The sequence below is a fragment of the Salvelinus namaycush genome, chromosome 1 (genome assembly GCF_016432855.1).
Source record: "Salvelinus namaycush isolate Seneca chromosome 1, SaNama_1.0, whole genome shotgun sequence".
In the NCBI taxonomy this organism is placed as follows: Eukaryota; Metazoa; Chordata; class Actinopteri; order Salmoniformes; family Salmonidae; genus Salvelinus; species Salvelinus namaycush.
Window position 1 is genome coordinate 60,298,252 of NC_052307.1, and position 144,179 is coordinate 60,442,430.

The 144,179-nt window shown below is 43.9% G+C and overlaps 1 protein-coding gene across 1 annotated transcript; it reads left to right on the forward strand.

Moving 5' to 3' along the window:
* Nucleotides 1-35,681: 35,681 nt before the first annotated feature.
* Nucleotides 35,682-91,178, forward strand: LOC120052431 (inhibitory synaptic factor 1-like). The gene is made up of 3 exons (XM_038999334.1): nucleotides 35,682-35,831; nucleotides 90,324-90,512; nucleotides 90,612-91,178. Exons 1-3 carry the CDS (start codon nucleotides 35,682-35,684, stop codon nucleotides 91,176-91,178), a joined length of 906 nt encoding a protein of 301 aa, XP_038855262.1.
* The last annotated feature ends 53,001 nt before the right edge of the window (nucleotides 91,179-144,179 follow it).

Consider the following 144,179-nt stretch of genomic DNA (forward strand, 5'->3'; position numbering starts at 1 on the left):
TATTCATGGCTTTCAACGTGGAAAATGCCATTTGAGTTCGAGGTGCCAGGGAGAGGTGAGCGAAGGCATGGATTAACAGAGGTGGCAGGGTTGATGAATACAAACATTTAGGCGATTATGTTTCTGATTGGAATAATGCTTGGCGGGCAGATTTATTCAAAGTGTGGAGAACGATTAGATTCTTATCCCTCCTGTCATCTCTAAAGGAGTTTTGACATGCAGTGTATGCTGCAAGCTTCCACTGGGATGTGATGGCATTCAGTTTTCTACTGTGGAAGGTGAATTGATCCACAATGTGACACCCAGTGTAAAATCTGTCAATAGGAGGTCAGGGGCTCTCTGCTGCGAGCATACAGAGTATCTACTAAGCATCCAGTGCAGAGAAGCAGGGATGATACACTTATATATCAGGATGTTGACAACATCGCCATCTCACAGGTTTAAATGACCTTAAAGAGTGATATAGAAGATAAGACTGAAAGTGAAACAGGCAATACATGAGGTTATTTAATAGCAACATAATATTTCGATTGAATATGGAAATTGTATGTCATATTTGAGTAATGAAATATATAATCTTATTTTCAGAAATGAAAGACTGCAGCAGTTTGAGCCCTGACATACTGTGATGCAATGGTGGTCTTTTTTAAACGCAGCCCAAACAACTGTTTTTCTTTTTGAAGGCACGCACAGCTACACACACACGAAACACTTCTGAGAGGATCATTTATGTCCTTAACATAGGACTTTGATATCTGGCTTATTTGATGTGCTCTGTTTAAAGAATGAGCTTCATCTTTTACCTTTTGACCCGTTCCTCTTTCAGAACCAGATGCAACCGCCAGAGTTCTCTGATACAATGCAATGAAAGGTTCTCTGAGGATCCCTTGAGGGTGTTAAGCTAAAGCCCAGTAATCAAACTGACCTACAGTACAACAGCATGTGATTGCTCGTTCGTCTAAGACCACAGTCATGTCAAAGGCATAGTTACAATCCAAACACACTAAACATCAAATATAACCTCAAAAAACGAAGGCAATATATTGTTATTTATGGCAGATAATGAAGAGAAAAAACACAAACTATCCACTAGCTGTTTTCAATGTCAACCTTTTTGGTTCTAATTGATCTTGGTCTCAACCACAACAACCCCTATTTTTTCACCATGGCAACCTTTTCTCAGCTCACAGATAGACAATAAAGCTACAGTTAAGGACGTGCACAATATTAGGTCCAGTTGATTCCACGGGTCCAGAGCCAAAAGTCAACTTATCATGACAACAACAAAGTGAACAAATAGACAAACTCACAAATAAATGCAAACAGGTTTAAATATGCACATAAATCAGTCTGTCCATGGTTTTCTGATGACAACTTGTACAAAGTTTACAGAGCTGAGCCCTCGTACAGCCGAATTGGAGTGGGCAGCACCCTGCTAGCCCCCCTGCTAGCCATGGAGAACACACCACCACCACCTCAGACCTCCATTTACAATCAAAATACAGTTTAGCCGTCACAGTTCCACTCCCCTTCCTTTGTGGTTTGCCGCTAAAGGAGCTTCTATATTCCGACTGCAGTACACTGCTGTGTCAAAGCGTACAGCGTGTCTGGTAGACTGACAGGCCTGTTTATATGCAGAACTCTACATAACCATCCGTCACCTGGGGAGCAGCAGGTCCTCCCAGCCTGAATGATAAAGTTCACATTGGCTAAAGTAGACTGAGATGAACAAACGGGTCTATATCAAAATGAATCTCAACAGGCCATGATTTGTCACACACGCTTGTAAACATTGCAGTTCCATTGCAGTTCCATTGCAGTTCCAGTCACTTCGGGTGATCAGTGGTATTTCCAGCCAGTCAGACATAGGCCTACACCTACCCACCATACATACATATTAGACAGCCAAACCAGCAAACAAGTTTTCAACAAGGCATGATTTGTTACACATGCTCATTAGCAGTTGTTGAATTGCAAACCATATGTAATTGCTTTGATCCTACTGTTATAGTTGAGCCTATAATTGTTTGCAATGAATCTTCACTTTCAAGTGCTTTTTGATGATCTCATCAGCAATGCAGAATTAATATTATCTGAGTGTTCTCCTCAATCTAAGTAGATGTATGATAGTGGATAACTGACAGGTTGTACCTTCATCTCAGGTAATGTAATGCAACGTGTGAACAGGAGAGGCAGGTAATGACTAACACAGCGTAAAGTGTCCCCTGTTTGAAATACATAATTCTGTGCATTACAAAAACAGTGCCTGGTCGCTCTCTCTCCTGTTGGCAGGGAGCCTGTAACCACTTTCTCAAGTAATGCTGTTAGTTCCCATTTTCACTGGCATGACAGTCCTTATGTTCTCCAGAACTGGATACAGAGACCTGTGTCCTTCATGGTTGTCAGCCCTCCCTCACACATCGATCTGGTCTGTTTTAAGTGCATTAGACCTCTGTGGTTTAAAGGCACCATCCTCACGTCTGATCCCCTTAGTGTTGCTTTGACTGTCTAATGTGTGTGTTGTAGTGTAGGTTGGCTGTACTCTACTGCAGCTAGGCCTGGATACCAGAGATCACCTTAAGGGTCTGAAACTGTGATGCTTACGTTACATTTACATGTTAGTCATCTAGCAGACACTCTTATCCAGAGCGACTTACAGGAGCAATTAAGGTAAGTGCCTTGCTCAAGGGCGCATCGACAGATTTTTAACCTATCAGGCTCTGGGATTATAACCTTTCGGCTACTGGCCCAACACTCTCAACCGATATTTACATTACTCTAAGATTATCCTTAGAATACATAGAATTCATAGAATATAGTAGTTGCTGTCATAATGTTTTCTTTCCTTTTTCTTAAAGATGACTGACCTAATGAGATCATTTAGGTTGTTTGCCCAGTGAGAAGGCTTTGATACAGAGCAAATTATTTTAATTTGACTAAGGCCATCCTGGAGGACAACCATCCCCTTGCCTGGCTGATCGGTGAAGTGCTCTTTAATTGGTTTAAACTTTGCTCTGGCTACCTTGGGATCCACACGCTTAATTTCAGCAAAAGGTCAATATCAATAAATCCATTGCTGAGAGAGGGAGAGATGGAGAGGGGAGAGAAGCAGTCTCTGCAGTCTCTTCCCTTTACCTGACCACCAGTAGGGTAGAGAGCTACAGAGCTGACCCTGGCCACCACCACACACCAACAGGGGTCTGGGAAGAAGATTAGAATTTCAAGCTCTGTCGGTCCACCCTCTTGTCAGCTGCTTATTGCCTATAACCTCGGCAAGATGAGGTCAGATTTTCATATTATAGCAAACCAACTCCTTTGGCACAATTGGTAGCAATATATTCAACAGGGGCACAATGAAATGGACAGAGAGGCAATGGGAGAGAGGTGAACAGGATGTGGACAGGGGGAGGTAAAGATATGGGACAGGTGGTCAGTTTAAAGGTGCAAAGCAAAAGAGACTATACTAAAGATTGTTTGCACTATGGAATAGATGAGGATGGACAGAGAGTGATATGAAATGCAATCTACTTTGGAAGGCCTTTCTCATTGCATCAGACCCCCTTTCATGTTTGGGCACTAGGCTATCTCAGCCCTGGAGGAAGCTAGCAGCGGGGATCCAAGGCCAGAGGAGGGGTGGGGGAGGAGAGAGCCTGCAGCACTCCAGGCCCCCAGGGAGAGTTCCATGGCTCCATGCACCCCCCCTCAGGATTTAATTCACCCAAACGGAGAGATGAACAGCCTCGCTAATTACATGATTACATTTCTGCAGCTCATCACTCTCTAAAACCCAAGAGGGACACACACCAACACACAAACACGACTCATATAATCAACAAACCCCCCTTACAAAAAACATATGAAAGAAAACATGTGAAAAGAACACGTGAAAAAACACATTTATAAAAATTCAGAAGTCGGAGACGGGTAACATATCACATGAATGTTTCACATGTGAACAAATCACGTGGGAAAAACAGGCACATGGTTTCCCAAACATTTTCACATGTGATATTATAGAATTCACATGTGCTTTTTTAACTGATGGGATTATAACCCAGGTCGCAAATGGGAGAAGCCAACATCTAGACCAAGAGGACCAAAACAAATTCTTTACCCGCAGGAAGGGGTACCTTATCATGTGAGCAACCTTGACCCACTCATTTCTGCTACACCCTCACTTGTGTATTTTCACATTTGAATGTCAACTAGGGCTGTCAAACGATAAAAAAATGCAATTGAGTTTATCGTAGGAATTTCATCTGTATTTTTCGTAGCTGTCTATTTATCACCACAAACCAATGCTGGCACTAAGACCGCACTCAATGAGCTGTATAGGGCCATAAGCAAATGAGAAAATGCTCATCCAGAGTCAGGGCTTTTGGTGGCCGTGGATTTTAATGCAGGACAACTGGACAATCTGTTTTACCTCATTTCTACCAACATGTCACCTGTGCAACTAGAGAAAAAAATACTCTAGAGCACCATTAATCCACACACAGAGATGCATACAGAGCTCGCCCTTACCCTCCATTTGGCAAATCTGACCATAACTCTATCCTCCTGATTCCTGCTTACAAGTAAAAACTCAAACAGGAAGTACCAGTGACACGCTCAATACGGAAGTGGTCCGATGAAGCGGATGCTAAACTAGAGGACTGTTTCTCTGGCACAGACTGGAATATGTTCCGGGATTCATCTGATGGCATTGAGAAGTTTACAATATTAGTGCATCTACGACGTTGTCCCCACAGTGACCGTATGTACATATCCCGAACAGAATCCATGGATTACAGGCAACATCCATTTTTAGCTAAAGGCTAGAGCTGCCGCTTTCAAGGAGCGGGACACTAATCGGACGCTTATAAGAAATCCCGCTAAGCCCTCCAACGAACCATCAAACAGGCAAAGCGTCAATATAGGATCAAGATCGAATCTTACTACACTGGCTCTGACGCTCGTCGGATTGGGCAGGGCTTGCAAACTATCATGGATTACAAAGGGAAACCCAGACAGGAACTGCCCAGTGAGGCCAGCCTACCAGACAAGCTAAATGCCTTGTAAGCTCGCTTCGAGGCAAGCAACACTGAACCATGCGTGAGAGCACAAGCTGTTCCGGACGACTGTACGATCATGCTCTCCACAGCTGATGTGAGTAAGACCTTTAAACAGGTTAACATTCACAAGGTCGCAGGGTCAGATGGATAACCAGGATGCACACTCAAAGCAGGGTCAGACGGATTACCAGGATGCGTACTCAGAGCATGTACTGACCAGCTGGCAAGTGTCTTCACTGACATTTTCCTCTCCCTGACCCATGTTTCAAGCAAATCACCATAGTCCCTGTGCCCAAGGACGCCATGGTAAACTGTCTAAATGACTACTGCACTGTAGCACTCACATCTGTAGCCATGAACTGCTTTGAAAAGCTGGTTGGATCACATCAACAACATTATCCCAGAAACCCTGGACCCAATCTAATTTGCACTCAATCTCTACTGCACTCCACACTATCCTTTTTCACCTGGACAAAAGAGACACTTAGGTGAGAATGCTGTTCATTGACTACAGCTCAGCATTCAACACCATAGTGCCCTCCAAGCTCATCACTAAGCTAAGGAGCCTGGGACTGAACACCTCCCTCTGCAACTGGATCCTAGAATTCCTGATGGGCTGCCCCCAGGTGGTGAGGGTAGGCAACAACACATCCACCACGCTGGCCCTCAACACGGCCCCCTCAGGGGTGCATGCTTAGTACCTTTCTGTACTCCCTGTTCACCCACGACTGCGTGGCTGCATTGGGGCATGTCATAACATTTAAGGTCAGGGTGAGAAGACATGTTTTTCTTCTGACATGTGAAAGGTGGTGTTAACATGCAAACTCTAATTTAATACATGTGAAAATATGGTTTCACATGTGAAATTTAAGCTCAACATGTGAAAAGAGCTATTTCACATGTGAAACGGCAAATTTGACCTTTTTTTTTGAAAGGGCCTTTTCCCCAGCCGCTACTATCATCAGTCATGATATTGTGTCAACTGTCAATCATCTCTGAACGTTTAAAGCCTCTCATTTGTCATGTGTGACTTCGATTGTCCAGCTACGACTATTCGCAATTAGCCAAGCTTATTCTCTAGGGTCTTTTCTCTCTCTCTCTCTATCAGCTGAATGGGGAACACAGTGGTGGACATGGCTTCTGTAGAGCAGTGTGTACCGCTGCACAATGGAGCAGTAATTGGGTGATTATTCTGTCTGGTCACCATGCATCACTGCCCATATGACCTCACAGAAAACCGTCATCAGCCAAGGGAAATGGGCTTCTCCTGCAATCAGGCAGGGCTGCAAACAGACTTCCCCAGCAACTCGCTTACTGCAGTATTAACTCATGACATGGTTTGGAGAGGAGGGAGGCTGCCATTAGCGATAGAGGATAGTTGTGGATACTAGACCGCATTCCCGCTACACACAGACACTTGTGCGCATTCAGAGGTAAATACATCTCTTTCTCTTTATTCTATTCTGTTTTTCCACCGTAAGTCCACTTCGCTATGCCTGCCCACACACAGCACTCAATGGGGCATCACTTACCATTACAGCTTAAAATCAATCAAGCATGTTTACCAGGTTGCCTAGAGGGTACACGTGCCTGGAGAAATAAGAAAGAGCGAACAACAATATGACCAGGGAACAAATTGAAAAGGGTTTGTGTTCCATCAAGTGAAACCATCACAGCGTCACTAATTCCCTTATTGAGGTGAGAGCCAATAAGCACGATTAACAGACCACCTGCAGAGGCAGAACACTACTCTGCATATCGTATCCAACCCTCCTGTATACTGGAGCCGATCTACATCAGTTGCCTTCACATTACTGAGACACACAGCACTATAACATTTACATTTACATTTAAGTCATTTAGCAGACGCTCTTATCCAGAGCGACTTACAAATTGGACCACACATAGCAAATATAACCACACATAGCAGCTTTAGCTCTGTGGATACCTAGCAGCACAATACTATGGTTTCAATGGCGTAACATTTCAAAGGAATCTACAAAACATAATTTTATCACTACATTTCTTGTCACAAACAAGCCATATATATTCTGATATGTAGCCTATAGTGAAAGCTCCTGTATGTTTTATATGAATAAAAACACGTAGCATTGAATGTATAGACTAACGTATAGACCTCAATGTTCGCTGCGACAAGTACAGTAAATGCGCATACAGTATCATGAAATCAATGCCTCACAGTCGATTCCAGAGACAGGTACGCATGCTATATGTTCCCCATCTGACTGCTTTCAGGCCTAAAAGCCATCTCTCTACCTGTTCATCCATGTTGATGACCTGAGGGGTAATGACCTCATCACCACATACTGTATGATTTCACACGTCTCAAGGAACCCTGCTTGATCGGCTCTCTCTCCATGATGGCATGAAGGACACTAATGGAGGGTGACTGTATTGTTGTAATGGCTCTGGTAAAACAGCCATCCCTGCTCCTCCTATCCCATCAAAGGGAGAGGAACACTGCCGCTACCTCGCTCTCCAACCAAGGTGGATAAATAGTGGAGCAAACTCAAGAGAGAAGGATATTCAGCCAATCTCAAATCTACTTCAAAATTGTACCCTCATGCCCATCATTGTCATTGGGGGACACAGTGGCAGAAGGTGAAGCGACACATGTTCCCCTCGTCAAGGACGAAGGGTTATCTGTGCTGGCCAGCACCAGTGGGACGGTGCCAGGGATGACAACTCGTCGTCACATGTCCCGCATCACTCCGTGACAGTCTGAGACGACTGTCCCAATCAACTCAGGCCTGGGCGGCTAGCTGCCTAACAGCATTTCATGTCCGTTTAGGTTAGGAGCTGCTGGCACTCATCCCCAGGGACGGCTCTGTTATAGGCAGCTCTGCCAGAGGAGAAGAAGGTTACCTGGGAAGGAGCTCCTGTGCAGTGGCTGTTGGGGGGAAGTGGAGTGGGTCTCCAAAAGGGTTAACCTCTCTGCGAGTAAGGCTAGTTTCCTGAATTTCCGCCTGTTTGACGGGCTCAAAGTAAACTGCCTGTTACTCAGGCCCGGAAGCTAGGATATGCATATAGTTGGTAGAATTGGATAGAAAACACTCTGAAGTTTCTAAAACTGTTAAAATAATGTCTGTGAGTATAACTGAACTGATATAGCAGGTGAAAAACCGAGGAAAATTGATCCGGAAAAACATTTTTGGGAGCTCCGAATGACTTCCAATGCAATGCTATTGAAAGATCTAATTTTCACCTCCCAGATTGCAGTTCCTATGGCTTCCAGTAGATGTCAACAGTCTTTATACAAGGTTTTAGTCTTGTTTTTTTGAAAAATAAAGAAGTATTTGTAGTCTTTCCAAGATGAGCGCCAGTGCAAAAGTAGTCTTTTTGCGCATGTGAACGTGGGCGCGCTTCGTTCTTTTCCTTTGCTATTGAGCATAGTAATCTCCGTCTGAAATATGATCATTTATTTAGATATTATACAACCTGATGATTAATAAAAAACATTGTTTGACTCGTTTGGATGAACTTTGCTGGTAACTTTTTGGAATCCTTTGTATGCATGTTGAAGGACTGGATTATTGAATCCAATGGCGACAACTAAACAGCGTATTTGGGATATAAAGAAGGACTTTATCGAACAAAACGACCATTCATTGTGTAGCTGGGACCCTTGGGATTGCAAACAGAGGAAGATCTTCAAAAGTAAGTGATTTATTTTATCGCTATTTGTTATTTCGTGACGCCTGTGCTGGTTTGGAAAATATGCTAATGTTGGCGCTGTCTTCAGACAATCGAATGCTATGCTATCGCCGTAAAGCCTTTATGAAATCTGACAACGCAGTTTGATTACCAAGATTCTATGCTAAAGAATCATGTATGACACTTGTATTTTCATAAATGTTTAATTTTACGATTTTGTATTTTGAATTTGGCGTGCTCCGATTTCACCGGATGTTGTCGAATTTGATCCCGCTAGCGAATTTGATCCTCACTAAGAGGTATTAAGTCATTCTGGCTATTCTGGTGTGCCGCTTTGCAAAAATCTCTCTAGGCCCAAAATACAGCAATGTCTGGAATAGTGAAATTGAAAATATTTTTTGCTGTTGAAACAAAATAGCTGAGAAATTCGGGTGGGTTCGCCATCTTTCACCCCTAAATACAGAGCTGCATTTCAAATCTGCCTGGGAGTTGTCTAGTCAGTAGGGGTGATGGGTCTGAAAATGCTTTGATAAAAACGGGGAGAGTTGACCAGTGAGGCGTGTGATGCAAATTAAATTCCTCTAAAAGAGAATCTGATTGAAGTCAGAGAGGAACTGGCCAAGCTGAACACAGTCAGACCTCACAAGCTCATCATCTCTGCCTCGGGCTCCTTGGTTTGCAACAAGATCCCCCCCACCCCCTGTCCTACCCGCATCGCAGACCCACAGATGTGGCAGCAGCCTCATTTAAATACCTCGCTCAAAGGATTGCGCCGTGGGCCGTGTCTCTCCAGCCACCAACTGTAATGACGCGTGGCAGGCAACTTTCAGTCCTCCGAGACAGACTATTGTCTCCTGTTCCTGTTTCACTTGGGCTTCAGAGTGATACACAAACATGTCTGAACCTCCATATAGTCGGTTTGGCCTTTCTCATTAGAGACATGTTGACACATCTCTCTGAGACAGGGGAGTCTGGGGCGTTATTAGGAGCAGATGAGGCCCACAGAGTAGTGTCATGGCTGCTATGTCTGTCCATGGCTCTGCTAAATCGTAGTCATAGGCTCAGGATCAGGATTGCTAACTGTAGCTTCTGCTGCCAGCCAGATGGAGGTAGGGAGGGAGGGATGGAGAGGGAGGCCCTGCGCCCAACGTGACAGATAATGCCCGTCTGCAGCCCCTGAGGTACATTAGCGATGCTTATTTAAACAGCCTGGCTGAATGTTGCTCTTTAAATGGAATGAAATAGTCCCATCAAGGGGCCCCACACTCCACTCCCCCAGTTATGGCTTTCCCACTGCTCAAAAGGCCTCCCGTTGCCTTGCTAGCCGAGTTGATTAACTGTAAGTGGAGCTGACTTGGCGGAGAAGACAGCGGCGGATAATATGATAGTGTTGGAGGTTGGATGGAAGGATTGTGGGAGAAAACAAAATATGGGGGATCTACATAACCTTTCATTTCAACTCTTTTAACCAAAATGTGCCTTTGGAAAGGCAATACTCCGACTAGCCTGCTTAATATTCCCCTCACACCTTGATCCACATTGAACTATATATACTTCCTTGGAGAGGAACAGGTCATAATGGCCCTGCAGTAAGGACCAGGTTATAATGGCCCTGCAGTAAGGAACAGGTTATAATGGCCCTGCAGTAAGGACCAGGTCATAATGGCCCTATAGTAAGGAACAGGTTAGAATGGCCCTGTAGTAAGGTACAGGTTAGAATGGCCCTGTAGTAAGGAACAGGTTAGAATGGCCCTGTAGTAAGGAACAGGTTATAATGGCCCTGAAGTAAGGTACAGGTTATAATGTCCCTGCAGTAAGGTACAGGTTATAATGGCCCTGTAGTAAGTAACAGGTTAGAATGGCCCTGTGGTAAGAACAGGTTATAATGGCCCTGCAGTAAGGAACAGGTTATAATGGCCCTGCGGTAAGGAATAGGTTATAATGGCCCTGCAGTAATAACAGGTTATAATGGCCCTGCAGTAAGGAACAGGTTATAATGGCCCTGCAGTAAGGAACAGGTTATTATGGCTCAGCAATATACTGAAGATATCTGGGGCTCTCACTTTAGATTTTGTTTTATAGTTTAAATTCACAATGCAAAATCACTAAATTGGTATTTTGTCTCAAAATACATTCATTGTAATATTGAAATTTGGCCAATGAATTTCAAAAATAAAACTTTGCAATATTAGGGGGTGCATGTGTGTGGGACAGTGTGTATGTGCGTGGGTGTGTGTATGCGTGTGAGAGAGAGAGTGTGTGTGTGTACAGTATGCAGTAACGTCAACATGCTACCTCTGCCCACTCTCTCTCCCTAGGGAGAGTAATACCCCGCTAACACACACATGTTACATATTTAAACCTTGTGCCTTTTGCCCAGTCTGTGTGTGTCCCCAAACCATGGGAGGTCTCAGAGTGACATGACTCTTTGCCAATAAAAGAGAGAGAGAAAGATAGAGAGAAGAAAGAGAAAAAACAAAACGGAGAGGGTGAGAAGACAGAGAGAAACAGCGATAGAGAGAGTAGATTGCACAGGGAGCATCGCAGCTCTGATTGGGTTGTTAACGAAACACACCAATCTGCTTGCCCTCTTCACTCTCAGAACAACACAACACAGAGAGGAGGAAAACAGACAAAGTGATTATTCGTGTTCTGCCAGCTCCATGTGGTTTTCTTTCACAGCTCATGGGGAGACAGCAGGACGTACATTCTAATTTTCTCTCCCCCATTTGAGCAGCGAGATGGATATATCCATCCACTGACTGACAAGCAAGTGGATGTGTCAGTGAAAAACGAGCTCTCTAGATTCAAATCTCAAACATGACTATTACTCCAATAGCGATCTGATTATGCACATCTCTTGTGCACATCTCTCATCTTTTCTGACATCTCAGACAAGACATTACCAAGCTTCCAAATACAGCTGACTTGAAACAAACACATTACCCCTTTCTTGAAGTTCATTATCATGCTCCTCGATAGATTGATTGGTGCAATGTCCTCTCCCTATAACGTAATGCTATAGGAATGCAGAGTTTGCTAAGCATGTTCTGTTCCTGTGGTGTACATTTACATCCATCTCTGAGAGACCGGGGGTGTCTGGGGGTTTGGCAGTCCAGAACTGTCTCCAGACGGAACAGGCTGATTGGTTACCCTGGCTGAAGCTAACCCGGTGGAAGGCTTTGAGGAGGTAGACTAGAGCTGCCTTGGTGTACAGCCCCGTGGGCCTCACAGCCGGAGTACCCAGGCCAAGCATAGAGACCACAATTGTCTGTGTGTGTGTGTGTGTGTGTGTGTGTGTGTGTGTGTGTGTGTGTGTGTGTGTGTGTGTGTGTGTGTGTGTGTGTGTGTGTGTGTGTGTGTGTGTGTGTGTGTGTGTGTGTGTGTGTGTGTGTGTCCACTGCCTGACCAAGGGAACAAACCACTGCAAGAACTCTGGGGCTCAGTGAAACTATTCCAAATTAAATCCTTGCATACTGAGAAGTATCAGTGTCTCTGGAAATATGTAACCTTGGTTCAGGTTAGACACAGTAACTGCTCCCAATGCTGTGTTCTGTCTGCACCATGTCCATTTTACCAAAGTAGTTCCAAAATCCTTCATATCTGTCACGCCCTGACTATAGAGAGCCCTTGTTTCTCTATGGTGTAGTAGGTCAGGGCGTGACTAGGGGGTATTCTAGTTTATAATTTCTATGTTGTGTTCTAGTTTATATTTTCTATGTTGGTGTTTTGTATGATTCCCAATTAGAGGCAGCTGGTATCGTTGTCTCTAATTGGGGATCATATTTAAGTAGTTATTTTTCCCACATGTGTTTGTGGGATATTGTTTTGTGTTTGTGCCTGTGCACCACGTAGTCACGTTTAGTTGTTCGTTTATTGATATATTTGTTTTTTGCTTTAGTTTCACTTTTCAATAAATATGGAGGAGACCCTGTCCATCCATGATTTCTTCCCAGGTCCAACTTATTTTTCCCATCGTTGCACGCTGCTTGGTCCTTGGTTGATGGGATATTCTGTCAGTGTTGTCGTAAGAACGGGACCAAGGCGCAGCGGATGTTGAGTTCCACATATTGCCAAGGAAGGAGTCACAGAGGACGCAAGAAGGACGGCGACGACGCCGGGGACCACGGCCACAGAAACCCCAATCATGTTTTTTGGGGGGGGACACGGAGCTGGCGGCTGAGCAGAGGGAAGAGCCAGAGAACATCTGTGAGGAGATAGAGAGGTGGTCAGTCGACCCAAGGAGAGTACCAGAGCCCGCCTGGGAGTCGATGGAACAGTGTGAGGAGGGATACCGGAGAATGGAGTTGGCTAGGAATATGCGGCAACGCAGGCGTTTGGAGGAGCGTGACATCAGTCCGGTGAAACCTGGGCCGGCTCCATGCATCTGGCCTCCAGTGTGCCTCCCCAGTCCGGTACGTCCTGTGTCCTCCTCGCACTCTCCCTGAAGTGCGTGTCCCCAGCCCGGTATGTCCTGTGCCTGCTTCCTGCACTCGCCCTGAAGTGCCAGAGACGGTCAGGGAGGCATTGGGGAAGTTAGGAGAGAGAGAGATGAGAGAGATGTTGTGCAAGTGTGTTCTGCTCAACATCCGACCAGGGGATCTGGTTAGCAGTCTGGTGCAACTTGGGCTGGCTTCACCCTTCTGGTTTCCAGTGCGCCTCCCCAGTCCGGTATGTCATGTGTGTACTCCTCGCACTCGCCCTGAAGTGTGTGTCACCAGTCCGGTACCACCTGTGCCGGCTACACGCACTAGGCCTCCAGTGCGTCTCCCCAGTCCGGTGCCACCTGTGCCGGCTCCACGCACTAGGCCTCCAGTGCGTCTCCCCAGTCCGGTGCATCCTGTGCCAGCTCCTCGCACTCGCCCTGAAGTGTGTGTCACCAGTCCGGTACTACCTGTGCCGGCTCCATGCATCAGGCCTCCAGTGTGCCTTCCCAGTCCGGTACGTCGTGTGTCTCCTCCTCGCACTTGCCCTAAAGAGCGTGTCACCAGTCCGGTGCAACCTGTGCCGGCTCCACGCATCAGGCCTCCAGTGCGTCTCCCCAGTCCAGTACGTCCTGTGTCTCCTCCTCGCACTTGCCCTGAAGTGTGTGTCACCAGTCGCTCCACGCACCAGGCCTCCAGTGCGCATTCACAGTCCAGAGCTTCCGGCGACGGTTCACAGTCCAGAGCTTCCGGCGACGGTTCCCAGTCCAGAGCTTCCGGCGACGGTTCCCAGTCCAGAGCTTCCGGCGACGGTCCCCAGTCCAGAGCTTCCGGAGACGGTCCCCAGTCCGGAGCTTCAGGCGACGGTCCCCAGTCCGGAGTTTCCTGCGACGGTTCACAGTCCGGAACCTCCTGCGATGGTCCACAGTCCGGAACCTCCTGCAACGGTCCACAGTCCGGAACCTCCAGCGACGGTCCATGGTCCAGAACCTCCAGTGATGGTCAACGGTCCGGAACCTCCAGCGAGGGTCAACGGTCTGGAGCTTCCAGGCAAGGCGTCCAGTCCAGCTCCAAGGCAGGAGCCTTCCTCTGCATCGGTGGCTAGTCCAGGCATGGTATCCAGTCCCGCTCCAAGGCCGGAACCTTCCTCTGCGCCGATGCCCAGTCCAGGCACGGCGTCCAGTCCCGCTCCAAGGCCGGAGTTTTCCTCTGCGCCGATGCTCAGTCCAGGCACGGCGTCCAGTCCAGCTCCAGGGCAGGAGCCTTCCTCTGCGCCGGGGTCCGGTCCAGGCACGGTGTCTAGTCACGCTCCCTGGCAGGAGCCTCCCTCTGCGCCGGTGCCCAGTCTAGGCACGGTGTCCAGTCCCGCTCCAAGGCCGGAGCCTTCCTCTGCGCTGGTACCCAGTTCAGGCACGGCATCCAGCCTTGCTCCATGGCCGGAGCCTTCTTCTGCGCCGATGCTCAGTCCAGGCACGGCGTCCAGTCCAGCTCCAAAGCCGGAGCGTTCCTCTGCGCCGGTGACCAGTCCAGGCACGGCGTCCAACCCAGCTCCATGGCCAGAGTCCTCCTTTGCGCCGGTGCCCAGTCCAGGCACGGCGTCCAACCCAGCTCCATTGCCAAAGTCCTTCTTTGTGCCGATGCCCAGTCCAGGCACGGCGTTCAGCCCGGCGCGATGGCAGGATCCGGGGTCTGGATGGCAGGATCCGGGGTCCCCCCTACCCTCCCCATTTGGTTTCAGGTTTTGCGGCCGGAGTCCGCACATTTGGGGGGGTACTGTCACGCCCTGACCATAGAGAACCCTTGTTTCTCTATGGTGTAGTAGGTCAGGGCGTGACTAGGGGGTATTCTAGTTTATAATTTCTATGTTGTGTTCTAGTTTATATTTTCTATGTTGGTGTTTTGTATGATTCCCAATTAGAGGCAGCTGGTATCGTTGTCTCTAATTGGGGATCATATTTAAGTAGCTATTTTTCCCACGTGTTTGTGGGATATTGTTTTGTGTTTGTGCCTGTGCACCACTTAGTCATGTTTAGTTGTTTGTTTATTGATATATTTGATTTTTGCTTTAGTTTCACTTTTCAATAAATATGTGGAACTCAACATCCGCTGCACCATGGTCCCGTTCTTACAACAACCGTGACAATATCTAACCACATTTTCAAGCTGATCAACAGCTGATCATGAAGGAAAATCAATCAAATACGTACATGTAATGTACAGTGGTGGTATCCAAAACCCCATCCTGTGTGTTCAGTGTCATTTGGATGTAACTACAGTAGTATGTCCTTTGGCTAATCCTGCAGTAGCTGTATGCATGACTTCTCTGAGTGCCTCAGTAAAGCTTAAATTATTCTTCACTATACTCCTGAGGTAACGCAAAGATTTTTTTCTGTCAAATGCATAACAATCCTCAACACCAATTCCCCTGGCTTTTCCAATTGTGCTAGCTTTTATAAATGCACTTATCCTACAAGAAAAAAACGCCACATATAATTCAACCATAAAACTGACCTTTCAATTCACTCCCAGAAACCCAATTATTAAAAGTGTATTAATTATAACTTTTCTTTTATGGATTTTTAAATCCAACCCACAATCCACTCTGTTCTGACACCTGTTGTTTGCTCCAAACTGTACAAACAAGGAGCTTGTTTGTTTTTGGGATCACTTCAATGTGATTTTATCAGGTATCAAGGTAAGACCCAAGTGCAGACTGTGTGAAGTAACAATGTTTATTGTAACAACAAGGGCAGGCAAACGACAGGTCAAGGCAGGCAGGGGTCGATAATCCAGAGTAGGAGCAAAGGTACAGGACGGCAGGCAGGCTCAGGGTCAGGGACAGGCAGAGTTCAGTAATCCAGAGTAGGAGCAAAGGTACCGGACGGTAGGCAGGCTCAGGGTCAGGGGCAGGCAGTGTGGTCAGGCGGGCAGGTACAGGGTCAGGACAAGCAAGGGTCAAAAACCAGGAGGACGAGAAAAAGAGAGGCTGGGAAAAGACAGGAGCTGACAGGAAAAACGCTGGTAAGCTTGACAAACAAGACGAACTGGCAACAGACAAACAGAAAACACAGGTATAAGTACACATGGGATAATGGGGAAGATGGGCCTGGAGGGGGTGGAGACAAGCACAAGGACAGGTGAAACAGATCAGGGTGTATCAGATCTATGTGGTCTTTAATAATATATAGTCTTGCAGTTTACAAACGCCTCACTCTACGGCTATTTTCACCAATAAAGCTTTTATATAACCAAGCAGGACAAAACGTTGCCTTTTTAAGGCCCAGAGTGCCATTAACAAGATTATTGTTTATTTTGGCACATGAGGAGAAAAAGGCTAATCTCTCTTCATGGCCCGGGGACATTAGAAGAGCCATCTCTGATCAACATTGGGACATCAAGTTGGGAGTAGGGCAGCTGCCCAGTTTATTTCAATAAACTATAGACACACACATAGAAGTTTGCCCTTGTTCCAGACTCATACAGATAATATATTTCTTAGGTTTTTGCACATTTGTCACACTTAAAAGTTTCAGATCATCAAACAAATTTAAATATTACACAAAGATGACCCAAGTAAACACAAAATGCAGTTTTTAAGTGAGGATTTTATGTATTAAGGGAAAAAAGCTATCAGTAATTGCCCCCCCCCCCCCCCACTTGGTAAATCATGAATTTACTGTGGTTAATCACATTTTTTGGAAAGGTGAGTTCAATTTCACTAGCCACACCCAGGCCTGATTACTGCCAGACCTGTTGAATCAAGAAATCCCTTAAATACAACCTGTCTGACAAGGTGAAGTAGGCCAAAAGATCTCAAAAAGCAAGACATTATCCCGCGATCCAAAGAAATTCAGGAACAGATGAGAAACAAAGTAATTGACATCTATCAGTCTGGAAAGAGTTACAAAGCCATTTCTAAAGCTTTGAGACTCCAGCGAACCACGGTGAGAGCCATTATCCACAAATGGAGAAAATTTGGAACAGTGGTGAACCTTCCCAGGAGTGGCCGGCCTACCAAAATTACCCCAAGAGCGCAGCGACGACTCATCCAAGAGGTCACAAAAGAACCCACAACAACATCTAAAGAAATGCAGGCCTCACTTGCCTCAGTTAAGGTCAGTGTTCATGACTCAACCATAAGAAAGAGACTGGGCAAAAATGGCATCCATGGCAGAGTTCAAAGGCGAAAAAACCACTGCTGACCAAAAAGAACATAAACGCTCGTCTCACTTTTGGCAAAAAACATCTTGATGATCCCCAAGACTATTGGGAAAATATTCTGTGGACTGACGAGACAAAAGTTGAACTTTTTGGAAGGTGTGCGTCCCGTTACATCTGGTGTAAAAGTAACACAGAATTTCAGAAAAAGATCATCATACCAACAGTCAAATATGGTGGTGGTAGTGTGATGGTCTGGGACTGCTTTGCTGCTTCAGGACCTGGACGACTTGCTGTGATTGATGGAACCATGAATTCTGCTCTCTACCAAAAAATCCTGAAGGAGAATGTCCGGCCATCAGTTCGTGACCTTAAGCTGAAGCGCACTTGGGTTCTGCAACAATGATCCAAAACACACCAGCAAGTCCTCCTCTGAATGGCTTAAAAAACCCAAAATGAAGGTATTGGAGTGGCCTAGTCAAAGTCTGGACTTGAATCCGATTGCTGTGGCCTTAAAAAGGCGGTTTATGCTCGAAAACCCTCCAATGTGGCTGAATTAAAACAATTCTGCAAAGAAGAGTGGCCCAAAATTCCTCCACAGCAATGTGAAAGACTCATTGCCAGTTATCACAAACGCTTGATTGCAGTTGTTGCTGCTGAGGGTGGCACAACCAGTTATTAGGTTTAGGAGGCAATTACTTTTTCAAGGTTCGGATAGCTTTTTTTCCCTTAATAAATAAAATCATCACTTAAAAACTGCATTTTGTGTTTACTTGGGTTATCTTTGTGTAATATTTAAATTTGTTTGATGATCTGAAACATTTAAGTGTGACAAATGTGCAAAAAAATAAGAAATCAGGAAGGGGGCGAATATTTTTTCAGAGCACTGTATACTCATTGCATGTCTATTCAGGGCACATCAAGAGATGCTTGTGTTGTTCTCACTGTCCTTTGTGATTGTGTAGCCTGTCTCTGTGTGTTGTATGTTATGTTGGTTCTCTGTGTCTGTGACCCGTCTGCAAGTGTGTTACACAGTGCATGGTGACTTAATTCCAGGGCAGTGGCAATGGGAAGGGCGCAGGGCAGTCCTGACCTGTCACTTCTGATCAGGCCGGTGCCATTGAGATGGACAAGAAGAGGGCAGTGTGTGAGCAGTGAGGAGACAGTCTAGCAGCCCTGGCATTGACAGACAGACATTCCACGTCTGCCCCCTGTTAGAGCCCTGTTGACATCATGGGGAGCCAAGCCTACCAGTGCTGCATAGCCTAGCCCACCAGTGCTGTGTCTGTCGTTACAGACACACAGGAACACAGCCACTGCTGCTGCCTGCCATCAATTGATACTGCTGTGGCCTTGATGCATTTACAAGTCATCATAGGCAGCATTCAGCTACCATGTATAATGGAAAGCTGTACTCTCATTCTCTCCTCCTACTCGCTCTCTATATTTTTCATCTTTCTCACACACACACACACACACACACACACACACACACACACACACACACACACACACACACACACACACACACACACACACACACACACACACACACACACACACACACACACACACACACACACACACACACACACACACACCATTACAGTTACAAACAGCCATACTTCACCTGAAATGGATGCCCAGGAGTAAAAAAAAAAAAAAGTACCATAAACTGAACATGAACTGAGAATAGCTCCAACCTTGATAAATGCAAAGCACATACAGTATAAAGTCAGTGTTATATAATATATGGGCCCTCCCCGGGATTATTAGACATAAGGAAAACTGATTTTACACTGGGTGTCAGCAAGATTCCTTCTAGCCAAATCTCTCACTGCAGAAAAACCCTCAGCATCATCACTAGCTGTAATATACAGAGAACACAGGACAGGACAGGACAGGACAGGACAGGACAGGACAGGACAGGACAGGACAGGACAGGACAGGACAGGACAGGACAGGACAGGACAGGACAGGACAGGACAGGACAGGACAGGACAGGACAGGACAGGACAGGACAGGAGAGGAGAGGAGAGGAGAGGAGAGGAGAGGAGAGGAGAGGAGAGGAGAGGAGAGGAGAGGAGAGGAGAGGAGAGGAGATGTAGAGGAGAGGAGATGTAGAGGAGAGAAGATGTAGAGCCTGCCTGGGAGTCCACTGTTAGTTTAGGAAACTGGCGACAATCAAATATGCACCAAATGTAAAGGTTTTCCTATAAACTGCATGATCTAGTTTCGGATGTCCCAGTAACGTAATGCTGCACTTAAATCATTTCCAAATGGTGAGCATCTCTGTGCTGTGTGGGAGAATACCAATGGCTTCCAGTCACAATGAGAGGGATTCACAAAATGAAAAAATAGACATTCACAAAATAGACATTCCCATTCTCTTCTTCTCACTTGTGTAATCCATAACGAGGGGAGCCAGGGAAGTGAAATGTTCACCAACAACCCTCAGCCTGCTTAACTTACATAACTATCAAAGGAAATGACTAAATGAAGACATCCATAGTAACAATGGGGACGCCTTCTAAAGGAGAAGGTAATACATTTACGCTGCTGGGCTAGTGTGTGTTTGTGTATGTGTGTGTTGTGTTGTGTTGTTATTTTAGCTTTTGTGAAGAAAGAAAATAAGACGTACAATAGTCTATAAGGAGCAAGTACAGTGGCCATCTCTAAAGAGGATACGTGGGAGAGAAAAGGACAAGGTAAGGGACAAGGGTTAGTTGAGGTGGTGAGGTAATCTGTCTCATCAGTCAGCCTTTAGAGCCAACTCCATCCACGCTTCCCCCTTCGACCCTTCATAACCATCAGAGGTGAAACAGGCTCTATCCCCAGAATCTCCAGAAGTGACATTCACCAGGCATACTAGTAACAAACGGCCCCAATCTTCTCCACCATATCATAGTCCTAGTAATTCTGGAAGCATTACTGTCTATTTTCACACATTTAGATATTTTTACAGTGGATAACTGAGGTGCAGCAGAATACTAAGGTTGATAATCTGTTGATAAAAACAAACAGATTCTAATATATGTGTGTGTGTGTGTGTGTGTGTGTGTGTGTGTGTGTGTGTGTGTGTGTGTGTGTGTGTGTGTGTGTGTGTGTGTGTGTGTGTGTGTGTGTGTGTGTGTGTGTGTGTGTGTGTGTGTGTGTGTGTGTGTGTGTGTGTGTGTGTTTGTGTGTGTGCGCATGTGGGAGTGCTTGTTTGTTTTTGTTTAGGGAGCCCAGTAACATCCTGTCAAAGCACAGGTCAGGATGACAAATCTCTCCTCTCCATCTACAGCCATGCATCTCCCTGCTGTTCAGTCATGGCCATGTTTCCAGCGCTGCTCTGACACCTGAGCAGCCAGAGCCTGTTAAACTGCCCTGGCCCCAAATGGAGTTCTCATTTTCAAGGGGAACGGCTCCATGGCATAATGTACTTTGTCTTGGGAATGACTTTTCTGGGACGTGCTTGGCTCTCTCCAGGATGGACATGGCTGGCTGGCTCCAGGGGAGACAGATAGAGGCTGATGGCAAGGCTGACACATGTTGAGAGGCTGTGATGAGTCAATGACTGAGGCAGGCTCTGCACAGCTCTGTCTGGTTGATGGGTGGAGGGGACAGGACAGGGTGGGGTGGCTCCCCTGCATAGGTCCTGCTCTGCCCCGAAACCACCAAGCATAGGTTACCTATACACCCTGCACTCCCTAGACTAGAGAGCTGTAATCATCCACCACTACAGTACCAATCCCCTGTATCTCAGCATATTACAAGGACATGATTACAACTTTAAAAGAGCCGAAGGGATAATGTCAGGACCTGGGCACAATGCAGACTCAACCCTAGAGGGGAGGTCCCCTCACGCCCCAGTGTCTCCCTCCTAAACCCTGGCCTGAGCACTATCGCGACTAGCCCAGCTTTGTTTTTGTGTGAGTGTGTGTGTTATTTTATATATTTCCTTTCCTTCTATATTATTTTCTCCTAACCCTACCAGCCCACCCATAATTGGAGTAAACTAATGGACAACAACACTTAGGCTTCTACTTCCAGCTTATACATACTATATACATTTTATGGACAGAGTATATTATACATTAGTTATCTTGTTTTTTTTGTGTTATTTTTAGTCCCACCCTCAGCTGCCATAAACCCTTTCCCGGCTTAATAATTTAGCCTATGGATCAAGGCTCCAGCTCGTATGTATATTCATCTTTTGACTGGGAACATTTCTCCACACCTCTGCTGTAATCCCTCCCTTCGCTGTCTCAACACACCTTCCACTTCAAACCCAGTGCATATCTGAGTAAAGTAATGACTCCTCTTGAGGAATTAAAAAGGCATCATTAGCCAGCACCTGAAGGCCACATCTGATGTGCTGCTAGAAGAATGTTCTAGCTGATGCTGAGAAAATCCACCCACATTAGTTTTAACTGTGGCAACATTATTTGTTGAATTGAACTGTGGTACCCCTGTCTGTCACTTAAATAGCAATCCATCACCCAATCAATCCATGCATGTTACAGAATTTCATGTTGAATTTCATGTTGTATAATTGAACAGTTCAAACACCTGTTATTAGGGGCTTTCCTTTTGTTGTTGTAAGTGCCGTTTTTAATGTCGCACACTTCCTTCTCCTTCTGCGTTCTCCCTCATAAATGTATACATCTGGTGTATACATCTGGCACTTCTTTGGACACTGTGCTAACAAACCTCCAAACGAGCCTCAACGCCATACAACACTCCTTCCGTGGCCTCCAAGTGCTTTTAAATGCTAGTAAAACTAAGTGCATGCTCTTCAACCGATTGCTGCCCGCACCCTCACGCCCAACTAGCATCACTACTCTGAACGGTTCTGACCTAGAATATGTGGACAACTACAAATACCTAGGTGTCTGGTTAGACTGTAAACTCTCCTTCCAGACTCATATTAAGCATCTCCAATCCAAAATTAAATCTAGAATCGGCTACCTATTTCTCAACAAAGCCTCCTTCACTCATGCCGCCAAACATACCCTCGTAAAACTGACTATCCTACCGATCCTTGACTTCGGCGATGTCATTTACAAAATAGCCCCCAACACTCTACTCAGCAAACTGGATGTAGTCTATCACAGTGCCATCCGTTTTGTCATTAAGCCCCATATACTACCCACCACTGCGACCTGTATGCTCTCGTTGGCTGGCCCTCACTACATATCCGTCGCCAAACCCACTGGCTCCAGGTCATCTATACGTCTTTGCTAGGTTAAGCCCCGCTTTATCTCAGCTCACTGGTCACCATAGCAACACCCACCCGTAGCACGCGCTCCAGCAGGTATATTTCACTGATCATCCCCAAAGCCAACCCTTCCTTTGGCCGCCTTTCCTTCCGGTTCTCTGCTGTCAATGACTGGAACGAATTGCAAAAATCTCTGAAGCTGGAGTCTTATATCTCCCTCTCTAACTTTAAGCATCAGCTGTCAGAGCAGCTTACCGATCACTGTACCTGTACACAGCCAATCTGTAAATAGCACACCCAACTACCTCATCCCCATATTATTACTCACCCTCTTGCTCTTTTGCACCCCAGTATCTCTACTTGCACATCCTCATCTGCACATCTATCACTCCAGTATTAATGCTAAGTTGTAATTATTTAGCATCTATGGCCTATTTATTGCCTACCTCCCTACTCTTCTACATTTGCACACACTGTACATACATTTTTCATTTTTTCCCCTATTGTGTTATTGACTGTACGTTTGTTAATGTGTTGTTGTTTTTGTCGCACTGCTTTGCTTTATCTTGGCCAGGTCGCAGTTGTAAATGAGAACTTGTTCTCAACTAGCCTACCTGGTTAAATAAAGGTGAAATAAATAAAAAACTTACCTCATCCCTTTCTACTGTTCCCATGTGGAAGAGGTAGGTTAATGAAATATTGTTCCATGAAATCATAATGTTAAAACACTTAGAATGAGTTTATATGGTCACTGACAGTGTTTTATAATGGTCTCCCACCAATATATTGTATTTCAGTCATTTATTAACTTTTTATCTGTTGATTTGTGAATGCTGTACATGCTAGCTAGCTTCTGCACTTTCTGATGTAGGCTACATGTTGTCATTGGGCTAACATGACTATTCATGTCCCCTTACTTTGTTCATTTGTACTTTGCAGAGGAGTTTGGCATGTTAGGGAAGCACAGTATTTGTTCATGGAGGTTTTTTCTGTTGATTATCAGGTGTGCCATATGTTGAAGATATTTTACTGTTAGTTTGCAAGAACACATCATGTACTGTACTGTACCTAACGGCTGTTATTTATGAAAGTTGGCTAGCCAAGGCCCATAGGCTATACTGTACATTAGCTACATTTTATACTGTACACAGTATTTGTTCATGGACGTTTTACCTGTCATTATCAGAGAATAAAAGATCAACACCAACCCTGATCCTTTGGTCATATGTAAGCCGATCAAAACACATCACAGAGGCAATCTACACCGGTCACACAGGCACCTGTTTACAAATGGCAATGCCTGCAATTCTCAATCATTCCAATAGGTTCAGAGGTCAATGGCAGCTTCCCTGGTAAGAAAGGGTCATGTGCTGAAAGACTGCTGACATACTGTGACCCCAAGTATACTGTCACATCCACAGTCACAGCACAGTCAGCCATCTGTACATACACAGGTAGCCTGCACAATGCCAACAATACGATGCTACACAACATGTATAGATACTGGTGGTGTTATTCAAAGAAGAGACAGATACTGGACATACAGTAAATGTTGGGGGAAAAAATGTTAATAAAAGCTATTTTAATGGACTGACAGCCTCAGATGAATTTCATTTACCTCAGCGCCACACACACACGTGAGCAGTTCCGTCTCGTGAGTGACTTTTACGTTAGAGTAGTACTACAGTACCAGTCTTTCAATTCTTTCTATTAGAGGATCTGATCTGGAAAACCATCAGGTGAACAGTGGGAAACATACCACTCATCTGTAAGTGAAGAAGACAACGTTTTATCTTGACAGAAGACGATTGAAGTCTGCCATCAACAAATAGGCTAAGAGTATGGCCTATGTATAAAGGTGAATAGAATAAGTGTCTAGTGGTTTTTGATTGAAGTACTAAAGAACGTAGAGATATGTGTGAAGATAAAGTGCACAGTAGAACTACAGGTGATCGAATTGACATCTTCCTATTACATTGAATCTCACCTAAATCTCACCTGGCTGTCACTATTCCCTGGGCTCAACAAAGTCACCCAAGTAACCAACAACAACACAACTGTAGTTTAAAGCAGGACTTTTATTCATACATGTTATTCATCAGAGACACAAGGAAAGAACAGCCAAGAGTATAATGCCAGCTAGCCCAGGAGAAGGGAATAGGTGTGTCTGAGAGAGAGAGTGAGAAAGAGAGAGAGGAGAGCGATATAACGGCAGGGCAGATGAACCACGTTGGCACGCCTCCCTCTCTATGAATGCACAATGAAGCCACTGGGCTTGTTAGCACTCGTCTGGGAAGCCAGGAGCCAGGGGTGAGGGGCTATCTCGGCTAACCCCTCTGCAATTCTATTACACTAGTTTATAGCTCTTGGCAAGCGCACGGTGCACCAAAGATACTGAGAGAAGGGTGGGATTAAAGGGGGACTGCTACGTAGCATCCCACAAGGAGAAAGAGAGGGCACACAGGGTAAAGAGTAGAAAAGGAAAGACAGGGAGAGAAAGAGAACATGACCAACGTACACACACTATTGCGCGACCAAGAAGCTTGACACGGCATGACACAGATGTAATAAGCATAAGCGGGGAACGGCCAGTAATTGCAAGAGTTTTTTATAGCCTGTTAAACTGCACACTCATATACAAATCCCACACAAGTACAACAGGTGGAGAGGACAACCTTTATATTCTGCCTTCTTACTACAGAGAGAGAGAGAGAGAGAGAGAGAGAGAGAGAGAGAGAGAGAGAGAGAGAGAGAGAGAGAGAGAGAGAGAGAGAGAGAGAGAGAGAGAGAGAGAGAGAGAGAGAGAGAGAGAGAGAGAGAGAGAGAGAGAGAGAGAGAGAGAGAGAGAGAGAGAGAGAGAGATGTGCAAAACACATGGTTGTGGTTCCATTTGTACCTGGCCTTAAAATAAACGAGGCTAGTCTGCAGGGAGGTAACCCCCGATGTAGTGTTAGCAGTGATCCATCACACTGTGTCCTGTGTGAGTGTGTGACTTGCCCTGCTCGCTGCTTTCCCACACACACATGCAAACACACACGCGCGCGCACACACAGACACAGACGCACACACACTCAGCCTCAACCAAAAGGTAATTGAGGAACAGAATAGGCTACAGTGTGATTGCAAGAAAGGCGTTTGGGTTCGTGTTCCTCTGTGGGTGTGTGGTGTGGGAGGTCTGGAGTAAAGAACAGGGCAGGCAGAGCACAGTAAACAGGTCATGACTGAGTGTAGCCAAGCGTAGTGCAGCAGCCAGATGCGCCATCCCATCCTGTCCCCCGGCAGGCGCCTGAAAGAGAGCTGTCCCTGAGGTACAGAAACAAACAGACCAAACTGGGCCGGGAAATCAAACCTCAGACTCATTTTAACTCCCTTACATAAAAACAGACAGACCCAACATGACAGAGACTCAACAAAACACATTAATACCTGGGTCTGGGAAAAGGCCGTAGACACTTTATAGCACTGCGTCTTCACAAACTGGTATGATATTACAGGAGATGATTGGTGCCGCCACAATAGAGTATAGACCCTTTACTCATATGCCTCTAATGTAGACATAACCCTCTGCTTCTCCAAAATAGCACATTATTTTATCAAAGTCTTCCAAGAGATTTGTGAATTCATGTATCCTGTAATACTAAATGATGAATCCTTGTACACGCGTATCATAAGCATATTATTGTTGCCTATGATTATATCCACTGTTTTGTATTGCTATTTTAACAACAAGTTCAAATATCCTTTTTTTGTGAACTTCTGATGTTTCTCTCAAGCCACCATTTTGCTATTGACAGACAAAAGTGAAGAAAAAGCTACCCACGTCACAACTACACCACAGTGCCACACAGTGGAGAAGAGAGGAACAACAAACCCCTCTGTAAATAAAATCAATTAATGACTGTTAGATTATGCCACAGAGGGATTTTTATGGGCATGTCCTTTTCCTGTTAAAGTTTGATCACTCTCCAAAGGGATTCATGATTAGTTCAATCTATGTGGTGCTTGATACTCTACAACACTCACAAATCATTCTGCTCAGACATCCAAGTAACTGTCCAGGGTTTCCAGATTTCTATTAAATATGACCTATAATTAATTACAATATGAGTTTAAATCGTTATCCTTCCAAAAAATGGTTATTAAGCATTTTAAAAAGCAGCGTTTCTGTGTTGGAATGGTGTGGGAGTACCCCAACAACAGAATGGTTTTGGTATATACCGGTCATGCGAGCAGACCGCTGATTGGCCAGCTCATCCTCCTCAGGAGGATGACATCATCCTCTCTGAGGAAATAGCAAGCATTTTCCAAACAGTCTGTTTGAGATACAAGTTTGAGGTGTTTAAAAAAAAAGTGTTTTTACTCTAATTTATGCTTTTACCACAAATATGATTATAGGATGAGTCAACAACACTATTTGGGTGTGAGTTAACAGAATGTTAACTTTTAAAAGTGAGCTTTTTACTGGACAGATACTTTAACATGGATAGGGAGAAGGAGGATAGACTACCTTTATTGATCCTCTGTGTTCACCTCTCTCAGGTTTATTAGGAAGAATAAATCCTACTGCACGCGTCCTGAGCAGATCCAGCCAGGGGGCTGTGGGGTAGACAGCAGCCACGGAAGGAACTGTAATAAAAAGAGCCTTGATCCTTGAAGTATCATATTAGTAGACTATGAGTGAGGTAAACAGAGGCAGTCAAGACAACCCACCCAGACCCAGACTCGTTATAGGTCTACATTAACAGGCTGATTTCCCCTGGACCAACGGTCGCTCAGCACGTCTTTGTGTGTGCCCCTCAAGAAAAATATTGGCTTCTATAAAACTTCTCCATAAATGGCCAGGCACAATAAATCCAGGGTAGAAATATTACGTGGAACCAATATTTCTCTGGACTCGCTCCAGATTCATAGTAAAACCAAATAGTCGGGATGACCTTACCGTTAAAATATATATTGCAGCAGGAAATAATGGCATTTCTTTCCAATGAAGGCATCCCTGAGAGGGAACAGTTTTCAACCCACTGGAATTCCACTGGTGACAAATCCATTAAAATAGACTATGAATACACTTGCAATAGATGTGGTCACTGTTCATAACAAATGCAATTATGTATTTTTTTAAATATTGAAAAAGTTATTGCATTTAAGAGTAAACCTATCCAAGTCAAATACTTGGACACCTGTTTTTTTTAAAAGAGAGCTACTTGTGAAAATTCTGGCTCTGCGCAAACACACACACACACACACACACACAGACACACACACACACACACACACACACACACACACACACACACACACACACACACACACACACACACACACACACACACACACACACACACACACACACACACACACACACACACACACACACACACACATTCTTCCGTATACATATACAGTGGAGTCCAAAATTAATGACACCCTCGATAAAGAAGAGCAATCATGACTGTATAAGATAAATTGTACAAATACTGAGCTATAGTGAGGTCCAAAAGTATGTGTCCCAAAACCTTTGCAGCTCACTGTAGCTCGGAATTTGAATGATTTATTTTATACTTTCTATTTTCATGTCATTTGACCAAAGCACCGGTTCCAATCCAAGTGCCAATGCCGTTTAGCAAACTCCAAGCGATTACATTTGTCAGACGACATGAAAATACAGCTCTTTGGCCACGCACAACAGTGGTGGGTTTGATGTTGAAATAAGAATGCTTAAGCAGAAAAGAACCCCATACCTACTGTAAAATATGGTGGTGGATCTTTTGAGTCTATAGGGCTATTTTGCTTCCGCTGGTCCTGGGGGCCTTGTTCCGGTCAACACCATCATGAACTTTATCCAGTACCAGGACATGTTAGTCAAAACCTGGCTGCCTCTGCCAGGACCCACTGGGCACAGACGTCAATTCAACATCTATTCCACTTTGGTTCAACGTAATTTCATTGAAATGACGTGGAAACAACGTTGATTCAACCAGTGTGTGCCGAGTGGGGAGGCTGAAACTTGGCAGCAAGTGAATCTTCCAGTAAGATAATAACCACAAGCACACATCAAAATGGTTAACTTCTTATGGCTGCAATCCCGGTAACGGGATGATATGACAACAGCCAGTGAAAGTGCAGGGCGCCAAATTCAAAACAACAGAAATCTCATAATTAAAATTCCTCAGACATACATGTTTCTTATACCATTTTAAAGGTAATCTTGTTGTTAATCCCACCAAAGTGTCCGATTTCAAATATGCTTTTCAGCGAAGGCACTACAAGCGATTATGTTAGGTCACACCAAATCACAATAAGCACAGCCATTTTCCAGCGAAAGATAGCAGTCACAAAAAGCAGAAATATAGCTAAAATTAATCACTAACCTTTGATGATCTTCATCAGATGACACTCATAGGACTTCTTGTTACACAATACATGCATGTTTTGTTTGATAAAAATCTGAGTTTACATTGGCGCGTTACATTCACTAGTTCCAAAAACATCCAGTGATAGTGCATAGCCACATCGTTTCAACAGAAATACTCATCATAAATGTAGATGATAATACAAGTTATACACATGGAATTATAGATATACCTCTCCTTAATGCAACCGCTGTGTCAGATTTCAAAAACACTTTACGGAAAAAGCAAACCATGCAATAATCTGAGACGGAGCTCAGAACAAGAGTCAAATTAGCCGCCATGTTGGAGTCAACAGAAACCAGAAATTACATGATAAATATTCCCTTACCTTTGATGATCTTCATCAGAATTCACTCCCAGGAATCCCAGGTCCACAATAAATGCTTGATTTGTTCGATAATGTCCGTTATTTATGTCCAATTAGCTACTTTGGTTAGCGTGTTTGGTAAACAATTCCAAATTCACAAATGTCCAAAAGTTCCGTAACAGTCAGTAGAAACATGTCAAACGATGTATTGAATCAATCTTTAGAATGTTGTTAACATACATCTTGAATAACGTTCCAACCGGAGAATTACATTGACTTCAGTTGAGCGATGGAACGGAGCTGCCTCTCACGTGAACACGCGTTGTGAAAGCATGGTCACCTCATGGCAGTGGTGATTCATTCCTGTCTCCTTCGGCCCCCCTTCACAGTAGAGTCATCAGACAAAGTTCTATTGACTGTTGACATCTAGTGGAAGCTGTAGGAAGTGAAAACTCATCCATATCTCGCTGTAATTTCAATGGGAGCTTGGTTGAAAATCTACCAGCCTCAGAAAAAATCCAAACAGGAAGTGGAACTTCTCAGGTTTTTGCCTGCCATATGAGTTCTGTTATACTCACAGACATAATTCAAACAGTTTTAGAAACTTCAGAGTGTTTTCTATTCAATACTAATAATACTATGCATATATTAGCAACTATGACTGAGGAGCAGGCCGTTTACTCTGGGCACCTCTGTGCACCTTTCATCCAAGCTACTCAATACTGCCCCTGCAGCCATAAGAAGGCCAAACATATCTACATTTTGCAATGGTCATCTCAGTCTCCGGATTTGAAACCCATTGAAAACCTGTGGTTTGAATTGAAGAGGGCAGTTCATAAGTGCAGACAAAGGATATCAAAGATCTGGAAGGATTCTGTATGGAGGAATGGTCTAAGATCCCTCCCAATGTGTTCTCCAATTCATAAAATATTTCTGAAAAAGGTTCAGTGACGTTATCCTCGCAAGGTGAGGTATTCAAAACCATTTTGACCCCTACCTGTTAAAGAACATTTTAGAAATGCTTTCCCTTTATCAAGGGTGTCAATAATTGAAATGTTTACATTTTAGTCATTCATCATAAGATAGCTAGGTGGGACAATCACATATCACAGACATAGAAAGTACATTTTTCCTCAATACTGTAACTATCAGTAGAGAGAGCTAGAAAGGGAGGAGGGGGGAGGGGGAAGGTGTGGTCAAGTGCAAGTGCTGGTTAATGGGTTTTGTGGGGGGGGGGGGGCCGAGGTGAGGAGGAGGAGGATTATTTAAGATACTGTTTACATTTTTTACATTTTAGTCATTTAGCAGACGCTCTTATCCAGAGCGACTTACAGTAGAGTGCATACATTTTATTACATTTTTTTTATTTTTTTACATTTCATTACATTTTACATACTGAGACAAGGATATCCCTACCGGCCAAACCCTCCCTAACCCGGACGACGCTATGCCAATTGTGCGTCGCCCCACGGACCTCCCGGTTGCGGCCGGCTGCGACAGAGCCTGGGCGCGAACCCAGCCCAGCCTGGGCGCGAACCAAGAGACTCTGGTGGCGCAGCTAGCACTGCGATGCAGTGCCCTAGACCACTGCGCCACCCGGGAGGCCAGGTTTAAAGGTTTCAGGTAAGAGGTAAGGTAAGGTTATAGGTAAGGTTTCAGATGTTTTCAGAAGATGGGCAGTGACTCTGTTGTACCAGCTTCAGGGGGAAGCTGTTTCCACCATTGGGGTGCCATGACAGAGAAGAGCTTGGACTGGGCCGAGTGGGAGCTGCCCTCCCGTATGAGTAGGAGGGCCAAGAGACCTGAGGTGACAGAACAGAGTTGGGTTGGGGTGTAGGGTTTGAGCATAGCCTAAAGGTACGGAGGAGCAGTTCCTCTTGCTGTTCCGTAGGTAAGCACCATTGTCTTGTAGTGGACGCAAACATAGACGGGAAGCCAGTGGAGTGTTTAGATGAGCAGAGGAGCGGGGTGACATGAGAGAACTTGGGAAGGTTGTAAACCAGGCGGGCTGCAGCGTTCTGGATAAATTGGAGGGGTTTGATGGCACAAGCGGGGAGCCCAGACAACAGCGAGTTGAAGTAGTCCAGACGGGAGAGGACAAGTGCCTGGATTAGGACCTGCGCCGCTTCCTGTGTGAGGTAGGGTCGTACTCTACGGATATTGTTGAGCATGAACCAGCAGGAGTGAGTCAATGCTTTGATAACCATATGTAAATGAAGAATTGATCTAAGAGATATACCATTACAGGAACACGGAGACGTATTTCAATGTGGTATAGTATTTATCACTGATGTTTTCAAAAGGAGAAAGAGAACATGCAAACCTGATGTTATATTAATCAAAGCAAATGTACAAAGGGAATACATGTTCTACTGTAGAATCCTCCCAATTAGCCCTTCAAATAAGTGGTACACTGTCTGTGATGCTGTAACGGTTGTCCTCCTCCTCTTCGGACGAAGAGGAGGAGTAGGGATTGGACCAAAGCGCAGCGTTGTTATACGACATGATGATATTTATTAAAGTAAAGACGAAACACGAAAATACTTCAACAAACTACAAAACAAATAAACGATGTAGACAGACCTGAACTAGAGAACTTACATAAACACGAAGAACGCATGAACAGGTACAGACTACACAAACGAACGAACAAACGAAACAGTCCCGTGTGGTGCACAGACACAGACACGGAAGACAACCACCCACAAACAAACAGTGTGAACAACCTACCTTAATATGGTTCTCAATCAGAGGAAACGTAAAACACCTGTCCCTGATTGAGAACCATATCAGGCTAAATGACAATGAACCTAAACATAGAAACACATAACATAGAATGCCCACCCCAACTCACGCCCTGACCAACTAAACACATACAAAAACAAGAGAAAACAGGTCAGGAACGTGACAGATGCTGGCAGCCCAAACCACACTGGTCCTCACTACAAACTCATCTGGACCTGGATCCACAGCAAATCTCCCTTAACAATTATGCAAAAGAATCCAAAGGCCTCTTAGCACACTTACCGACACTTACCCACAGGAAACAACTGCCGCTAAAACATGCCATTGTTGCTTTGCTAAAAGACACACAACGTGCTTTTGTTACAAATTTCACGTTAAGATAATTGCCTCTGGAGGGGTTAGATAGATGCTATGATCAAAACATCCTAATGAGGAGAGCAGGGAGAGGGAAGGTAATGCAGTCCCTCCCTGATGAGGTCACAACAACCCCAACCTGCTTTATGTGTTAATGATGCAACAGCCAGCAATTTCTGGACACTCGTTCCCTTAGTGAAGGGTCGGTTGTCTGTGAGTGGAGGAATAGTCCATCATGAGAAAAGAGAGATAGAGTGATACATAGAGGGGAAAGAGAGAGGGGAGAGAGGATCCAGGCAGAGGACACTGTAGCTACCTAGCTAGTGCTGTGTCTTTAAAACGCCAGGCCCCTCCTCCCTCCACACAGTCAGAGCGGAGCAGCAGAGCAAGTTGTGCTGGCAATAGCCTGAGCCCCACGATAAACCCTGGCATCAGCCTGCCTTCATCCGGCAGTCAGCGAGGACACTTCAGGGCGCAGGGGCAGAGAGACGGGACGGAGAGAGAGTGAGACAGACAGACAGAGAGAGAGAGAGAGAGAGAGAGAGAGAGAGAGAGAGAGAGAGAGAGAGAGAGAGAGAGAGAGAGAGAGAGAGAGGCGTCAGGAGCAGCCTCCACAGCTCTGTACGCAGTAGCTCTTTCTGCTGTTTCCCGACGCCGGCAGGGTTGATGAGGATGGCGGGTGGTTTCTTCCTTTCCACAGCATCGTCACTAGAGCAACGGTAGCATCAGCATCTACAGCAGCAACAGCTTCAGCCTCAGCATCATCAGTAGCAGCAGCAGCCGGATCTATACTCTGCTGCTGGTCCCTATTCTTCAGCCGCATCCTCTCTCTGGTGTCTAAGAGTGCTGCTGTCAGGGCCGTTCAGCCCACCTCCTCTTCCAACTCCTCCTGTCTCCTCCTCCAGCCTGCCTCCTCCTCCATCCCGCCTCTTCCTCCACATCTCCATCCTCCACATGCTCTCCTTCCTTCCTTCCGTTGAGACACGGCACTGAATGAATTCTTCACCCTCTGACTGGAGCTGCTTTCTCTGGGAAGACAGTAAGTGATGTAGGGAGAGTGAAAGATACAAAGAGAACAAGTGGGGGAGCGTGTGCGTGTGTGCGTGCATGTGAGTGTGTGACTGAAAGAGAGAGGAGGGTGTCAGTGTGTGTTTTGATAGAGAGATTGAGACTGCAAGAGAACTAGCAGGATGTGTGTGGCTTGGATGATCCTCCTGTGCATTTAATCAGTCAGTATCACCGAGGAGCATAGACTGTAAGCCCTGGACACAGCTACAGCTGCTGATGTAGAGTGAAGGTAAGTGGGTGTGTGTGTGTGTGTGTGTGTGTGTGTGTGTGTGTGTGTGTGTGTGTGTGTGTGTGTGTGTGTGTGTGTGTGTGTGTGTGTGTGTGTGTGTGTGTGTGTGCGTGTGCGTGTGCGTGTGCGCGTGTGCGTGTGCGTGTGCGTGTGCGTGTGTTAATGAGAGGAAGGTGGGAGAGTCCTGCTGAGACTAGATAAAAAAAATCGTAAAGTTCCAGCACCGCAGTTAATTCCTGTCTATCTCCCTGCCTTCCTCCCTCTTCCTCTCTCTTCTCTCTTCCTTGCTCTATTGCTGTTGTGTTCTATTTGCAGTGCTGCTGAGTCTAGAGAGGAGAAGAGAGAGAGGGAACGAGACAGAAAAAGAGAGAGAGGAAGAAAAAAACAACTGCTTTCCTTCCCGTCTCTCCAGGTGTCATGTGTGATTGGCCAGCTTGCCCTCTGGCAGTAGCATCAGCCTGGATTCAGTGTGTGTCTCGCACCCCTGCCTGTGCCTGGGCTCCGGCTGTCCCTGGAGACGTGCTACTGGGATTTACCTCTTACTGCTGGATGGAGATGGCGCAGGGCTTTCTGCCTTTTTGAAAACTGTTCACAGAAGGAGAAATACACATAAAAAGAAGGAGGAAATATAATGAATCAATCAGCAGCACAACCAGGCAGACTGCTGGTCTCCCTTAGCAACAACTCAGGGAGACTAAGAGAGAAGTGAATTGTCTCTTCCTATCTTCTCTGGTGTCTGGTTTCTGGGCGCACCCCTGCAGACCAGAGTGGACCAACAGTCGGATCTGAAAGGGCAGGACAAGGGGCACTGCAAGGGCACGAAGGACACACAAGTCACCCTGACGCCAGGGGAAGGACCCTCCTCTTCCTCCTTCTTTTTCACCTCCTCCTGTTCATCACCATGTTGGTTTGTCATTCTTCCCCTGCACATTCTATTCATTAGTCACATTTTACTCCTTAAGACATCCGTTTATCCTCATTCCTGCCAACTGAAATAAGCCCTGCCACTGAAGAAAATATTGGACATTCTTCACACACACACACAAACAAGCACAGAGAGACTCTCACCCCTCCTCCTACCTTCCTTCCTCCTCTCTTTGACGAGAAATGAACAACACATGTCGGTCATCATCTGAGCATAAAATGGATGTGTGCAGAAGTTGCTTTTGATGTGGGCTATTTCTTTATTCCTTCAAGATTAGTTTATTCTCCCGTCACTTCTGAGAGAAAGGGAACACTGCACAGCAGAGGACACAGGAGGAATATCTCTTGTTTTCAAAAGGATTTGTCCTCCTCTCTCCCTAAAAAAGACAGAAGCCAAACTGAGGGAGTATACTTAGAAGGCAAAGCTTGTCCCTACTGCCTACCAATAATGTAGACCAAGATCATGAACAAAAAAATAGCAACTGCTGGGAGTTCTACTCTTCTTTTATGCTTGGATATTCTGATCTACAGGGGAGGTTGAGCATGAACCCCTTGTTCAGCTTGACAACCTGGGATGCACTCTTTTACAGTAACCTGGCTGACACCAAGTCACTGCATCGTACCCGCTAAATAAGATTGTAAAGGGAGGTGAGTGGGAGGGGAAAAGAGCAACTCCCTCATACAGACGATCTAAATAAATATCCTCCTCAGAGACCGATGCAAACGTATACGCTGACACATGAGATGAGTAGGCTCTCTGGCTCAACACTATTATATAAGGTGTTTTCACACACACCATCTTAGCTCCTGTTCTTTTCTTCTTCCTCCTGTTCCGTGGATCTAACTTGAGTTTTTTCATGTTTCTTTTGGCTTCATTTTTGATACTATCCATCCTGGAGCCATGGATGGCGGAGGGTAACGCCAGGGGGTTGAGCGCTCAGGCCAGGCAAGGTCTTTTGGCTGTCCAGGGGCTTTTAAGATGTTGAGGTCTCCCTACGTGGCCGGGGCCCCTGTTCGGATCAGTAGCACTGAGGCTCCTCGCGGCCAGAGACATGGACCCCGACTCGGCTCCCCCCCGCCCCTGCCCTCAGCCCGCCAGCCCCTGGCCCCAAGTCGCCCTGTGAAGGATGTCCCTCAGCAGAGCTCCGGCCCGGGACACCTCTGAGACCCCCAGCCAGACCCCCAGAGAACGGATCCGCAGCCACATGAAGATGGTGATCAACCAGCTGGACGGCATTCTCAAAGAGCTCAAAGATGTGGCCAAGGAACTCCGGGAGGTGAGGCACTATAGCGGGCAGCATGCGTCACTGTCTCACCTTACTGGAGACTAGGTTCCGGGGATGGGGGTGGGGGGCTGCGGGGGGGGGGGGGGGGGGGGGGAATGGGGGGGTAGATGGGGGAGTTACTCCTTGAGAGGATTGCATTGAATGAAGTGTATAGAATGCATTTCACAGAATAGAGATGCTTTAAATTAGGATTTGAACGAGATGACAACACTTTGGCTTTGGTGCAGGTGGCAGGAGAACATCGGTTTCTGCTTCCGTAATTAGAAATACCATCTTCCTTTTGGCATTCAAGGGCTAATTCCGATATCATCAAGTACACAACAATACGTGTCGTTCAGATGTATTCGGCGTCCTGTGAAACCCTCTTTAAATAGTGGCTGCAGAAGAAGCAGGGCAGAGCCAGAAATAGGGCTGCAACAGAAACACAGGGGAGAGAAGAGGTGTGCTTAGGTAAGACACAGGACTTGGCACTGCACTAGTTATGTAACCATTTTGTTGTCAGCTGGATTTCTACTGTATTTTCACAACTGCCATGGTAACGCGATGAAAAGATCAGTGCGTGTCTGCATCAAAAAGGGATGAACAAACAGGAAGAATGTGTGTGGATCATATAATGGGTGACTGTGTGGGTCTCTATGGAATGTCTACTGTACTTTCGAAAATTAATTGATATTAGAATGCAGAGTAGATGTGTGTGTATGTGTGTATATTTGTGTGCATGTCCATGTGTATATACCTGTGTGTGCAATGTGCATACACATGTGTAAATTCAATTAATCTGTACTAGTGCAGTGCCATCACTGGTACAGTAGGTTCAATAGGTTCCTGTAAATCTCGTCAAAAAAGGAAAAAGAGCAAAGGGTTCTTATTAAACCCCTCCTCCATAGGATGTCCTCCCCCCTCTCCCTCCCCCCTCTCCCTCCCCCCTCTCCCCCTCTCCCTCCCCCTCTCCCCCTCTCTCTCCCTCTCTCCCTCCCCCCTCTCCCTCTCTCCCTTCCCCCTCTCCCACTCTCCCTCCCCCCCTCTCCCCCTCTCTCTCCCTCTCCCTCCCCATCTCTCTATCTCTATCTCTCTCAAGAGTAAGTAGTGGCTCTCTGACACATCCCCACTCCAACCCCACCCTGTCTGTTATCAGCTGCCTCCCAACCTCCATCTGATCAGGGGGCCAGGAGCGGGGGGCCGGAGGCACACCCAGTGACCTGGAGACCCAGGGGAGGATAGAGTCCGACCAGACCAAGGGGAGGGTGGGAGGGCGAGGGGTCATAACTCACTCCATCACCACCACCTTCCCCTGACTTCCCCAGTCTTTCGCCCACTCACCTCACCTCTCCCTCCTTCATGTACTCACATGGGGAGAGGTGCAAAGGCACGGCTCACATCGCTCCGCACCGCTCACACACAGCTCACGCTTCCCTCTGAGCCCAGAAAAACACAACGGGTGCTCTAGTGATTGATGATTATGGGACGCCTGCAAGTGGAATAATGCTGGCTGGAGCTATTTATAAACAAAAACACTAGCTACCTCTGTCTAGCTCTGCCAGCACTAACATATACAGTATTATGGTTCTTATTTCAGAGCCCCAAAAAGGATTCAATACAGCAGCCGATGTATCATCCGTTCTGAAGGGAACACAAATTGAAATATTGAAATTGGTAGCAAGAAATTGCATTATCCACAACACCAGTAGTGGCGGCAGTATCAATATTTTTCAATTTGCTAATTTATTCCATTGTGGACTGTATTAAATGCAAAACGTTAAAAAACGTTTTTTTAAATGCATTAGTGCTCAATGTACCGGCAGATGCATGGCTGCCTAATGTCCCGGAAAATCTCTCATTCTTGGCCACATGAAATGAATAACATAATAGATAACATCTGTCACATAAATAAATTATGAATTACTGGATCTGTTAAAAAAAAGGAATAAATAAAGGAAGTTAGGGTGACATGGTGAGTGAAAGTGAACTGGACTGACTGGGTGGTGGATCATCACTCCATGTTGGAGTGTTGAAGCCTGATGGCTTATGGCAGTAGATGTAAAGATCGGATTATCTCTAGAGGTCCGTAGGGAGCTGGGCTGATTTCAGCGCTCCCAGGGTTATAACCAAGCAGAGCTCCCGTCAGTCCACATACTGTATCAACAGCTCATAAGTGACTGTCTTCACAGCCAGGCCTGAACCCTGGTCATACAGGACCAGGACAGTACGTGGCCCTGGGCCCAGCCCTGCATTCAGTATGTGAGTTATCTCAGACATGCTCCATGGCCACAGCAGGGAAGGCTATCGTACCGTCACCCCATGCCTTCACAGAGTTTAGGAGAAGGGGGTTAAGGTAGAGGCACCATGGCAGAGCCGACAGAGAGTGTTTTTGGAAGTGGATCTAAAACGGTCAATTATAGTATAGCTAGACCCACAGCCTTTCCTCATCTCACTTCAGCCATTGGTCTGTGCTGGAGGTGTGAAGACAGGAGAGGAGATGGAGGCATGATACAACAACGTTACATACTATACATAAAACGAAACCAAGCCATAGAGAAGAAGTCATCATAACAACTGTCAGTTTAGAAGGCAGCGCAATCACATAGAGAGATGCCATTCATCTTATTTACATCCCATTGAGAAATGTATTACAGCAGCTATATACTCGCCGCGCTTCAAGATGTGATGTTTCAAGCATTACCATTCAATTGTGTCACATTTTTGAATCCCATTATGCAAAATCACAGAATGAATAAAACAGAATCTAAATGAAGACTCCAAAATGAAATACACTGATAATATACTCTTCACACATCAACAGCAATAGCAGAGGAATGTTTAAAATCGGGTATCATGTCAACATTACCCTTACAATCTCTGACAGCCCAAAAAATGGAACCAAATGAAAATCCCAGCATCCTCTGCTATTTTCAGTGTGAAATATAATGTTTGCTAAAACTGAATCCCAAAGAATAAAAAGCTATTTCAAATAGCTGAGGAATAGCAAATGTAAGAAAACATCCGTATTGGGTATTAGAGAGATACAAGACTGGTAAATTGAAAGCATTAAATGAGGCGGTAAGGACAGAACAATTGGAGAGTGGAGGGGAAGAGCAGGGACGAGTGGTAGGCACGTCTTTAGATGGAACCAAAAGGGAATAGGGAACTGTTATTACGTGGAACTAGTCATTATGTAGAATCATACGAAGAGCAGAGGACGGAAGATGTCCATGCTCAGTGAGAGGAAAATGCAAATAAGGCGGCCATGAAAAACAGTAGCGAGAATTAACGTAGCTAATGAGAGGGGTGAAGAAAGAAAGACCGAGAGCAATTATCACTGGAAGAGCAATGTGCACCATTTCCAAGAACTCGGAGTCTGACTGCCCAATCATTGATCTGGGAGAGCAGGACAGCCGTCTCTATCAGTGGTAAGCAGAGGGTCCATGGTAGGGTAGCTAGCTCGCCTAACAGCAGATCCATTTCATAAGCGTGGCTGTGGAGATTGGCTGTTACTGTGCAGTTCCAGTTTGTTCTAGAGACAGGGCATGATTGCATCAGCAGCGTCACTATCCATCTTCTCCCCCAAGCTGTCTGTTTCTCTAACAAATGGACAGTTAAGCTAAGCTCGCTATATTGGACTATGCTCATTCACATGCACTGGGTCTGAATATGAATATTGCATTATACAGGCTGGTGATAGAAGCTACCAATTCTCACCGTGGCTCAATGATCCCCGAGCAGCTAGGGCCCCCTCTGATTCATTATTAACAATCAAGGGATCATTGCAAAAATGAAAACGGTCAAAGGAAAATGATCTGATTAGAAAGCAGTTTCCAGGGGAGCACTTTTATGTTTTGTGGCATACTATAAACGGTGCATTGTTTGGGCCCAGTATGATGTGGTGGGAGGAATACAACACATAAACAGCTGGCTGAAGATCAGTCAGAGAGCCACTGAGCCTCCGCCCTGATCCAGTCTGGACTGGGCCCCAGCACCACGTTGGGGGACGGCAAGGGAGTCGGCACACTCGGCGAACTGCCACAGAGCTCAGCACCGCTCACATTTGGTCAGGGAGTCACAGGAGTGCCCTAAATCCAAATCAAAGGCTGCTGTTTCTGCATGGGACGTCTATCCTCTCCTCTGTTTGCACTGACGGTGCCACCATGGCAGGCCAGCCAGGGACGAGGCCACCTGACAGCTGTAGTGTCAAAGGTTGGACACTAGGTGTGCAGTCACAGTGACACTCCTTGCCTAGCAGCACAATTATGACAATTGTAAATTGGTGCACCAACCCAACCTCTCAGGTCTGAAAAAAAGATGATCAGTGTGAGAACAGGTGACTTAATTGGAAAGGTCTTTGTTGAATAAAAAAGAAAATATACAGTGTATGTGTTAAAAAGATGCCCCTGTGGCCACAAACTAATCATGTGTTAGCGCTGCAGGTGGTGATGCTGGTTTCCTTTAGTTTACCTGAGCTTACTTATCACAAATTACAATCAGTCTCTGTGCCCTGGTGGACCGTTTCCCAGAAAGCAACTGTTTCCATTTCCCTGCCAGTTCCCTACTGTAGGTTGACTGCCCAGTCTACCCTGGCCTGCTCTAGTGCTCTCCAGTGAGGGTGCCCCAGCCCAGCACCCTGGTAGCGACTAGCGAGGCGATTTACTGCAGATTAACGGCAGGATTTGGCCAAGCTAAGGGGCTGGAGAAATGCTCACCAGCCGCCCTGCGGGCACGTGGAGTTCACTGGGCAATGCTGAAGGCTTACCGTCACCTCTGAGAGGGGATATGATCATTAAACCTGCCACAACTGGGCCAAAGGGTTTCCTATAGCTTCACGTCCAACCAGAGATAAAACAGCAGTGATGCAATACTAGGTAAATTTGTTCCTCCTTGTTTGACCTCCTATGTGTGCTGAAATTAAATTCTCAAATTTAACTTGGTGATATTATGCCTCTAGCAAAGTTCCTTAAATTCCACACATGAACAACACGACAGAGTCACTTCAATATCTTCTGTATTGACTTCAGTCAGCAACCCCCCCCCCCCCATCTCCATACCTGTGTTCCTCAGTCAGTGTCACGTGACCCGGAAGTGACCTTTGGATGGACCTCATTGACCAGTAGCCAGGCTAGTTCCTCCTCAGAATGACCCATAACGCTCCTATAATAAAACAGAGAGACACTTTAGCAGTGGGACATAAAGAGTTAAAGCTTTAGTGGCTTCTAACCTTGAGAGGGAGCTGTGGAGAGGAGAGAGAAAAGAAAACTGCACCAGGCTGGCATACCGTTCCCCTGAGCCAAGCACCGCTGTGGAGCTACAGCTACTTTAAGATGCAGGGCCAGTGTGTTGACCAGCCCAGCATGCCTGTAAAACCCAGTGGATTAGCTGGCTCTTTGAACTCTCCTTTTCTGTGGACCCTGCACTCAGCATAGATGATAATGAAAGTTCCTGGTTATAGCCCAGGCGAGGTACGAAATTGGCCCTTATATCAAAGCAGTCATCATACCAAATCAACCTGGTAAGCCACATATCTTTTCTACAATGCCAGCTATCTGTGACTAGATACCATTACATGAGGTAGAGGATTGAGGGGGCTTGCTATGCATCTTTGTACATAATGTGAGGCTGCAACCCTTCCCCTTCCTCCAGGGGGGATAAAGGAGAGAGAGGGGAGAGAGCGAGAGAGAGAGAGATAATGGTTCCTCCTGCTGTACAGGCTGGCGACAGACCGGTTGAAACAGCTTATATCAATTGTTGCAATTGTGCTTGTGGGCGTTTTTAGGATTGTTTTTGGCCTATCTTTGAGCTGTGAATAAAACCAGTGGGCTGTAGTTAATGGTGTGAAAAATGGCATCCATTGAAGTGGACAAGCAAGCCCCAGGAATAGAATAGCTACATTACTTGATTGTCTCTGAGCATATTGTACATACGCTGACAAAACCATTTTCATTGGACTTCCAGTGAAATTTCTGTAAGGTTGAATGTCACTGCACTGAAAGGGCACAAATACCCAAGAAGAAATTGGAGACATGTAGGTTATGAATGTGTCTAAAAGTATGAATAGCAACCCAAATTACAACAGTAGGTGACCTACTTCTCAAGAGACCAATTTTTCTCTCCATCGGCTGTACCAGGGAAACGCTCAGGGCAGCTAGATCACTATTACATTATGGTTCGTTGTGACAGACTGAGGAACCTACAGTATTCACGTGGTTTTGGCCAAACTATTAATATCTGCTTTGCTCTGATTGGGTATCATGCATCGACCCAGTTTAGAATGAGCCTATAATGTGATTGTTCTGAGAAGCCCAACGTCATATCAAAAGCTTTAACAGCAGGCAACCAAGCATCTGTGGCCTCAAACATTTAAAAACCTTTCAATCAGGCATTTGATTCATTTGATCAATTCTGGCAATTCTGTTATAGGCCTACCTGACAGGGCATGCATTGTCTGGTTCTTTTCCGGTTTTATGAATGTTTTTGATGATTCACACTGGAGTGCCCTTTAAGTGAGACATTCCACTCCATTCATATCCTCTCATCTGGCGCCAAACTCAGCATATTCCTTTTTTTGTTTTCAAGCACATTGCTTTTACTAAAATGTTTGTAGACTAATATGCATTGCAGTTGTTATACAGAATAGATTATGTCCTGATACAGTGGAAGTCGAAAGTTTACATACACTTAGTTTGGAGCCATTAAAACTCGTTTCTCAACCACTCCACAAACTTCTTGTTAACAAACTATAGTTTTGGCAATTTGGTTAGGACATCTACTTTATGCATGACCTAAGTAATTTTCCCAACAATTGTTTACAGACAGATTATTTCACTTATAACTCACTGTATCACAATTCCAGTGGGTCAGAAGTTTACATTCACTAAGTTGACTGTGCCTTTAAACAGCTTGGAAAACTTCAGAAAATTATGTCATGGCTTTAGAAGCTTCTGATAGGCTAATTTACATTATTTGAGTCAATTGGAGGTGTTACTGTGGATGTATTTCAAGGCCTACCTTCAAACTCAGTGCCTCTCTGCTTGACATCAAAAGAAATCAGCCAAGACCAAGAATTTCCAAACGCCTGAAGGTACCATGTTCATCTGTACAAACAATAGTACTCAAGTATAAACACCATGGGACCATGCAGCCGTCATACCGCTCAGGAAGGAGTCGCGTTCTGTCTCCTAGAGATGAACGTACTTTGGGGACGAAAAGTGCAAATCAATCCCAGAAAAACAGCAAAGGACCTTGTGAAGATGCTGGAGGAAACAGGTACAAAAGTATCTATATCCACAGTAAAATGAGTCCTATATCGACATAACCTGAAAGGCCGCTCAGCAAGGAAGAAGCCACTGCTCCAAAACCACCATAAAAAAAGCCAGACTACGGTTTGCAACTGCACATGGGGACAAAAATCGTACTTTTTGGAGAAATGTCCTCTGGTCTGATGAAACAAAAATAGAACTGTTTGGCCATAACGACCATAGTTATGTTTGGAGGGAAAAAGGGGGACGCTTGCAAGCCGAAGAACACCATCCCAACCGTGAAGCATGGGGCATCATGTTGTGGTGGTGCTTTGCTACAGGAGGGACTGGTGCACATCACAAAATAGATGGCTTCATGAGTAAGGAAAATTATGTCGATATATTGAAGCAACATCTCAAGACATCAGTCAGGAAGTTAAAGCTTGGTCGCAAATGGGTCTTCCAAATGGACAATGGCCCCAAGCATACTTCCAAAGTTGTAGCAAAATGGCTTAAGGACAACAAAGTCAAGGTATTGGAGTGGCCATCACAAAGCCCTGACCTCAATCCTATAGAAAATTTGAAGGCAGAACTGAAAAAGCGTGTGCGAGCAAGGAGGCCTACAAACCAGACTCAGTTACACCAGCTCTGTCAGGAGGAATGGGCCAAAATGCACCCACGTTATTGTGGGAAGCTTGTGAAAGGTTACCCGAAACGTTTGTCCCAAGTTAAACAATTTAAAGGTAATGCTACCAAATACTAATTGGGTGTATGTAAACTTCTGACCCACTGGGAATGTGATGAAAGAAATAGAAGCTGAAATAAATCATTCTTTCTACTATTATTCTGACATTTCACATTCTTAAAATAAAGTGGTGATCCTTTACTGACCTAAGACAGGGAATTTTTACTAGGATTAAGTGTCAGGAATTGTGAAAAATTGAGTTTAAATGTATTTGGCTAAGGTGTATGTAAATTTCCGACTTCAGCTGTATGTTGTAATGTATTATGTATTGGTCATTAATATGACAACTATTGAGAACTATTCATTGTGAAGGGAATTGTTAATTGATTAAATACCTGTTTAGGGCTTTTAACATGTTCAGGTGCTCATTTTCAACCCCTAGAGTTGATGTCAGCATGGAAATCAAATTAGCATAATAAAAAAATCCCCATCAAACTCTGTCTGTTTAAGCTAGAGATATCTTTTTTGCATGAGTTGCGTCTCAATCCACCCCATCCGCCAATGCCCGCTTCTGTGGTGGAAGGTGGCAGGGCTACAGCGCTGTTCGCCAGACCAGGACACATCCCGAAAATCGGTCTTCTCACAAAAACTTTTGCGTAGTCCGAACGGTTTGGGCTTGAAAGTTGAGACTGTCACAAACGTGATGGTATTCTCCGTTTTGCTCTAAGACCCCCACAAGCTTCACGGGACTCGTCTGAAGTTGGTATTGCCGTTGTGCCAAGTTCTGTCTGCAGTGTCCGAACAGTTTGGGCTACAAACTAATGTGACCCCACCATCAGAAGTTGAGCCCCTTACGAACACGCACACAGCGGACAAAAAATTGGACGAATTGGATAGGGCATTTCCACGTCAACGGTATATGGGTCATTTCACGCTAAAAAAAATATACAAAAAGCTTTTTTAAATCTCTCAGATATAGGACAGACACTTCAAATCATACTTCCTTTTTTTAATGTTCTTGTTTGCTTTGTTATTTTTTGTTGTTGGGGGGGTTACGGGTACAGTATTCATGTCAATTTACACACTTTATACCATATGTACTCATAGGCTGCCTCATTAAATAATAAAAAGGTAAAAAATACATACAGAGAAATTATCATATTGATCACACAGGATTTTGTACTAATAAAATTGGTATGTAAAGAAAAATAAACAAAAAGAGGTGGGCTTACACCCCCAACTCCCCATCCTATTCCCCCCCCACCAGTCCAACATGTCTCCATCCAATCCCCCACATCCAACGAAATCCCCCCCACGCTAAATATCCTTTAGATTTATTTTTGGACTGTTTTGCCATGTAGAATGTGGTCTGTAAAGCATTTCTGTGGGCTAATAGTACTAGAGGGTTTTTAAGAGAGTTTAGGCTGGAGTGACATGTTGTCCCAGGATTCTGCTAAACTCAGCTGTGGAAGCAATTCTTTCTGCCTCATCTACAGGTGCTCAACCTAATTTGAAGGCACAATGTCTTAGCTTCAGTTAATGGGCAGTTTTGTTTATCTGTTTGTTATTAAGTGTACGTCTATGTCAGCGTTTGTCAACGTCTTGTACATATTTTTGGAAGCATCTTTTTTCACCTTCTGTAACGTTCGTCGTTAAGGGTAGACCAAGGCGCAGCGTGATTTGGGTTCATCATACTTTATTTAAATGTAAACCAGCGAAAAAATTATAATAAACACAACGAACAAAAAGCTTCGTCGTGCAAAATACATGCAACCAAACAAAGACAAGATCCCACAACTGAAGGTGGGAAAAAGGGCTGCCTAAGTATGATCCCCAATCAGAGACAACGATGGACAGCTGCCTCTGATTGGGAACCATACTAGGCCAACAAAGAAAAAGAAAACATAGATATACAAAAACTAGAGTACCCAACCTAGTCACACCCTGACCTAACCAAAATATAGAGAATAAACAGGGATCTCAAAGGTCAGGGCGTGACAGTAACCCCCCCAAAGGTGCGGACTCCGGCCGCAAACCTGAACCTATAAGGGAGGGTCCGGGTGGGCATCTACTCTCGGTGGCCGACCGTTGCTGGAGACTCTGGACTGCGGACCGCCGCTGGAGACTCCAGACTGCGGACCGTCGCTGGAGGCTCCTTGCCATAGATCATCACTACAGGCTCCGGGCCATGGATCATCACTGGAGGCTTCGTGCCATGGATTACCACTACAGGCTCCGGGCCATGGATCATCACTGGAGGCTTCGTGCCATGGATCATCACTGGAGGCTCCGGGCCATGGATCATCACTGGAGGCTTCGTGCCATGGATTATCACTAGAGGCTCCGGGCCATGGATTATCACTAGAGGCTTCATGCCATGGATCATCACTGGAGGCTTCGGACCATGAATCATCACTGGAGGCTTCGTACGTGGAGCCGGAACAAGTCTCACTGGACTGAGGAGACGTACTGGAAGCCTGGTCCGGGGAGCTGCCACAACACGTCCTGGCTGGATACCCAATTTAGCTCGGTGAGTGTGGAGAGCTGGCACGGGACGCACTGGGCTATGAAGGCGCACTGGAGACATAGTGCGTAGAGCCGGCGCAAGATATGCTGGGCCGTGGAGGCGCTCTGGAGGTCTGGAGCGTAGAGCTGGCACAACGCGTCCTGGCTGAATACCCCTTGTAGCACAGCAAGTGCAGGGAGCTGGCACAGGCCGCACTGGGTTGTGCTGGCGAACTGGGGATACCGTGCGTAGAGCTGGCACAGGATATCCTGGACCGAGGAGACTCACCGGAGGCCAGGAGCGCTGAGCCGGCACAATCCCTCCTGGCTGAATGCCCACTCTAGCACGGCATCTGCGGGGAGCTTGCAAAGAGCGCACCGGGCTGTGGATGCGCACTGAAGGCATGTTGCGCAGAACCGGATAACACGGTGCTTGACCGGTCACTCGCTCCCCACGGTAAGCACGGGGAGTTGGCTCAGGTCTGAACCCTGACTCCGCCAATCTCCCAGTGTTCCTCCCCCCCCAAAAAAATTGGGGGCTGCCTCTTGTGCTTGCTTTGTTGATTTAACTCCTCGTATCGTCGCCGTTCCGCTTTTGCTGCCTCCATCTGCTCCTTTGGATGGCGATACTCCCCGGCCCTTGTCCAGGGTCCTTCTCCCTCCAGGATTTCCTCCCAGGTCCAGTCCTCCTGACCACGCTGCTTGGTCCGTTGGTGGTGGGATCTTCTGTAACGTTCGTTGTTAAGGGTAGACAAAGGCACAGCGTGATTTGGGTTCATCATACTTTATTTAAATGTGAACCAGCGGGAAAAAAACAATAAACAACACAACGAACGAAAAGCTTCGTCGTGCAAAATACATGCAACCAAACAAAGACAAGATCCCACAACTGAAGGTGGGAAAAAGGGCTGCCTAAGTATGATCCCCAATCAGAGACAACGATGAACAGCTGCCTCTGATTGGGAACCATACTAGGCCAACAAAGAAAAAGAAAACATAGATATACAAAAACTAGAGTACCCACCCATGTCACACCCTGACCTAACCAAAATATAGAGAATAAACAGGGTCTCTGAGGTCAGGGCATGACACCTTCTCCACCTGTAAATACGCAGCCATAATTATTGTCACCCTTGGTAAAGATGAGCAAAAAAGACCATGTAAAATAAAATAATACAAATACTGAGCTATATTGTATGCTCCAAATAATTTGGGAATTCTATTATTTTATGTTAATACAATTGCTCAGATAAAAGGATTTTGTTTATAAAGTAATTTAAAGAGAAAAAAATAGAGGTCAAAATTATTGCCACCCATTTTTTCAATACTCTAGCACCCTTGGCCTTGCGAGGATAAGGACACTGAGCCTTAAATGTTTTATGAGATCGGAGAAGACATTGGGAGGGATCTTAGACCTCCTTCCTCCTTACTGAATCTTTCCAGATTCTTGATATCCTTCATCTGTTCTTATGGGCTACTTTCTTCAATTCAAACCACTAGTTTTCAATAGGGTTTAAGTCTGGAGACTGCAAAATGTTGATATTGTGGTCAATTAACCATTTCTTTGTGATTTTGATTCATGCTTGGGGTTATTGTCTTGCTGGAAGATCCACTTGTGGCCAACTGCCTCCTGGCAGAGGCAACCAGGTTTTTGGCTAAAATGTCCAAGTACTTTGTAAAGTTCATGATGCCATTGACCTTACCTCCATTGGTCCCTTTTTGAGTGAAGAAAAAGCTCACATTGAAGAAAAAGCTCACATTGAAGAAAAAGCTCACATTTTCTTTTAAGGGCTACAAGTAGAACACAAAACGATTTGACATAAACAGTTGCATTCATGAGTTATATTGAAAAATGTCAAAAAAGATATCAGGTCCGCCGAGCTTAAAATTATCTCCAACTAGTCAGTGACAACTGTATAGAGTTTGGAGTTTGTGACAGCATCTACGTGAGCGTATTACAGTATTATAGACACTTTGTCCTGGGATTTCCTATGATCTTCTATGTAGACGAACCGCTTACATTCTAACGATTCTTGTGTGGCTCTGTGTCGTTATCCTCACAAGGGTAGGGTGCTGGTGTACTGAAAACAGGCGTGCCAATAATTATGTGTTGTTTATTTTACACAGTATTTTTTGCTCATCTTCATCAAGGGTGCCAATAGTTATGGACCTGACTGTATACCACCATTTTGCACCTGAATCCTAATGCTTCACACCCTCCTGACAACACCATATGGTCCACTATTCTACAATGCTTCAGTAACATTTTAGCAGGCCAACAATACTGTTATACCTTTTTATAATGTCGTTCACAACATCTCGTAAAATCCCCTTGAACGCCCCTCCAACCGGTGATTATTAGTAACCTCTGAAGTCATTTGTCAATAAGACAGCAAGCATGGCAGCATCTTCAGCAGTTTTTGTTAGTAGTAAGAACAAAATACAAATTGTTAATACACAATTGATTCCGTTCATCTTCCTATTGATTTAGAAAGTGAAAGCAGGTTTTTATGAGCGGAAAATATTTAAAAAAAATCACAAGCCTTTCAATGACCTCCATGTTTGATGGCATTTCCAAGTACAAGCACGTGAATGCACCCAACTCAATAATTATGACTTCACAACTGAAATTTATCACAGTTGGTTATGAACACAACATTATTCCCAGAATCCCCAAACTTAAATGTCATTCATTACCTAATTTCTATTCTTGAGTAGCCTGTGTGCATATTTAATCTAAGTAGGGTCTTAGAAGGCAGGGGTGAGTTTCCTAAAACCTCTGAAGCACTAAAATAATTTGAAATCTATTGGTAGGCAAACGGTCTTAGTTCACAAACGTTTTGAGAAACCCACCTCAGATCAGTTGATAGAGATAGGTGTACAATTGGTGACTGACTGCAGGAGCATGGGCCTGGAACTTCAGCCAGATATTTCCTTCCACCCAGAGAGAGAGAGAGAGATCCAAGCCTCCTCTCTCTCTCTGACTATTTATATGCTGCTGTAACCTTGTGGTAGCAGTCACACTCCGCCTGCCACCTGGCTCCACATGGATGACTGCCACCACTGTCATTGTCAATAGTGTTCAGATGCAGGCGTCAGCTGCGTGCGGGCAGGCAGGAGACCAGGCGGGACGGTGGGGAGGGAGATGAAAGATGCACAGACAGACGAGGGGACAGATTAATTATTCAGAGACACAGGTAAGAGCAGACAGCGGGGAAAGGATGTGTCAACAAACTGTTTTGATGATTCATATTTTTGTCCCGGATCATTTGACAGTGGTGGTGAGGGTATGAAAGGGCATTAGGGTTTCGTGTGTACTCAGTCACCCTCTAACAGTCACCTGCTCACCTCCACCTTCAGTGAACCTAGACTCACCCCAACCCGCGACAGGGCCACGAGCACAGCCTTCATACCAAGTCCCTCTCTGCCTACACTCTTACATCTGCAGGCTGGAAGTGAATATTTGGTTATATTGTATCTGTGTTGTTAATAGTCTAGGGTGAGTTGAGCTTACTTCCAGGTGGCATGGCAGAATTTATGCAGGATCTCTAGGGGGTGCACACACACACCCTGCTAAAGTGACATGCCATTTTATATGTAAAGCTACAGAGGCTGACAAGAGACTGACAAGAAAAGCAGCTCCACTGTCCTCATTTCAACTATGACTCACGTCTTCCTTGCCTTGCTCTTGGTTCTGGTGCAGAGATTATTCAGTGGAAATTATATAGCTAGCTGATGGAGATATTGCAAGAATGACTTAATGTGTTCTGATTTTGGGGGTGAAACAAATAATAAGTCGCTCACTTTGCAGCTGTGTCAGCAAGTAAAGCGGAGGTACAGTAATATTTTTAGCGCGCCAACCGTTTCCCATTCTTCCTGTACTATCACTGATCATGTTCTTACACGTAAAACGTCCATCCGTGGCATTAGGTTGCCTGAGTCGTTAATCAATACAGTGGGAGTAGAAAGGGATATGGATAGATGTAGAAGCACACGGTGGCGAGGGTGAGGGATGATGGAGGTTTAGGGGTATTATGACTACAATGACCCTCACAGAGCTAAATCTTCTCCCCCTGTCAAATAAATCTCAGCCCCTGACCCAGAGCTTTCACTTGATTATTCATTCTGTGTGCTCTTGTCACTTGCCAAAAGGCAAACTACATGACTCATTGGCAGAGCGTTTAAAGTCTAGCTGTCCTTGTTTGTCTGAGAGCTGCTGCAATTGACATGGGATGAAATAAAGGATGGAGGGATGGGGGTTGGGGCAGGCCACAACAATGCAATGGACATCTCCACTGTGCTAATGTCATGGGTTGAATTATAAACCCCAGAATCAGCTGTTACTGTTGGCAGAGCAGAAAGTCCAGGGTGATGAAGTGCTTTGCCCAAAGTCAGGATTTTTGGCTTGGGTGAAGAGACCCAGGTCAACACATTGTTGTGTTTGGGGGTCGGTTGTATCAGCATAAAAAACAAAGAGCAGGCTACATGGGGACAATGGCACAGCATCAGATCTCCTGTACTGAACGAGGCTGCAAGTGTGCAGACAGTAGACGTGAAAAACTGTGAAAAACAGAGAAAGGACAAGATAATGTGTGTGTGTGAGAGAGAGAGAGAGTGAGTGAGTGAGTGAGTGAGTGAGTGAGTGAGTGAGTGAGTGAGTGAGTGAGTGAGTGAGTGAGTGAGTGAGTGAGTGAGTGAGTGAGTGAGTGAGTGAGTGAGTGAGTGAGTGAGAGAGAGAGAGAGAGAGAGAGAGAGAGAGAGAGAGAGAGAGAGAGAGAGAGAAGCTTATCTCTGGCTGCAGGCAGCAGTTACTTCCAGAACCATGCCTGGGACCAGGAGGGAGGGTCAGCATGTTTCAGTCTACAGTTCTATGGATGTGTCAGTGGCAGACGCATGACAATAAAAACTGGGCCTGACTATTAAACACCTGTTATTCCTGCATCCACACTGGGAATTCACAGCAGTCGCTGCCTTCCTGATACAGGATTTAGTAGACTAGAAAATAATCTCACTGTTGATGCTGACAAAACTAAGGTCTTTATGAATGTACTCACGTATTTGAAACTGCAAAAGCATGATTGTTTTTCATGTTAAGTAGAGCTGTTCAAGTATTGAGGGCAGATATACTTTTTTATGCCTTTAACATGCATACGTTACATTCACTTTTACAGCGCACCAAATCCATATCCACCCATCCATTTAGTCTCAACCTCACTTGTGTGTGCCATGGTTGACTTTGCAAAAATAGCATAACTCTATCCTTTCCCATCTGCCATGGACCATAAGAAAAGCAGGTTAATTGATTTGTTAGGGAACAATCGAGTGGTGACATAAATGCGAGTTACCCAATCAACAATCAGTCTGCGTCTGTAGTCATGCTAATCAGGTAAATTTTGACGTGGTCATGAACTGCAGGTTAGTTTGGGTTGTTGACTTGTCCTGCATGCTCAACTCATGGAGCATTATGCATTCAGTGAAGTGCCCACATTCCCCAATTAATTTCCTTAACGAGCCTTGATGTGAGCAGCAATGTTATCTTTTCCCATTTGCTATGTAAATTACATCCTCATCTTTCTACTTATCATACCATGTTGGTAAGATCAATGAGAGATTTATTGGGAGCTCGGTCCTGCAGAGTGATGAATGAACAGCAAAGCTGCCATTTTGGTCTCGCATCTTTGATTCATCCAAAAAGGCAAACGGATGCTATCTGTATAGTGCATCAAATATGTTCATGTTCTTTCTTTGAATTGAATCAAGTTATTAGGTAAAGAAGAGTTGTAGAGAGAGTTAAAATGACATATAGCCTTTTTAAGAATTGTGGTGCAGTGCAGAGCAGTATTTGGGGTATTTTTATAAAGGCGTTGGTCTTTGGTTAGGACTTAGAAGAAAATGGTGTGTGAAGAACAAAAGACAGTTGTGCTGATGTAGGGATGATGTAAATCTGCACAACGGGAAAAACACAACGTGAGAGACAGTCAGGAGTGGTGTCTGTTTTAAAAGCTTGTTTGACAGGGCTTTACCTTGACACCAACAGGAGACACTGTGCCCTTTGCACGCACGCTAGCTGTAAATGTCTCTGTAAATGTCTCACACACTCCTTTCCAGCAACACTAATTGATGCCTGTGGCAAAAAGAATCTTCAGCGTTGTAGGCTATGACACCTTTGCAGAAGGTTTTCACTGGCACGCAATTCACACACCGTCAAAAACTTTCTCCAACTGCCTGGACCAGCGGCAGAAGGCAGGACGGCCAGCCAGACAACTGGACCAGGTTGACCATTACTTCTTCTGACTGCTGATTGCTAGGACAGAACTTTGCCTCCTTTCAAAAGTGTCCTGAGCCCCAAATGCTGCAGAAAAGGTGGCAGAGAGACTATGGCAGGAAGTGTCTTAAGACTCTCTAAATCTCAGCCCAGTTCAACACAAACTGTTCTTAACTTAAATTCTGCAGAAAAATTGGCAGAGAGACTATGGCAGCCATGCTCTCAGACTTGTTAAAGTGAAGGGCATATCTCTGGATGATTGACCAGATGATACTGTATACGGTCTCACTCTGGCCTCTCCTAGCTACAGAAGGGAGGGATGAAGGGGCCGTGTGGGGCTTTCCCTCCCCAGGGCTCCGGAGGTTAAGAGCTCTGGGTTCTGGTTTGAAGAGTGGAGCAGAGCTCTGGAGACATGGTGTCTAGTTAGAACGAGGCCTAGTGTGGAGAGTGTCTAGGTAGAATGAGGCCTAGTGTGGCGACACAGAGTATCTAGTTACCCAGGTAGCACATTTGGTTTCTTGAACGTTGTGGGAATGTACATTTTTGGTTTCCCATTGGTTCTGGGAACGAAGCCATAAGTTACCTGATGGTTAAAACGAAAAGTTTTTAAACGTTCTGAGAACGGATGTGAAATTTTGGTCTGTTCTGGGAATGTACATTTTTAGGTTGCAGGGAGGGTTTGATAACGCTATTCTGTGGTTCCTTGAAAGATTTCCTGGGATGTTTTATTAACTTTATGAGAACAAAAATTATAGGTTATTTGAAGGTAATTAAATAACGTTCTGAACATGTTTCAAGAAGAATTTACAAAGCTGTTCATTTTAGACTATTCAAACAGACCCTATTTAAAAAGAAAACAAGCACTCATTGAGATCAGGTGTGGCCAGTTAGTTGGTGCAGCCAACACACCTGAACAAACTTAACATGAGAGGATAGAGAGAGTTTTGTTGATAATGAGAATGGAATGTAGATGTTTTTAAATAACAATCTTACAAAGGTTATTTAGGCGCATTAACACTGCACATTAGCACAGGGTAAAGAGCCTCCTTAGCCCTGGGCTAAGGGAGATTTTAGCCCAGGGCTAAGCGAGTGTTCACATTTACACATTCTAAAGTGGGCTAGCACCAGCCTTAGCTCAGGGCTAGCGGACCCTGCTCCGGAGGAGGGTTAGCACCGACTTTTCGTGGTTAGCCCCAGAAACACAGTGCCAAAATAGCCAGTGTGAAACAGGGTCAAGAACAATACCTATAAAGCTCACTGTCCAATCACAAAAGCTGCACTATCACTTAATTTACATATGCTTGTGATGCCTGTAATGCATTTTGATAAATAAATTCATATTATTTCATCCTTCCATCTGAAGACAAAAACAAAAACTTTCATCCGTACAAAAAATTGGTTGCTATGCCTTAAAAAAATGGTTGCTATGCAGGCTGGCTAATGTCTTCTCATCTAGCCAACTAAAGTTACAAACTCTATAGTTGGAAAGGCAGCAAACCCTCCATTTTTGTCATTTTTCATAGCTTTCTATTGTCATTCAATTGGATTTATCCGGGATAATAATATTGTTGCATGTTTTCGCCTGGATCAGAAATGTTAATGTCTCGTTCATGCACAGCATTTTCCGTACAAGGGCGAGATCGAATTTTAAAAGTGAAACATTGTTTCCGGGGTCTGACAAGCAGACAGCAAGGTTTATACAAACCATCACTGTTAGAAATAAAATGCTAGGCTAGAAGCAAGAAGAAACAATGTGTTAAATTGCTTATAACATTGGTCGCGTGTCAGAGACAGAATGTTGGTCGCATGTTGTGTTTGTCCGTTAACCTAAGGCTTTGGAATACAAGTTTGAATGCTTAGCCCAGGGTTAACAAATGCTTGTGTGAACAGGCAAAGCTAGCCCGGATCCAATCTAGCCCGGGGCTAAGAACAATGCAGTGTTAAAATGCATTTTGTAAAAAGACCCCTGTAGATATAAATATATGTAAAAATGATTTGATTAAACATTGAATTTGGCCTCACTGCTATTATCCCATACAAACACATTTAATAACATATTCATACACGGAGTCAAAATAATTATCAAAATAAAGTTTGTTTTGAAGTGTCTGTCCTATATCTGAGAGATCAGGAAATTATTTTCATTATTTTTACCCATATTGAACCCCTTTTTTTGGGCACTAAATGACTTCCATATATTCTTTCATCCATTGGGGTGGCAGGTAGCCTAGTGGTTAGAGTGTTGGACTTGTAACCGAAAGCTGACAATGTTGTTCTGCCCCTGAGCAAGGCAGTTAACCCACTGTTCCTAGACTGTCATTGAAAATAAGAATTTGTTCTTTAACTGACTTGCCTAGTTGAATAAAGGTAAAATTAAAAAATGTATTTCTTTAACTGGTACCAGCTACCATCAGATGAGAATTATGAGGCTTGTGGGCATCCTAGAGCAAAACAACATATTAATATGGCTGAGATCCCGTTAACGGGATCGACTTGACAACAGCCAGTGAAAGTGCAGGGCGCCAAATTCAAACAACAGAAATCTCATAATTAAAATTCCTCAAACATACAAGTATTTCACACCATTTTAAAGATAAACGTGTTGTAAATCCAGCCACAGTGTCCGATTTCAAAAAGGCTTTACGACGAAAGCACACCAAACGATTATGTTAGGTCAGTACCTAGTCACAGAAAAACACAGCCATTTTTCCAGCCAAAGAGAGGAGTCACAAAAAGCAGGAATAGAGATAAAATTAATCACTAACCTTTGATGATCTTCATCAGATGACACTCATAGGACTTTATGTTACACAATACATGTAGGTTTTGTTCGATAAAGTTCATATTTATATCCAAAAATCTTAGTTTACATTGGTGCGTTATGTTCAGTAATGTTTTGCCTCCAAAACATCCGGTGATTTTGCAGAGAGCCACATCAATTTACAGAAATACTCATAATAAATATTGATAAAAGATACAAGTATTATACATGGAACTTGAGATAAACTTCTCCTTAATGCAACCGCTGTGTCAGATTTCATTTTTTTTTTCGGAAAATGCACACCATACTATAATCTGAGTACAGCGCTCAGAGCCCAAACAAGCCATACAGATATCCACCATGTTGTGGAGACAACAGAAGTCAGAAATGGTATTATAAATATTCACTTACCTTTGATGATCTTCATCAGAATGCACTCACAGGAATCCCAGTTCCACAATAAATGTTTGTTTTGTTCGATAACGTCCATAATTTATGTCCAAATACCTCCTTTTTGTTCGCGCGTTTAGTTCCAAAATCCAAATTGATGAGGCGCAGGTCAGACAAAAAGTAAAAAAAATCCATTACAGTTTGTAGAAACATGTCAAACGATGTATAGAATCAATCTTTAGGATGTTTTTAACATAAATCTTCAATAATGTTTCAACCAGAGAATTCCTTTGTCTTCAGAAATGCGATGGAACGCAGGTCACTCTCACAGGAGCACGCGTGATCAGCTCATGCCAGACACCTGACTCAAAGAGCTCTCCTTCCCTCATTCTTCACAGAAGCATCAAACAAGGTTTTAAAGACTGTTGACATCTAGTGGAAGCTTTAGGAAGTGCAATATGACCCCAAAGACACTGTATATTGGATAGGCAATCCTACAAACCTCAGATTTCCCACTTCCTGGTTGGATTTTTTCTCAGGTTTTTGCCTGCCATATGAGTTCTGTTATACTCACAGACATCATTCAAACAGTTTTAGAAAATTCAGAGTGTTTTCTATCCAAACCTACTAATAATATGCATATCTTAGCTTCTGGGACTGAGTAGCAGGCAGTTTACTCTGGGCACCTTATTCATCCAAGCTACTCAATACTGCCCCCAGCCATAAGAAGTTAATGTGTAGCCCAAACTGTTCGGACGCTACAGACAGAAGCTGGCAGATCGGCGGTACCGACTTTTTACGAGTCCCGTGATGCTTGTGGGGGTCGTAGAGCAAAACGGAGAGTCTCCTCTTTCCACAGAGGGCTATTATTAGTTTGTAGCCCAAACGGTTCCGATATTACAGACGTTTTTGTGAGAAGACCAGTGTTCGGGATGTCTATTGGTTTGACAATCACCGCTGTAGCTCTGCCAGCTTTCACCGCAGAATCGGAAGGCCGGCATTGGCGGATGCAGTGGATTGAGACACAGCCCAGAAAACAGAGATATCTCTACCTGAAACAGACAGATTTTGTTGTTATTTTATTATAATTCTAATTAGACATCGACTCTAGGGGTTAATGTTCTCTGAACACTCTGAGAACATGACTTTAAATAGAATCATGAAGAAACCTGTAGAAAACGATATGATGAAGTACTGAAATTCCCACAGAAAAACTTTGTTTCTTAACATTCTCTGAACAATTTGAGGACATTACTTTAAATATAACCATGAGGAAACCTGTAGGAAACAGTATAGGAAGGTTGCATGCAAAACAACCATAATACAACCAAACTCTCACCAAGCTCTAAGAAACACATGGTTCTCAGAATGTTATGTGCTAGCTGGGTAGAATGGAGCCTAGTGTGGAGACAGAGTATCTGGTTACAACTAGGCCTAGTGTGGAGACAGAGTATCTGGTTACAACTAGGCCTAGTGTGGAGACTGTATCTGGTTACAACTAGGCCTAGTGTGGAGACTGTATCTGGTTACAACTAGGCCTAGTGTGGAGACTGTATCTGGTTACAACTAGGCCTAGTGTGGAGACAGAGTATCTGGTTACAACTAGGCCTAGTGTGGAGACTGTATCTGGTTACAACTAGGCCTAGTGTGGAGACAGAGTATCTGGTTACAACTAGGCCTAGTGTGGAGACTGTATCTGGTTACAACTAGGCCTAGTGTGGAGACTGTATCTGGTTACAACTAGGCCTAGTGTGGAGACAGAGTATCTGGTTACAACTAGGCATAGTGTGGAGACTGTATCTGGTTACAACTAGGCCTAGTGTGGAGACAGAGTATCTGGTTACAACTAGGCCTAGTGTGGAGACTGTATCTGGTTACAACTAGGCCTAGTGTGGAGACAGAGTATCTGGTTACAACTAGGCCTAGTGTGGAGACTGTATCTGGTTACAACTAGGCCTAGTGTGGAGACTGTATCTGGTTACAACTAGGCCTAGTGTGGAGACTGTATCTGGTTACAACTAGGCCTAGTGTGGAGACTGTATCTGGTTACAACTAGGCCTAGTGTGGAGACTGTATCTGGTTACAACTAGGCCTAGTGTGGAGACTGTATCTGGTTACAACTAGGCCTAGTGTGGAGACTGTATCTGGTTACAACTAGGCCTAGTGTGGAGACTGTATCTGGTTACAACTAGGCCTAGTGTGGAGACTGTATCTGGTTACAACTAGGCCTAGTGTGGAGACTGTATCTGGTTAGAAAGAGGCCTTACTGTAGCTACTGTTGGTCAGGCAATTAGATAGACACTGTGCGAAACACTACCTCACGCTGTTCTCAATCCATTGCTGCATGCCTGCCTGCCTGCCTCAGCACAATAAATATGTATGAGTTAAAGCTGAAATGTAGGGAGGGACTAAATAAACCATCCAAATGCCAAACTATTGTCATACCCATATATGTTGCTGCGGAGTCAGTCTTTTGTGACAAAACTGGCCTAATGGGTTATAATGTACAACAGAGGATGTCTATAACTTGAGTGCCCCTGAGTCTCTATCCAAAATCACTCTGCATACCAATCTTTCATCTTCAGTTTGACTTTTTAATGACTCAATGGCTCTCAGCAAGCTTGTTTTATTCTGATGCTGTACTAGCTCTTCTGATGTCCAGGCAATGTCAAACACACACACACACACACACACACACACACACACACACACACACACACACACACACACACACACACACACACACACACACACACACACACACACACACACACACACACACACACACACACACACACACACACACACACTGATCTGAACTAACCTTTGGAATAGGCATAGCTTTATGGGTGATGCATTTAGAGCCAATCTTAACATAGAAATAAGGATAACAAGATCAATATACCCTACTTTTCTATTCACAAAGATGTTATTTTTTTATCTGGGAGGCTAGTTCAGACAGAATAAACTTTATTGATCTCTGACTCCAGGACACCACAGAGTATCCTTGGAGAATAACAAACGTAGTTAGTTACATTCAACCCTTAACTTTGCACACTGTCTAATAGTCTAACAACCATGTTTGGAAACAGTAGTGGATCATTGAATTGCAAATCAAGATCAGACAGCATCCACCCGCTGTGTGAAGCCTTTAAAAACATGCAATAAAACTTTACACAGACCACAGACAGTATTTAACACTACAATAAACCCAGCTAGCACATTTGATTCCTTGGAAGTTGTGGGAACGTACGTTGTGGGTTTCCCATTGGTTCTGGGAACGAAGCCATATGTTTCCTGACCGGTAAAATGTAACGTTTTTTTTTTTAAACGTTCTGGGAACGGAAGTGAACATTTTGCCTGTTCTGGGAAGGTTTATTTTTAGGTTGCAGGGAGGTTTTACTCTGGGAGGTTTTACTGCTCTGAGGATGGAAATTATAGGTTATTTTGAGTTTTTTTTATAACTTCCTTAAAAAATTCACTGAATGTTTCACTAAGACTTTTAATAAAGCTGCTAGCTCATTTAGGGTTAACTTTTTTGAACTCCAAACTCCAAAAGCACAGATAGGGCATAGGGAAATGAATGTCCTTAGGCACTAATCATGCAAACACATTTTTATTGTGGCATGGCATCAGTGAGATTCAAAACTATAATCGTCTGTTTTCTATCCATGAAATTAGTTCACCGTGCCACCACGAGGGAGCTAGCGTGCATTGTTTTTTTATGCATACAAAGCTGTTCAATTTTGTCTATTTAAACAGACCCCATTTCAAAGGAAACAAGCACTCCTTAACATCAGGAGTGGTCAATTAGATTGAACACACTTTATAAAATAGAGGATAGAGAGAGTTATTAAATATGCTGCAAATGTTCCAAAGCCAAGCAACTATCCTGCACCATTCCAAGAAAGTTGTGGGAAGGTTGTATTCTTTTCGTGATCAGTACACATCAACGGATCATGAATTTTCAGATATGTGAGGCAATCCTTTTTATTTAAAAAAACCCTGAAATATCACATTCACATAAGTATTCAGACCCTTTGCTATGAGACTCAAAATTGAGTTTAGGTGCATCTTGCTTCCATTGATCATCCTTGAGATGTTTCCACAACTTGATTGGAGTCCACCTGTGGTAGATTCAATTGATTGGACATGATTTGAAAAGGCACACACCTGTCTATATAAGTTCCCACAGTTGACAATGCATGTCAGAGGAAAAACCAAGCCATTAGGTCGAAAGAAATGTCCGTAGAGTTCCGAGACAGGATTGTGTCGAGGCACCGATCTGGGGAAGGTCACCAAAAAATGTCTGCAGCATTGAAGGTCCCCAAGAACACAGTGGCCTCCATCATTCTTAAATGGAAGAAGTTTGCCACCACCTAGACTCTTCCTAGAGCTGTCAGCCCGGCCAAACTGAGCAATCGGGGGAGAAGGGCCTTGGTCAGGGAGGTGGCCAAGAACCCGGTGGTCACTCTGACAGTGCTCTAGAGTTCCTCTGTGGAGATGGCAGAACCTTCCAGAAGGGAAACAATCTCTGCAGCACTCCACCAATCAGGCATTTATGTTGGAGTGGCTAGACGAAAGCCAATCCTCAGTAAAAGGCACATGACAGCCCGCTTGGAGTTTGCCAAAAGGCACCTAAAGACTCCCAGACCATGAGAAACAAGATGCTCTGGTCTGATGAAACCAAGATGCAATTCTTTGGCCTGATTGCCAAGTGTCACGTCTGGAGGACAACTGGCACGGTCCCTACGGTGAAGCATGGTGGTGGCGTCATCATGCTGTCGGGGTGTTTTCAGCGGCAGGGACTGGGAGACTAGGCAGGATTGAGGGAAAGATGAACGGAGCAAAGTACAGGGAGATCCTTAATGAAAACCTGCTCCAGAGCGCTCAGGACCTCAGACTGGGGCGAAGGTTCACCATCCAACAGGTAAACGACCCTAAGCACACAGCCAAGAGAAGGAAGGAGTGGCTTCGGGACAAGTCTCTGAGTGTCCTTGAGTGGCCCAGCCAGAGCCCGGACTTGAACCCAATCGAACATCTCTGGAGAGACCTTAAAATATCTGAGTTTCCAAAGGCACTGTATATCTCAATACTGGCCAACATTAATTGGATATTTGAGTGACATAAAATAAAAGTGAACTATACCTGACAAATATAAGTAGATTAGGTTAATGTCCCATCCTTTGTGGGCTCTTCCTGTCAAGCAGCAGAAGGCCAATGTACTGTTAGCTGATAATGTTTACTTTGCAAGCTATCGGTAGAAACTGTGTACAGTTGGCTAAACATAGTGGTAAGTAGACCTAATGTACTTTTTCTCCAACCAATGTTGGCCTACCTAGCGAAATTAGCGAACATTATCACCTGTCAATTGTTTTTTAAGAGTCTTTAGTCACAATTGCTGCTGACAGACATGGGCTACAATGATTGATTGACCAAATCAAATTGACTAGCTAGCAAATAGCAGATCATGTCAATATTGATAGTTAACAAATCAAATCAAATTTCATTGGTCACATAAAAATGGTTAGCAGATGTTATTGCGAGTGTAGTGAAATGCTTCTGCTTCTAGATCCAACAGTGTAGCAGTTTCTAACAGGTAATATGTAACGATTCCACAACAAAACCTAATATCTAACAAATTCCACAACAAAACCTAATACACACAATCTAGTAAAGGAATGGGATGAGAATATATAAGTATAAAATATGTGGATGAGCAGTGACAGAGCGGCTAAGATGCAATAGATAGTAAATAATAGATAGTGAAGGATACAGATACATATGAGATCAGTAATGTGAGATATGTAAACATTCTTAAAGTGGCATTATTAAAGTTACTAGTGTTCCATTTATTAAAGTGACCGATGATGTCAAGTCTGTAGGTAGGCAGCCACCTCTCTGTGCTAGTGGTGGCTGTTAACAATCTGATGGCCTTGAGATGGAAGCTGTTTTCAATCTTTCTGTCTCAGCTTTGATGCACCTGCACTGACCTCACCTTCTGGATGGAAGCGGGGTGAAAAGGTAGTGCCTCGGGTGGTTGTTGTCCTTGATTATCTTTTTTGCCTTCCTGTGTCATTGGGTGTTGTAGGTGTCCTGGAGGGCAGGTAGTTTGCCCCCAGTGATGCGTTGTGCAGACTGCACCACCCTCTGGAGAGCCCTGTGGTTGTGGGTGGTGCAGTTGCCATACCAGGCGGTGAAACAGACCGACAGGATCCACTCAATTGTGCACATGTAAAAGTTAGTGAGGGTTTTTGGTGACAAGACACATTTTTTCAGCCCCCTGAGGTTGAAGAGGCGCCTTGCGCCTTCTTCACCACACTGTCTGTGTGCGTGGACCATTTCAATTTGTCGGTGATATGTACTTTCCACCTTCTCCACTGCTGTCCCGTCGATGTGGATAGGTGGGTGCTCACATTGCTGTTTCCTGAAGTCCACAATCATCTCTTTTGTTTTGCTGACATAGAGTGAGAGGGTATTTTCCAGACACCACACTCCGAGGGCCCTCACTCTTCCCTGTAGGCTGTCGCGTCGTTATTGGTAATCAAGCCTACCATTGTAGTGTTGTCTGCAAACTTGGAGACGCGCATGGCCACGCAGTCGTAGGTGACCAGGGAGTACAGTATAGGGCTGAGAACGCACCCTTGTGGGGCACCAGTGTTGAGGATCAGTGGAGTGGAGATGTTGTTTCCTTCCTTCACCACCTGAGGGCTGGCCGTCAGGACATCCAGTTGCACAGGGTCTCAAGCTTAATGATGAGTTTGGAGGGTACTATGGTGTTAAATGCTGAGCTGTAGTCAATGAACCGTGTTGGTTGCACTGCATTGTCCTCAAAGTGCGCAAATAAGTTATTTAATATGTCTGGGAGCAAGACGTCGATGTCCGCTGGTTTTCTTTTTGTAATCCGTGATTGTCTGTAGACCCTGCTGTTGAATTGCGACTCCACTTCGTCTCTATACTGACACTTTGCTTGTTTGTTTGCCTTGCGGAGGGAATAACTACACTGTTTGTATTTGGCCATGTTTCCAGTCACCTTGCCATGATTAAATGCGGTGGTACGTGCTTTCAGTTTTGCTCGAATACTGACATCAATTCACGGTTTCTGGTTAGGGAAGGTTTTAATAGTCACAGTGGGTACAACATCTCCTATACACTTCCTTATAAACTCGCACACCAAGTCAGCGTATACGTCAATGTTATTGTCTGAGGCTAACCAGAACATATCCCAGTCCACGTGATCGAAGCAATCTTGAAGTGTGGAATCCGATTGGTCAGACCAGCGTTGGTTAGACCTAAGCACGGGCGCTTCCTGTTTTAGTTTCTGCCTATAGGAGGGGAGCAACTAATGAATTCATGGTCAGATTTGCCATTAGGAGGGCGGGGGAGGGCCTTGTATGCATCGCAGAAGTTAGAGTAGCAGTGGTCGAGTGTTTTACTCGCTCATGTACTGCAATCGATATGCTGATATAGTTTAGGTAGCCTTGTTCTCAAATTAGCTTTGTTAAAATCCCCAGCTACAATAAATGCAGCCTCAGGATATATTGTTTCCAGTTAATCATGAAACTTCTTCTTACCAGAGAGATGTTTGTTTCTGTCGGCGCAATACACTGAAAATCCCGTTGGCTGTACAGACTCCGACAGCATGTCCCCAGCTAGCCATGTATCCATGAAACAGAGTATGAAAGCAACTCTTGTCCTATTTTCGTTGACTTTGTTAACTAGGGACTGGACATTAGCGAGTAATATACTCGGAAGCGGTGGGTGGTGTGTTCGCATCCGAAGCCTCACTAGAAGACCGCTACTGCACCCTCTCCTCCTCCGGCGGCGTTGTTTTGGGTCGGCCTCTGGAATCAGTTCAAATTCCCTGGGAGGTGCAGACAAAGGATCCGCTTTGGGAAGGTCGTATTCCTGGTCGTAGTGCTGGTTGTGCTGGTAAGTTGACGTCTCTCTGATATCCAATAGTTCTTCCCGGCTGTATGTAATAACACTTAAGGTTTTCTGGGCTATCAACGTAAGAAAAAATACATAGAAAAACAAAATACTGCACAGTTTCCTAAGGACTTGAAGCCAAGCTGCCATCTCTATCGGCACCATCTTGCATCTTGCTAATAAGATAACTTTCAAGGGATAAACTAGAAGGCTAGTTTATCAAATATTGTTTGATTTGCCTGCCATCTATAGTGGTGATGACAGTAGTCTGACTGACAACTTTACTAGGATGAGGACTTGCCGATATCAATCTCTTTCTTGAAGTCTCTGCTGAAGCAATCTAAATGACACATGTTGTTTGCTTAGCTAGCTACAGCTCACCTATCTGAAAATACGTGATCACTTGATGTTTACTAATTGTGAGAAGCATGCAGTTACTTGCTGTATAATCGAAAATGTGTTGTTCTGACTATGCTTTTCAAGATGTGATGATATTAAAACCAAATAGTTCCAACATTTATTTAACAATCCCCTGAAAACGGCACATTATCAATGGTTTTATCTGAGCTGTGGGTTTTCTTGCCCCCCAGCAGCCAAATCGAACGCTCGGCACTGTATTGTGACGTTTTGTTGATAAAGACCTATCCAAACAGCGTTAAAATTGGGATTGTGTTCTGTTTATATCACAAGGCAAATATTGATCTTTCCTTATTTGATTTGGTTTGAATTGACAAACAAACCAACAGCCAACAGATGTCAGAGCAATCGTCAGCCAGAGGACAGAGTGGGGACACTGCCCCAGGCAACATCTCTGGAAGGGGCATTAGGCCATTAAGCCAGCTTTAAAAGGGCAATCTGCAGTTGCTATCTATTTTTGGACTTTAATTCATTATATTTATCCATTGATTTTTGAATAATATTACCTATACAGTAAATGCCTCATGAGCTTAGTTCAACTGCTGTACACCATCAGAACCCAAAATATAAGCTTGCTTTACTCCAATGATTGATAAACATTGTAAATGTAAACACACACTGTATAGCCTGAAAACTATACATTTGATATCTTCGATAGGCTGTTATTTCATCCATAGCTCTGTCTATCATTTGAGAGTAGTTACATTTATCCAGGCCCATCCCTCAATGATCTGCAATGAGAGAAGAACAGTGCATTCGGAAAGTATTCAGACCCGTTGATTTTTGAAAACATTTTGTTAGGTTACAGCCTTAATCTAAAATTGATTAAATAGTTTTTTCCCTCATCAATCTACACACAATACCCTATAATGACAAAGCAAAAACAGGTTTTAGAAATGTTTGCAAATTTATAACACAAAACAAACTTAAATATCACATTGACATAAGTATTCAGACCCTTTACTCAGTACTTTGCTGAAGCACCTTTGGCAGCGGGTAGAGCCTTGAGTCTTCTTGGGTATGAGGCTACAAGATACAAGCTTGGCACACCTGTATTTGGGGTGCCAAATACAGAGAATCTTCTCTGCAGATACTCTCATGCTCTGTTAGGTTGGATGGGGAGCGTCACTGCACAGCTATTTTCAGGTCTCTCCAGAGATGTTTGATCGGATTCAAGTCCGGGCTCTGGCTGGGCCACTCAAGGACATTCAGAGACTTGTCCCAAAGCCACTCCTGCCATGTTTTGGCGGTATGTTTAGGGTCGTTATCCTGCTGGAAGGTGAACATAGTGAACCTTTGCCCCAGTCTGAGGTCATGAGAGCTCTGGAGCAGGTTTTCATCAAGAATCTCTCTGTACTTTGCTTCGTTCATATTTCCCTCGATCCTGACTAGTCTCCCAGTCCGTGCAGCTGAAAAACATCCCCTCAGTATGATGCTGCCACCATCATGCTTCACCGTAGGTATGGTGCCAGGTTTCCTCCAGACGTGACGCCTGACACTCAGGCTAAAGAGTTCAATCTTGGTTTCATCAGACCAGACAATCTTGTTTCTCATTGTCTGAGTCCTTTAGGTGCCTTTTGGCAACTCCAAGCGGGCTGTCATGTGCCATTTACTGAGGAGTGGCTTCTGTCTGGCCACTCTACCATAAAGGCCTGATTGGTGGAGTGCTGCAGAGATGCTTGTCCTTCTGGAAGGTTCTACCATCTCCACAGAGGAACTGTGGAGCTCTGTCAGAGTTACCATCAGGTTCTTGGTCATGTTCCTGACCAAGGCCCTTCTCCCCCGAATGCTTAGTTTGGCCAGGAAGATCTTGGTGGTTCCAAACTTCTTCCATTTAAGAACAATGGAGGCCACTGCGTTCTTGGGGACCTTCAATGCTGCAGAATATTTTTTCTACCCTTCCCCAGATCTGTGCCTCGAAACAATCCTGTCTCGGAGCTCTACAGACCTCATGACTTTGTTTTTGCTCTGACATGCACTGTCAACTGTGGGACCTTATACAGTGGGGAGAACAAGTATTTGATACACTGCCGATTATGCAGGTTTTCCTACTTACAAAGCATGTAGAGGTCTGTAATGCAAATTAATTACTTAAAAATCATACAATGAGATTTTCTGGATATTTGTTTTAGATTCCGTCTCTCACAGTTGAAGTGTACCTATGATAAAAATTACAGACCCCTACATGCTTTATAAGTAGGAATACCTGCAAAATCGGCAGTGTATCAAATACTTGTTCTCCCCACTGTATATACAAGTGTCTTTCCAAATCATGTCCAATCAATTGAATTTACCACAGGTGGACTCCAATCAAGTTTCATCAATGAAAACAGGATGCACCTGAGCTCAATTTCGAGTCTCATAGCAAAGGGTCTGAATACTTATGCAAATAAGGTATTTATGTTTTTATAATACATTTGCCGAAATGTCTGAAAACCTGTTTTGGCTTTGTCATTATGGGGTTGTGTGTGTAGATGGATGAGAATAAGAATAAGAATAATAGAATAAGGCTGTAACGTAACAAGATGTGGAAAAAGTCAAGGGGTCTGGATACTTTCCGAATGCATTGTAACTATTCTACTTGTTTTCATTGGTGGAGTTGTTTCTGAAATAGCTATCCATTTGTCTCCACTTCATTAGTAGGAACAGAGTGTTGCTGTTGTCTGCTGTGATATGTGGTGGATGAGTATCTTGAGGCGAGTAAATGGCTTCTAGTGTGTAGGAGCATCTGCCTGTTACTGTACCCCTGAACTTCTACCACATCATCATCATCATCATCACCTTCCACACTGAGGACAGAGCGATGATGGACTGCACCTTCCACTTCCTGGTCATGTATTACAAATCCCAGATAGACAGGCTGCCTGCCTGCCATCCTCTCCTTGCTCTCCACAGCCCTGGGACTGCTAGCAGTAAAGTTTGTTCTCCCTTTTGTTGTTGTTTACTCTCGTGGAACCATTTCCAAGTCACCTCTAAGTGTATGATTAACCAACTATTTGTTCAAGACTGAAGGGCACGATTTGATGCACATCCTAGTAGTTTATAGGGACCATGTTGAATCAATCAAGAGGCTTCTGCACCCAGCGTAAGAGTCCTTTACGTGATCTCATTGTTCCCCGGGTGTGGAGTCCATTTTACCTTACTGATTAGTCCTACTTATTGTCATAGTGAACTAGAGAGAGAAGTGTCCTTCACAAGGAGGATGGCCTGAGATGAGCCTGTGTCCCCACCCCAGCAGCATAGCAGTAGGGAGGCTGTTCTAGTGTCTGTGTGTGAGTGTGGGCTTCCAGCCCCCTGCCGGCAGCACTGAGGCACATCATTAGGAGGGTCTAATCAAGGCCAGACACAGCAGTACAGAACAGTCACGGTCCACTCTGTCTAAGTGCCAAGCTAGCTAGCTGCCCGCCAGAGGCATAAAACAAAAACATGATCCACCAGCAGGTAGGCCCACTTTAGGGTCCAGTCTGCACGGCCTCCCCCTACTCCATCATGGGCAGGCTGGATGGTGAGGCTGGTTCTCTGTTTTTATTGGCTATATTTAGACTAGTCTGCTTCTCTGCAGATAGAGTGCTAATCAGGCCACTGCAACACCAGAGAGAGAGGAGAGAGGAGAGAGAGAGTGAGATGGAGAGAGAGAGAGAGGGAGAGAGAGGGAGAGAGAGAGAGGAGAGAGAGAGGAGAGAGGAAAGAGAGAGAGAGAGAGAGAGAGAGAGGAGAGTTCCTGGCCATCTCTCTGATACGTTATTCTGCCATTTCTCACACGTGTATTTGAGATATATTTTATATCTAATGCAGTACTGCTCTTCATATATAATGCTATGAAGGAAAACAATATGGATGCAGTGATTTCACAGACAAGGAGCATAAAGTATAGAGCATGAAACAATTATTCAATATGCATACCAATGATATCACTTAAAGTGATGGCCTCCGAACGGGATGGATCTATAATAGTATCTATAATTAATAATACAAGCCTCCTCTGCAAGCATTGCCTATTATTTATTATCATACTGTCATCATTACTCTCCATTATGTATTAGAGTGAGTAAATACTTTAATAACACGTCAAATGGATAATTCATGGTAACTTGAGCAGCTTGCAGGGGGAATGTGAACTCAAACGGCAGGCAAGGTGAAATGGGTTGCATCTTTAGCACCTGGCTTTCCTGCCTTCTGACCACCGTTGAACAGGGATAACACAGTTTCTCTCTCAGCTTACAGTGCTGGCCAACTCTCTCTCTTCTTCATTCTCTCCCCCCTCTACCTCTCTCCTTCTCCCCCCCCCCCCCTCTCTCTCTCTCTCTCTCTCTCTCTCTCAAAATGAATCCAGATGCCAAATGAAAGCACTAGGCAGAGCAGTGCTGAATTAAGAACGAGGCTGCATCAGGGACATTCTGAGTGAATTTTTAGGGCAACTTACGCATTTTATCATGTCATTCCAGGTCATAGTTTATTATTACAGAGGAGAATGTCTCCTGGTTCCAGTGAAGAAGAAGGCTTAGTGCTGGAGTGAGAGGTGCAGGGTAGTAGTGACAGGATGTGTTGTTGGCAATTGTGCATCTTCCCCTGTCTGCCTGCCTGCCTGCCGGGGGGATTCAGACATATGGTAGGCAGGTAGAAGAAGTTATCACAAGAGAGCACATCCCGGCCTCTTCCACTGTCTCACAGTCCTTGAATTCCCTTGACTCCATTTAATAAACAGGCACTCTCCTCCGGAGTCAGCAGAGATGCTCCCTCCCTCAATTTCAACACTACCATTACACTGGCCATGGGGAGAGGAGGGTTAGAGAGAGGATGAGAGAGGAAGCAAAAGATGGAGAGGGACAGAGGGAGAGAGAGAGAAAGAGAGACAGAGAGAGAGAGAGGGAGAGAGAGCAAGGGGAGTGTCAGGGTGCTTCATCATCCCCAGTGACAAGCGTAGCACACAGAGAGGGAAGCGGAGCACATGTCCATGTGCAATCTGCACCCTCATACAGCAAGCAGCAGGCTGCCAGGCTGCCAGTGGTCACCTCGCTCCACTCAGACGTCTGGCCAAGACCATCTATCCTGTCCTCTATCCCACCAACAGCTGCTGGCCCACATCCAGGGGAGGCTACGGCACTTTTAATTGCGTTTGTGTTCTGGAGGGCCTGCTTCGATTACATTTACATGTTGATCATGAGTGAAGAGCCTCATCTCCAGAGAGAGGGGAAGCTCCAGAGTTATTGTTGATAAATAACAACCACTGCAACCTTGGTGGTGAAAAGCCCACCGTCGTTAAAGCATCGTAATTCTAAGTGAAAGCAACAATGCAAAACATAAATGGATTGCCTTTTCGAGGTTTCATCAAAAACCAAGTAATATATATTATGTCATCCCCTTTCTAATTGAATATCTTATCCTCCCCACACTCCTTCCTCTCGCTCCCAGCTCCTCGCAGGATCTTGGCGATGGTGCAAAATGTATCAACCTCTGCATAATACAACAAAAATAATTTCCTTGTCGCCTGCTGTTCCAGAGAGGATGAAAATGCTCATTGCTCTCCTCCTGAACACAGAATAATCATCTAGGATTTATGCCCCCAGCTTGTATCAAACTAATTGTGCGTAGAGAGGGGAGGGTCAAGCCAATATCTCATAGAAATGGATTTCACCTTGTCATCATAAAATTGCATTAAAATAAAAATCGTCTCACTCTGTGTGTTTTTTTCACTTCCTCTCAGCAGATAGTCCACAGTGAAATAAAATGTGCAAGAAATGCAGAAATAAAGTGTGGGTGAACAGTACATTGACTTATCAACCTGAATTCCACAGCATAGCTGTACATGGGAAATTATCACATGTTATTGATGTGGACAGTGTTCAGAACACAGTGCAGTAGATGGGTAATGATCACGTCATTGATGTGGACAGTGTTCAGAACACAGTGCAGTAGATGGGTAATGATCACGTCATTGATGTGGACAGTGTTCAGAACACAGTGCAGTAGATGGGTAATGATCACGTCATTGATGTGGACAGTGTTCAGAACACAGTGCAGTAGATGGGTAATGATCACGTCATTGATGTGGACAGTGTTCAGAACACAGTGCAGTAGATGGGTAATTGTGCAATTGTGTAAGTCGGCCATACTGTTTTTCAGAATTGATGTGCACCTGCAGCATTGACCTGATGTTTTCTGCAGGGTTCAACAATAAGAACTGAAATCCTTTACAGAAGAATGCTTTGCATTGCCTACATGAAGGTGTAATCAGCTACCATACACAGAGCTAATATGTTTCCCCATGTTTCCCCTGACAAAAGATTCAGCAAATAATGTAGAAGCAATGTCAATCAAGTCAACCTGCCTATTAATGCGTTGCATTTACCCTATTTTACATGGGGAAAACCCTGTTGCTTTTCTTTACAGAACTTTCGTCTTTTCAGTTGTCAAATATAATTTTTTACTTTGCAGTATTGACTATTCCCTTTGTGGAATTGTAGGTACTTCAGTTGAAACACACAACCTTCCCTGATTGTCATATCAAAAAGCTCTGCAATTGACTTTGTGTTTTCCCAAAATATGACTTTTGTGCGATGTTCCTGCATTGTTAATTTTAACCTGCTTGGGTTCTGTTGGTTTTTAAGTGCAAATGAATCCACCACTAACTGAAATTCCATGAGTGTTCCTGCTGCCTTTTTGCAGATACCTCCCCAGACAGGCAGTGTGTTTGTACAGTGTGTGTTTGTACAGTGTGTGTGTGTACAGTGTGTGATGTGTACAGCGATGTAGTGTACAGTATGTGAGTGAGAGTTTCTTAGTGTGTGTGTGTATGTGTATGTGTGTTTGCGTGTCTAAGGCTTGGGAGTCACCTCCGTGAGGACGGGGAATGGTATGTCACATTTCATAGACCACTGTACCATTAGTTTGAGGGTTGTATTGACAGTTACTGTACAGCTGCACAATTGAAATGTAGAGAGAACCACATGCTCCACACTTGATTTCAGGTTGATGCATCTTTTCAATAGCCTACATAGTCATTTCTTTATACGAGGCCTTGCATCTCCGGGTGGAGGCATCATCTCCACACGTTGGAGGATTTAGAACACCAACACATTCCCTTAGTTCTATTACGGAACTGAGATATGGCACACTCTACTGTTCCGCTTTTTTACTCTAGTGAGCAGAGACATTCATCTGTAAATCAGTAACTTGTTGGTTTGACAATACACAAATGAACTCTTAACTAAGTGCGCTCTCCAGCAGGTGAATATAAGTCACGGGGTGTTAAAGGAGAGCCAGCTTACACAGTCGGTAGGGCTTTGAGGAATCAGTACGGTTGAGTGGTGGATCACAGTTCGTCTCTGGAGGAGCTGCCCGAGCCTGTCTAAAGCAGCTCCGTAGAGCTAAGTTCAGCTCAGAGGAAGATCAGACAGTATGTTCAATTCTGCTTTCTGTCTCTTAACACAATGCAGCATGACCATCCAACACACACCAGCAGTATAGTGCCATGCAGTTGTTGCATGCACACACACACACACACACACGCGCACACACACACACTCACACACACACACACTTTAGACAGAGACACAGCCACCATGGCAGAGCCCCATAATGATAATAATGACAATGTCACCATGAGGAGGAAGTGGCGTGGAAATAAAGAGAGGAAATAGATGAGGCACGCTAGATTCATAGAGCCACGCAACGGGAAGAAGGGTTGACAGTAAACCCTGTAAATCCATTGGGTTTTTCCGACATGGAGGGAGAATGGAACTGACAACGGCTTCAGGGGCCAGAGCTCCATGGAGTGAATACCAGAGCGGAGGAGAGAGAGAAAATAAATAAAGAATGTGTCACCTAGTGGGAGGAGGCAGGGAGCGGAGGCAGAAGCTGTCAGAACTCTGCTGCTGTCTGCAGATTAGATCTGGGGCTATTTAAAGAGGGAGAGCACGCCAAGCCCCCCGTACAACGCCATACACCGACGACCACTGTCCACACACACACACCACAACCCCTCCTACATCATGACATCATCAGCGGCCATCAGCTTTTGATTGAAAAACAAGAGGCATAAATGACTGGAAGGGAAGTGAGGGGGAATAATTCCACCATAGGCATGAGTAACCTGATCATATTGCAGGGCATGATGCATCAATGTCTGCTGTGTACAGTCAGTGGATAAAAGCCAAGGTCAAACATGTGGGTTTGGCTGGTGACTAAGATGGAGCAGAGCAGAGAAGAACTGCACATGTGCATTTTCAATGGGCAGGACAAAAGGGTTTTGTTGACTTATTTGTTGACTTTTGTTGACTTATTAATTAATAGCTGGAATTTACTGACACTAGAATAATCTCTAGCTACCTCACACCAGGATTAGACCAGGGATAGCCAAGCAGCCAGGCAGGGAGGCAGTGTGGGAGGCCGGTGGGCAAACAGGAAGGGAGGCAGATAAACAGGCATACAAGCAGGTAGGCAAGCAGACAGACAGGCAGTGTCTGGCCCATACTGTCTATAAAATGTATCCATATTGTGTGTGTTCATGACAGTGCACATGTGTGTTTATACTGTATGTGTGAGAAAAAGAGAGCAAGTTGATTGATGATTGAGATGTGTGGGTGTATGTGTACCTGCCAGAGTGAGAGAGTGCCAACAGAGAGGGTCACCTCGCTTCAAGTTCTTAGAAAACTATGCAGTATTTTGTTTTTTAATGTATTATTTCAACAACAAAAAATTGCCCAGAAATCTTAAGTGTTATTACATACAGCAGGGAAGAACTATTGGATATCAGAGTTAATTTACCAGCACTACGACCAGGAATACGACTTTCCCGAAGTGCATCCTTTGTTCGAAGCACCCAAGAAATTCAAACTGATTCCAGAGGCTGACCCAAAACAACGTCGCCGCAGAAGAGGTGACAGAGTGGCCTTCTGGTCAGACTTCGGAGGCACGCACACCACCCACCGCTTCCGAGTATATTACTAGCTAAAGTCCAGTCTCTAGATAACAAGGAGGACGAAATTAGGGCTAGGGTTGCTTTCCAGAGAGACATCCGGGATTGTAACATACTCTTGTTTCACAGAAACATGGCTCTCTGGGGAAATGCTGTCGGAGTCAGTACAGCCACCGGAATTCTTTGTGCGTCGCGCCGACAGGAACAAACATCTCTCAGGGAAGAAGAAGGGCGGGGGTGTATGTTTCATGATTAACGACTCATGGTGTCCAGTGCCTTGCAAAAGTTTTCACCACCGTTGGCATTTTTCCTATTTTGTTGTGTTACCCACCTGTAATTTAAATTGATTTTTATTTGGATTTCATGTAATGGACATACACAAAATAGTCAAAGTTGGTGAAGTGAAATGAAAAAAATTACTTGTTCCAAAAGATTTCAAATAACTAAAATGGTGCGTGCATACTGTATGTATTCACCCCCTTTGCTAGGAAGCCCCTAAATAAGATCTGGTGCAACCAATTACCTTCAGAAATCACATAATTAGTTAAATTAAGTCCACCTGCGTCCAATCTAAGTGTCACATGATCTGTCACATGATCTCAGTACATATACACCTGTTCTGAAAGGCCCCAGAGTCTGCAACACCACTAAGCAAGGGGCACCAGCAAGCAACCTTGAAAACTAAGGAGCTCTCCAAACAAGTTGTGGGGAGGTACAGATCAGGGTTGGGTTATGAAAAATATCAGAACCTTTGAACATCCCACAGAGCACCATTAAATGCATTATAAAAAAAATGGAAAGAATATGGCACCACAACAAACCTGCCAAGAGAGGGCCGCCCACCAAAACTCACAGACCAGGCAAGGAGGGCATTAATCAGAGAGGCAACAAAGAGACCAAAGATAACCCTGAAGGAGCTTCAAAACTCTAACACAGGGGAGATTGGAGTATCTGTTCATAGGACCACTTTAAGCCGTACACTCCACAGAGCTGGGCTTCATGGAAGAGTGGCCAGAATAAAGCCATTGCTTAATGAAAAATATAGCAAACACATTTGGTGTTCGCCAAAAGGCATGTGGGAGACTCCCCAAACATATGGAAGAAGGTACTCTGGTTAGATGAGACTAAAACGGAGCTTTTTGGCCATCAAGGAAAACACTATGTCTGGCGCAAACCCAACACCTCACATCACCCAGAGAACACCATCCCCACAGTGAAGCATGGTGGTGGCAGCATCATGCTGTGGGTATGTTTTTCATTGGCAGGGACTGGGAAACTGGTCAGAATTGAAGGAATGATGGATGGCGCTAAATACAAGGAAATTCTTGAGGGAAACCTGTTTCTGTCTTCAAAAGATTTGAGACTGGGACGGAGGTGCACCGTCCAGCAGGACAATAACCCTAAGCATACTGTTAAAGCAACACTCGAGTGGTTTATTAAGGGGAAACATTTAAATGTCTTGGAATGACCTAGTATGACTTAAAGATTGCTGTACACCAGCGGAACCCATCCAACTTTAAGGAGCTGGAGCAGTTTTGCCTTGAAGAATGGGCAAAAATCTCAGTGGCTAGATATGCCAAGCTTATAGAGACATACCCCAAGATACTTGAAGCTGTAATTGCTGCAAAAGGTGGCTCTACAAAGTATCAACTTGGGGGGGTGAATAGTTATGCATGCTCAAGTTTTCAGTTTTTTTGTCTTATTTCTTGTTTGTTTCGCAATAAAAAAATATTTTGCATCTTCAAAGTGGTAGGCATGTTGTGTAAATCAAATGATACAACCCCCCCAAAATATCTATTTTAATTCCAGGTTGTAAGGCAACAAAATAGGAAAAATGCCAAGGGGGTGAATACTTTCCCAAGCCACTGTAATTGTAACAACATACAGGAACTTAAGTCCTTTTGTTCACCTGACCTAGAATTCCTCACAATCAAATGCCGACCATATTATCTGCCAAGAGAATTCTCGTTGGTTATTGTCAAAGCCTTATATATCCCCTCTCAAGCCGATACCACAACAACCCTCAAGGAATTTCATTGGACTCTATGCAAACTGGAAACCATATTTCCTAAGGCTGCATTTATTTTACCTGGGGATTTTAACAAAGCAAATTTGAGAACAAAGCTACCTAAATTCTATCAGCATATTGATTGTAGTACCCGGGCTGGCAAAACACTGGATCATGGCTACTCTAACTCCCGCTATGCATACAATGCCCTCCCCCACCCTCCGTTCGGCAAATCTGACCACGACTCCATTTTGCTTCTACCCTCCTATAGGCTGAAACTCAAACAGGATATACACGTGACAAGGACTATTCAATGCTGGTCTGACACATCGGAATCCGCGCTTCAAGATTGTTTTGATCATGTTGACTGGGACATGTTCAGGGTAGCCTCAGAGAATAATATAGATTTATACGCTGATTTAGTGAGTGAGTTTATAAGGAAGTGCATAGGAGATGTTGTACCCACTGTGGTTTGCGCAAAACTGAAAGCGCGCACCACCGCATTTAACCATGGAAAGATGACCTGGAATATGGCCGAACACAAGCAGTGTGGTTATTCCCTCCGCAAGGCAATCAAACAAGCGAAATGTCAGTATAGGCACAAAGTGGAGTTGCAATTCAACGGCTCAGACACAAGACGTATGTGGCAGCGTCTACAGACAATCACTGACTACAAAAAGAAAATCAGCCACGTCACAGTACACTGACGTCTTGCTTATAGACAAACATAACACCTTCTTTGCCCGCTTTGAGGATAATAGAGTGCCACCGACGCGGCCCGCTACCAAAGACTGTGGGCTCTCCTTCTCCATGGCCGACGTGAGTAAGACATTTAAACGTGTTAACCCTCGCAAGGCTGCTGGCCCAGACGGCATCCCTAGCCACGTCCTCAGAGCATGCGCAGACAAGCTGGCTGGTGTGTTGACAGACATATTCAATCTCTCCCTATCCCAGTCTGCTGTCCCCACATGCTTCAAGATGGCCACCATTGTTCCTGTACCCAAGAAAGCAAAGGTAACTGAACTGAATGACTATCGCCCCGTAGCACTCACTTCTGTCATCATGAAGTGCTTTGAAAGACTAGTCAAGGATCATATCACCTCCACCTTACTGGACACCCTAGACCCACCTCAGTTTGCATACCGCCCCAATAGGTCCACAGACGATGCAATCGCCATCACACTGCACACGGCCCTATCCCATCTGGACAAGAGGAATACCTATGTAAGAATGCTGTTTAATAACTACAGCTCAGCATTCAACACCATAGTACCCTCCAAGCTCATCATTAAGCTTGAGGCCCTGGGTCTCGACCTGGGTCCCGCCCAAATCAGCCGTTTCCAGCTACAATATTAATTTACAACATTAACAATGTCTACTCTGTATTTCAGATCAATTTGATGTTATTTTAATGGACAATTTTTTTTGATTTTCTTTCAAAAACAAGGACATTTCTAAGTGACCCCAAACTTTTGAATGGTAGTGTACATATTCTTATTCCATCTCTTTACTTAGATTTGTGTGTATTGGGTAGTTGTTGTGGAATTGTTAGATTACTTGTTCGATATTGCTGCACTGTCGGAACTAGAAGCACAATCATTTCGCTACACTCGCAATAACATCTGCTAACCATGTGTATGTGACCAATAACATTTGATTTGAGTTTGAGTGCCTGGGTGTACGGTGTGCGTACATGCGTACGTTAGTAATTTCTCCATCCAGCCCCCAGAATGCTCCCTCCAATAGTTGTCATCAATCGCAGACAAGGCTGCCAGAGTGGGAGACGAGAGCTCCACACACTAAGAGGAGTCAAAACAACTGGCCGACTGCAGAACCATGCAGCATTGGGGAGGTCTGGTTACTCTCCTTTCTACATAAAGCATGGACATGGATTCCATTGGTTATTAATGCAGCCTTTTCAAATATTTCTAGAAACATTCTGCAGAACAGTGTATGATAAGTGAGTGAGGAGGTTGCATCAGTGTTTCCTTAGAGAAAGGTAGGCGTTGCATCACCTGGACTGATAGTGGAGCAGCACGGGTTTAGAGAGAGGCGTTTTCATTGGCAGGCTGAGTACAGGCCAGGGTCACGGAGGACAGGCCAGAGTCAGGGAGAAAGGAGAGATGATAAAGAGATAACTTCATCAGAAAGAATGTAAGGAAGGCTCATCCAAGAGTGACTCACAGAAACCTCCAACACGCAGATGGCATAGTGAAGCCTCGTAGCTAGCTAGCTTCTACCTGCTAATTAGCTGCAGGCCCGGCTTCACACTTTTCCCCGTGCCAACACTGACTTTATTGAAAAGCTGAATACGCTTTTACATGGAACAATACATCTCCATTCCCTCCAATTTGGGTCAACAGCACGGCAACAATAGCCCCACTGTTTATGGACTGTACTGGCAATTTAAAGAGAAAAGATGGAGTGAGAGAGAAGAGACAGAAAATGACTTCTCCTGTCTTTTCTCCCCCCACAGTACTGTATGTTGCTTATCTCTCTCTGTTAATTGCCCACTTTAAATACATTCCTACAGAATACACATACAGGCTAAGGGCGGAGGACTCCTTATCTGTAATGAGGGGAGAGAAACATACAATGTAGCAGGCTTTAGACAGCAAATCTGATGAATGCACACAAGGTTGCCTCACTATAAGTTGATGTGTTCATGTGTTTTAGACTGCTAGCTAGGCTACTTTACTCACCATAGAGGCAGGGTTGCCTGGTCCACTCTGTCATATCAGACCAGAGTTATTGATGTGCACTGGAGAAGAAGTCAATGTGCTGGTGTCCTTCCCACACACTCTAGCAAGCAGACATCACAACCACTTCTCCCTCCCCCTTCACCCCCTCTATTCTATTATAACTCCATGCCAACCGCTGCAACCTGTAATTACCAAGGGACACACACACATGCACGTGCGCGCACACATACACACACATACACACACATGCACACACACAAAACATACACACTGAACAAAACAAATCAGGAGGATTGTTGGGAGAAAAATGCCAAAAGGGAGCTATGTAATTAAGATGTTTTCTCTGTGAATGAGCATGTATATATCCTCAAAAGATTTTAAGTCTGCATGCGATTAATATGTATCAGGTCATAGCATCCGCATATTTCAACACGTAATTAAAGGAGTATGACTGGATCCATACACATTGACTAACGACTCCCACCAGGAGAGGTCTCCAGTAAAAGACATACAAAGCAGGGGAGAAAAAAAACAGCCCACAGTGGAGCCCTGTGCCAGCACACCTGGGCATCACTAACGACTCATTCTCACATTGGAAGGCTAACGTTTTACATCCAGCAAATATTTGTTGAAATAAGTTTTTTTTTTTTCTTGTTCCAAGTGTTAAACCTTGGATACAGAGAGAGACACAAAGAGAAATGGGAAAACGTTTCAATGTTGCTAACACAAACTGAAATAGGCATCTGGTTCTGACTGGCTGTGATGATATCAGCTACTGCAGTGGTAGTACTCATATTCACATTTGACTTTCCATATGCTTCAATGCAGTTCATGGGTGATGTTTTGACAGTGCAATTAAAGTAATGCTGTTGTCAAGCAAGAATGCAACTCTTGGAATTCTCAGCGTAGCTCGTATTTCGAAACATATTTGAAATGTCACAGACAACATAAATGGCTATATTGAGTACATCACGCATCACGAATCTCCAGTTTAATTTTAAACCCAGACACAATAAATTCACCCTCTGTAGGTTGGCATACAATTAAATAAATGTCGCTATAATTATTTGGAGTGATGCAGTCTATTTTGCCCCACTTTTGTGTATTGTCAAAATTTCCTTGATGGCAAAGGTTATCTTGTTTTACAACATAATCCCTAATAACCTAGTTAAACCCCCTGGAGATGATACATTGAGTGCATATTGATATTTCTGACATCCCACTGATGGCTTACACAACTGCTTTCACTGTGACACCTCACCTACACCGCCAACCGTTTTTATTATGCATAAAGCAAGAGCACCCTTGTTGTTCTGATGCTGAGAGTCATCAATCTATCTCAATGTTCATTTGTCTGCAGTACCTCCTTTGGGAGAGGTTCCTGAGAACACATGAGAACATTTAGAAAGGACCAAGTAGGTTGTTGATTGGCTGACAGGTCCTCTACCTCTCCAAGGAGTTGATTGGGGAAGAGTTGTCTAAAGCTGGTAATGACATACAGTGCGGTATTGGAAATCAGCTGTTTGAGTGTTTCACCTGACATGTTAAAATTGGTCGTCATGGAGTTTCATTGTTCAAATGAGATCCTACCTACGTACAGTATGTGGCTATAGGACTTCATTTAATCCAGGCGCAGTGTGTGGTGTGAGTGGGGAGTGACAGGCTCCCTGTATAGTAGAAATCAGTTATTGTGTGGAGGTGAGACAGGTATGTGGTGGCCAGATGGTGCCTCGCGGGGGACGGCAGGATGTCTCCTACTGATTTTGTTTGCAAATAGCCCTCTGTAAAGTCTCCCGCTTCTCCCCTCCAGTTTAACCCTGTATTATAGGGAGGGAGAGTTTTAGGAACTGCCATGTCTGATAAAGGTGTTGCAGCTTCAAAGACATCCTACTGCTTGTAGGAGAGAGAACGTGAAGGAGATGCGTTGTGACAGGTTTTGTCACTAGTTGGGAAGAACGCCCTACGGATTGTCACACATAGAAATGGCGGAAAGCTGGAAGCAAAGACAAATTGTTTAGTCATTTCAATATATCAATTTTCTACTTCACTATGGTGAGGAGTGCACCATCTAGCAAAGCACTGAATTCCCTATGCAGAGTACCCATCATGCCCCATTTTCTGGTTTCATGACCTCTTGGACATCCTGTTATCTACAGTACACTTTGTTGAACGTTCAAATCTATCCACTAATAAGTCAATTGCTGTCCATGCAGGGATACTCATGTTCATAGGCTAGTAAAGAACTTTCTGAACTGAGGGAAAAGGCACCGGGGCATTGTAAACATAAGTGGATTTGCCTAGATGGAAACTCATATCTGATTAGTATGGGAACCATGCCATGCTACTCTGACTAGTAACATATCATTGATTGTAGGATGTTCCTGTAAGTGTTTCCGTGGAAATGACTACAGAGACCTTTACTTGAGTGAACACAACAAAGACAAACAAGATGGAATAGAAATGGATTCGCCACAGATATGTAGTAGTGCACAGTGAAAAAAAAAGAAAAAAGAAATTGCATAAGTAGTATTTATCTAGGCTTCAATATTTCTACTTCGGTATGGTCGAGCAGGCTACATTTGTTGGGTAATGATATATGGGGTTCACACAATAAAATAAAATGGGGCTGCACTCCCATTAAGATAAGCGTAGCGGGCCAAGGAAACCTGGAAATGCCAGTAGCATATTGATTGTGTGCCCTGTATTTAGAGGACAGTGCATACTGCTTTTCTTTCTCCTGGGCATGTCTCCTAGAGCCCCCTGTGCCCCCAGAACAATGAGAACACACACAGACCAGGGTCTCATTGAGGAATAGGGTTAGGGCCGCTCAATGTATGGATCAGATGTTATCTTATGGTGACACTGTTGTACTGTAAACAGAAACGATCATGTAAAAATAGTGCCCAATACCCACCACCACAGACACTCAAACACCCATTCGTGGACACGCACACAAACCACACAGGCACTCTCTCTCATCCAAATACTTCATTAAACTGAGCTGGTTTTGAGATAATCTTGACTGGGGGAATTGTCTGCTCACTGGGTTGTTGTTTTCAGTGAGACTTCCACTCTCTCTGTCAGCGAGGTTGGAAGATTTACCGCTGGATTGGGCTGAGCTTCTTCCTGTGGTGCAACGTCCTCTCTACCAACAACACCCTGCCCTATCCCTATGTCCCTACTCGCCCCCTCCCTAGTCCAACACACCCCAAACTATCACTGACAGCCAGGCCTTTACTGTCCCTCCCACAGAAAGAGAGTGTCTAGGATGTGTCTGCCTGGTACAGTAGAAACTGCTCGGCAACCAAGTCATTAAAAGGGTCAGCTTGGCCTGGCTGCTTCTCACAGAACACTCATTTCCTAGGCTGCTCCCAGCGTGACCTGATGCCACACGAGCTGCCTGGTGCTTAATCCAAGAGCTATCTCTGGGAAGCAGACACAGTGAGAAGCCCAGTAGCGTGGCACTTCCATCTATTTCAGGTCATTACAAGCGCTGGGGCTCCTCAAAGATAGAACCAATGAAGGAGAACCTCTATAAATGTCCAGCATGCATTGCTACAGTACACAGCCATGCCTTGGTCGGTGGAACACACTCTGTGGTACTACTAAAAGCATGGTCTGTTCCTCCACAGAGTGTTTCAGTATTTACGCCTTACATCTCTGGTCCCTACAATCTCCCACTATGTTTATACAGAAACATCCCAATTAGTTACAGTATATACCAAACGGCAGGTGGGGGGAGTCAGTCGGCCAAAATAATGACCTGGATTGAGCTATTGAGAGCAGTGGAGTAAAAAGAGTGGTTGATGTGATGTATCAGCCCTCCAGGACTGCACTCTGGCTGCAGTCGGAATCCTAAACTTGGTTCTGTCCTGTCTTGATTGATGTCCATTATGCAGTGAGATTGTGATGCTGCTTTTGATTAGCGAGTTGTCAGGGAGTGTCACCGGCTCTGCTCTCATCCTCATCACGGCGACCGTGTTGTTTGTGAATATGCACAGCCCCTTTAAGGCTTCCGTAAAGATGAGTGTTTTGGAGGGAAAGATTAAAAAGTGTAATGAGGGAGGGATGCATGTGAACTACCAGGCTTATAGTCCTCTCTCATGACAGGATAATTACAGCTTGCAGGGAGCATTTCAAAGACATCGTTTATCCCGCCGGTGCCAACACCGAGAAACATCACAGTCTCACCAATCAGGTTGACCTAAATCAGGCAGGTCCTTCTAACATGGCTGTTGTGACTTCTTCCTCCTCCCTTATCAAACCTCACACTGCAGGGTCAATTATGGAATTTTGCTGACAGAAAACTTTACCAGAGAAAAGTGATTATTTAGATTGAATAGATTGTGAGTAAGGTGCCCTTTAGGAGCTTTTTTTAATGAAATACAGAACTATTTATGTTTCAGAAGCACGGCAGACCTACGATTTTCATTGGACACTAAAAAGCAATTTTTCAAGGGAAATCAGTAAACATGTCCTTTCAGATTGGAGCTAGGATGATGAATTAGTTTCAGTGGGATGTGATAAACAGTATCTCAGAGATACTCCAACAACAGGACGCTCTGCTATCCTTGTATTGAGGAGAGCTAAATTATGTGGAAACAGGCATGGGGCACTGGGTGAGGAGGAGCTGGGAAGCTGCAGGAACTAAATACATTAAAACTATATTTGCAAACGTTTCACTTCAGAGTCAGCATGCTAGGCCATTTTGGTAATTGCTGAGGCTTTCTAATTGGCATGAACTGCTTCCCAACACTAGAAGTGCTGCACAAGGACAGGCTGGGAATCCATTGTGACATGTTGAGAATAAAATGACATTGAGACGTTTTAATTGCGCTATTGAACACATTTCACATTTTCGCTCTGAAAAATAAAATCGATGCCAGACGCTTGATGTAACATAATTAACGAGTTAGCGCTGCAAACTTTTCGAAGTAAACTTGAAAAATGACAGGGGGAAATACAGAGAGAGAGAGACACAGGAACAGATGGAGGGTCACATAAATATTGTTTAATGGTTTTAAATCAGATAGTCTGCATCACAGAGGAAGGATTCACTAATACAGCATGTGTATCTGTCTCATGAAAACTCAGAGACGGTTATTACATTTAATGTGTTTTGCATGTCTCATTAAAATAATGCTACATTGATTGCATAGCAGCAATTGTAGTCCAGTAGTAGTAGAAGTAGTAGTAGTAGTAGTAGTAGTAGTAGTAGTAGATTATAGAAGTGGTAGTGTAGTGATAAATGAATAGAGGAATGATGACAGTGGTTAAAAGCATGGCAGTAGCTGGCAGCCACTATTCTTTTTTTCCCAGACTCCGACCTCTGTAAGTCATTCTACACTGCTACTACCAACAATCATACAAAATGGTCTGTAGACATTAGGTTGGAATGATTCATATTGGTCTGTGAATTACAAAACAAATACATATAACCTATTTAGATTACATGTATTCAAAGTATTTTCAAGAGATGAGGGATTTCCTTTGTTTACTAGACAGACAGCTAGCTGGAATGTTTTCCTACATTAAAACCACCAATGCATACCGAAGCAAACGTACCACATTAAACATCTGTTTATACATCAATGGAGTGATAAGAGCATGCGGTAAATATCAGCCTCCTTGTCAACAGGCAATTCAAACACTCATTATCACATTTGCTGGTTTTGACCTCAACAGCGTGGTCATGTTGCTGCTTCAAATACAATGACCGGAACAACAATACAAACTGTATAAAAGGAGCACAACTACGAGACAGGACATTACACACAGACAGATAGTAGTAATAAAGCTTCAACACCCCTCATATATAATTGGCTACATTACCATTTCATGTAGCGGGGAACGTTAGGAAAGCAGGGGGGGTTTAAATTAGCAATCTGCAGTGGCTACATCCATTTTTTGTCTTAGAAATCAAGGATATATACACATTGATTCTTGAAGAATATAACTTATAAATGCCTCATGAACTTAGTTCCTGTCACACCCAGTTAAAACCCAAAAGATGAGCTGGTTTTACTCAACTGTTTGTAAACATCGTAAATGTAAACAAACACTGCATAGATTCAAAACATGGTTAAAACTATAATTTTGATATCATGGCTGGTTGGTCCATGCTTCCATAGCTCTGTCTATATATCCCTCAGCTTTTTACCAAAACAGAGGCGGGGTGTCCACTTTGTTCATTGTTTCAACTGAAGAATGGCCCTTTAATAGAGGACACTACTGAATCGAATTCAGAGATCACCACTGCACTGTCTCAGACAGCTCTCTGCAGAACAGAGCAGAGCTAAGGCTTTAACAGAGAATCACAGCATCAACCATCACTCAATGTTCCAATACTTCCCTCCTGGTTCCCCCTCCTCACTGTAAGGCTCTGTCACAGGCTGTGCTCCAAGTGCCCTTCTTCAGCCTGACCATCAATTACCCAGCAGGCCAATCATGGCAGATGGAGAGTTGGGGGAGGTAAACCTCAGCTGACATTCACACACAGCCTTTCTCACAAAGCCACCTTTGAGCACTCCAAAATGACGAGGCTCAGTTTTGAGTACTTGGCCCAATTATGATCATGTGCTTCGAGCCGAGCTGGGATTGTTTTGAGTCAGTCACAGTCACAGGCTGCCACAATCATGCCGGCACAGACAATGGATAAATAGAGAGTGTGGATGTATCTCCCGAAATAAGAAAGAAAACAACTAATCTATCTTCTCTGTAGTCATTATCAATCAAATTCAATCAAATGTATTTATATAGCCCTTCTTACATCAGCTGATATCTCAAAGTGCTGTAAAGAAACCCAGCCTAAAACCCCAAACAGCAAGCAATGCAGGTGTAGAAGCACGGTGGCTAGGAAAAACTCCCTAGAAAGGCCAAAACCTAGGAAGAAACCTAGAGAGGAACCAGGCTATGAGGGGTGGCCAGTCCTCTTCTGGCTGTGCCGGGTGGAGATTAAAACAGAACATGGCCAAGATGTTCAAATGTTCATAAATGACTAGCATGGTCAAATAATAATAATCACAGTAGTTGTCGAGGGTGCAACAGGTCAGCACCTCAGGAGTAAATGTCAGTTGGCTTTTCATAGCCGATCATTGAGAGTATCTCTACCACTCCTGCTGTCTCTAGAGAGTTGAAAACAGCAGGTCTGGGACAGGTAGCACGTCTGATGAACAGGTCAGGGTTCCATAGTCACAGGCAGAACAGTTGAAACTGGAGCAGCAGCACGGCCAGGTGGACTGGGGACAGCAAGGAGTCATCATGCCAGGTAGTCCTGAGGCATGGTCCTAGGGCTCAGGTCCTCCGAGAGAGAGAAAGAAAGAAAGAGAGAAAGAGAGAATTAGAGAGAGCATACTTAAATTCACACAGGACACCGGATAAGACAGGAGAAATACTCCAGATATAACAGACTGACCCCCCGACACATAAACTACTGCAGCATAAATACTGGAGGCTGAGACAGGAGGGGTCAGGAGACACCGTGGCCCCATCCGATGATACCCCCGGACAGGGCCAAACAGGCAGGATATAACCCCACCCACTTTGCCAAAGCACAGCCCCCACACCACTAGAGGGATATCTTCAACCACCAATTTACCATCCTGAGACAAGGCCGAGTATAGCCCACAAAGATCTCCGCCACGGCACAACCCAAGGGGAGGCGCCAACCCAGACAGGAAGATCACGTCAGTGACTCAACCCACTCAAGTGACGCACCCCTCCTAGGGAAGGCATGGAAGAGCACCAGTAAGCCAGTTACTCAGCCCCTGTAATAGGGTTAGAGGCAGAGAATCCCAGTGGAGAGAGGGGAACCGGCCAGGCAGAGAAAGCAAGGGCGATTCGTTGCTCCAGTGCCTTTCCGTTCACCTTCACACTCCTGGGCCAGACAACACTCAATCATAGGACCTACTGAAGAGATTAGTCTTCAATAAAGACTTAAAGGTTGAGACCGAGTCTGCGTCTCTCACATGGGTAGGCAGACCATTCCATAAAAATGGAGCTCTATAGGAGAAAGCCCTGCCTCCAGCTGTTTGCTTAGAAATTATAGGGACAATTAGGAGGCCTGCTCTTGTGACCGTAGCGTACGTGTAGGTATGTACGGCAGGACCAAATCGGAAAGATAGGTAGGAGCAAGCCCATGTAATGCTTTGTAAGTTAGCAGTAAAACCTTGATGTTGTTACTGAAACAGTAATAAGTGGACTGGATAGGTCACTGTAGCTACAACTGTATTGCAGTTGAGCTACAAAGGACCAAATAACAATTCCATAGAAAATGGCGAGGGGTGGTTGGAAACCAGTGGCCTTGCACCCTGAGGTCCAACAATTGTGCCACAGGGTTGCCTGTTATATTCTACTTGTCAACATTTGTAAATATGAAAAGTATTTAGCTCTATTCAAAAGAAAAAGTGCTCTTTTACAAGTCAGGTGTGAAGCCAAACAATGTTTCAAAGCCGATTCTGTGTCGTGGTCCAGCTGCAATCTGCTGTGACATCATGAGCTATGGAACCCAACAAAAAGATGTGATTTTACTCTAAAGCTTGTAATTACTGTTGCTGGTCCTCATTGTGCTCTCTCCATTCCAAACACAGTGTGTCCCTCGCTAATGACTTGTTCCTGATGTGTTCATTCATCCTTTACGCTTAGGCAATCTGTTTACCCAATAATTCACTCTATAGCTCACTCATGCCACATTTTTCTTTCTTCCTGGAAGAAAAGACTGAGATTACTGATCACTGTTGCTGCATTGAGCCCATATGTGACCTAGACTGTTATCAAGCTAAATTAGCGTACATGCTGGAAGCTGATGACGGTGTAACAGTGCCTGGGAGAGAGGGCTCACGGTGGGTTAATCCTGGGGAGAATATCTCATGATAGGATGTGAGCTGGGCCACCAATGTTGTTTAACGACTATAAACATAATTTGTAGCATTTAAATATCTTATCTTAGCGGATGTGTCAGTCAAAAAGGCTTTGGTTGGTAGTCAGTGTTTGCCATTCTTTTGTATTCAAATCCATTTTGTTTTTTACAAAAGGGATTTGTTTAACATATTATGACTGGAAATGATATGCCTCTGTTCTTGGGTGCTTTATTAATTGATATCCAATTAAGGCAGTTAAATTAGGTCAGCGTCAGGCGTTCAGGCGGACTCGTGAAATGATTCTGACAGACCATACTTTTCTAAACACACTGATTAAATTAAATCCCTTTTTTTTCAGGATGAGTAATCAACTAAACAAAGCCATTCCATTCCCTCTGGGTGTGAGAATCATCCCGCATTAGTTTAAAGTCTGCAAATCATTCAACAGACAGGTTGGTTTACCCATTCAGCTCACCGCTTAGTGCCCCCACAGAGGATCTGCTCCCACAGGGCTGACTGTCAATGGAGGAAAACATAGCCCTGGTACTGAAGCTCCTGTGGCATGCAAAGCTGCTCAGCCAGGCCTGGCACACCCACACAGAAACCTATGCACGCCATACACAAACCTGACAATCTGTTTACCCAAAGCCCTATACAGATACACACGTCACATGCCTGCATTAGATATACTACAAAGAAACAGAATTATTGAAATCAGGAAAATGAGGATGGGCTGTTCCAAGACTGGTTCAAATGCAGATGGTTGAATTCACTACCATGATATGGACTATGATAAGAACAGGACGCTTTGGGTTTGTAAATAATACAAATCGGTACGTTTTGGACAAATATTGCATGATAATACCCTCCATTGCTCCTCTGTTGTATGATGTACTGTAGCCTCCCTATAGTCCCTGTGAGTCCTTCAAAAATGGTTTCCTCCATCTGTGAACAGTTGTTGGTGGGCAATGCAAGGCATTGTTCTTTTTCTATTTTCTAAATAGACACTCTATATATTTATGTAAGATTCTGTCCTGTTGCGATCTGTCAGAGATTATGAAGCTCGTTGATGCCAAAAGGCTGTGTTTGCACTAGATATCACCTGAGCAGTCAGTTAGCACACCAGCTGAATGATACTGGGGTTTTAATCAGGGTATTTGTGTAGTCAGGTCTTTGGGACTGTTAATTGCTCCTTTAAAGTCATTGTGCTGAAATAATGAATGAGGGTTTTAATCCCTCGTGCAGACAGGGGAGGGTTTTTCTGATACTGCTCATTTGATGTCACAATGAGCATTTGAAAGCACAGAGGCAGATAGCAGATTTAGGTGGAAAAAAGATCAGCATGTCACAGCTCTTCAACAAAAATATTGCTCCATTTCCATATGCACATGTTCTGAGAAACACTAGTATTAATTGTGGAATGGTTTAGAGAAATGTATCACTTACAAACTACATGAATGCTGAGCATTTTTCCATTTTACAATAGATTGCTTACGAGAGCGCGATGTGTTGATTAAGGTGCTCAAATGTCAAGTGTTTGAGGCTCGAATTTTATGTGCCATCAGCAAATCAACAAAATCAATGGTGTTGTGGGCTCAAGTGCTTTCTATTCATGAGACCATAAACACTCATACAGCATGGGTGGTGCTGATGAAGAGTATTGAGGTTGATTTTGCCAAGCCAGGTTGATAAACTACCCTGCTAGTTTGACTCCCTGTACAGTGGGTGAAAGTCAAGCTTCATTACGGCTTGATTTAGTGTGAAGTACATTTTCTTCATACTAGTAGAATGTATAGGTATCTTAAATCGAATCGTGTAAAGAATGAAGATGACTGTACAAAATAAATAATTCAAATAATGAACTATATTGTAGACCTACGCTTCAAAAAAATTGATTTAAACTAATACAATTTCTCAGAGAAAGAGATTTTGTTTACCAAATGATCATTTTCTTTCTCAAAAAAGGTAGGGTTCAAAATTATTGACACCCCTGTTTTTAATACCTTTTAATACCTCACCTTGCGAGGTTAACGGCATTGAGCCTTTTTTTTAAATGTTGGAGAACACATTGGGAGGGATCTTAGACCATTCCTCCACATAGAATCCTTCCAGACCTTTGATATCCTTCGGTCTGTGCTTATGTACTGCCCTCTTCAATTCAAACCTCAGGTTTTCAATGGGTTTAAAGTCCGGAGACTGAGATGGCCATTGTAAAATGTTGATTTTGTGGCCAAATAACCATTTCTTTGTGGATTTCGATGTGTGTTTAAGGTTATTGTCTTACTAAAAGATCTTCTTGTGGCCAAATTTCAGCCTCCTGGTAGCCTCCTGGTACTGAATAAAGTTCATGATGCTGTTAACAATGGCCCTAGGACCAGTGGAAGCAAATAGCCCCATAACATCAAAGATCCACCACCGTATTTTATATTTTACCTACTGTAAAATATGGTGTTAGATCAAATCTAAATCGAATCAAAGTTTATTAGTCGCGGACACAGTTTTATTGTTGTTATCGCAAGTGCAGTGAAAGGATTATGTTTCTAGCTCAAACAATGCATCAATATCTAGCAATACAATAACAATACACACCTAATCCCAATTTTTTTATTTTGTAAAAAAGAACAATAAATTAAGACATCAGAATGAGCATTATCAAAACGAGCAATGTCTATATAAATATAAATATGAATATAAATAAAGATGTACATGTATGTATATGAATGGGGTGTATAGACAGTATAGACAGTATATGAATCGAAAAGGTGTGTACAGCAGTAGTTATATAGTATGAGCCATGACTAGAATACAGTATAAAGTGGGTAAAACAGTATGTAAGCATGATTAAAGTGACCATTGTTCAATGATTTTATGTACATATGGCAGTAGCCTCTAAGGTGCAGGGTATAGTACCAGGTGGTAGACAGCTAGTGACAGTGTCTTACAATTCAGGCCAGATCTTTGATGTTATGCTTCCACTGTTCCTAGGGCCATTGTTAAGGTCAACGGCATCACGAAATTTACCCAGTATAGGACATTTGAGCAAAAAACCCAGTTGTCTCTGCCAGGAGGGTGTATCTTGGCCACAAGTGAATCTTCCAGCAAGACAATAACCCCAAGCACACAACAAAATCCATAAATAATTGGTGAATTGGCCACAAAATCAACATTTTGCAATGGCCATCTGTCTCCGGACTTGAACCCCATTGAAAACCTATGGTTTGAATTGGCAGTCCGTAAGTGCAGACGAAGGATATCAAGGATCTGGAAGGATTCTGTATGGAGGAATGGTGTAGGATCCCTCCCACTGCGTTCACAAACTCATAAAACATTTTAGAAAAAGGCGTTATCCCCGGAAGGTGAAGTATCGAAAGGTTGTCAATAATTTTAACCCTACCTTTTTGAGATTTGTTTTATTACTATCTAAACAAAATCTCTTTCTCTGAGCATTTCTAGTAAAATACTAGAAATGACAATACAATATAGCTCAGTATTTGAATTATTGATTTTAAACATGTTATTTTTGCTCATCTTTATCAAGGGTTTCAATCATTTCAGACCCCACTGCATGTCTTCATAGTGGACGTTAAAACATCATATTATTGTAAAGTAGTGTTTAAAAACATGTCTATACCTTCAAATCATCCGCCCCCCCCCCCCGCCTCGCCTCCCTCCTTGCTATCCCAGGTGGTGTGTGAAGTACTTGCCTTGATAGTGGAAAGCATATTCATGTGTAGTTAACAACATATTAAGTCAAGAACATAATGTATAATAATGTAGACCATATCTTCTAAACATCTATTCTGCTCTGTCTCTACTCTTCTAGGTGGTGGGTCAGATCGACAATCTGACGTCAGACTTTGACTTTGACCTGGAGCCGGATGACTGGACGGTGGCCACAGCGAGCAGCACGTCCAGCAGTGAGAGGGGCCTGGGCGAGGCCTTCAGGCTGGACTTCCTCAATCCTGACGTGCTCTCAGACAGCTGGGAGTTCTGCAGCTATCTGGAGGCCTCCGTTGCTGCAGCAAACGCCGCCCACAGAGCAGCGCCAACAGAGCAGCCCACGGATGCAGGGCTGGAGCCGGGGGCGGGGCGTGGGTGCATCCCTACCCAGACCCAGACCCCAACCCAACCCCCCACAACCGCCTCAGCCTACTCCCAAATGAATGGGGGGCTGCCCATTCCTAACGGACCTCTCATAGTCACCCCAGACTCGTCCAGCGCCAGCGAAGAGGCCTCCAGCTCCACACACAGCCACAAGACCTCTCGCACGTCCGGCACCAGAGAGAGAGTCCGCTTCAGTGACAAGATCCTATACCACGCGCTGTGCTGTGATGATGACGAGGAGGAGGATGAAGAGGAGGGAGATGAGGAGAAGGGCGGCTGTGCGACCCCAGACACTGACGACAGTGAGCCCAGTCCTAGTCAAGCCGGCTCGCCCACACCACCGCTCTCCTCCTCAGAGCACTCCGTCCTCCATAACTGTCTGGACCCTTCTTATGTCTCGTTCCCAGTGAACGTGGCAGCGGGGACTCACACGCTGCTCAGAAAGGGTCTTCTCAATCCCGCAAGCTGCCGGAAAAAACTGCTACGGAACAGCAGCACACAGACTGTTTCAGATAAAAGCACCCAAACAGTACTGCCCTATATTCCAGCCAAACAGAAAACAAAGGACCACTGAGAAACAGTAACTTTACAACCGAACTAATGAAAAAGGACTGTGTACTATTTAATATTAAATACATAGATCATAGATTAATACACAAATAAATACATATTAATTACTAAATAAATACATGATATGGGAAATTACTCGACTACCTAAAGTCATTCTGAGGCTCAGGGAAATAAAGGATAAAGGCAGTTCCTTATGGCAGTAACAGAGAGAAAAGGGATATTGACGGACCAAAAGGCTAGTGCCTGCTAATGTTAAGAAATGGACCGAATGGATTCCCTATTTATAACCATTTGCAACACTTATTGAGATTACTAAAGCAATCTTTTTTCTAGGAAGTTGAAATTGTTCTGAAATCGGAAAGTAAATGTGAAGAGGTAGTTTCCCTCCTCGTACACCAGTATAAATCACGAGAAAATATAATGCTTGTTCTTTAAGATGTGGTTAAAAAACACTGCACATTCTGTACACTGAGAATCTGTATAAACATTGTCTTTTTCATCTTCCAATTATTTCAAATGTCAAGGGGGTTCCTGGTGTAACAACAGGGAGTGTATCTAGATGCACAAGTCAAGCCTTCTCTCTTTGATGTCATCATAAGTGAGTCAAGGCCCAGAAAAACACGGTTTGACCTGCCCTTGATTTTATTAATAATTTCAATAATTTATCTCTTGGTCTGCTGCTGAAACTGTAGTTGTGGAAAGTAATAAGAAAAACAGGTATTTTTGCGAGATTCTGTGCTCCAACTCCACATTGCGACACATTTCCACTTTATCTATCCGTTCCTCTCTGCAAGGGAGCAAGGTTGTTACTGGTGAGGACTTGAATAGAAGTGCACAAAGCCAAGATGCAAAAGGTTATGTCTCTCCATTCTGAATCCCAGTAGGGATTTGGACTCAATAGAGCAGCATTTTATTCACAGGGATTATGCCAATAGCAGTGCTGATCAATAAGGCTGATTGAGAGAGTGCTGTGAGAGGTCTCTCTGCTGAGCAGGCAGACCCTGCTCCTGGGGGCCCACAACAAAAACTCAGTTAGACCTCCATCTATTTCCTCTGCTATTAGTGGCAGACATGGACAGACACAGCCTTCAAGAAAGAGATTGGCATTTAAGAAATGTGTGGCCGGACGTGAAAGAGTGGGTGCAGACAGAGAGAAAGAGAGAGATGGAGAGAGAGAGAAAGGGGCGAGGAGAGAGAGGAAGAAAGAGAGGTGGGAGAGTGAATGCATTGGAGAATGCAGGAGAGGGTAAAGGGCTGACCTCACAAAGAAAATGTGCTGCTAGATTGTTGTTAATCAACCCTCGGAACACAATCATTTCCCCTCTAATCACCAGGTGCTGACTCATGTCTCTGAGGATGGCCAGAGAGAACTCTCCTCCCAGATACAGATCTATTACTGTCCATAGGCCCCCAACTGCCCTGGACCCCAGGTTATAGTACAGAAGAGAACACACACATAATCAGGATTGGACTCTTTCAAGGACTATCCTTGACTACACATTCCATATATTTATCACATATTTTACATCTCAATATCTTTTTGTAAAGGGATTTTGTTAAAACACACATAATGAACACATCTATAATGTTTTCAAATCAAATAAAATCAAATGTTATTGGTCACATACACATGGTTAGCAGATGTTATTGTGAGTGTAGCGAAATGTTTATGCTTCTAGATATGAAAGTGCAGCAGTGTCTAACAGGTAATATCTAACAATTCCACAACAAAACCTAATATCTAACAAATTCCACAACAAAACAGTGACAGAGTGGCTAAGATGCAATAGATAGGATAGAATAGATAGTGTAGTATACAGTATACTGTATAGACATATGAGATCAGTAATGCGAGATATGTAAACATACTTAAAGTGGCATTATTAAAGTGACAGGTGTTCCATTTATTAAAGTGGCCAATGATATCAAGTCTGTAGGTAGGCAGCTGTCTCTCTGTGCTAGTGGTGGCTGTTCAACAATCTGATGGCCTTGAGATAAAAGTTGTTTTTCAATTTTTCTGTCCCAGCTTTGATGCAGTTGTACCGACCCCGCTGGAAGCGGGGGGAACAGGTAGTGCCTCGGGTGGTTGTTGTCCTTTGCCTTCCTGTGACATCGGGTGTTGTAGGTGTCCTGGAGGGCAGGTAGTTTGCAGACTGCACCACCCTCTGGAGAGCCCTGTGGTTGAGGGCGGTGCAGTTGCGATACCAGGCGGCAAAACAGCCCGACAGGATGCTCTCAATTGTGCACCTGTAAAGGTTAGTGAGGGTTTTTGGTGACAAGCCACATTTTTTCAGCCTCCTGAGGCAACTGCACCGCCCACAGTCGCTGTTGCGCGTTCTTCACCACACTGTCTGTGTGCGTGGACCATTTCAGTTTGTCGGTGATATGTACATCGAGGAACTTAAAACGTTCCACCTTCTCCACTGCTGTCCTGTTGATGTTGATGAGGGGTGCTCCCTTTGCTGTTTCCTGAAGTCCACGATCATCTCTTTTGTTTTGCTGAGATTGAGTGAGAGGTTATTTTCCTGACACCACACTCCGAGGGCCCTCACCTCCTCCCTGTAGGCTATCTCGTCGTTGTTGGTAATCAAGCCTGCCACTGTAGTGTCATCTGCAAACTTGATGATTGAGTTGGAGGCGTGCATGGCCATGCAGTCTTGGGTGAACAGGGAGTATAGGAGAGGACTGAGAATGCACCCTTGTGGGGCCCCAGTGTTTAGGATCAGAGGAGTGGAGATGTTGTTTCCTACCTTCACCACCTGGGGGCGGCCCGTCAGGAAGTCCAGGATCCAGTTGCACAGGGCGGGGTCGAGACCCAGGGTCTCAAGCTTAATGATGAGCTTGGAGGGTACTATGGTGTTGAATGTGGAGCTGTAGTCAATGAACAGCATTCTTACATAGGTATTCCACTTGTCCAGATGGGATAGGGCAGTGTTCAGTGTGATGGCGATTGCATCGTCTGTGGACCTATTGGGGCGGTAAGAAAATTGGAGTGGGTCTAGGGTGACAAGTAGGATGGAGGTGATATGATCCTTGACTAGTCTCTCAAAGCACTTCATGATGACAGAAGTGAGTGCTACGGGGCGATAGTCATTTAGTTCAATTACCTTAGCTTTCTTGGGAACATGAACAATGGTGGCCATCTTGAAGCATGTGGGGATAGCAGACTGGAATAGGGATTGATTGAACATGTCCGTAAACACACCAGCCAGCTGGTCTGCGCATGCTCTGAGGACGCGGCTCGTGATTCCGTCTGGGCTGGCGGCCTTGCGAGGATTAAAAAGTTTTAATGTTTTACTCACATCGGCCACGGAGAAGGAGAGCCCACAGTCTTTGGTAGCAGGACTTGTCGGTGGCACTGTATTGTCCACAAAGTGCGCAAAGAACTTCTTTAATTTCTCTGGGAGCAAGATGTCGATGTCTGCGACGGGGCTGGTTTTCTTTTTGTTGTCCGTGATTGTCTGTAGACCCTGCCACATACGTCTCGCGTTTGAGCCGTTGAATTGCGACTCCACTTTGTCTCTATACTGATGCTTTGCTTGTTTGATTGAATAACTACACTGTTTGTATTCGGCCATGTTTCCAGTCGCCTTGCCATGATTAAATGCGGTGGTACGTGCTTTCAGTTTTGCGTGAATGCTGCCATCAATCCACGGTTTCTGGTTAGGGAAGGTTGTAATAGTAACAGTGGGTACATATCCTATACACTTCCTTATAAACTCGCACACCGAGTCAGCGTATACGTCAATGTTATTGTCTGAGGCTACCCAGAACATATCCCGGTCCACGTGATTGAAGCAATCTTGGAGCGTGGAATCCGATTGGTCAGACCAGCGTTGGATAGACCTAAGCATGGGTGCTTCCTGTTTTAGTCTCTGCCTATAGGAGGGGAGCAGCAAGATGGAGTCATGGTCAGATTTGACAAAAGGAGGGCGGGGCAGGGCCTTGTATGCATCCTGGAAGTTAGAGTAGCAGTGGTCGAGTGTGTTACTCGCTCGCATACTGCAATCGATATGCTGATAGAATTTAGGTCGCCTTGTTCTCAGATTAGCTTTGTTAAAATCCCCAGCTACAATAAATGCAGCCTCAGGATATATGGTTTCCCGTTTGCATAAAGTCCAGTGAAGTTCCTTGATGGCCGTCTTGGTTTCCACTTGCGGGGGGATATACACGGCTGTGACGATAACCGAGGAGAGTTCTCTTGGGAGATAATATGGTTGGCTTTGATTGTGAGGAATTCCCATTGTACTGAAAATCCAGTTGGATGTATGGACTCCGACAGCATGTCCCCAGCTAGCCATGTCTCCGTGAAACAGAGTATGCTACAATCCCGAATATCTCTTTGGAAAGTATCTCTTGCCCTAGTTTCGTCAACTTTGGAAACTAGGGACTGGACATTAGCGAATAATATACTCGGAAGCGGTGGGTGGTGTGTTCGCATCCGAAGCCTCACTAGAAGACCGCTACTGCACCCTCTCCTCCTCCGGCGGCGTTGTTTTGGGTCGGCCTCTGGAATCAGTTCAAATGCCCTGGGAGGTGCAGACAAAGGATCCGCTTTGGGAAGGTCGTATTCCTGGTCGTAGTGCTGGTTGTGCTGGCAAGTTGACGTCTCTCTGATATCCAATAGTTCTTCCCGGCTGTATGTAATAGCACTTAAGGTTTTCTGGGCTATCAACGTAAGAAATAATACATAAAAAAACTAAATACTGCACAGTTTCCTAAAGACTTGAAGTGAAGTTGCCATCTCTATCGGCGCCATCTTGGTTTCCTAGTAAAGAAAGGCAGATTATTGATCTGTAGGCTGGAGTAAAGGAAGCATAGCCTGAGACAAAACCAAATATTTTGCTCTGTGAAGCACAGTATCTTGACTGGTCCCCTGTGTAATGGGTCCTATGTGTAGCTGGTGTAGAGAGTAAGGCGCAGGACAGCAGATATCAATCAACGTACTTTTACTCAAAATGTCAAACATAGAAAGTAACAAATACACGCACACCATAACAGACCGAAAATACAATAAACAATCACTCACAAAAGAACATGGGGGGAACAGAGGGTAAAAAAATGAACAAGTAATTGTAGGATTGAAATCAGGTGTGTAAAACAAAGACAAAATAAATGGAAATGAAAAGTGGATCGGCGGTGGCTAGAAGGCCGGTGACGTCGACCGCCGAACGCTGCCCGAACAAGGAGAGGGACCGACTTCGGCAGAAGCCGTGACACCCTGATATGAGAAACATGGTCATGCCTCTAGTCTCAGTGGTGTGCTGGTGAACAAGTGAAAGTTGAACTTTAGTTTGCAACAAGAAACAGACTGAGTAATGCAGCGTAATAATCAAAGATAAGGGAAACAATATCATGCTATTTTAAAATGGTTACCCATTATAATACACTCTGACAAAAAGTTAATTTAAATAATTATCTATTAATTCATTATATTGCATACAAGTGCCCTCCCTGTATTTGGTGAATCGGCTGAGAAAACTTTGAGTGACTGCAAGGTAAGGTCAAAAATGAGCAATTGAATAACGCAATGCAAAAATATTTATCAGTTAGTCTGAGTCCAGCAAGAATGCATATTGTCCAAGCTTACACACGTACAGCGATTTTGGTTGTGGTTTTGACTGAGAAAATTAGAGGTGCATACAGTGTTGGCCTATGTCTTTACTCTAAACCCAATATCAGCTGATAAGCACTTCACTAAAGGAAGGTGATAACCACAGCATACAGTATAAACACAGCAGTTTCTCTCAATGGAAAACCTCTCCTTTAGGTCAGGATACATTTCAAACCCACATGGCAACGGGCATAGACATCTTGGTGATGAGTGAGAAATGAAATTAGCCTCTTTAATCGGTGAAACGATCATTTCAAATGTGATGCTGAGACAAAATGGAGAGGATGGAATCATGTATAAATTATCTAAGCAGCAGGGACGCACTTGTCTTGTGGCACGCTTTCACATTCTCATTCCGTCTTGCTCTGTTAATCCAGGAAACAGTCTGTGTCTGTCTATGAGAAAGATGCATTGAACAGAGATCAATGGATGACTCCCTCAGCATTGGCGGCCATTTCACTGCTAGACGGAACACCAACAGGTCATCACACTCATTACCATAAACAAACAAAGCTGGAGCGGTACGCAGAAAAAGCATCAATCAGTCCAAAACAAACTAAGTCCTTATTGTGATGCCTATACAGCCCCAAGGCATTTCATTTATATGGAGGGAATTTGAACTTCCAGTCTTTTATTAATCATATCCATGATAAAATCACCCCTGGCTGCAAGTATATAGTCGGTTGGCACTGGAGCGGAATACATTATCATTGACGATGAATGCTAGATATTTGGACAAAACATTAGGAATGTTTCTCTTGCCAGTAGGCTCATTATTTATTTGTAATAGGGCATTTCATCGTCCCTGGTCCTCTGTTGGACAAACTGGAGAGGCATCCAAAGGTTAAAGAATGTAAGCACACTGATGCCAATGCTTACTGGACAAGCAGGTGAGGTTGTTTTGTGGTGGTGTTTAATGAATGTGAGGAGTTATAGCAATACTATGTGTGTGTGCGTGTGTGTGTGTGTGTGCGCGTGAGTCATAGGATTTGATTTGACGTCACCAGCAGATCAATCTTAGAGCCAGGCAGCACCCTGATCAATGCTCTAATCACTGCCCAGAGGGCACTGTTTCTGTTTCAATGATCACCACAAGCTCACAAATTAGCACTGTTACACTGATGTAAGACAAATGTACTCCATGTATCACTATGCAAATAGTTGACGTTACCATTTTACGACAATCTGAATAGGTTGTGATACTTTTGTGATTACTGTAGATCTTAAAAATACAAATTTAGTGGGTGCTTATATTTGTCCTATTTCACATGTAGAAGTGTGTATTATAGATGTGTCAATTGGAAAGGTGTTTTTTTTCATATTCCAACACGCCCTGAGACACCCTCAAAATGTGGGGACACAGCCAGCCATTATCAACAGTAACCCTGGAGCAATTAGGGTTAAGTATCTTGCTGAAGGGAATATCGACAGATTTTTCACCTTGTCAGCTCGGAGATGCAAACTAGCGACCTTTTCGTTACTGGCCCAATGCTCTAACCGCTAGGCTACCTTGCCACCCTAGTAACATTACACACACACACACACACACACACACACACACACACACACACACACACACACACACACACACACACACACACACACACACACACACACACACACACACACACACACACACACACACACTTTCTCTCTCTCTAAAGATCCCTTGAAGAAAATGGATGACAGATCTGTGTTTTCTTTGCTGATTGGTAAGGGTCTATGAAGTGGAGAACTCAATACAGTCACACTGATTACTATAGATTGGCTAACGGCTGGGGATACTGAGGGTCGATTTGTTTAATCTCTGTGTCATAACTTTCCTGCTGCTTCCAGAACAAACTATTTATGTTCCGTCCTCCCTCCATCCTCCATCCTCCTCTGCCGCCCACCCATTCCAATTTGTGACATCTTTGAATTTGGCACTCAGTCACCGCACGACTCACGTCTTCCCTCCTCACCAGTGAGAAGACAATTATTGAGACTGCAATGTTGGTCCAACAAGAACAAAGACACTGCAATGTGTCAGCGAGCAGCCATCAAATTCAGAGCCCCTTAACTATATCCAATTCATATATCATTGTATGATATTGCCTACAGTTTGGAAGAAAAGCCTTGGAAAGAGGGAAAGCTTTCAACTTAAGACCTCTTACTATCAGACAGCTGCCCGTGTAGCAGGTAATTTTCCTATATAAAGTGGCATAGGCCCGTATCTTGGAAAATACTACATACTGATCGGATAAGGGCTGCAGCAGCGCATTAAATGGAACCAAGGAAGGGTCTTTGGATTGATAACCACAGGCACAGGGTTGGCATACAGAGAACCCATATCGGGGAGAAACCAGGTGGGGAGGTGGGCATGTGTCCGACAGGCACAATGTGGCACTGGATCCATACATGGAGGGCTCCCTGCAACCAGCCCAGTCAGAGCTTATATGGGGATGGGGAGCTGGACAAGGCCACGGGCTCTCGGAATGATTAATGAACAGCCATGGAGCAGCCACAGATAAGATTAGACCTTCACAGGTGATGAAGGACATGGAGCGGGGCTGTGGTGGTAGTGGTGGTGGCGATGGGGGAGAGATTACAATTCTACTAAATTGGCACACAATCATTTAAACCCCGTCCATAAAAAAAATGAGAAAGATTTAAATTGTGACTTATGCAGAACAAACAACAAAATAGAAAAATAAGTGAAGAAGGTTACTAAGTGTTATTTCAGCTCAGTGGTGGAATGGCAGAACAACAGTTGGCATTGGGGAGTGGAGAGTCCGAGCTCCAAAAAACAAGGTTCCCCAACCATGCTTCTCTCAGCCTCATCACTACAGTATGTTGGACCCAGAACCTAAAACCCATCCAACAGAACTCAATCAGATGGACTGCATCAGCAGAGCAGTAGAGCCACAAAACAAAGGACCGAACAAATACACCTCAGAAACGGAACTATGTAGGTGTCACTGTATAACCAGCCATAAAATAATGCAGTATATGTCACAACAGGTATACATATATGTGTCAGGACAGTGTTGTGGCCATATTATGACAGGTTATGACAGTTAAGTCAGCTGTTATGACACATTATGACATGATTATGACCGTGTCATAGCATGTTATGACGCTATAGGTGTCAAGTAAAGTGTTAACCCAAAATCAACTTAATACTGTATAATACCCAATGAAATGGGCTCAAAGCAATATGCAATTCATTTCTGATAGGTATTGACTTCAGTTTCTTTCTGAATAGTACATCTGCAAGTAATCAATTGATTGTCATAAATACATTTACTGTACCGGTATAATTTCTTTCTTGTTGGAAGTTAATAGTACCTTTTCTGACTGACGATTCCAAAAAATCACATACAGTGCATTTACGATTCAGGATAAGCAAGTAAGAGAGAAAAGTGGGGAGTCATTTGCAGAAGCCATTTCCTGTAGAGGGAGAAAGACGATTGCAACTGATGAAAACCCAGCACCTGCTCAAATGATCCAGCCATACAAGTTATATATTGCATGAAATTGTTCAGAAATCAGGCATAATGTTATATTCAGCAGCCGGGCGACAGTTTCATGATGACATCATAAAAAAACAGTACAACTGCAACAAAGAACAGACACACAGTCCCCATGGAACGTCCTTGACTTTAAATAACATACTGTAGGAGATGGAGAAATGGATGACACTCAAACAAATATATGGTGGTCTGGTAATGTGTTCCAGTAACTTCATGTATTAGGCCTGAATGAGAAAGAGTGGAACCTGGATGACCTAAATACACAGTCAATTTCACTAACAGAAAACCACTACTAAATTAATTTTCAATAGGCCCATGGTTATAGATAACTCCAGAATATAAATGCCCAGACCAGCTAAGTGCAGCAGCAGCTATAGTAAGTGCAGGTAGGCAACTCTAATTCTGACAAAGCACTGTAGAATTCTAAGAAGACGCAGGCAGCAGTTCTTTCCTGGGAGCTCTGCTTTGGCAGACTGTCAGCATTTTCATGGCATTTACAGGTAAAGGCCAGGAGGCCAGAGCGTTGTTGACAGTTTTGTAAAACCAGCAAACAACAGTTAAATGATGATGAAGACAGATGCTATGTACAAGGCACTCCCCAAGTGGCCCTTATGTTCACCTTCAAGGAGAGGGCTTTCCCCATCTCTTACTTGAAATGTTTTCCTGTACCCCCCTCTTTGTAGTACATCATTTATTTTATTGCCTCCTCTAACTTTAATGTGTCCTCCATTCCAGTTCTGGAGGCCCATCATTGAGGTCTTCATCAAACATAACGTGATCGACAGGGGGCCAAGGACAGGTAAGAGTCACTCAAACAGGGCTAGGACAGAGAAGGAGAGAAAGAAGGGTGATGGTATAACTGAGTATTCTGCAATAGCAGGTGTTACAGGGAGATAAATGATTGTTGTATGGATTAGCCTTGCCCTTCATTGATACACAGAGACAATGCAGGGCTCCAATGAGAATCTCCCTGAAATAACCAATGATTGCAATAATTACTGCCAACCTGGGGGGCCACCAGCAGGGCCCCCTTCCATTCTATTAACCTCTTCTGCTCTTTTCCTATCTAATTAATGCAGTTTTTTATTGGTGTAATTTGGTGGTTTTAGCCGTTTCTCTTGTATTCAGGGAGTGAAGCAGGTCACCAGCCTGACAGGGGATCCTTCCTGTGTGTTGTGTTGTTGCTGCTGTGCATCGCCAATACATCAGAGCAGTGATTATTCTCAAATGAGAGCAATTAGTCAAATGTCAGGTTCCGGCTCGCACTCTCTGGGTGGCTTGCTGACAAAGTCGCTCAGAGGTATGTCTAAAGATGAATAGCTGTGGGATGTCATTAAGTCATCTTGCTTCAATAGAACGGAACGAATAAACAAATAAATAATATATCCTATGTTTCTTTCATAATTAGCCACTGAGCACCAGTGACATTTGAACACTCAGAGGCATCGACCTATCCTGAGTCAGCAGCCAGACAATACTGATACAGCCATATACCCGTCTAGTTCAGAGTAGTTGTGACATGCTAATAGTATCATAAAATACACTATGAAATGCCCCTGATTTTAATACGATCAACATGGTCTCCCCTCCCAGCACTGTACTATAGTACTTTAGCCTGAATGCCACCTTAGGGAAAGGCCTTCAGAGAGCAGCTGTAAGTTATGGCGTTTTGACACCCTTTCAAAAGTGTGTTCTAGTGAATTGGTCAATCAATGCCCTCTTTTGCTTGTGTCCTCGCTCAGTGCGGCGCCCCAGCATCAGTCTCAGCCTGAGCCTGATGCACCTATAAAACCTGTCAAACACAGCAGTTAAATTGCTCTGTGGGTCTGGGTAGGCCTGGTGTTTGGCACCAAGCCCTCTGCCACCCTCAGTGTTAGGCCAGGGGGTTTAAGAGCATGTCAGGTGTAAATCTCCAGGCTGACTGATCTCCCATGTCTCCAGCTAGGATTTACCAGCTGCACAGAGAGAGGCAGTGAGAGGCCAACCTCGCTAGATGCCAAGCAACACTGAGTGATTAGATCAATAATTGTTTTACGTGCAATAGACACTTAACAATCAAGCATTGATCATTCAAACAAGACTTACAATCCTTCATATTCTACATAAGTTCGCCGTATATAGTGGCTTTAAAACCGACGTGGAACATTCACTTTTGGTAATGGTTTACTGTGCCATTTAAAGCTTTATTCCTCTGTGAATGTGTCACAAAACTGTCACTGGCAGTTTGTGGGAAGAAAAGGGAATATTTAAGGCAGAGTTTACCACATATACAAATAAAGTATGAAAAAAGACCAAAGGCGAGGAGTGTGAGGCTGAAGAAACTGCAAGGTCAACAACAACACCACAAGAACAAAAACAGAGCTTGCACTAAAATTCTCCTAAAGTGCTTCACTGCAAGGATAAAGACTATAGACTAAAATCAAATCACAAAACGAATGAAAGACTGGCAGGAACTTTAGGCAGAGTAAAATTTAATTAGCCTTTTAGCAAGAAGTTCTGAGTTTGAGTAATGACAAATACCCAATTTAAATCAACTGGCACAAGTGCTGTCCAGACCTTGTCCATTTTTGTCTCCCCAGCTAGCACATTTGGCTCCTTGGAAGTTGTGGGAACGCACGTTTTTGGTTTCCCATTGGTTCTGGGAACTGTCATGACGTGGCCCTTTCTGGGTATAGAGCATGGCATTCCCCTCTCTCTCCCTCCTATACCCAGGTTCTGTTATCTCAGGTTGTAAATTCCTGGAGGAGACTCTCTCCTCCTGGCCATGCAGTATAGAGAGAGAGAGTTTCACAGTAGAACAAAGGGAACGTCTTCTACATCACAGAACTTGAGAACTGAACAATATCCATGTTTTGGAGAATGTGTAAACGGTTGGTGGAGAAGCTAGCTACGACCCGGTCCGTTTTGTTTCATGTTTGTGACCTCATGGAAGACAATACAGCCACATTACCATAACTCTGTTTATACAGGTGCCTCCGTTATGAGGTTTGCGTCTAATTACTGTATAAAATGAACGAGTAAAAATGAAACTATTTGTGAAATGATGTAATGATGTTAATGTGAGAGAATTGTATTCCCTTTAAAGTTTAACTAAGTCATTGGCCCGCCCCCATGAGCACAGACATGATCTGGCGTCATGGAACAGCCCTTTTCTACTGTTACGAATAAAAACCCCAACTGAAGAAATCCTCTTCAGACAACGCATACCTCAGTCAGCTGAGGGGGCACAGGTTGAGTTTAGACCACAAAAACCTCAGTATAAGCTAAGGTTATAATGGTTGTTGAATTCCTTACCATACCATGTGGAGCATTGGCTACACGGCTGGAAATGGTTAAACTCTGAGACTATCGATCCTGGCAGAATAAGAGCAAATCTTAGATACTAATTGCTAGTCTGCAGCTAGAAATTATTTCAACCAGAGATGCAAAGACCGACAACCGCCGAAACATCTATTCTATAAGTACATTTCTGAATGGTACTCTGAAGTATCTATCCTAACCTCGAAAGACTTCAGGCAAGCAGAGAGACGCTCGGATGAACTTTCCAACAGAAGGACTGACGATTCCAACAGAGATCACAACGACACACTGGGCGTATATATATTTTGATTGCAATTATTCCCGATTGAGTGAGCATTCATGTGCAAAGGATTAGCATTTCATTAATATAATTATCAACTGTGTAGTGACTCATTTTTGTCTTTCCCGCTCTTCTCAGTCCACACCCACTTCTCTTTGTCCGCCAAGCCGTCATATCGGCTTAGCCCACTAGGGAACCTCCCCTATCATTTCCTTGTAACCATATCTACTGTGTTGTTTGTTTATGCATTTCTGTGATTATTTAGTTAGTTAGTAAATAAATGATTAAGACAATTGGTGTATGGATGATTCATAGTAAAGGCTGGGTTCGTGCAGATAACCAACAATTTATGATGTTTGGAATGAGACTAACGTGAGGTAAAGAATAATTCATTAATTAGAAGACTAACTGATCAGATATTAAAATATCTGAAAAGTTATATTAGGAAAATTATAACTTTGTAATATGAAGATTTTCCTTGGAGCCCCGACTTCCTAGTTAATTGCATTTACATGATTAGTTTAATCACGTAATAATAATTACAGAGATTTAATAAAATAAGTCTTCAATTAAATGATGCCAAAGACACGACAGAACGAAGCCATATGTTTCCTGACCGGTAAAATGTAAAGTTTTTATTAACATTCTGAGAACGAAAATTATAAGTTATTTGAAGGTAATTGTCACGGATCCCCCCAGTACTGCTGCTCATTCTGTTCACCAGTTCCGGAGGTCTACGTCACCGGCTTTCTAGGCTTCACTGAACAGGATTCATTATCATCACCCCGGACTGTCTTGTCTGATTACACAAACCTAGTTCCCATTTCCCCTGATTAGTATGTTATATATGTGCCCTCTGTTCCCTCTGTCTTTGTCGGTTATTGTTTCCATGTCTTTTGGTCGTGTGAGTACCTATGCGTTGGTTCAGCTGTTATGCTGCGTGCTTTATGTATTGTGTATTACACGTATTGTCCCGCGTGACGTTCAACAACGTTTACCCTCACTCTTTTGTTAGGGTACAGCCCAGTGTTTTTGTATATGTGTTTGTTTTGGGTGTATTAAAAACCCCTATTGTGTATTCCTGCACCTGTCTCCAAATCCTTTAGACCAGAGCGACAGAATAACCGACCCGAAAAATGGAGACAGCAGGAAAGGCCGAGCTGCCGACCAGTGTAGGGACAGTACAGCACCACGAGGACTGTCTCTCCAGACTCGGTATCGCCATGGACAGTGTGCTGGCAACCATCCTGCGCTTGTAGGGGAGTGTGCAGTCCCTCCAGTCTCCTGCACCGGGCCCGGTACCAGCTCCCACGCCACGAACTCTTTCTTTCTCTTTCTCTATTTTTCTCTCTTTCTTTCTCTCGTTCTCTCTTTCTTTCTCTATTTCTTTCTCTCTCTCCCTCGGAGGACCTGAGCCCTAGGACCCTGCCTCAGGGCTAACTGGCCTGATGACCCCTTGCTGTTCCCAGTCCACCTGGCCGTGCTGCTGCTCCAGTTTCAACTGTTCTGCCTGCGGCTATGGAACCCTGACCTGTTCACCAGACGTGCTACCTGTCCCAGACCTGCTGTTTTCAACTCTCTAGAGACAGCAGAAGCAGTAGAGATACTCTGAATGATCGGCTATGAAAAGCCAACTGACATTTACTCCTGAGGTGCTGACCTGTTGCACCCTCGACAACTACTGTGATTATTATTAGTTGACCATGCTAGTCATTTATGAACATTTTAACATCTTGGCCATGTTCTGTTATAATCTCCACCTGGGACACAGCCAGAAGAGGACTGGCCACCCCTCATAGCCTGGTTCCTCTCTAGGTTTCTTCCTAGGTTCTGGCCTTTCTAGGGAGTTTTTCCTAGCCACCGTGCCTCTACACCTGCATTGCTTGCTGTTTGGGTTTTTAGGCTTGGTTTCTGTACAGCACTTTGTGACATCCACTGATGTAAGAAGGGCTTTATAAATAAATTTGATTTGATTTGACCTACCTCCATTCCATCGGAGCCGGTCCATGGAATACCCCTGTCCCAGCCGGAGCGCTTTGACGGCGCACAAGCAAGATGCAAGGGGTTCCTTCTACAATACGACCTATACCTCACTCGCTACGCCGGGGCTGTTTCTGGAAGAGACAGGGTTGCCACCTTCATCTCGGCACTGACTGGACAGGCTCTGGACTGGGGTGCCACGGTCTGGGAGACGGGCGGACCTGAGATCGAGTCCTATGAGCGCTTCACCCTCCTCTTCCGCTCAGTGTTTGATCATCCTGTGGATGGCCAAGAGGAAGGGGAGCCTCTACTCCAACTACGCCAGGGATCTAGGACCACCTCGGAGTTCACCCTGGAGTTCCGGACCATCGCGGCCTCCACTAGATGGAATGAGTTGGCTCTGGTCACTGTTTTCCGCAGCGGACTGCGGGAGGAGGTACAGCTGGAGTTAGCCTGTCGTGATGACAATCTGTCATTCGATGGTGATCCGGTTGGACAACCTCCTGCAGTCCCAAAGAAGAGCTGCGCGGAATTCGGAGCCCATGGCTATCCCTGCTACGTGGCAAAAGCCGATGGAGGTGGGCTCGGCACGTTTGCCCGAGGCAGAGCATAGGAGAAGGAGGAATCTGGGCCTCTGCTTCTATTGTAGAGAAAGGGGTCATTTCTCCCCGACCTGCTCTCTATCCACTAGGAGGCGAGGAGGTGACAAGCCAGGGAATTCCCCTGCGCCAACCCAGGTAGGAGGCAAGGTCTCCTTGTCTGTCAAATCAATCAGTGTGTTTTCCCGTTAAATTCCCTGAGTACCCTAGCCCTTCACTCCAATTAGCTCTGATTGACTCTGGAGCTGCCAGGAATCTCTTAGCGCACTGGCCACTGCATTACGCATTCCTTTGGTTCCCCTACAGTCACCCATTCCAGTTCGAGCCCTTGATAATCGTCCAGTAGGGACAGGGCTCGTACATCACATTACTGTTCCTGTTTCTTTGCTGACCCATGACACTCATTCAGAACAGATCACTTTCTTGAATATAGACACCCCCACGCACCCCATTGTTTTAGGTCTCCCCTGGTTGAGTTTGCATAACCCGGTTATTTCCTGGTCCAAGAGACTGCTGGGTTGGTCGCAGGAGTGTCAGGGGAGGTGTCTCGCGGTGTCTGTCAACACTACTACGGTGGAAAGTTCGGACTGTGCTCCTCAAGTGGATTTACCGGAGGAGTACAAGGATCTGCACCAGGTTTTCGCAAAGACCCAGGCTACACGCCTGACTCCCCATCACCCCTGGGACTGTGCCATTGACCTGTTGTCTGACACAGCCCTCCCGAGAGGGCATGTCTATCCTCCTATGCGGAGACCGAGGCCATGGAGACCTAAGTACAGGAGAGTCTCCAGCAGAGTTTCATCCGCCCCTCTAAGTCACCAGCCTCCTCAAGCTTCTTTTTTGTCAAGAATAAAGATGGGGGACTGCGCCACTGCATTGATTATCGAACACTGAACAAGGCCACCATCAAGTTCAGCTATCCTTTACCCCTCATCCCAACCATCATCGAACAAATGCACAGAGCGCAGTACTTCACGAAGCTGGACTTGAGGAGCGCCTACAATCTGGTGCGCATTCGTGCAGGCAATGAATGGAAGACTGCTTTTTCCATGACCACGGGTCATTACGAGTATCTCGTAATGCCCTTTGGCCTGTCAAATGCTCCTTCAGTCTTCCAGGCCTTCACCACAAAGTATTTCGGGACTTGATGGGATGGGGAGTAGTGGTCTATATAGATGACATTTTGATCTATTCTGCTGACCGTGTCCAGCATGTATCGTTAGTCAGGTCTGTGCTGAGAAGACTGTTGGAGCATGATCTATATGTTAAACATGAGAAATGTTTGTTTTTCCAGCGGTCCGTGTCCTTTTTGGGATATCTCATCTCCACAGAGGGAGTGTAGATGGAGGAGCAACGCGTCAGCGATGTCAGGTCATGGCCCATCCCCAACTCCGTGAAAGGAGTCCAGCGATTCCTGGGGTTCGCCAACTATTTCCGGAGGTTCATCCGGGGCTTCAGCACGGTGGTCGCGCCTCTTACCTCCCTGATGAGAGGAGGTCCCCAGCGGCTTCGTTGGACGGCGGAGGCGGAGAGGGCGTTCGAGACGCTGAAGGCACGTTTCACCACTGCTCCCGTGTTGGCACATCCCAACCACTCACTCCCCTTCATCGTCGAGGTGGATGCCTCCGAAGTTGGAGTCGGGGCAGTGCTGTCCCAGCCTAACAGAACCCCTCCAAAGCTGCAGCCCTGTGCTTTTTACTCTAAGTAGCTGAGCCCCACCCAGAGGAACTACGACGTAGGGGACCGAGAACTCTTGGCGGTCAAGAAGGCTCTGAAGGTGTGGAGGCACTGGCTGAAGGGGTCCAAACACCCTTCCCTGTTGTGGACAGCCCACTGCAACCTAGAGTACATCAGGACAGGTGGGCGGTATTCTTCATCAGGTTCCAATTCACGATTTCCAATAGGTCAGGTTCGAAGAATGTGAAGGCGGATGCCCTGTCTCACCTCTATGACACAGAGGAGAGGCAGGGAGAGGAGACCCCCGTCATCCCTCCGTTCCACATCATCGCGCCAGTGGTATGGGACGTGGACGCCGACATACGGCAGGCCCTGTGTACGGAACCCGCACCTGCACAGTGCCCGGAGATCCGCGCTTATGTGCCCACAGGGGTGCGGGACCGCCTCCTTTGTTGGGCCCACACGGTGCATGTGTCGGGTCATCCTGGGATAGGCTGTCACATTGCCTGCCTAATGGTCAGTCTCACCTCTGGGTATCGGCCTCAAGCAAATGGGCAGATGGAGAGGGTCAACCAAGAGGTGGGCAGGTTCCTGCGGTGTTAATGTCAGGATTGGCCGGGGGAGTGGACGGATTTTCTACCTTGGGCGCAGTATCAGCCGGCCCTGGCACCTTGGCATCCGAGCTAGACCGAGGCTCCTGCAGTAAAGACGAGTGGTTTTGGTGCACTGAGGAGATCTGGAACGCTGCGCACACTTGTCTCCAGCGCGCCGTGCGTCGGCACGAGGAACAGGCCGACCGCAACTGCGATGAGGAGTTTTCTCCCCAGGTGACCGGGTCTGGCTCTCCACCCGGAATCTGCCCCTCCACCTGCCTTCCCGGAAGCTGACCACACAAACGACAGACCCCACAAAGGCCGTTTAAAGTGCTGAGGAGGGATAATGAAGTAACGTACCGTTTACAACTCCCTGTTGATTACCTAAATAACCCAACCTTTCGTGTCTCTCCTCATCCCAGTGGTGCCTGGTCCGCTCGCTGAGGCTGGACCCAGTGATGCCCCGCCTCCTCCTCTGGACATCGAGGGAGGTCCGGTGTACAAAGTCCAGGAGGTCCTGGATTCGAGGCGTCGGAGGGGGGGGCGTCTCCAGTACCTCATCGACTGGGAGGGGTACTGCCCAGAGGAGCGGTGCTGGGTTCCTGTGGTGGACATCCTGGACGCTTCGCTGACCAGGATTTTCACCGTCGGCGCCCAGACAGACCCGCACCGCGCCCCTGTGGTCGTCCCCGGGGCCCGTTTCATCCCACTGCACCGGGGGGGGGGGGGGGGGGGGGGGGGGGCTGCTCATTCTGTTCACCAGTTCCGGAGGTCTACGTCACCGGCTTTCTAGGCTTCACTGAACGGGATTCATTATCATCACCCCTGACTGTCTTGTCTGATTACACACACCTGGTTCCCATTTCCACCGATTAGTATGTTATATATGTGCCCTCTGTCTTTGTCGGTTATTGTTCCCATGTCCGTTGGTCATGTGAGTACCTATGCGTTGGTGCAGCTGTTATGCTGAGTGCTTTATGTATTGTGTATTACGGGTATCGTCCCGTGTCGTTCAACGAGGTTTACCCTCACTCTTTTGTCTGTGTACAGCCCAGTGTTTTTGTATACGTGTTTGATTTGGGGGTATTAAAAACACCTATTGTGTATTCCTGCGCCTGTCTCCAAATCCTTTATACCAGTGTGACCGTAATTAAATAACCTTCTGAGAACATGTTTCAATAAGACTGCTAGCTTACGATAACTGTTTTGCACTCCAAGCACAGATAGGACACATGGAAATTAGTTTGCTTAGTCATTAATCATGCAAGCATATTTCTTTTTACAGCACAAGTGAGATTCAAACCTGTGATTTTCTGGTCCCTAATAATGTAATTAGTCCACTGCGTCACAAAAAATGTGCAAGCATGTCATTTTTTAAAACTCATACAAAGCTATTAATTTTTGTCCATTCAAATAGACCCGATTTCAAAGAAAACAAGCACTCATTAAGATCACACTGAACAAGATAGAGGATAGAGAGTTTTGTTGACACTGAGAATGTAATCTATAGTTCTAAGAATGTTATTAAAAAATATATAACTCTTTGAATGTTACTCACTTTTTCTTGGGGTTTTTATGGACATTTTTCTTAATGTTCTGAGAACATGACTTTAAATAGATACCCACTCCCTCATGATCAGATACCCACTCCTTCATGAGGAAACCTGAAGAAAATATTATGCGGAAGTACTAAAATTCCCACAAGAACATTGTTTCCTAACGTTCTCTGAACGTTCTGAGAACATGACTTGAAATAGAACCATGAGGAAACCTGTAGAAAACGTTGTGCTGAAGTATTGAAATACCCACCAAGAAAAATTCTAACTATTATGTTCTGACCTGGGTTTAATGCCAAATAATCTATTTCCTCAAAATACTCATATACTCTACAATAGCCTAGTTGTCCAGTGTTCATTTTTACATGCTATAAAAAAGCTATTCTAAGAAGTCACATTTTCATTTCAGTCTCTTTGAAGCAGTTCTGTGTGTCATGTTCTCTTTTCTCTCCTATCAAAATGAATGGATTATGATTATAGGGAACAGGAACAGGATAGTAATATATCCTACATCCTTCGCTTCCACTTTCATTTTCTGCTTCCTCTACCTTTTTAGTGTCAGTGGCTCATGTACTTATTGCCCTCAATCATCCCCTCACTCTGACTGGACTGGTGAATTGAGAGTGGAGATCCATTCTCAGACCATTACCAGCTATTTCCCCAAGGTCCAGTCTGAGTCCCATCACACAGTGTTTTTAGAGAGTGTAGAGAAAGGTACTTGGCAGGCTAGAAGAATACATTTCTGCTTAATTAATCCCATTCCTTATTTTAGGTATTAAAAGCCAATGGTCTGTTTAACAACTTTCCGCGACACTAAATGGGCAATTAGTCACAGCCTAATAATTTTTCATACATTTTATGGATATGTCCAGGGCGGGGGGTGCTCCCTGGAGGGGCATCTCACTACTGACCATCTGACTTTAGTCCCCCCACCCCCCCCCCCCCCCCCCCCCCCCCACCCCCCAACCGCAAGATTAAGTCACTTCCTCTATGCTTCTTGGCCCCACTCCTCAACAATTTTATCTTTAACCGTGTCATGCTCCATGATCAGATACACACTCCCTGATAGCCCTCTTCTCTCAGCCTCCAACCTAGGCTATCTGCCTGATTTGATAGCATGTTGGGGAGACAAATGTGCTGCCTATTTCAGAGATGGGATGTGGGGGGAACCATCCTTTCCAAAAAAAAAAAAAAAAGGCAAGAGGAGATCGACGGAGGCCCGGGCGTAATCAGCTGTGGCACATTGATAAGCACTCTGTGCCAGCTGTTACAGCTAGGCAGACATTTCATTCCTGGAGAGTAGTGTTATGCAGTGAGCTTTTCTGACATTCATTCAAATCGCAGGGAAATTAAGACCACTTAAATGGAGAGGGCCACCCACTGCCCAGGTGTATATAGGATTTCAATAACGCTCTCTGTTCTCTGAACAAGCACAGCTGTTCATCTACACCGCCAGCATTGTGACTCCACACAGGCCCAGGGTCAGGTTGTTCCTCAAGAGAACAACGGTCACAAACATTAATAAAAGAATGAGCCTTATCTCTCTCACTCTCTCTCTCTGATAATATGTTTTAACACCCACGGAGCCACAGGCTATAAATAAAATCAATTAAACACAATTGCACGTCTTTGTAGCCCGGTTCCAAAATCCATCTGAAAATGTAAATCTGCTAAGCATCCTATATTCGAAGCCTCCATGCAAAACATCATTAATGTCCTTTTATCATAAAGCGTTTTTTTCTCCTCTCTCTCCTTTTTTTAATCTGATACTCCCAACGTTTGCCGAATGGAGTTTTAGATTAGACATATTCTTCGTCCTTCACAAAGCCATTATCAGTTTGGAAGGGTTGGTGTGACTCACAGCACATCCATTTCCAACCTCCAGCCAGTCATCAGTGGAAGTTGATGTAATCCTCCATTGGGTAGCTTGGGCGGACGCCCCATTTCATCTGTAATCAGCACTTCGTTTCCAAGGGTCAGCAAACACAGGTCTCCATGTTAGATTTTCATGAGCTATTCACTGTCAATAACCAAACTGCCCAAAATCATTGAAATCAGTCCATGTCATTATGCTAACTAATGCAAAATCAACATATCAATCAGCTTTGAACAAGCAGGAAAGCACCAGGCTCTGGCCTGGACTATTAACCCCTCGAATGCGGATGTCACCTCTCAGTGGAACATACAGCTAAGGTCTCAAATGTCAATCCCCAGCATAGCCCCCCAAGCGTCTGTCACTGTGGGGAACTTCCTTTAGCCATGACATCATGAGTGAGAGAGGCAGCCGCAATGGAATAGGTCATTTCTTACAGTGGGTCGTCTATTGCACAATTCATCTCTGGTAATGTCAGGTAGATACCATTTCAATCTGTTTTTATCCCTCCATGTAGTACATGTACGGTATGTTAGTAAAGTATGGACAGTCATGTCAGGTGATACAAAGCTACAGAAAGGGATCGAGAAGGCAATATACTGTAATGACTGACACCAACGTATGACACACGTACAGTGCCTTCAGAAAGTATTCACACCTCTTGACTTATTACACATTTTGTTATGTTACAGCCTGAATTCAAAATGTATTAAATACAGTGCATTCAGAAAGTATTCAGACCCCTTCCCTTTTCCACATTTTGTTACATTACAACCTTATTCTAAAATGGATTAAATAAAAATATTTCCTCATCAATCTGCACGCAAAGTAAAAACAGGTTTTTAGAAATGGTTGCACATTTATTGCAAATAAAAACAGATATAGCATATTTAAATAAGTATTCAGACCCTTTGCTATGAGACTCGAAATTGAGCTCAGGTGCATATTGTTTCCATTGATCATCCTTGAGATGTTTCTACAACTTGATTGGAGTCCACCTGTGGGAGATTCAATTGATTGGACATGATTTGGAAAGGCACACACCTGTCTATATAAGGACCCACAGTTGACCAAGCCATTAGGTCGAAGGAATTGTCTGTAGAGATCCGAGACAGGATTGTGTTGAGGCACAGATCTGGGGAAGAATACCAAAACATTTCTGCAGCATTGAAGGTTGCCAAGAACACAGTGGCCTCCAACATTCTTCAATGGAAGAAGTTTGGAACTACCAAGACTATTCCTAGAGCTGGCCGCCCGACCAAACTGAGCAATCAGGGGAGTAGAGCCTTGGTCAGGGAGGTGACCAAGAACCCGATGGTCAATCTGACAGAGCTCCAGAGTTCCTCTGTCGAGATGGGAGAACCTTCCAGGACCACCATCTCTGCACAGCACTCCACCAATCAGGCCTTATGGTAGAGTGGCCAGACGGAAGTCACTCCTCAGTGAAAGGCACATGACAGCCTGCTTGGAGTTTGCCAAAAGGCACCTAAAGGACTCTCAGACCATGAGAAACAAGATTCTGGTCTGATGAAACCAAGATTGAACTCTTTGGCCTGAATGCCAAGCGTTACGTCTGGAGGAAACCTGGCACCATCCCTACGGTGAAGCATGGTGGTGGCAGCATCATGCTGTGGGGATGTTTTTCACCGGCAAGGACTGGGAGGCTAGTTAGGAACAAGGGAAAAATGAACAGAGCAAAGTACAGAGGGATCCTTGATGAAAACCTGCTTCAGGGTGCTCAGGACCTCAGACTGGACTGAAGGTTCACCTTCCAACAGGACAACGACCCTAAGCACTCAGCCAAGACAACTCTGGAGTGGCTTCGCGACAAGTCTTTGAAAGTCCATGAGTGGCCCAGCCAGAACCAGGACATGAAACGGATCAAACATCTCTGGAGACCCAAAAATAGCTGTGCAGCAAGTTCCCCCTCCAACCTGACAGAACTTACAGGTGTGTCATGCTTGTAGCTTCATACCCAATAAGACTCAAGGCTGTAATCACTGCCAAAGGTGCTTCAACAAAGTACTGAGTAAACAGTCTGAATACTTATGTAAATGTGATGTTTCATTTTTTTTTTTTTCCTGTTTTGGCTTTAAAATTACGGGGTATTGTGTGTAGATTGATGAGGGGGGGAAACAATTGAATACATTTTAGAATAAGGCTGTAATGTAACAAAATGTGGAAAAAGTCAAGGAGTCTGAATACTTTCCGAATGCGCTGTAATTGTTTTTTCTCACTGTTGTGGAAAACGTATCCAAAGAGTAGGCAAATACTATGAGTATAATAGTAAACCTTTAATCAAGCACTTGCTAGGGAGGTCTGTCTGTGGGAGTAGCCAGGAAATAACTCAGAGTACAGATAGTTGCATGTCCCTCATATAAAGAGAGAGGTGATAATACAATCATATTAGTTACACAACAGTTTTTTTATGCAAGCAACAGTTAGTTACAGAAAACATTGGCCTTGTTCTTGCATTAGTAGCTATGCATACTATGGTGTTACAAAACAGAATGGCTCTAGATATTCTCTTAGCATCTAAAGCAGGGACTTGTGCGGTGGTGGGTCAAGAATGCCGTACTTACGTCCCTGACCCCTCCACTAGGGTGGCTGAGGCAGTTGCTACTATCAGAAAGGAAGTTGCTACTGTGGCAAAGAGAGATCAAGAATGAGGCTGGGACCTGTTTGCATGGGTAAAAACTAGCATGGGGAACTTTGGAACCCTCGCGTTGCAGTGTCTCCTGGTGCTGGTTGGATTCCTTTTGCTGTCCTTCTGTCTGTTCTCATGCCTGGTCTTGGTGAGGAGATTGTGTCAAACAGCAATATCTCCTTCCCACCAGATGGTCATGACAGTGGTGAATTTAAATGACTTGATTGATCTCGCCACCTTCTCCCCCTCCATTGGGGATCCAGATTTCCCTATGGGAGATGATAGTGCCTATTGTCATCGAAATGAGCCTGATCCCACCATCCTTCTTTCCCAGATTATAATTATTACGTTATCCTTCAGGGGTTCCATTTAGATTACCCCCTTTTGTGTAAAAATACAAATTTCCCAGAAACCAGAGGGTTTTAAGTTCTGTCTGACAACAGCTCAGATATCATGTACTGTGATGCTTATGGTTTCCATAGCATCAAAGGGAATTGTGGTGGCAGAATTTGGGGGTAAGCTAAGTTGAAACTCTTGAAAGTTGTATTCTGTCCTTGCATGAACTACATTTCATAGACTCCTACGCCAGTTATCTGTCTGCACCCAGCAGTCAGCACCTCTATATCTTTAGCAGTATCCTTACCCATCCTCTCTACTGCTCTAGCCAGTTCTCGAATGGAGTCAAGCACAGTTGCCATGCCATAATCGGGAATTAATGCAGAGAAGAAAAAAAAACGTTTTACAGGGCCGGCTACAATGGTCCTCCTGTACAAGTGGGAGAAAGGATGATTTGGGTGTTCTGGGGTAGCACGTACAGCAGGAACAACATAGGCAGCATAGCATGATCCTGACCAGGGTGTAGGTAGATAATGATAAGCTTTCCCCCCACACACATTGTTCCATTTACTGAGGAAGTTGGTTTAGCATACACATTGGTATTCTTAAGCTTATAATGTATTCCCAATGACATGATAGGGCGGAATGTAACATTTTTCAACAGCAGGGGTAAGGTAAGATTATTGTAGACGGAAAGATTATACTTATGGAGCGGTTCTATTTGCTATATAACACAAATAACCTGGGGGCAAATAGGCCATGATGATTGGTTGTTTAGGCAGGGAGGTGTGATTAGTCAATCAAATCTTCTCATATAAAAAAACTAATCTTCTACCCAACCAAGCTCTCGGTCTGTTAGGTTACCTTCTTTGGTCCACATCAATATTTCATAAGCATTAAGGAGCATTCCGAGCAATGGTATAGTCTCGGCACTATCTGATAATAACCCACAAACCCAACAATCTGATACATTTTGTAGTACAGAGACATTGCTAGCTAATTGTAAGAAAGTGTTTGACCCAGGGAAACCCCCATAATGTCCATGTCCTCTTTTCCTTCTTTTTAGGTCAGCGGGGTCATTGGAGGTCAGGTCACTTTCATCTGCTTCTGGGCTTCTCCATGTGTAAGCCAGGACTTACTGGAGCGAGGAGGTCGAGGAGAGTTTACTAGCACGTTACTAGCACGTACAGAAATATCTCATTTACATAAGTATTCACATCCCTGAGGCAATACATGTTAGAATCACCTTTGGCAGTGATTACAGCTGTGCGTCTTTCTGGGTAAGTCTCTAAGAGCTTTGCACACCTGGATTGTACAATATGTGCACATAATTATTTTAAAAATTCTTCAACCTCTGTCAAATTGGTTGTTGATTATTGCTAGACAGTGATTTTCAAGCTGATTTAAGTCCAAACTGTAACTAGGCCACTCGGGAACATTCAATGTCATCTTGGTAAGCAATTCCAGCAGTGGAGGCTGCTGAGGGGAGAACGGCTCATAATAATGGCCGGAACAGAGCAAATGGAATGGCACCAAACACCTGGAAACCATGTATTTGATACCATTCCATTGATTCCGCTCCAGTCATTACCACGAGCCTATCCTTCCCAATTAAGGTGCCACCAACCTCCTATGAATTCCAGTTTATATTTGGCCTTGTGTTTTAGGATATTATCCTGCTGAAAGGGGAATTTGCCTCCCAGTGTCTGTTGGAAAGCTAAGAAAAGCTCCCTAGTTCTTCCCGATGAAAAGCACACCCATAACATGATGCAGCCACCACCATGCTTGAAAATATAAAGAGTGGTACTCAGTGATGTGTTGTGTTGGATTTTGTGTATTCAAAACATAAAGTTCCTTTTTCTTTTCTTTTTTGCAGTTTTACTTTAGTGCCTTACAGGATGCATGTTTTGGAATATTTTTTATTCTGTACAGGCTTTCTTCTTTTCACTCTTTTCATAATTTATGTTAGTATTGTGGAGCAACTACAATACAATGTCAGTTTTCTTGTATCACAGCCATTAAACTAAATAACAGTTTTAAAGTCACCATTGGCCTCATGGTGAAATCTCTGAGTGGTTTCCTTCCTCTCCGGCAACTGAGATAGAATGGACACCTGTATCTTTGTGGTGACTGGGTGTATTGATACACCATCCAAAGTGTAATTAATAACTTCACCATGCTCAAAGGGATATTCAATATCTGGTTTCTTTTTTTTGACCCTTCTTTGCGAGGACTTGGAAAACCTCCATTGTCTTTGTGGTTGAGTCTGTGTTTGAAATTCCCTGCTCGACTGAGGGACCTTACATAAATTGTATGTGTGGGGTACACAGATGAGGTAGTCATATATTTTTTTTTACTCCTGGCCTCCTGAGCGGTGCAGCGGTCTAAGGTACTGCATTGTAGTGCTAGAGGCATTACTACACAACCGGCCGTGGCCGGGAGTCCCATAAGATGGTGCACAATTGGCCCAGCGTCGTCCGGGTTAGGGGAGGGGTTGGCAGGTGGGGCTTTTCTTGGCTCATCGCGCTCTAGCGATTCCTTGTGGCGGGCCGGGTTGAATGACATTTCCTCCGACACATTGGTGCGGCTGGTTTCCGGGGTACGCTGGCGGGTGTTAAGGAGAGCGGTTAGGACGCATGACTCCACCTTTGCCTCTCCCGAGCCTGTTGGGGAGTTGCAGCAATGAGACAAGATCAAAAATTGAGGAGAAAGGGGGTAAAATATTTCACTTTTTTTATAATAAAAATATATATTTTTTAAATATTTTTACTCCTGAAAGACATTTTAGCTTTTCATTTTTTATTAATTTGTAAACATTTCTAAAAACATAATTCCACTTTGACATTATGGGGTATTGTATGTAGGTCAGTGACACAAAAACTGAATTGAATCCATTTTAAATTCAGGCTATGACACAACAAAATGTGGAAAAAGTCAAGGGGTGTGAATACTTTCTGAAGGCCCTGTATGCCCCTCCATCGCTCTGACCGTATAATTTAATCTTTAACATCCAGTACTATCTGGGGTTACCAAAACACAGAGCCCTGTTAGCCACCACTAGTACCCCTTCGTGTGTGTTGCTACACGATTGCTTTGTGATGGCAGGTCACATTGAGGTCGAGGCAGTGTCAAAGCCACTCTCTCATCTCAAGATGGGAGAGAAAAGGAGAGGGTAGAGAGAGAGGACAAGAGGAGAGGGACGAAGCGATAATGATGAGGAGGAGGAGTAGTCATTGTTAGGCTGCCCTCTGATTGGTCCAGAGTACAGTAAGAGAGACATCACACACCTCCTCGACACAGTAGTAACCCTAGAGGAGCATTGTAATGGTTTACATGAACAGGCTGCTCTAAATCCCTCACATTAGAATCTGTCATGGAGAAGAAATGTAGAGGTGATACATGGACCTATTGCACATTCCGGTTGCATTAGAAATAGCTCCATTCCACATTGATCCTCAGATTTTACACATCAGACACCAACCATTTACTTCATACATCCTGATACAATAACCCCCTTCAAATGGAAGCCATTTTAAAAGTATAATACTCTAGCCCCTCTCTGGCAGGAACAAAGCATAATATGCAGGGTACAGAAGTGTGAGTTTCACGCCATTCAGCTCTCCCTCTCTCTCAGAGTGGCTGCCTTACAGCAATCCCACAACTAGGTTGCTGGCATAGTCCTGATGGTGAAGATGAGGAGTCATCATTGGCCAGCCTGTTAATGTGAATGTTATTTATCCACAGTATTTATAGCGCACATTCCATCATCTCTGTGACGCACAGAGCAGAGCAGAGAGAGAGAGAGAGAGCCCCCACACTCTGAAAGGCTATGTGCATGGCTTCCTCCAGCAGCATCACACGAGTGGGATTAGGAGTGAGTTTTAATGAGATGATACATATTCTAATCACCAGCCTCTCTCTCCCTGCAACATGGAGTAGATCAATTTCTGGGGCCCTAAGCCTGCAATCAAGCGAATGCCACAATGGTACACCATTTTCCTGCCCATTCAACCGAACAGATAAAGAGGATGGTTAGACAATATTATTTGATGAAGTAACAAGGGCACATTCTGTGCACTGACTGTACTTGCTCTGAGATTCTGGAATTCTAACTTACACTTGTGGAATGAGAATCTTAGTTTTTTTGGCTCCCAGATGAACTTGTTTGATCACAGCAGAGACTGAAGGCACGTTTTATTAATGGCTCTGAAACATTATCGTAGCCTCAGCCTGCCTGTTTGTTGCCCTACATTTGTTTCTGCGTTGTTACTAATCCTCTTGCCTTTAATTAACGGAACAAAAAATTATTAATGGTTCCTTCTTATCTTTATTATCGTGTCTTAAATCCCTTTAGCAGCTGAGAAGCTTGCATAATCCCACAGAAATGGCTTGTGATTGTACGTGTCATAGTTATTATATTTTTCACTGGCAAAAATAAGCAAATAACTAAATATGCTGAGAGAATTAGATGTGTTGCATGTGTTTTTAGGGGTAAGAAAAGAACAATGGAATGACACAGTGAATAATATCTGCCTGTTATCCTCTGCCAGAGGTGGGTGGCATGATTCTGTGTGTTTATGAACACATCTGACAACTGTTGCAACAAATTACCTCCATAGAGTAACAACTGCACAGGGAGCAGCCATTACGGCCATATGTTGACATACAGCACTGTATGTATAGGTCATGCTCAGATCATCTCCTATTGGCTGTCAGACTCCATCAGTAATGAACATGGTTCCACTTGTGTGGAAAACCAATAGCAACAGTAGAAAAGGCCTTGGTTAAGTCCGTGGAAATCATGACAATATTCAGTATGAATTCATTATTGGATGTAAACTGAAATAAATGCATTAATAATGAATGCATACATAAATGATTCAATAGAAAACAGTTTGTTTTCAGTTGTGCCAGTATTTCATATGCAACACAACACTGCTTTGAGCAAAAAGACACACAAAAAAAAGACACACAAAAAATATTCAAATAGGCTAACAATAACAGAGCAAGGACATCATCATCAAGGTCCCACAAACCAGGTAATTGGCTACTTTGCTGAATGTGTACCAATTGCTTAAACCTTTGAGGATTCCTCCGTATTCATAAAGAAATCCATTTCCATTCTTTGTGTTATGCAGTCTGCATTTACTGTATAGCTCTCCAAGAAAAGTACAATGTGGTTCATTTCCATGTGTTTGTCATTCAGTGCATCTCTTGGGGTTGTGTGACATAGACGTGATTTCTTTATGCTGCATACAGCAGCTGCACCATGACTCAACTCAACTCCCTGTTATAAGGCCATGACCCAGCAGTATATTGAACTGCATTCCATAATGTTGCTCTAGTAATATGCGTGTGTAAGTGGTTGGGTGGAGGGCTGGTGGGGGAAATCACATAGCTTTGTACATGCATATACTGTATATCACAGGCTTTACATCCCAACTGTAACTTCACACCAGCTCAATTCATCAGGCATGGGGATGCATGGTGTGATTTTCAGTATCAGCACAGTGTCTACAGAGCAGTAAATCAGATGGGCTGAGAGAGAGCGAGAGAGCGAGAGAGAGCGAGAGAGAGCGAGAGAGAGCGAGAGAGAGCGAGAGAGAAAGAGAGAGAGAGAGAGAGAGAGAGAGAGAGAGAGGTATGTGCACACTGCCCTGGCGCTGTCAGGAGCAGCGGCAGACGTTAAGTTGAGAGCGAGGAAGCGATTATAATTGATTAAACGCTGCCTTGTCATTTAATTCTTTAGCGCATACTAATGGTATTCATTTACAAAGAGTGCACTTCATAATAGAGTTGGAATGCTCTAAAATCGTCTCTGAGACAAAGGAAGCAGTGACTGAGGAGGAGGTGCTTCTGCTGCAGCTGATGTGTGTTTGTGCAACTGAGGCAGGACGGGATATGATATAAGAGCCTTTTTCCCCATTACAACCCATCACAGTATAAATTATATTTGATTAGATCGCATGGCACAATGAGCTGAAAGCATGCGAAACCACATTCCATTTTCCCGTCTCTGTATACTGGGTTAAATATCATTGGGTCCTGACGCTCCATCCATTCACACTGCTCTGTTGTGAATTCTACATACTAAATTCAGAATAGCTCATCAGGAATAAACACAAACGTCAATCCCAGTGACATGAGGCTCTTCATTATAATAGTTTTCTGAGAAATGGACTATTTCTGATTGGATTCAAATCCCCAAATGTAAAACAAAATAAGATTATGTATTTGGCGTGGCATGTAATTTTCATGTCATTCCACATTTGTGTCTTTACAACCTGAATTAAGGATGTAATACCGTAGGGGTACAGCTCTCCAATGTTCTTGTCACGGATCCCTCCGGAACTGTCATTACGCACACCTGGTCTCTATTCCCATTCATTAGTAATTGCATAAGTGTGCCCTTTGTTCACCATTGTCCTGTCGATTATTGTTCCAACGTCCGTTGGTCGTGTGAGTAGCTATGCTGTGTTGTTTTGGCTTTCGTGCCACTTGTATTGTGCAGATGATTACGGGTTTTGTCCCATGTGGAATCATTGTGTGCGTGTATGTTACGGGTCTCGCCCCGGTGTATTTATTCGAGGTACTCCTCTCTCTTTTGTTTGTGTTTCAACCCTATGTTTTGTGTACGTGTTTGTTTGGTCTTCGTCCCCGTGCCTTTACATGGCACGCTGAAATTTGGGTAAATAACAACACCTATTACGCATTCCTGCGCCTGTCTCCCGATCCCTTTTTATCAACGTGACAGTTCTCACATTTCACTCTATATTTCACTCTTTATAACTGAGTTATGGGTCGTAACTGAGTTACGAGGCTTTACAGTAAATATTGGCTTGAGTGTTTGAAACATGATAGCTAGCTTTGATTGTGTTTCCAGACATCTCGTGGCCTGTGTGTTGGTGGAGATGATTGTGATTCTATATCAGAGTTGTCAGTCCCTGTGGAATGGACTGGGATGCTTAGAAGACTAGTAATCCACTTCCAGTCTTTCTTAAATTACAGCTACTGCCCTGGTGATACACTTTACCACAGACAATGGCTGACTACAGACATCTAACACTAAATCCCGACCTGCTACTCTGAAAACCCTGTATTCATTTTCTAAAATAAATTACAATGATGCCAGTTCCTTTGATTTCCACTCTGTCATCACTTTTCTCTTCTGGCTACTTTGATGGGTATAAAATATTCAAAAGACAGGTCCTTGCAAAAAATAGCATTGATCGTGTCTTACAAGATGATATATGACTTGGTTTTATGGTTAATTCATTACCAAACACAGGTCTGCACTAAGCCATTCTCCTTAATGGTATATCCAATCTGAGCTCTGAAACATCCCACTGGATAATTGGCCATGTACACTACACAACAAACATGATACATTAAAACAAGCAGGGGCGCAACTTTGGTTTTGGAAGTGGGGGGGACACTGGAACTGAATTTTTTTCTGTGGGATGAACACTCCAAACAGCCTACCCGAACGCTCGGTGACGTCCTAGAGCACACCATTGGCTCGTTTTTGCAACACATTCCAATGATAAAACTGCAATTTCAGAATGTGGGGGGGACATGAAAACAAGTGTACTAAAATATTCAGGTCTACTACTGAGGACTACATTATTCCCTTATTTTATGGTTGGCTTGCTTCATTTAACTTTTACTTATGCACCATTGAGTGGAATTAGCTTGCTTTTAGCCAAAGCAGCATGAATCATTTTCTGTGAGAGCCAGTGGCCAGGAAGTCGATACAAGGTATTGTATTACATGCTGGCAATGATGAGGTGAACAGTCTGAGGGGGATCCTATGGGCTGAAATGCTGCATACCGCCGAGACCTGGACTGGAGTGTGCGCTGTGCAGTATTACATGGGGAAGGAAGGATTGGTGAAATAACCGCACTACTCCATGGAATGGAACTGGAGGATAGAGCACAGATCACATGGATAAGCCACTTTAGAACTTCCGTTTCAGTGCATGAGAGCACTCTGTTTTATCAGTTCTATCATTCTACTGATTCTATCCTATCCCTGCTACCCTCAAATTTCTTCTCAAGCTATGCGTGAAGCGCCACGATTGCATCGTGAGCTCCCGATCCAACCCCAGTGCTTAATTAAAATCTTAATTATTCAATTGACCCTGCAGCTGGTGATCAGTGAATAACCAAGCAGCACATCTTTCTCCCAGTTAAAATGAAGTATGAAGAGGAGGTTTTATTAAAAGCTGTGATGGTAAATTATACAACCGATGTCAACCCAAATCTGCATTAGTTAGACTACGGCATTATGCTAATTAGAACAAGTGCAAAGTACACATCTTATTAGACAAACACAAGGTGCATGTGCAGATGTATAGCACAGACAGCACAGTGTGAGAGGAGAACGTTGAGAACGGTAATATTGCTAAGTAAATACACATGCTTAGGAACAGTAATGAAATTACAGACAGGAAGACTATTTCTGTCCCTGCTTCAATGAAAGCAGAGAAAAATTAACCCATGCATGCTCTCCCACACGCTTCACCCTCTGGTGGAGACGGATGGATGGCGAGAGGGAGAGCAACACTAACAACTCATGGCAGTCCCGCTCAGAGCACGCCACACCAGGGAGAGACGGGTTAGCGAAAATTCTATTTAGCGTTTTTAGACCGAATCACAGCAACCCGCCACCCTCCCCAATCTCCGTTCCGCATTTCTAGTTATTGGATGATGGGAGTGGGAATTCATAATATGAATATATCAATTTCTCTTTTTAATCGAACCTTATTTTAAATGAAATTGGAACGAAAACTCTGATTGTAGGATAAAAGTGACCTTTCTGCCCTAATAAAGGGACTAGAGTTTGCTCAGCTCTGTTCACTTCACAGTATAAAATACTACTCATATACTCATATCAGCTTCCTGTGCTTGATACATGTGGGAGGCTGAGATACAAGGCAGACAGGTGCTATCTGGGGCGAGAGTGACTTCTATCACATAGACATAAATAAATTAATCCGCACATGAATCCCACACCCACCCACGTTTACTGTACATTCTGTCCTATTCACGTCAGATCACCTGGACGAGCAGAGGTTGATACATACTGTTCCTACTGTTCCCAGGTGACATCAGTATTTGTGAAGTGACAGTCACATGATGAAGCCCAGATGTTTCAGATACAGTAGAACACGCTTCAGCACAACTCAGCCTGGGAGGACAACACCCTCATCTCCTGACAACAGGCTACTCATTATACCAATCTGATTGGCCAACGTTCTGACACCAAGGTCCAATAAGCCTTTGAATTCTCTCCGATCCATCTGTCGTAATTGCTGCAAGCGGCAGTGAGAGAGGAAATTAGCAGAATTACCCATATTGTCTAAAGAAATCAAACAGACAGAGTTGCAGAGTTGAAGCGCTGTCATTTCTTGACTTTCTGAACTCTTCCTCCAACTCATCAAGGGATTGCCTCTAACTTGGATGGGTTTTCAATGAAACACTTGTAATTGTTTTGTTCGGGGGACATAGCTATGTGATCATCTGTAAATCTTTAAAAGGGTTACGTGCCGGTCATGAGACTGAACAGCAGGATAAAGAAATTAATTTCACTGAGGTCAAAAGCTGAAAATAAGGGTCTGATGCACAGCCTTTGGGGAAATGTATGACACAATTACTTTAAAAGGCACACGCTGCCTTCTTACCAGAACATCTCTGTGATTTGTCGGACATGCTGTTTTCACACTTTCCCCTCAGATATCCCCTTTCCCCTCTCCTTTACTTGGGACTTGAGGCATTGATGTTTGGCAGATAAGCACAGTTGCTCAACTTCACAAGGCTGCCCAGCCATGTCCCCTACCTTGAACGCCCAGTCACGATGTCGCCTAGCTGCACCTTGCTGAGTGACAACAGATGGAAACAAATGCAAATGGTGGGGAATAAAGAACAAGTATTAAAGTATTGTGGGCAGACAAGACTGGGACTGAGCCAGACCATACAGTATGTTCTGGTGGGAGGGATACGCAACATGGCGTATGTGTTGCTATTTCAGGGTGTTCCAGAAGGGTGCTTGTGTCATGAACCACGTTGCTCAGCCTTGGCAGCGTGTGTCTGACTGGGGACCCGACTGCCACCATCACCTCCCTGGCACAATGACAGACACAAAGCTAATTTCTGTTAGCAAAAATACCACTTCACAAAGCCCTCCACAAGCAACTTCATTCATCTGTATTCTAGCATATATCTTCATCATCTGGCTATTTGTGCATGCAGTGAGAAATGTATTCATATCCAATGGAGGAAACAGATTCAGCTAACAGGAAAACAACAAAAGGGCATGCACTCTTGATCTTTCCTAACTCTAGTAGAATCCAAGGACTACTCCCCTACTCTACTTACCAGTTTAACGCAAAGGCAGGCACAGAGCTAGTTAATCTGAACACATCCCTCAAGTGTTCTGTCGTTTTGTCTTGAGACTGAAGGCTTTTTGGCCATGGAGTGAGGAAAGCCTCGGGTTGACTCCTGAATCTATATTATAGGCTCCTGGTTCTGTGAAGAAGGGTAGGTTGGAGAGAGAGATCGATAGTACTCATTATAATAATTGATTGGAGTTATATATAGCTCTTTTCCAAGTTATCAAAGTGCTTTACAGTACATTGTATAAGGGGAACTCACCTTTCACGCGTACAAGATATGAGGGAACAAATCAAATCAAATGTTATTTGTCACATGTGCCAAATACAACAGATGTAGTAGACCTTACCATGAAATGCTTACGTACAAGCCCTAAACCAACAACGCAGTTTAAAAAATATGAATAAGAATAAGAAATAGAAGGAACAAGTAATTAAAGAGCAGCAGTAAAATAACAATAGCGAGACTATATACAGGAGCTACTGGTACAGAGTCAATGTGCGGGGGTACCGGTTAGTTGAGGTAATTGATGTAATATGTACATGTAGGTAGAGTTATTAAATGTAGGTAGGGGTAAAGTGACTATGCATAGATAATAAACAGCGAGTAGCAGCAGCGTAAAAACAAAAGGGTGGGTTGTCAATGTAAATAGTCCGGGTGGCCATTTGATTAATTGTTCAGCAGTCTTATGGCTTGGGGTTAGAAGCTGTTAAGGAGCCTTTTGGAAATGAATCCCAGGATTCAGGACCAGCCCTCCTGGGACGTCACAGAGCGCCCCCCAACCCCCTCTGTCTCAGAGGGATGATTTGTGAAGAGAACAGCCTGGTTAGGGAGCAGGAAGAGTCCCCCCCCCAAAGGTCTCACACAGTTACTGCATGCTAATCTCAGAAAGGAGACCATGGGCAACATAACTGGACTAAGTATTAATGCACCACCATATAAATATATACATTCTGATCATAATCAGCAACTGGTATCCACTTTTCAAATGACATTGTGTAATTACTATCTAATAGCTATGTACTAAACTAAATAATGCAATATTTAATTGGGGAAATAGATCTGTAGAGAACATTCTCAGCTCTTAATTATGGCTTTTGAATAGCAAAAAACACCTAGGCTACATTTATCTTCTGGCTGGCACAATGCCCAAAGCTTACTACTGTTTCTACACCTCCCTCTACTGAACTCTTTCTGACACACATTCTGCAAATGCAACCACAACATTTATTTTTCTTAAAACCCTGGAACTTTTACGTAATACCAAAATGTACAGTTCTCTTCCCTTAGCAAAAAAATGAAATTAGAAGTGCAGCTTTTACAGTTTCCTCAACCCTTTTTGGAAGGGATACAAGTGGAGTAATGCTAGCATGAAAAAAGTATGCAGGTGCTGCTGGGATTAATCAGAGGGAACTCAGGGGCTGAGAGGCAGTGGTAAGAGGTTACAGTACCTGGCAGTGTGGAGTCAGTGAACAGGGTTTAGGAGTTGGACTTCTCTAGTCTGTACCATACAGAGATACAGTACAGTACAGTACAGTACATGCCTGGACATAGCCTGCTTCCTGCTCCTCCTGTGGGGCCAGATAAATTAATAAGCAGATTACAGGCTCATAAATTATCACTGGTCCCTCTTAGCCCAGCTCTGAGGAAAGGAGCCAAGGCGTCCTATGAATAAAACACAGAGAGTAGCCTACTTGATTCCTTCTCAACTCTGGGAGTTCATTAAATGTATCACAATTCTCTATAGTGTACATTTACAGCTAGCTCCCTGCGGCAATGCATTCAATAGTGAACAGCAGAGGTTATTTTTGGGCTCAAGACCCAAATGACAAATTTACTGTCGTCGCATGACCCAAATTAAGAAGAAATAGTGTGTGATTATAAATGTTTACTCATAACTCACGATCCACCTCTCACATGCTCAGGGCCCACTTTCCCAAACCATAGTTTAGGAAACCCTGGCGTACAGTATAAACAAAGTAACGTTATAAATAACGTTATAAAGAAAGACGCAAAGACTTTCTACTGAGGAATGAGGGGCACACTAACCCAGGTGTTAAAATCTTTAAAGGGTGACTGCACTTCCTGATTTGCCCTCGTTTTAGACTAAATTCAAATGTGAGTTGGTTCGGGGTGTGGTTTGCTGTGGGTGTCACTTGTGTGTGTTCGCAGGTGGTAAGAGTTAGCCAAATCATTTAGCAAATTGGCTTCAGCCGGCTGGTGTGCGACCATGGCAAAGTTGGTTTAACTTTGGATAGCCTATCTCTGGGGATAGTTAGGGACCATGAATAAATTACACAACATAAATGGTGACATTTTATCTGGTGTCATTAAATGCTTTCAATATTTGTATATGAATTTCAACAAATGTAGAATTGGTTTGAGGTTTTAAGTCAAACTAAATTGACAATGGGCATTACGATCAGGTCACGTGCAGCTGCGCTCCGAATTAATGTTTACTTGGGTGCTGCCAGCTGTGGGCATGTGGGCAAGATTAAAATAAACCCAAGGAAAACTATTACGGTACCCTTCATTCTGTGACATACCATTTTATCCTATCATCTCACAAATCTCTGTTTTGGACGAGACTGACTTTATGACCAAAATTATCCTATTTACACTTTGTAGTCAATTTTGACACTAGAATAAATGTTGTTGACTCATATCGAAGCCAAAATGGCCATTTTCAAAACAGGAAGTTGCTTTATTAGGGGCAGTCGCTCTTTAACCTAACCCACTGAGGAAGTCTTCTAAGAGTCTGGAAGTGTATGCAGTCATTTAGTGCTGGTGTGAAGTCATTTGGATGTTGAGTGGGATGTGTGTGGTCAGAGATCTGGATGTGTTTTGACAGTTAGTTTGGAGGGGCCATGAGCCTATCCACCATCCACTGAGGAGAATAAGCAGGTTCAGGGCATGAGGCATGTGATGAGGTAGCAGGCTAGCATCTGCTTGATAACGCTTTTGCTCTGACACTAACCACAACATTCTGTTGTTCTGGACAATCATACAGTGTCTTTTGCTCCCTCACCACACAGACCCTCATACACACGCTTGACCAGGAAATCCAATGTCCATTTGAGCATGTGGTATATTATCCTCGTTACATTTGCAGATTACCCACATTGGCCAGTTCACGCAGAGGACAGCTGCATTAATCCATGGATTAATAACGTCTCTCCCAAGGAGCCTTCCTTCCTCCTTTTTTTTGCCAAATATTGACCATCACGCTCTATTTCCCAGAGAATGACATACTCTATCCTGCTTCATGGTGATTTCAACAGATTAAACACACGAGAACAGAAGATGTCAGAGGTTCAGCTAGCTAGCTGCCTGACGCAAACTTAGCTCTGCATTGTGGGGATATGTAATTGACTTAGAGTTAGTTCACTTTCATTCAATATGATAGTGTCTGAATATTATTGAATATTAGAACAAGCCCACTCACTAAGGCAGTACAAAAAATAGCCAGGTGATTGCACATTGTGCATTGCTCTGGATTTGGAGCACATGTTCTTAGGCACTGTTGAATAGTGCTTGAAGACCCTGATCCAACTCTCTCAAGACGAAACAAGGTGTGCAGATTTCTGAGTTATCTTCTGCTTTCAGAGTAACACTCAAACAAGACCGACCAGTGTTTGTACACATGCATATACACACACTCTCATTCAAATAAACACATACAAGAACACACACATACATGTAACAGCACCCGTCGAAAACCAGCCACAACATACCGAATGAACATAAAAACAATCATGCACGAAAACTTGGGGGAAACAGAGGGTTAAATACATGAACATGTAATTGGGGAATGAAACCAGGTGTGTAGAAAACAAAGACAAAACAAATGGAAAATGAAAGCTGGATCAGCGATGGCTAGAAGACCGGTGACGTCGACCGCGGAACGCCGCCCGAACAAGGAGAGGCACCAACTTCGGCGGAAGTCGTGACACAACCCCGATGAAAAAAAGATACCTTCAAAAGAAAATGGCTACCATAGTTAAAGATGATCGTTAGTGGTGGCTCCTCCTTCACCCCAATACATTTACGGTGCATTTTGGGAGAGAGACAGAGAGAATATTAATGCATAGTGTTACACAATCGAAGAAACCTCTCAAATTGCCTGAAGGGACTTTTATATTAGCTGCCTGAGAGATTTATATTCACTTCACGATTGCATTAATAAATAGACAGCAGAGAATTCAGAATGGACCTCAGAAGTGAATCACTACTCTAATCACCATCAAAAGCCTAAATTCTGACGGTGTTGGTCCAAGTCTCCACAGACAAGATTGTCTTTCATTCACAGTTCCACAGTTGGGGATCCCCAAGCGAATCAAAAGAAAAACAATGATAACGTCATTTAGAGACTAGTTTAATGCATACTTTTACCAATCTAAAGGCCGTAATGAAGAGAAGATAATTTTTTGCTTTCCGTCAGTTTGCTTTCTTAAATGGAAAGCCCTACCACCATTTCACCACCTAGTCCTCTCTTCATTTGGTTCACTGTCATTTCTTTTCTCAATCACAGAGGTGACAAACGGAACAGGCAGGCCAAAGACCCCGCTGAGACTGCAAATAGTGATGAGAATCAGTATTGACACGAGGCCTAAGAGGTCCAGTTAGTCCCCTGTTTACCCTCCGCAAGGCCTGAGGATGTGGGACTATTCATCTAAAAACAGCCAGTCAGAGAAAGTGCCTCAGTCACAGCCAGCTCTCTAACTCTCTGCTGATCTCAGAGAGAGAATACAAGGAACACTAATGCCTCTTACAATTCTGATATCACCTTTCCACAGGAGAGGAGGACACACTCGATTTGATGGGCTAATTGTGTGTGGCATAATTAATCAATGTCTCCTGAACGACAAATTCCCACTCGCATGCTCCCAATGTCGCATTGAATGCCGCCTTGAGCACAGGGGGTAATTTCCTTTTCATTTATTTATTCTCTTTTATCGAGTGATTTAGTTGTTATTGGCAGACACCTGTCACTTGGGCTCTGGGAGAGACAAGACGCCCAGAGACCTAGACAGGTGGGAGTCTTCACCTCACTTCAATATACATCGGCTGGACAGTGCAGTAGAAGATAGAGGGACTGAGTCAACACTACCTCACCTGGTCAGCACTACTCTACTGCAGTGCAGTCCGACGCTCTGTCTCTCTCCCTCTCGCATGACTCACATCATTAGAGCCTGGCCCTTTCTTAATCAGGAGCTAATTAAACACGATGGACTCTGCAGCAGCACGACGCTCAGCACTAAGTTACACTGCCACCTCAGCTCTGGGAGTTAGTTAGCCCACAGGGAGAGACAAAGTACAGAGGAGAGCAGGAAAACACAAACAAGCTAACATAAAGCCCTGCAAAATTAGGCTGGTTTTAATAGCCAGACATGAAATTGGCCTCTGCCGCCCATTCGTTGCAAAGAGGCTCTAAGGAGGAAACATCTCCATTAAACAAGTCCAATAACAACCTTTATGCTTCATATTTCACATAGAAACAGTTCGCAGGCTAAAAAAAAGACAATGTTATGACCAAAAAGCGAGTCAGTCATACATTAATGATAAGAATCTCATTGTATATTTTATGACAATACAACACCATTGAAAAAGATACAAGAGGACCATAATGCCAACCAGACAGACAACAAATCTCTGAAATAATGGCAACATTAAGACTAAACAGAATGTATAATGCACCAAAGAGTATAAAAGCAGTAGTTTACAGGATACCAGAAAGAGGTTGAAGAGAAGAAATAAGCAATCTCCTCACTTGAGTGTCAATAAAAATACATTATTAATTGTCAGCTATAAACTGGCTTCGGACAGCTTGTCGGTGAGACTTTAAAAGTTCAGGCATAGTTCTGCCTCGTTACTGCTCACAGGACAACCAACTTTGGGCCCTGTTCATTGCAAGTTAGCGCATACATGACTGACTTCAGATAGTGGGCATTTACACTTTGCCAACACCCTGTGATCTTTCGGGAACCAACATTAGGCTGGAATAGATTTCCTGTCTGAGATAATAGCTTAATACAGGAAACATCCACAATATAATGAAGCCCAGGATAATTCAACAGACAAAGGGGAGGATTGAGATTCAAACCACAGCAATTAGATTCAGCCGTCATCATCATACTAAGGAAACAGCCCACCCATCCCATCCCTTACCACTGTGGGTTGGATTTCCATTGCTCAGCATCCGGATCAATTTCAAGTGTGTCTTGACTCAGTCGACTCATCCCCATTATGGCATAAACAAGCAATTACTGTCTACATGTATGATTACCAACGGGCCGTGACCGATTTCCTGGAATGGTGGTGTGAGATCATTTAAATAAATCTCACAAATAGAAGTCGGGTCGATGTGCAGAGTGGTTGCAGAGAGAGAGACAACATTGTTTATGTTGAACTTCACGGTGGTAAACGACAATTTAGACTGTCACACTACGGTGACGAGTTACCCTTTTTCTCATTAAAATTCCATTGATTGGCAGAGATGGCTTTAAGTCGCTTAAATTAAGATTGGCATAAGAGGCTACACTTGGTGAAGGAAGATTAATTCCATCACACTGCATATCTTCAAGGTCCTCCTCACAGAACTTGTACTCCTCAGGTTTGCACAGGAAGGCCGCATGGTTAATCTAGACTAGTTATATCACCCTCTATCTAAATTAGAGTCAAAATTATTCAAGCTATTAGTGTGGAGAAGAGAGTAAATGTAGATGTAAACGTCAAATAAAAAGATGCATTATGTCAGACACTTTTGGCCAGCACTACCTTATTGGATAAAATGAGCCACAGCTGCATGAATTATATTCCTCCATTTCCTCCAGTCCATTAAATTCTTGATCTTTATACGTACCATATTTTCAAAATGGTATTGGTCCTCTCGACAACTTTGGCATTGTACATGAGTGAGAGAGGCCAGTGACTAGTCTGGCTGATCTGAGGCTGGGACAGTGTTTCTGATAGGGATTACTGACTGAGGACAGAAGAGAAGAGATGCTGTCTGACGCTCTTCTCTCAAGGAATATGAAATGCATCACAGGCAGCTGGGAGTCTCACTTTCGGGAGACTGGATGGATCCCTTTGATGGCTGCCACGATCAAAGGAAGGAGATTTGCTACTATCTGCAGTAATTTCGTAGTCTTTCCCCCTTAATCTGTTTCACATTTCCCCACAGAAAACAAGTTTAATAGCAAACTACACAGTGGGATTCCTTATCGAAAGATAAATAAAGTGATGTTGCTGATAAGGCAGGTTTCACTTTATGATGATGTCTAGAATCTCTAAATAACACAGCCACTATCTTTGTTGTTTGATCTACAGTTTCAATCACAGTCTCAATCACGCAGACACCATCTCTATACTGTACATAGTTTTTCCTACCAGCATGGCTTGTGTTTACTATTCACCGTCCTTATTAAACTTTAAGGGACGACAGGCAGCTTTCCGACATGACGGGAAGTCATCTTCGGGGACTGGCAATAGAAGAGAGGCAAACACGGAAATGGCCAGATGTCATTGTACTGTCATGCACAGCACTAAAACATTTACGAGCCATTAGGCTCCGGTGCCAAAGGACAATAGCATGTGAGGTCTAGGAACCAGTCACGGATGGGCGGCTTCACAACAGGTGCATCGAGCCAATCATGCTACTCTACAAGCCGCCTGCGGTTCTTTCTTTCTATTCATCTTTCATTATTTCAACAGTTCTTCGGGCAAATGCACACACCTCCCCCGTCGCTCCACCGTCACCGACCACAGTATCAGGTTTTAGAGATTTGCTAAGCCACGCATTGACCTGTAATAAAACACACTCAACACACAGACAGACACACATTGAGTGATGAAGCATTTTCAACAGTGTCCTTTCATCTGAAAACATTTACAGCGAATGAAAACCACACAGCCTTCCTACTGCATCATTGCAACAGAAAGGGCCAGTAGATATCGAAGCCAAAATACCCATTCTAAGGGATTTCTAGGTAAGATGATTGTGTTTTCTGGGTGTCCGTTTGTAATTTTACTTTAAGACGAGATCTCATTTCACCATCATGCCTGAGAAAGGCTTAGAGGAGATGACAGGCTTCTGTCAGAGGAGCCACAGCTCCAGCCAGGAAAATTAGGGTTACACAATTACATCGACTTCCACACACGCCACCAAAAGCCCTCCCCATAATTGGATCCATTTTAGGGGGTTTAAGGACCGCTTGCCTAAGATACAGAGGCAGGGAAGAAGCCAAATTCATCCCCTTCTCCCACCATCCGTCCCTTTCTTACTCCCTCTCTGTTGCAGTTGTATCACTACAAAGAACAACCAAACAGCAGTGGTCTAAAGAACCCTGTTATATACAATCGTCTCAATTATGAGTAGAAATGAAACTACACCCCAACAAATAAATAGTTATCCTTTGCCTTACCATGACGTCACATTTACATCCAGCCGGGTTCGATTGTGGTCCTAAATAAGAAACCCTTCTGCTGACGGTCGACAAACTCAGCTTTTTCCTTTCCCCAAAGTAATAATATTCACAATGAAAAGGGCCCAATCCTCGTCAGGTGTATCATTAATCTGTGAGATGTTTCCCAGGACTATCATAGCTATCGTTGCATAATGAATATTAACTAATAAGTGCTTCTTGTGACATATGGCTACTGACTCACTGTACTCAAGCATCCAGCTCTAAGGACAAATATTTAAGACATTATGCTACCCTTGCTTTAGTTGGCTGGTATGAATGTCCATTTTCCACTGTGCTGTTTTTCTACAGGAATTGAAATATTAAATGTTGATGCATCATCTTATACTGGTTTGACTCAGCAACTTAAGTAGCTTTGACCTGCAATTAATTAATTCTCCAGGTAGTTTGTCGGTATTTCAAAGCGGATTAGGGTGATGTATTACTGTATTTCTAGATTTCTGTACAGTCTGCATTTCAGGACTATTCCTGCCCTCCACCTTCTCCACCTCTCAAAGAATATTCCGGAGTAATATTCCAGAGGGCCGGTCATCCTCAGTGCAAAGCGATTTTAATGAGCAGTCTTGTAACCCTGATGAAATTTGTAAGGTTAAGAAGGATATTTAAAACTCTATCTGATTGAATCAAAGAGCTTAAAGGAATCATGTCACTGGCCCTTATTTGACCATTTTTCAGAGCCAGAGAGGCTGTGGAGAGAGAGAGAGCGGACTTTACTTGACATCTCCAACTATGGTTTCCATCAGCCGACGCCAAAGACATGATCTGGTTTTCCAAAAACTGTAATACTGTATTTCACACATTTTGCATTGATCAGGGAATCATGTACCTGTCCAATCTACAGTACATATCTCAGGTCTATACTGGTTATTCCAAGTGACAAATCTCGAGCTAATTATTTGACATTTATATTTGAACACCTTAGGAAAAAGCTAATGAAACAAGCCTTTTCCCCATTTACAGTGTGACTAAGAGTGTTTATGTTCAGATTTGAAAATACCTGGAAATATTATCAACCTTATCCATATGGCTGTGGCTGCAGACACTTTCACACATCCACTCTGAATGAAATAATAATAAAGAAATAATTAGAATTTATTTAATGCCAATTGCCTACCTGAAGTAACTCACTAATTGCCAGAAAGCCTTTGAGATGGACAGTGAGAATGTCAGCTTATGGAAAATACAAGGAAATAAGCTTAATTACAGAATGCCACTTTTCTCTTACATTGCTTAATGGGTTGTTCCATGTCATCACACATTCCCCAGGGTGTTTGTCACTAACGTCTCTCTGCCCTTAAAGATCCAATAAACCACTGAAGGAAACGACAAAGGTGATTGCAATGTTTATGAGGGCAGATTAGCAATCAGCCAAACACAGCTAAGATACTTTTTTCACGAGAACAATTCACATCTTTGTCATACTGAATGATAAATGCAGCTCATCTGAAAAGGCCCTTTTCTTTTCTCCTCCAGGTGAGTCTATGCCTTGTGTTCACCGAAAACCTCCCTCTGTACAGATGAGCCTTTTTACATGACTCATAAAAGGTGTTAGACAAAATGAGAAGATATTAGAGTATAACACTGTATGCCCTCCAGGAAGGGTAAATTAAACTTTTCGGGAAAGCTAAATAGGGTGAATGTAAAACAGGGATTGTGTAATTTGTAGGTAAATTATGTCTAGGCCCAAGCATAGTTGAAAGATCTACTGTGGTATTGTGTCTGGGGGGGGAGATAACTTGGATCCTATAATGAATTGGTTATAGACCTTCTATTGTAAATAATGTTAAGAGTATACAGGAGACGAACCAGGCCAAAATGGGTCATAATATTTCATCCAGAGCATTATCTTTGATTTGATGTTGCTTCTACACACACAAGTAGACACACGTACACACACACACACACACAAATACACAAACTAACACACACAAACAAGTTGGCTTTCAGCTTCATTAGAGTGCCTTGCCACCCACCCCCTCTTCTCTTCCAGCTCAACCCTTCTTCCTCTCTTCATTTTCATCAAAACATTGCAGATGAGGTCCTGAGCCCAATTAATCACTTTCCAGCCCTGCTACACGGCACCTTTATTAATCACACAGCCCACCACGCTGCTGCCTGACTGCATGCATGCCTCACACCAACAGCCTCCTCAATGGGAGTGGAAGCCCTGTCACACACACAGACACAACAACAGCAGCCACAGCATACAAATGCACTGCAGGCACTGCAGGTGCTCACACACATTGACTGGACTTTATATTCCAGGTTTTGCCATGATAATGGGAAGTGGCTGAACGTGAGGATTTCATATTTATTTTCTTTATGCTGTCATCAGGGGAGTGGATAGTAAACTTAATATGGTCTTCTGAAACACTTAACAATAGATGTGAAAATGGGTGGGAAGGGACTGTACTTCAATCACATTGTAATTTACACCAGGTCATGTAGCTCTAACCCAAACGAAAAAAATGGTATTTATGAATACATATTTATGAATACATTTGGTATATATAAGTATACTAAAGTATACTTATATATACCAAACGTTTTAATAATATACTTCAAATATGAGATGTACTTTTCTAGTATATCTTAATTATACAATAATTACACTTCAACACACTTATTAAAAGAGTACTTTATATTCATTGTTTTTATATATTCATTGTTTTTATATTGTTTTCTATAAATGCTATAATCACACTTCAATACACTTATTAAAAGTGTACTTTAAATTAATTATGTTTCATCCTTTAAGTGTACTATCTGTTCACTATCATTAAAACTTTACTTACATTTTTAACACTTTAATTGTAATTTAGTATATTTGTTCAAAATACACTTATTTTAAGGATGAATCATTTATATTTTTTTATGAAACTCTGTGTGATCAAGTACACTATAAGTATACAGTGCATTCAGAAAGTATTCAGACCCCTTCCCTTTGAGCTCAGTTGCATCCTCTTTCCATTGATCATCCTTGAGATGTTTCTACAACTTGTATGGAGTCCACCCCTTACAACTTGTTTGGAGTCCACCTCTGGAGCTTTGTCAGAGTTACCATCGGGTTCTTGGTCACCTCCCTGACCAAGGCCCTACTCCCCTGAGTGCTCAGTTTGGCCTGGTCGGCCAGCTCTAGGAAGGGTCTGAATATTTATGTAAATGTGATATTAGTTTTTTATTTGTAGTAGTGACTCCACAATAATGAACTAACCGAGTTGAAAAGAAGAATACAAATATACAGAACATGCATGTTGTATGCAACAAGGCACTAAATAAATAGTGCAAAAAAAAACACAGTAAAGGAATACACTTTTTGACCTGAATGCAAAGCCTTATGATTGGGGCAAATCCAACACATCACTGATTAACTTCCTCCTTATTTTCAAGCATGGTGGTGGCTGCATCATGGTATGGGTATGCTTGACACCGGCAAATATTGGGGAGTTTTTCAGGATAAAAAGAAACGGGATGGAGCTAAACATAGGCAAAATCCTAGAGGAAAACCTGTTTCAGTGTGCTTTACACCAGACACTGGCAGAGGAATTCACCTTTCAGCAGCACAATAACCTACAACACAAGGCCACATCTACACGGGTTGCTTACCAAGAAGACAGTGAATGTTCCTGAGTGGCTAAGATACAGTTTTGACTTAAATCTGTTTGAAAATCTATAGCAAGACTTGAAAAAACGCTGTCTAGACCTGACAGAGCTTGACAGAGCTTGAAGAATTATGAAAATAATAATTAGCTAACCCTTCTTGCACAATCTAGGTATGTAAAGCTCTTAGAGACTTACCCAAGAAGACTCACCGCTGCAATCGCTCCCAAAGGTATGTATTGACTCAGGGAGCTGAATACTTATGCAATGACTATGTTTTAGTCATTTAATTTCAATCAATCTTTAGAAAATGTTTTATAAAATCTCACACCTTGACATTACAGAGAATTTTGTGTAGATTGTTGACCAAAAATTACTATTAAATCCATTTGAATCCCACTTTGTGACAATAAAATGTGAATACATCCAAGGGGTATGAATACTTTTGCAAGGCACTGTAGTTTCAGTGCCAATAATGAATTTTGAAGTACTTTCTGAATTCCTGTTCAGAAGAGTTGGTCCCGTGTGGCTCAGTTGGTAGAGCATGGCGTTTGCCACGCCAGGGTTGTGGGTTCATTCCCCACGGGGGGACCAGGATGAATATGTATGAACTTTCCAATTTGTAAGTCGCTCTGGATAAGAGCGTCTGCTAAATGACTTAAATGTAAATGTAAAAGAGTGCAGAGCCAGTTGATAATGATGACGATTGTTCATTCCACATAATGAAACATGCACAGCTGAGCAACATGCTTCTTGAGTATACTTTTTCACATCTCAAGAAAATATACTTAGGTAACCTTCAAAAGAGTATATTTAATTAAATGTCCACAAAATATTTGTAAATATACTTTCAAAAACGCATGTGCACAAATTTGCATATTACCCAGCCTCCTTTTCTGCAGCTGAGGTTTTGATTTATAATATGTTATTGTTCCTCATATTTAGCTTATTCAAATGCTTTGAACTTGATTTTCAAATTAAAAACACTTCTTTTAATTACACATGACATACTACACATTTTATTGAAATGTTAATTTATCGCCGTAATATGAACAACTAAAGTGTGAAATCCCACTGGTGCACAGTTGTCAACCACAACACCTGTAAATTGCTGCGCCAGTCACATCTGTGCATATAGTTTGTTAACATTGGCTGAGATGATGCCTTGGTTGGTCAAGAGAACCTGTACATTAAATAATTACAATATCAAATGTGGTTAATGAGCGGAAGTCCATTAGTGAAAGTATACTTGGAACACATTATGAATATACTTTAGTTGTGAAGAAAACACAGGAATTCTAATTCAAATACCATTTTAGTATACTTAAAATGTATGAGAAATATACATAAAATGTACTTTTATGTATATCAAATTGTCAAATTGTATTGGTCACATACACGTGTTGAGCAGATGTTATTGCGAGTGTAGCGAAACTCTTGTGTTTCTAGCTCCAACAGTGCAGTAATATCTAACAAGTAATATCTAAAAATGTCATAACAATACACACAATACACACAAATCTAAAGTAAAGGAATGGAATTAAGAAAATATAAATATATGGACGAGCAATGTCGGAGCGGCATACAGTAGAATAGAATAGAATACAGTATATACATAAGAGATGAGTAGTGGAAAATATAAGAACATTATTAAAGTAACTAGTGTTCCATTATTAAAGTGGCCAGACTGTCTGTGTGGGTGGACCATTTCGGAACATCAGTGATGTGTACGCCGAGGAACTTCAAGCTTTCCACCTTCTCCACTGCGGTCCCGTCGATGTGGATAGGGGCGTGGTCCATCTGCTGTGTCCTGAAGTTGACGATCAGCTCCTTTGTTTTGTTTACGTTGAGTGAGAGGTTATTTCCTGGCACCACACTCCCAGGGCTCTCACCTCCTCCTGTAGGCTGTCTTGGTAATCAGGTAATCATTGTTGGTAATCAGGCCTACTACTGTTGTATCGATTGCAAACTTGATGATTGAGTTGGAGGCGTGCGTGGCCACGCAGTCATGGGTGAACAGGGAGTACAGGAGGGGGCTGAGCACGCACTCTTGTAGGGCCCCTGTGTTGAGGATCAGAGAAGTGGATGTGTTGTTTCCTTCCTTCACCACCTGGGGCGGCCCGTCAGGAAGACCAAGGCCCAGTTGCACAATGCGGATCAATTGGGGCGGTAGGGGCGGTCTGTGGATCTATTGGGGGCGCTAATCAAATTTAAGTGGGTCTAGGGTGTCAGGTAAGGTAAGGTGGAGGTGATATGATCCTTAACTAGCCTCTTAAAGCACTTCCTGATGACAGAAGTGAGTGCTACGGGGAGATAGTAATTTAGTTCAGTTACCTTTGCTTTCTTGGGTACAGGAACAATGGTGGACATCTTGAAGCATGTGGGGACAGCCGACTGGGATAGGGAGAGATTGAATATGTCCGTAAACACTCCAGCCAACTGGTCTGCACATGCTCTGAGGACGCGGCTAGGGATGTCGTCTGGGCCGGCAGCCTTACGAGGGTTAACATGCGTAAATGTCTTACTCACGTCGGCCACGGAGAAGGAGAGCCCACAGTGGGCACTGTGTTATCCTCAAAGTGGCAAAGAAGGTGTTTAGCTTGTCCAGGAGCAAGACGTCGGTGTCCGCAACGTGGGTGGTTTTCCCTTTGTAGTCCGTAATTGTCTGTAGACCCTGCCACATTTGTCTCGTGTCTGAGCCATTGAATTGTGACTCCACTTTGTCTCTATACTGACATTTTGCCTGTTTGATTGCCTTACGGAGGGAATAACTACACTGTTTGTATTCGGTCATATTCCCAGTCACCTTGTCATGGTTAAATGTAGTGGTTCGCGCTTTCAGTTTTGCACCAATGCTGCCATCTATCCACACTTTCTGATTAGGGTAGGTTTTAATAGTGTCAGTGGGTATAACATCTCCTACAGTGTATACACTTCCTGATAAAACTCAGTCACCGTATCAGTGTATTCGTCAATGTTATTCATAGAGGCTTTTTTTTCTTTTTTCTTAAACCTTTATTTAACTAGGCAAGCCCGGCCAAATCCAGATGACGCTGGGGCAATTGTGCGCCACCCGATGGGACTCCCAATCACGGCCGGATGTGATACAGCCTGGATTTGAACCAGGGACTGTAGTGAAGCCTCTTGTACGGAGATGTAGTGCCTTAGACCACTGCGCCACTAAATCAAAACTAGATGTTGAACTGATGTCTATGCCTAGTGGGTTGCTTTGACTCCAAACACTGGGACACGCTTGCTGTCCTAATCAACAACAAATCAAGTATTTCCTGAAATTTCTTTTTAGCTAGGTTATTATTATGTACTGACAGCAAGCACTAAGATTAGCCCTCCTGAGTTCTCAGACTCCTCTACTCCTTTGAATCATCCTTGAATTATTTAAAACAATTGATATTTATTTATTATTTTCTGCCATGCCTTCCTTTGCGCCAACTTCCTCTTTAATGCAGGAAACGTAGTATTGTATTCCTCCGGGTCCCGTTCCAAACACTAATTTTTATTTCAAAATGAGGAGGAGATAAAGAACAGCTTGAGCATGACCGCTTCCTTCATTATAATGCATTTGCAACTCTTATCTGTCCTCAGCCAACCTTGGCCAATTTTACACTACTCACCTATCGCACACACAGAAAACAAGCCATCTTTGCATCAAATATCTGCTTTAAAAACACAAGACGAAGCCTTATCTACGGGTGTTGGTGAGCATGCTGAGAGAGAGAGTGCGAGCAAGAGCGAGAAAGATGGAGGATGACTGGCTTCCTCTGCTCCTAGTAGAACAACTGTCCCCAGATGCTTGAGGATTACTCAGCATTCATGAAACCTTGCTTTTTATTTCAGAGAGATATTCCTTGCATCCACTCACAACAATCCTGACTGTCGTCCTCCCTCCGCATTCATCAAACTCTCTCTAATCTCAGTTCAATCAGAGAAAAGATGAACCATAGATAATCTAAACCAAATGAAAGTGTGGTAATAAAAGTGTCATGTCTGGGTTTTTCTGGGAAGACTGTCAGACATTGCACCAATTCAGCCGACAGAGATATGACTCTTAGATGTGGAGCACAGTGTCTTGGCTTTTTCAGTGGCTACAGTACAACAACGCAGCTGAAAAAACTTGGAGCAGCCCTCTGCCGATCCAGCTTTCAGATCAAACTCCACCAGAGCCGAGAAATACCCAAAAGCCCCCTGCAGCGATGGCAAAAGCACATGCGGTATGCAGTAAAAATAGGAAGAAAACGAAGCGTTTCAAACGAGGATGGGGGGGTAGCACATTATGCTAGAATATTGCAGACTACGGAGAATTCATTAGTCTCACATGTCCTCTTAGGCATTTTATAGTAGTGAAGTCAGAGGGGCTGTAAAGCTGGCCTTTTGGAGGCCACCGGACATGGCAGAAGGAGCATGACGCAACATATCGGTCACACTCTCTGACCCTCTTGCATGGTCTTAAATTAAAAGTAAATGTAGTTATTACTGCTTCATTGGACTTTCTAGGTTTTCATATCCACATCAATTTATATGCATTAAGTTAGCATTAAATAAATAAAAGAAAAGTATTAAATCAGTCATATGCATTAAATCTGTCATATCTCATGTCCTCCACATCAATCATCAGAATTCAAAGATAAAAGAGCCCAGTGTGTATTATGATCAACTATCACCACCATGAGAAAATATTAGATCACCCTATAAAGGATCTGAGTTTCTCACAGATATCAAACACTGGAAGGTCATGGTTCTTGGTTGTAAAGGTCATGAGTGTGGTGCCTGCTATGAAGGTGTTGCATACAATGGCCAGAGAGTAGTCTTCTTGGTGAATGTGCTTCTTTAAGATAGGTCTGATAAAAAATAGAGTAAGGTCAAAGTATTGTACATTTCTGGAGATCAACAACAAGTGCTCATTGCCAGAGCCCCTTCCCCCAACTATAACTCATGAGTTCTGAGATCACTGGATTCAGACATACCTCCCAGTGTATACGCCCCCTTGATAGAGTGCCAGTCTATTGCAATAGGGATTTTTTTTGCATTGTCAAAATGGGGTCGGTAAAATTACTGTAATTGAGTCACAGCCCACTGGGCACATACGTCAGTTCAACGTCTAGTTTTGATTTACATTTGGTTGAGGTGTCAACTAACGTGAATTCAACATGAAATCCCCCCCAAAATATTCACCATGTCATTGGATTTAGGTGAACATTCTGGTGAAAAAAAGACAACATTTTGTGGAAATTATGTGGAAACAACATTGATTCAACCAGTTTTTGCCCAGTACGGGAATGGCTCAGGTATTGTTGGATAATTTATTTCGCATGGGAATTCCTCTACATTTATATTACTCAGCATTACCAGGGAAATCTGTTTTGGTTGGAAATGAACCTGACAACAGAATAATTCAAATGCCACAGACGCCTGTAATGAGAAAATGACCTTTCAAAGGTTTCCCTTTTATTTTCACATGACTGAGCGTAAATGTTGTGCAGCATGAGTAGGGACAGTTGTTTTGGTTGGTTTTTGTGTGGGTTTTCTTTCACTGGTATTTCCAGCATTATCCACTAGGTCTGACGCAGGTAGAAAATCCTAGGAAGTATTCTTTAACAAACCTTTTCCAATCAATGAATCAATATCTGGTTGTGTGAGAGTGTTTGGTTGGGGTGATTGCCTAAGCCAGGGGAGACGTAGCTCTATAAATCTTAATTGCACAAAGCCTAATATTTGACAGGGAATACTATATGTAGATCAGTGATTCTATAACTCACTTTGCTCAAGCTTACCCTCTAAAACGGACTCAGAAGTTGCAGCTAAAAATGGGTCAATTAGGGGCAGTTTAAGGGGGATACCTAATCAGTTGCAAAACTGAATGCATTCAACTGAAATGTGTCTTTCGCATTTAAACCAACCCATCTAAATCAGAGAGGTGCTGGGGGCTGCCTTAAATCGACATCATCAGCACCCGGGAACAGTTGTTGCAGGGTGTTAACTGCCTTGATCAAGGGCAGAATAGCAGATTTTTTGAACCAGCAACCTTTTGATTCCTGGCCCAACGCTTTTAACCTGCCGCCCCAGAATCAATGAGTATGTTTACATGCACACTAATAATTCAATAAAATGATTATGGCAGTAGTCATGTAAACACCTTAGTCTGCTCATCTTAAGCAGCATACGCTGATTAAAATACCTGGTTTCATGTGCAATCTTTCAGATTATTACAGTAGGACATGTAAACTACTAATCGGAGTTAATTAATTCTAACTATTTTGAGGAAGTACCAGTCAAAACTTTGGACACACCTATTCATTCAAGGGTTTTTCTTTCATTTTACTATTTTCTACATTCTAGAATAATAGTGAAGACATCAAAACTATGAAATAACACATATGGAATCATGTAGTAACCAAAAACGTGTTAAACAAATCAAATTTGCCTTGATGACAGCTTTGCACACTCTTGGCATTCTCTCAAACAGCATCATGAGGTAGTCACCCGGAATGCATTTAAATTGTAAATGAGAACTTGTTCTCAACTGGCCTACCTGGTTAAATAAAGGT

What these genes read in the sequence shown, in the direction of transcription:
- LOC120052431 (XM_038999334.1), top strand. Translation starts at nt 35,682, where the DNA reads ATGTCCCTCAGCAGAGCTCCGGCCCGGGACACCTCTGAGACCCCCAGC. An exon ending in TGGCCAAGGAACTCCGGGAG is followed by an intron (nt 35,832 to 90,323) that starts GTGAGGCACTAT and finishes CTACTCTTCTAG; the next exon opens with GTGGTGGGTCAGATCGACAA. An exon ending in GCAGCTATCTGGAGGCCTCC is followed by an intron (nt 90,513 to 90,611) that starts GTTGCTGCAGCA and finishes ATCCCTACCCAG; the next exon opens with ACCCAGACCCCAACCCAACC.